At 35.1% G+C, this 144,179-nt stretch overlaps 2 protein-coding genes across 4 annotated transcripts; both read left to right on the forward strand.

The window, feature by feature from the left end:
* The first annotated feature begins 1,553 nt into the window (after positions 1-1,553).
* Positions 1,554-107,479, forward strand: LOC120419488 (multiple C2 and transmembrane domain-containing protein). 3 transcript variants are annotated; one of them, XM_039582175.2, is made up of 15 exons: positions 1,554-1,923; positions 5,291-5,439; positions 71,676-71,875; positions 77,122-77,751; positions 77,810-78,001; positions 81,879-82,027; positions 82,091-82,409; positions 85,821-86,017; positions 86,248-86,428; positions 92,964-93,142; positions 93,213-93,332; positions 96,671-96,770; positions 96,841-96,947; positions 97,007-97,214; positions 102,966-107,479. In XM_039582175.2, exons 2-15 carry the CDS (start codon positions 5,397-5,399, stop codon positions 103,044-103,046), a joined length of 2,706 nt encoding a protein of 901 aa, XP_039438109.1. In that variant the 5' UTR covers positions 1,554-1,923; positions 5,291-5,396; the 3' UTR covers positions 103,047-107,479. The 3 variants fall into 3 exon arrangements, with proteins under 3 accessions (XP_039438109.1, XP_039438110.1, XP_052565457.1); XM_039582176.2 differs by having other exon boundaries at positions 81,888-82,027; XM_052709497.1 differs by having other exon boundaries at positions 71,697-71,875.
* Positions 94,619-96,662, forward strand: LOC128093280 (uncharacterized). Its single transcript, XM_052709498.1, has one exon. The coding sequence runs from the start codon at positions 95,768-95,770 to the stop codon at positions 96,512-96,514; it is 747 nt and encodes a 248-aa protein (XP_052565458.1). The 5' UTR covers positions 94,619-95,767; the 3' UTR covers positions 96,515-96,662.
* Positions 107,480-144,179: the final 36,700 nt, after the last annotated feature.

Below are 144,179 nucleotides of genomic sequence, written 5' to 3' on the forward strand. Positions count from 1 at the left end.
CTTCTTTGGGCATACCGAAGGCACCAAAAAAGTTTCAGCCGGATTAAAATTACAAAAAATCGAATGACCGAAATCTCAGAGAATTCCGCAAAATGAAGAGTACAAATTTATTACGTACGGAATGCTATGGAATCATACTGACCATGGTAGAGAAGTATTATAAGTAAATCAAGAAGAAGTTTTCATAAAATATTGAAAAGTTTAAATAGTTAGTTAACTAAGATTTAGAAAATTGTCTACGAATTGCATTATTTTAATTTTCTCAAAGTGTCCTGATTTCCTCAATGAACATGATTTCGAATTTGAAATCGGAACGCATTTTCATAATCTTCGAAAAATTTTCCACTAGGATAGGGTAAAATAAGTTTGTAAATAATAATATTATGCATTTTTGAATTATAATTTAAAAAAACTTCAAATTTAAAGGCATTTTCAGTAGAACAAGATTCATATAAAATATGAAAACATTTGATTTGTGCTTCAAATTCAATTTAAAATTCAATTTGAATCGATAATTTAATAAACAAAACTAGTTTTAACAAATTTCACGAAAAATTGTGACTTTTTTCTACCTAAAATTTATATTAACAAGATTAAAAACTTCGTTAACTAAATAAAAACATTGATTTTAGTAGAAACTTAATTAACAACCTTAGCGATTGTATAATTCACGTAACAATAAAATTTGAACATCAGTTGGAAAATATCCAAAATTCAACCAACCAAATTTTCCACATTACAAAATTCAACTTTGTTTGCTGTGTACACCTAAAAGATACAATGTATCTTCATAGAGCAAGAAAATTCCAGTTAAACACAGATCATTTTCAAAACAAAATTAAATCAAAATTTGTCAACCCTGATAATAAAAAAGCATTAAAAGAATTTGAAGGTACAGCTTTGAATTCAAATCAAATCTCCTTTTTACCAAAAAAACATAACAATTCTGCCCATCTTCTCCACAAAAAAAAAAAAAAAAAAAAACAAGACATAACAGACAGCCATCAACCATTTGACCTTTCTCTCTTATTGCAATCGAAACAGCCTTCCAGCCATCCAGTGTTGGGCAGGTCGCCATTTGATTTGTGTAGCTTTTCTCTCAGAAGTTAGCATCCGTGACCGAGCGGAACCATAAATTTGCGGTTTCTGGGCGGGGAGGAGGTTCCTTATTGGAAGGACATTCTGATCGTTAGTGTGTTTCGTACATAAAAATGGCAGGACACGTGTGGGGATGATGTCATTTTGATTGGATCGGCTGAAAATGTATAATTTTGGGAATTCAGCTTCAGCACAATTATTTGATTTATTGAGTAAACATTCATCAGGTGCCATTATTTTCCATTATTTGCTTCATTTTTCAAACCAGCAACACGCGATCGTGCTGAAGCTTCAAGTGGCAGTAAATGTGGCACTAACTTGAGTATTTTTTCCCGTCTATCCTTCTCTTACAGATCCTTCAGTCACGAGTCACGGCAGTCGTTTCTTCGTGAAACGTGTTCCTAGCTAACAAGTTGTTGCAGAAAACGGTGTTGAAAGAACCAAACAAGTGCAGACATCGTGACTACCTGAAAAAGAAAGAAGCAAAAGTCAAGAAGAGTAAAAAGGAAAAATCACAACCGTGAATAAATTCTGCAAGCCCCCTCCTCAAAAGTAAAAAGGGATAATAATGTAACAAGTTTCCCGGAGGGGGCCAGGTCCTAGAGCCTAGAGCGGAGAAATTGCCCAAAAACCGGGACCACCTTCTCCAGAGTTGGCAGACCAAACGCGATGATTTTGCTGCAGCCGTCGACGGCAGTTTCAACAGACATCGTCAACGTCAACGCTGCCAAAGCCACCACCGCAGCAGGTGGCTGCCAAACGGAACCGGAGGGATCGTCATTATTGCCGCCTGCGAAACGTGGGCCTGCCTTAAGCAACCAGTAGGTGTGTGTGGGAAACCAGTGTGTGGCCACCGGTGGATATTGATATCCTGATGTTACGGGTCACGGTGTGGGTGGAAGTCATGTTATGATTTATTTTTTAAACATTTTTTAAAGCACATAAAAAATTAAGTAAAGCATTAAAATAATATCCATACACTTAATGAACAATACTTATTACATCAAAATTTTAAAACCATGTTAATACAATTATTAAAAATAAAGCTTTATTTGTTTCGATTAGTTAACCCTCTACAACCCAACCCCGCCTTTAGACAACGTTTCGATTTAAAAATCGCCAAAAATATTTTTTTCAATCAATTATTCATCTTTAAAAAGCATTTGAAAGAAGGACTCTTAAAATTTTAGAAATTTTATGGGTTTGAAGTTTATCTTGTTTTAAAAATGTTTTTAGGAGTCAACTTTGTCTGTATTTTTACTAACATTTCCTATATTTCAAGTAAAAAAGAAATATGCATTATTTTTTCTGGTATCCCAGATAATTCCTCTACACATTTTTTTACAATTTGAATGATAATGGTGAAATTTTATAGCAGAAAATATGAAAAACAGGCAAAAAATCGAAAAAGTGACTGTAAAAACATGAAAAATTAGATAGGCAAATTGTAATAAAAGGAGGTGGTAAAATAGCCCAAATACTACCAAAAACAAACATAAATTAAACAAGATAATTGCAAAGTAAAATATTAAAAATTAATAAGAAACACATATCACAAGAGAAGTAAAGTTTTTTGTAGAACAAAAGTTGCTCAAAATGACCTCCTGTACACGGAAAATAAAAATTTATGAAAAAAAATTGGGCAGTACAGGGTTAAAAAAAAATTTATGCGAATTAATTTCAGCAAAATTGATATATCATTATAATATAGTACAATCAAAATTTTCAATAAAAGATTGTTTAGTGCATTTAAACCAAACATTTTTAAGTGTATTTTTTAGTAGTTTTTTTTTATTTGGGTCAAACTATGACCAAAGAAGCCATTTTGTGCAATTCGTTCACCCATACAAGTCTCCACACATTTTTTACAGCTGTACATTAGGGTGACAAGTAAAATTTTAAATTTTGGAAAATCTCAAGAGATACCTCAGGCAATAATAAGTATCTGTGCCAATTTTGAATTTCCTACAAAAATCTCACAATTGGACAATTTTGGGCAACACCTGCGCCACCTGCTGCCAAAATCCTGAAGCGATGATTTTTCCCATACATTTTTGCGATTTTCCCCATATAAACTTCAATAATAAAAAACGACCCTTAAACCTTAACCGATTAGGCTCAAAATTGGCACAGATTCTTATTTTTGCCTAAGAAATTGAGTCAGAGGTTATTTTTGATGTCGATTTTTTTTATTGTCACCCTATTATACATTCAAAAATGGTATGTAAATATTCCTAAATCTGTAAGTTTTTTTTAAAAAAGCTTGGTTTACTCTTTCAGTTGTTTTAACAAGGAATATTTACATACCATTTTTGAATGTATAATAGGGTGACAATAAAAAAAATCGACATCAAAAATAACCTCTAACTCAATTTCTTAGGCAAAAATAAGAATCTGTGCCAATTTTGAGCCTAATCGGTTAAGGTTTAAGGGTCGTTTTTTATTATTGAAGTTTATATGGGGAAAATCACAAAAATGTATGGGGAAAACCATAGCTTCAGGATTTTAGCAGCAGGTGGCGCAGGTGTTGCCCAAAATTGTCCAATTGTGATATTTTTGTAGGAAATTCAAAATTGGCACAGATACTTATTATTGACTGAAGAATCAAGCCAGTTATCAATCATTAGTTTTCAAAATATGTAAGATCTGACGGAAACAAAAATTTGCGCTTAAAAACCTTTTTGTGGTTCTGATTATGGAAAATTCACAAAAAAAGATCAAAAGATTTTTGAATTGACCCAAACATGCTAAAAATTAATTTAAACACAGGGCAATGTATTTTAAATTGATTTCAGTTGGTTGCATCTAAAATATTTTGTTTTGACCCCTGATCTTCCAGGTCAACTTTGAAGAAGTGTGACAAAAACATTGAATAAAATGTGTACCAAAAATAACAAAAAAGATTTTTTTGCTGTTCTTACTTTTTTCAAAAGTAAGATTCAATTTCCCTCAATTAATTTAAATTGTATTGTTTCAAATATTTTTTAAGGAGAAAATCCGCAACTTTTGAGCCATTGTGAAAAACGGCCATACATATTGTCGCAGAGTTTTGATTTTCTGGAAGAAATAGAAATCTTACCCAACAAATTAGTTTGAATGCAGATTGAAGCCTGGAAAGGTAAACAAAGTTTGATTTTAACAATAAATAAAAAAATTCCGAAATAGCCCCCATAAAGCTAGTAACTCATCAACTAATGGTCCAATTTTCGAATCAAGGCTAACATTTCGAAAGGGTCAAATATTCAATATTACTTTAAAAAAATAGAAAAATGATGAAGCACAGATTTTAGGAATTTATTTTTTTGTCAAAAAAAGATTAACATAAAAATTGACAAAAAACGTGTATTTTTTCTTAATAGTATCATCATCATCTTCACCTACAACTTTACCAAAGACTCCAAATCGATCAGGAAATTCCTTCAAGATGTACAGATTTTCGGATACTTTCGTATTCAAATTGTATGGAGACTTGTAGGGGTGAACCAAATGGCTTCTTTTGTCATAGGGATGGCCTCCAAAAAATTTGAGCCAAATAAAAAATGGAGAATTTTTCACAAGAAAATTAGGTTTTCTCTTTATCGTCAAAATATCGATGAATTTATTAAATTACGATTTTTAATATATAATGATAAAAGTGTCGTGAAAATGTCTGATCTCTTAAATAACAATATTTATTATTTTTTGAATTAATCCCATGATTTGAAAGGCTCAACGTTCATTCTTGACTATATCTAATGTTTTGGTTGATCAAAAGCCCTACAACGAAATAATCGAAACAATCTAGACTCCCGATTTTCGTAGAATCGAATCACTTCCTCCTTCTTCGAACCACACCATAGTTGGAGAAATATTGAAACACTTCTGATACAAGACTCGAAAAAGAAGAAACTTTTGAAAGATGATATAAATGAGAGGGTGGCTCGATCTTCCATAAAAGATAATTAAAAAAAAGTTATGTTTGAATAATTTTGTTTTGAACGTTTAGTTTCATGAGTCACAAACAAAATGTTATTGTTTGAATAACAAATAAAAAAATAAACTTGGAAATCTGAGCAGAGTCAACCTGCTATAAACTCAATAATATCAAAAAAAAATCTTTAAAGTGAAAAAAAAAACTAAAGAGTGTTAAACTAAAACCCCTTAAAAAATCCAATAGTTCCATTTCTAAACCCACCGTGTACCCTTTTTGCAGGGCTTGCGTGCGTAATATTCACTAGTGGTGCAAGTGCGGTGTTGTACCATTTTGGGCGGCGAGGTGCGCGCAGAAAACAACAGTCGTCCCGTGTTCAGCAGCGGATATGGCCGACCTCTCCGTGGCGACGTCCAGCGGCAGCAGTGGCAGTGAGTATATTATGGCGCCTCCTTTTCTTGTAAAATTCCTGTTCCCCTTTGTTCTGCGAGGAAAAATTCGTTACACGTGAAACACTTTTACCAACCTACCCGAAAAGAACAACAGAAACACACACGCACACAAACACGCACAGAGTAACAATAAACAGGGCTCACAATTTAGCATATTAAGGGACATTTTTGTTGGAATGCAAATTCGCTTTGGTGGTTAGCACTTTGGAAGGTACTTAACTAAAACTTAAGAGGAACGTTTTGTGAGCAGTCTTATTTCATAAATAAATTTAAAGATTTTTGAATTATTTTTTAAAAGTTTCCGAAATCTGTTTTTCTGTCATGTATGTACAGAAAATTATCTTGTAACTAAATTTAATTTAATTGAATCGTTAAAACCTACGCATCTCTACTAATTATGACTTGCTCATATCATGATTAATGATGGCATAAACATGACACCCAACTTAGCTGTGACAGTAAATAATAAGCTCACTGGTCTCGCCCAAGTAAAATAATCGGCTTGTGGAGCAATCTTTAAAGAAGCTTAAATTAGTGGTCTAAAATCATTGTGTTTTTTCCACAACTATTTTAAGTTGAGAAAATTAACAATTCGTTTTGTGTTTGAAAGAAAACCAGACTAATTTAACAAAATCTATGCAAACTATACTTTATCCCCACCCTCCAAGGGGGTAATTACCCGTAGCCACTGACTGATTGACACCTGCTTGCTTGGTCGTTAAATATGGTACACTGGTGACATGTGGGCAATTCCGACATTGATTAATTAAACATGGTGTCGTTTGTAACGCCCACACATGGCATCAAGTACAATTTGCTATGGCTCTCTCCTTCAAGAATCTCTGATTATTTCTCAAAAAAAAATCGCGATTGTTTAGGATTGGTAAAAATCTATGATTTTTACTTTTCATATTTCAAACATATAATCATATCAACTTTTTTTTAAATTGATTGAATTTAGTAATTAAAAAAGCTTCTGAAATTACGAAATATCTACACAATAAAAATTAACTACAAAAGTTTTAAAAGTATTTCAAGTTATTGTTACTTAAAAAAATCAAAAAGTTGAAATTTTCTACATTTTTTTAATAGATTTTGTTGATGTGAAAGTTGATTGCTCTGACAATGTCTCTTAAAGTTTATTTTGCCTTCCTCACTGAGGTAAGGCTATAATCCTGCTCTAAAAATGAACTTTGTATAAAAACGTCGTAGACCCACCTTCATGTATACATATCGACTCAGAATCGTATTCGGCTATGTCCAGATCCTCCATCCAACCCATTGTTGGTTAGGTTATGAAATAACCTTTCCAACGAGTTCAAAACATTGAAGATCTGGCAACCCTGTCTCGAGATGTGGTCACTTAAGTGACGTTTATGTACTTTTTTGAAGCCAGATCTCACTCAAATGTATGGAAACTATGTCCGGATCCACCGTCCGACCCATCGTTGATAAGGTTATCAAATAACCTTTCCAACGAGTTCAAAACATTGAAGATCTGGCAACCCTATCTAGAGATATGGTCTAAGTGATATTTATGTACTTTTTTATTTCGAATCTAAAAAATAGATGAAATTTTTGCACAATTCCATCATATCAGCCATTGTTGGTAATAATTCAGGAAGGCTCCAACCACATAGGTGGATTAAGTTAGTTTTTTTGTAAAAAAATAGTTATTCTGAGCGTCACCTAATGATCCCAAATATTTCATTTGATGATGTGTCAATAAAATGTGAATCGATTTTCAATGCAAATTTCAATTCAATTTAATCAATTTTATTCGTAGAAAATCAGTTCACAATTTCGTATTTCTACGGTGTTGAGATTTTTTCAACTATGATTTACACTGTAATAGATTTTTATATAATTCTTACTATAACTATAATCTAACAATGGAACTGACAAGGGAAGAGATTTTTTTTAGATTTACTGCTCATTTTTTTCATATTAATCAAATTATTTAAAAACATTGATATCGAACTTTTCAAAAGTTGGTCTTGCTTTGAGTTATTATTATTGAAAAGAGCAGAAAATTTCACCAGATAATCACTTTTTAAATTTGCAAATCGAACTGATAGTATCTTAGATATCGCCAGTCAAAAAACGAGGGTGACACTGAGAAAAAAAAATCTTGAAAATTAAAAAGCTGTTCGATTAACAAATTCGAAACAAATTATACAAAATTTCAGCATCCCGAAAATATTTTATTGCATACCGTCACGAATTTTTGTTTTCTAATTTGCAAGTCAATCAAACACATTTTTTAAACTTAAATATTTTTTTATTGAAAAGTAAAAAAATGTGATTTTTTCCGTGTACCTATTTTTTTCTAAAAAGTCCTAACCATAACCTACAACTTTTCCAAAATCTCCAGTTGAATCAAATAGTTCCTTCTCAAGATACAGATTATTTAATATTTTTACAAGCCCGCAAAATTTAATGTAGACTTGTATGGAAAATAAACTAATAATGCAATATGGCTTCTCTTGACATAGGGAACGTATGACAATGTTTCAGCCAAATAAAAAAATGTGTGAAAATCTAGAGAATCACTCAATTATCTAAATTAACTTATTGGTTTTCAATGACAAAATTAAAAATTAGTTATGTTTTCATTAAACTCGAATAAAATAAACTTTGAAGTTAAAACAATAATCCACACAGTTGAAACAAATCGCAAATAGATTCTCAATGTTTTTGACTCGTTGGGAAGGTCTTTAAATAACCTATCTAACGGTGGGTCGGATGATGGATCCGGACAAAGTTTAAATACATTTAAAAAAGATCCGGCCTTAAAAAAGAACATAAATATCACTTAAGTGGCCATAACTCGAGACAGGTTTGCCAGATTCTCATTTTTGTTACTTGTTAGAAAGGTCTTTCGATTACCTATCCATCGGTGGGTCGGAAGATGGATCCGGACAAAGTTTAAATACATTTAAGTAAGATCCGGCCTCAAAAAAGAACATAAATATCACTTAAGTGGCCATAACTTAAGACAGGGTGGCCAAATTCTCAATGTTTTGCATTCATTGGAAAAGTCTTTTGATTACCCAACCAACGATGTATAACATGGTGATATTTGAGTAGATTTCCGATCACTTATCTAACATCCGGATAAATACAAAAACACATTTTTATACATAACTTTTGAACTACATATCGAAACTTTATAAAAATCAATTGGTACGTATGGGACCCTAAAACAAATCGTATGCAACTGGTCTGACCAAAATCAGTTCATCCAGTGCTGAGAAAACTCAGTGAGAATTTTGATCACATACACACGCAGGCATTTGTTCAGTTTTCGAATCTGAGTCGATAGGTATACATGAAGGTGGGTCTACGAGCTTTCTGAGAAAAGTTCATTTTTAATAGCAGGATTAAAGCCTTACCTCAGTGAGGAAGGCAAAACCGTTTAAATTTCCCTATGTCGCTTGTGGCCACATTTTCCGCACACCTGAGGTGAGTGATGGTGGTTTCACGCAACAACACACACGCACCCACGCACACATACATCACTGCTTGACGCCTACTTTGGGTCGTAAAGCAGGGCACATTCTGTCGACATATGGGCAATTTTAGCACAGTTTACTTTGATAAGGTTTCTTATGATGGTGCTTTAATGTTGCCTACGTAAGTTTTTTTTGTATTTTGTTTATTTCATTTTTTGAAGCTTGATTTCTGTTTTATATTTAAACGTTAAAAAAATCTGATATTGAAAGAGCTTCGATATAAAAAAATTGCAAGCTGTAATATTTCAAAACAAAATAGGACACGATTTTATTCGAAAACAATTTCTTAAGCTTCAAAGTAGCCACAATAAATCAAAAAGCAAACCCCCTGCAATGAATCACAATCATGCATACATCGCAATCAGGGTCCCAATTTGTGTGCCAAATTATTCAATCCATTTGCGCTACCTTTCAGTGCAGCAAATCCTCATAATCCCTCATTCAAAATTGATCAATGCATTGCTACATTTTCCGCCACCAATGGGACAATGCTCCACGAGAGGGTGGGAGCACACATGTTGCCCGCCGGTGACATTCATTCACTTCGGCAAATGAATTTTCACCGTTTTCACCCGCAGCTGTCAAATAGTCACAATCACGTACCAAGCAAGTACATTAGGGTGACGTTAAAAAAAAGTTCTATAAGAAAAAATGCACCAAAGTAACTTTAAACATAATTTTGAGTAACTTGTGGAAAAAATCGGGAAAAAATCTAGTCAAAATTTGGTTGTTTTTCACCCTAATACAAAAACACACACCCACTAACATGGTGAACTCGAGTTGATGACGCAGACAACAACCACCGGAGGATTCCGAAAACCTTTTCCCTTCGTATTCCCAGGACTTCCTTCCCCCCTGTGTCTCTCGGTACAGTTGTGTTCATTGTTGGAGTCTCCCCGGAGGGGGTGGGATGGCAAAAAGCCATGTAATATTAAAGTATCCCCGGTGACAACGTTTGCCAGAAGAACCGTAACCTACCCCCTCATTGACCCTTTTCCAGATTAAATTCTGTCCTCCCCACAGGATACATGTGTTTTGAATTTGTTCGGGGATTCACGTGGGATTATCCCAACTTAATGGGAGAATTAATGTTCTTAACTTGGAAAGTGAAACCAAGATTTTTTTTTTAAAACGTAGTTCACGGTCAACCCACAAACTTCATCCTTTAATACTTGATCAGAATGCTTCTTCATTGTGCATTCCAGTGCAAGCGGAACTTTTTCAATTTTCTCGCAAAGTGCATCTTCTGATAAGATGTCCTTCAAAGTTCACGGGGAAAAAACGCTCGGAACTCACACTTCGGACTCAATCAGGTTGGTGTTGTTGTGGCATTGCCGAGAAGTAAAGTATTGATTCGAACAAGCGGATTCAGATAAAGAGTGAATGGAAAAAAGGGGAAAAATAAAAGCTTCCAGCACTGTTGAATTATAAAGTTAACGGGGAAGCGGCAGCACCGTATCGTTAATGTTACATTGGAAGGTACCCTATCCGAAAGAGAGAGTAATGTAAAGAGGATGCAGTTTAAAGTCAAACTACTCGGGCAAGTTCATTACTTTCGTCCTGCCAACTGAGAGAGAGAGAGAAAGAGAGTGAGAGGTTAAAAGCCCCTGAAGAAAATTAGAATATACATTTTTAATAAGAAGCCCACATAACTGTGGTTCTAATCTGTGACCGGGAAAAGTAGGTCAGGAATGTTTTTCCCGACCCTAAGGTGACGTTTTTTTTTTCAATTAGCTCTTGAAAACTTGACGCGCTTCTGGACAGAAAACACGTTAAGCCGATTAGAGGGGTCCTTCACTGCTGGCATGAAGATTGGATTTCAACAGGTAAACAACACACTTGAAGAAGGAGCTTGAGCGATTTAATATCCCGAGCGTGACCCGGCATTGAATAACAGCCTTACCTTGTACTTTGAGCAGCTTCTTTTTTTGTTTATAGTTAAAGTTTCTTTTAAAAATATTTTTATTATTTATCAATTCAATATTTTTAAACAATTTCAACAATTTTTTCATGGTCTCAGCTGAACAGTGAATTCTCAAAACTTAGTTTCAAATCTAAGATATTTTAAAAGCTCTTACAGTACATTAAAAATTTATGTTAATTTGGAAACTGTAATTTTGGATGGTTGAATATAACCTCTTTGATGATGAAAAGTTACCTAAATTTAGACTGAAAAAGTGTCATTACACCAGAAAAGTGGTAAAATAAACATTTTCAGAAGAGATCGTCCGTAAACCACGTGGACACATTTTTGGAAATTTCAGACCAGTATTTGTTTGATTCAATAAATATAACATCGACAAATTTTACAATGCGTTTTCAAAAAAAAGCTTTTGAAAGCAACTACTTAAAAAAAATTAATTGATACAATTTAAACTTATTTTTTCAGCGATTGTCCACGCCCTATACAAAAAATATTTGTTTTGTAAGGAAATTTTCCACGAGGGGGGAGGGGGGATGGGTCTTGGATTTCAAAAAAGTGTCCACGTGGTTTGTGGATGAACCCTTGTTTTTTTTTTCGTCGTAATAATTACAAAAAATATGCTGAAACTGAACTTTTCATAAAAAAATATGAATATAATCATAGGATGAATAATCTCAATTATGTGATCTTCTTTTCAAGATTTATAAAGATAAGATTATGTTTTAAAAATACAATCACTCACAAAAGATGTTTTTTGAGAACCGGACAAAGAGTGGAAGAATGCAATTTTGAACATTAAATAATATGACTAATTTTTTTCTGCTCCTATACCATTTTGATAGGTGTGCAAAAACTCAGGAAAATAAAGAAAATGCCTGTTTAAAAAAATTAATAAAAAAAATAATAAAATATAAATAAACTATTTCAAAAAATAAAAAAAATAAAAACCTACCATCCCATATTGATAAAATACAAAATAACCCTTAGAATATTTTTAAGAATAACAAACATAAAAAAACCTAAACTAAAACTCTCTACGAAATCGGCCGATTTTGACCAATTTAATTTTTTGTATTTTTTTATTTGGCTCAAACTTTGGGCCTTCCCTATGACCAAATAAGCTATTTTGTGTCATTGATTCACCCATACCAGTCTCCATAACATTTTGGCTGCTGTCCATACAAAAATGGTACGTAAATATTCAAACAGCTGTAACATTTGAGTGAATTTTCTGATCAATTTGGTGTCTTCAACAAAGTTGTAGGTATTGTTGAGGACTTTTGAGAAAAAAATAGGTAAACGGAAAAAAAATTGCAGATTTTTTATCAACTTTTTTTTTACTAAAACTCAATTTCCCGAAATACGTATTTTTTTTATTTTCGAGATTTTTTGATATGTTTTAGGAGACAAAAACCCTCAATTTTTAAGCCATAGAGAAACAACAACCCACCATTTTCTAATGTCGATATCTCAGCAACTAATGGTCCGATTTTCAATGTTAAAATATGAAATATTCGTGAAATTTTCTGATCTTTTCGAAAAAAATATTTTGAAAATTTTTAGACTAACATTTTTAAAGGGCCAAACATTGAACATTACGCCCCCTTATAATGCTAGTCTTAATTATTTTTTTTAAATATTTGTTTCGAAAAGATCGGAAAATTTTACGAATATTTCATATTTTAACATTGAAAATCGGATCATTAATTGCTGAAATATCGACATTAGAAAATGGTGGGTTGTTTTGGTGAGACTTAGAAAACTTCAATGTTCGTGTTTCATTTTCTTAAAGCGGCTGTATCTCAGCAACCAGAGGTCCAATCTTCATGTCTTTTAGACAATTTTATAGCAAATTTTCTGAATTTTTCAAAAAATATTTATTTGGAAATGGTCACTCATGGTCACTATTTTTCAAAATCGAAAAACTGCAAATATGTCGCTAAAATTAAACTTTCGGTGGCTATAACTTGAAAACAGAGTCCTTTATCAAAAAATCTGTAAAGTACTTTTCAATTTCAAATTCAATTTTACCTTTAAAAAATTAAGTCAAATTGGTTTTTGCATGAAATTTCGATTTTTTCCAAAAATCACTATTTTTAAAAAAAAATCATAACTCGGCGGCAGATTTTTTGACCACACTTCTCTATAACTCAAATATAACTCAAAGTTGCGAGTTTTTGTCCCCTAAAACATATCAAAAAATCTCAAAAATAAAAAAATACGTATTGTGGGAAATTGAGTTTTTGTGAAAAAAGGTATTTTAAAAAATCAGCAATTCTTTTTCCGTGTACCTAATTTTTTCTCAATAGTCCTCAACAATACCTACAACTTTGCCGAAGACACCAAATTAATCAGAAAATTCACTCAAAAGCTACAGCTGTTTGAATATTTACGGACCATTTTTGCATGGACAGCAGCCAAAATTGTATGGAAACTTGTATGGGTGAACCAATGACACAAAATAACTTATTTGGTCATAGGGAAGGCCCCCACAAAGTTTGAGCCAAATAAAAAAATACATATAAAATCAATTTCCAGTTTTGGTAGAGAATTACTCTAATAAAAAATGCATAGGCTAACAGAAATTAATATTATTTTGATAAAAAAAAAACTAATTTTAAGTCAAACAAAACCAACAAGTCAAACAATTATTTTTTCAGCACAAATCGTACATTTATCTTTCAAAGCTTTGGTGAGTTGTAAAGATACGACTTAAGTTGAAAAATTGGATATTTTACCATTTTTTACAATTTCAAAAACAATTTTGAAATGTTTTTTTCCAGCAAAACGTTAATTTTCCTGCTTGTGTTTGGCGTTTATGTTTGTGTTTAAACTTAACAACCAAAACATTGTCTAAACGTCTTACTTTTCGATACAAGTGCTGTAAAAAAGAACGTTTCAGCTCTGAAATGGGTAGGGTGATTAATTTTCCTGGGTTGTGAATTTCCCCGTGTACAGGGGAATTCCCGGGTTCCCGGGATATGTTTGAATTTTGAAATGGTATTGAAACAATTTTTCAAAAGAGTTGAGTTGGAGAATTTGAACGGTGTGCGTCGCGGTCATCACGCAGGATTTTCGTTGCCGTTTCCGTCTTTGTTGTCCCCCCGATTGTGTGTGTATTTCGATCCGGGCGGTTTCGGGATGTTTGACAGTTGAGTTGGAGAATTTGAACGGTGTGCGTCGCGGTCATCACGCAGGATTTTCGTTGCCGTTTCCGTCTTTGTTGTCCCCCCGATTGTGCGTGTATTTCGATCCGGGCGTTTTCGCGTTTTCGCATTTTAGTTGGTTTTATCTTTCCACAGCCGGCTGTCTAAGATTAAATCATTTATGCTAAACTCAACACCAAATAACCGGGAATAGTCTCATCCGCATACTCCGACTGTTTGCCTTGAGAATGCATAATACATCACACCATTAAACAAAATTTATTGATTATTGGGTCGCATCATCATCCTCTATGTTGAATCCTGGCCATTACCCTTACCCACTAACAAAATCCCAAGTAGAAGTAGTTTGCCGGCACACGCGGGGGTGTGGATATCGTATAGAACCCACCCTTGGTAGCAGCCTGTGCTAACTAACATTCCCGTCCCATTCCCTCAAGATCTACAAACTGACATGGCGGGCGCCGTTGGTGGCCAACGACTGTGTCCTATTCGCACCAGCTCTAGTTTTAATGATCGTGATGTTTAATCTTTTCAGCGCATTCATGCATGCTGTTGATAAGGGAAACATCATTTGATCGTTGAAGCGTGTGACCGGTTGTGCTGATGGGATATTATGGTCCTGTTCAGCAACGGAGAAGGACAACCATGGGTGGTCTCTCATGCTCATGGTATTGAAACAATTTTTCAAAACAATTGTAAAAAAAAATCAAGCTTAGTAAAACATGTTTATGATGATATAGGCCCAATATACATTGTATTGCATTAAAGATTTTTTTTAAGTTCATTTGAGAGTCGGTGGATTCAGACTAATTAAAAAATAAAATGCAATCTGTGTATAACATTTTAATATTTTCACTAATATATGTAAAACGTTAATAAATAAATATTTGCAACACTTGTGGAATTGATAAAATTTTATTAGAAAAAGCTAATTGAAGATTTTCGTTTTTTCATTTCTTTCAAATAAAATTCAACATAATTTTCTTGCAAAACATACTTGACCAAACTAAACGCCGAGCAAGCAAGTAGACCACGACACCTCCCCTAGTACTACTCTGGTTGTGCTCGTAAAAGCAGCCGGGGCGGTACGTGATAAGATCGTCTAACCATTCTGGACGGAGACCACTAAATTATGCACGGGGACACACACAAGCCTTGCTTCATTTTCTGTCTAGCATTTTTTTTTTCTTTTTTTGCTTTATTTTGCTCCGAGTTTTTGCTGGAACAGTGTCGTTGCAATCAAACATCGAAATGGCATGGAAAATAGTACTACTCATACTAAAGAGAACCATCGGTTGGGGGTCAGTGGGGTAAATTGTTTAAGCATTTGTTTTTGATTGAGCTTTTAATCAAGTAAAAAATATCGACTTCAGGAAGATAAAATGATAAAATGATTTTAGACCCTACTTAACACACTCAGAAGAGACGCGGTTCGATCTTGGCCCCGTTCGCACAAAATTTGATTACGGTCTCTTTCGCGCTGGATTCAATTATGCCCCGTGCCAAAAACCACCCCAAAATGCTCCAAGTGTACACTGTTCACCGAAAAAAAGGTCAAGGATATGGTGCTGGTGATGTGGTTTGGTAAGCGAGAAACTTGATTGCAATTCAAGTGCGCCAACTGACCGTCAGAGTAGGCGCCTTTAAAGAGAGTCGACATCGTTTGAAGTCCTGCTTTGACTAGCAAGAGTGCGCTAGTGAATGACCATTTCACGCCCTTGGTCGGAGACAGACCGCTCATGTCATGCCTACTTGGACCGTTAAAAAGTCGTAACGCTGCTCTTGAAATTGCCTCCCAGGTGCCGAGATTAGATTGCTGGGTAAAGGGTTGCGGTCTCTCGTTAAACAAACATTAACTTTTAAATTTGAATTTGGTTACTCGCACACTTTCCTTGACGTTATGTACAATTTTGTACTAGCAGGTTAAAGTGACCCGTAAAACAACAAATTACAAACAATGAACTCTTCCTACCGTCGCATTGTCGGGAACTAAATCAGAAAAGTTTTCATCACCACAAAAGAAAGGATCATCCCCCACCAGAAAAATCTAATTAGGACTCTCGTACAACATCCATTATGCGGCTTTTCTTACAATGTTCCGACATTGCCGGTGGTGAAACTTTATTTCTCATTTTTCATTTTCCCAGTTTGTTTTTCGGCTCATACAAACACGAAAAAAAAAACAGTCTTGAAAAGCTAACCATGGCGTGACGGATTAGCCGTTATGAAACTCCCACACAAATTGAAACAATGGGAAGAAAATTAAAATTTTAATCCCTCACTCTGTAGAGTGTGTAATTTTCGTAATGTGATTAATTTTCAAAAAATAATGATAAATTAAACATTTAACTATATTTCCCGTGTATGTATACTGTACTGCCGCTCTAATCTAGTTCGTCCCATATGTAAAAACAGCAAGCCGAGAAAAACGTAAATCAAATTTGTCCCGCCCATAAGGCTACGTGTTAGGATTTCACGAATAAGTGAAATTTGCCACTGTTTTCTGGAATAAACTACTAAATTTTATTAGTTTTTTTCTAATCGTTCACATGATTTTTAACCAAACTGCGTCATTATTTCAAAATTAACGAAATTACATATGGGTCATTCCAGGTCAACTGAGTACACTTTTGGACTCGATCTTCACCGATTTGGACCAAACTTGGAGGGAACGTTTATCTACCGATAGTTAACAGAAATCCCAAGTTTGATGCTGATTGGACCATCCCTCTATTTTTGGCACCGCCCTCTTTTTTACGAATTCTAAAAAACTTTTTTTCTTTGAATCATAACTTTGCAAATACTTTAGCAAAAGACTTTCTACCCTTAAATGCCCACTAAAATTATATTTTAACGTTTTAAGAATTAAAATTCAGTTTTGACCTATTCTTTATATTTTTATTTGTTTTATTTTATCACCATCGTGTTCCCCGGAAAATTTTATATAATAATCCATGTAGACCTCAAACTAAAATGAACTATTGGCAAGATACAGCGATTTTACTGAAAAAAGTTTAATTGCCTTGGCGTTCTCGATTGCGAGATTCCTACTCGAAACTAGGTGTCCGAAGGCTTGATTGTTGAGGCAATTGCAAACCTCTTTTTACACCTTAGTTTCCATCTACCCAGGGATTCGAACTGACGACCTTTGGATTGTGAGTCCAACTGCCTACCAGCGACTCCACCGAGGCAGAACCCAGGGAGACGACTCCTTAACCTGAACTGAGCTAACGACCTAACCCTTTTAGATTAGACCCGAGCCAACATTTACTTCCCCGTCCGACGGAAGGCGTTGGTGTTAGACAAATCTCGTCTCGAAAAATGCCACCGGGACCGTCTGGGATCGAACCCAAGAAGGCTGAGAGGCAACCACGCTTACCCCTACACCACGGTCCCGGCATTTAACAAACACATACATCCCAAAACTGATTCTAAACACAGGGAAATCCATTTTAAGCTGATTTCTACTGATTGCATTTAAATTTGCGAAAAAAATTGGAAGTTTTTTGAAAAAAAAAAAAAAAAAACATTTTTTTTTGCCCCCTGATTTTTCGGCCCGATTTTAAACATATTTGTACCAGCCTTATTTGAGATAAAATAAAAACTGTTTTTTTTTTGTTTTAGTTTTCTAACAAAAAAAATAACAATTAATTTGATTATCCAATATTAACCTTTTATTACTTTAATATCTTAAATTACTCAATTATTAATGAATTACCTAATTGCCAGCATAAACTCAAAGTAAATAACAATAATTTGTCTGACTCAAGCCTTGCTTTGTTTTTAAAAAAATAGTTTTGAAATTTGAAGCCATAATTTAGACGAGTTTGTATTGAAATCGTCAGGATGTAGAATAAACAGTCTGTTTTAAGAGAATCCATGCAAAATATGTCATTTCTAACATTTTTTCATTAAAGTTTTAAAATGAAAATGACTTGTTGTGCTTAGAATCCCGGACACTGATAAAGCTGATTCGAAATCCGGACACTTTTGCTTCGAATTCTAATCACTTGATTTTGCTTATGAACCGCACAGATTTGGACTGAAATGTTAGTGAAGGGCAGGTCTCAAATAAGCTGTTGACATCAAAACAATCGATATTTTATATAAAAATTTGCTAGAATTTAAGGAAATCAAAACCATAAATGTCTGCTTTGCCTTCCCGGTGCTTCGGACACTTTAGAAATGTTTCACATTTTTTGGTGAACTTATAATTTTATTTTATTTAATTGTTTTGGCCCTAACCACAGCGTTCAAACAAATTTTTAAACGATAGTTGATGTTAGAAATAACACAGTTTTGACATTCATAATACAAACTTATATCCAAATAATTGATAAAACAAGATGAGGTGTCCGGGTTTCGAAGCGTCCGGGAATTCAAATCATGACGTTATTTTGTTTAAAAATATATTTTCTGCAGTTCCGCTGTGAAACTGTCAAATTTTCCTGTCCGTCTGGAGAAACGAAACGGCCTACTTTTCCCTACCAATAAGGCCGTTGCAAATATTTTTCAAAGTTTATGTCGCCTCTTCAAAATCGGGCCAAAAAATCAGTGGGCAAAAAAAATATTTTTTTTTTTCATAAAACTTCCAAATTTTCCATATTTTCAAAATTTTAATGGAAATAGAAGTCTAATCAACTGAGAGTAATCTTGAATGCCTTTTCCTGCATTGATCATATTTAATATGTATGGACTCGTTTAAAAATATTTTGAACTTTTATGAAATTACAATGTAAAGCACCGCAAAAACTTTTTTTCCGCAAAAATAAATTTTTTGTCAGTATTTAGAAATTTTGGAAATCAATGATTGCAAAACAACTGGACATGTGTATGATGCCTTTTAAAACACTTTTTTCATTCAAATGTTGACACCGTGGCCTGTAATAAGTTTTTAGCTTTTTTTTATTTTTTGACCACCCCCCGCCCCCCCCCCTTCGTCGACTTTGATCAGAGTCGAGGGACATAAACTTCAAAAAATATTTGCAACGGCATAATAGCAGAATAAAAAATTAATACCTTTCGATACCAGTGCTGAAAAGTTCTTCTTTTCAGCACTGAAATGGGTGCTCAAGTTGCACTTTTCAACACTAGTATCGAAAAGTAACATTTTCAATATATTTTTTTATTGTTAGCGTAACACATGGATGTTTGACATAAAATTACATTCAAAATGCGTTTTTCGAAATTGAAAAAAATGTTGTAAGCAACTCGTTGCAAAACTTGATTTTTTCAGCACTCGTCGTATTTATCCAATTCGGTAACCCTCGGTGGATAAATGTAAGACTCGTACTGAAAAAATATTCTTTTTGCAATTCCGTCGTGAAACTACTTACTTTTCCTGTCATTCTTGAACGACGAAATAGCCTACTTTTCTGTACCAAAAATAGCAAAATCGAATAGCTACACTTTTCAAAATAAATGCTGAAAAGTTCTACTTTTCAGCACTGAAATGGGTGCTGAAAAGATGAACTTTTCAGCACTTGTTTCGAAAAGTAACACTTTTCAACATTTTTTGATTTAAACGATTTATTGACAAAATACATGAAAATTTGACATAAAATTTCACTCATTGTGTGTTTTTTGGAATTGCAAAAAATGTTGTATGGAACTCGTTGCAAAACTTGATTTTTTCAGCACTCTTCGTATTTATCCAACTCGGTGAACCTCGTTGGATAAATGTACGACTCGTGCTGAAAAAATCCTCTTTTTGCAACTTGTTGCATAAACTACTATTTTGCAACTTTTTGCATAAACTACTATTATAGGCCCTCGATTTTGCGCCAATATTGAAGAAGGGTGGAGGGATATCGATCAGAAAGTCCCTTTTCAAGGTTCCATATTTTGCCTTCCTCACTGAGGTAAGGCTATAATCCTGCTCTAAAAATGAACTTTGTATAAAAACGTCGTAGACCCACCTTCATGTATACATATCGACTCAGAATCGAAAACTGAACAAATGTCTGTGTGTATGTGTGTGTGTATGTGTGTGTGTATGTGTGTGTGTATGTGTGTGTGTATGTATGTATGTGACCAACAAACTAGCTCACGTTTCTCGGCACTGGCTGAACCGATTTGACCCGAACCTGTTGCAGTCGACTTGGTTTAGGGTCCCATAGATCGAGTTTTATACAGATTGAAGTTTCGATAAGTAGTTCAAAAGTTATGTATAAAAATGTGTTTTCACATATATCCGGATCTCACTTAAATGTATATAAACTATGTCCGGGTCCATCATCCAACCCATCGATGGTTAGTTTATCAGAAGACCTTTTCAACGAGCCTAAAACATTGAAGATCTGGCAACCCTGTCTCGAGATATCCCGACTTAAGTGATATTTATGTACTTTTTGGATGCCGGATCTCACTTAAATGTATGTAAACTATGTCCGGATCCACCACCCAACCCATCGTTGGTTAGGTTATCAAAAGACCTTTTCAACGAGTTCAAAACATTGAAGATCTGGCAACCCTGTCTCGAGATATCCCGACTTAAGTGATATTTATGTACTTTTTGGATGCCGGATCTCACTTAAATGTATGTAAACTATGTCCGGATCCACCACCCAACCCATCGTTGGTTAGGTTATCAAAAGAACTTTCCAACGAGTTCAAAACATTGAAGATCTGGCAACCCTGTCTCGAGATATCCCGACTTAAGTGATATTGATGTACTTTTTGGAAGCCGGATCTCACTTAAATGTATGTAAACTATGTCCGGATCAACCATCCGACCCATCGTTGGTTAGGTTATCAAAAGACCTTTTCAACGAGTTCAAAACATTGAAGATCTGGCAACCCTGTCTCGAGATATCCTGACTTAAGTGATATTGATGTACTTTTTGGAAGCCGGATCTCACTTAAATGTATGTAAACTATATCCGGATCCACCACCCAACCCATCGTTGGTTAGGTTATCAGAATATCTTTCCAACGAGTTCAAAACATTGAAGATCTGGCAACCCTGTCTCGAGATATGGCCACTTAAGTGACATTTATGTACTTTTTTGAAGCCGGATCTCACTTAAATGTATGTAAACTATGTCCGGATCCACCACCCAACCCATCGTTGGTTAGGTTATCAAAAAACCTTTCCAACGAGTTCAAAACATTGAAGATTTGGCAACCCTGTCTCGAGATATCCCGACTTAAGTGATATTGATGTACTTTTTGGAAGCCGGATCTCACTTAAATGTATGTAAACTATGTCCGGATCCACCATCCGACCCATCGTTGGTTAGGTTGTCAAAAGACCTTTCCAACGAGTCCAAAACATTGAAGATCTGGCAACCCTGTCTCGAGATATGGCCACTTAAGTGACATTTATGTACTTTTTTGAAGCCGGATCTCACTTAAATGTATGTAAACTATGTCCGGATCCACCACCCAACCCATCGTTGGTTAGGTTATCAAAAGACCTTTCCAACGAGTTCAAAACATTGAAGATCTGGCAACCCTGTCTCGAGATATCCCGACTTAAGTGATATTGATGTACTTTTTGGAAGCCGGATCTCACTTAAATGTATGTAAACTATGTCCGGATCCACCATCCGACCCATCGTTGGTTAGGTTATCAAAAGACCTTTCCAACGAGTCCAAAACATTTAAGATCTGGCAACCCTGTCTCGAGATATGGCCACTTAAGTGACATTTATGTACTTTTTTGAAGCCGGATCTCACTTAAATGTATGTAAACTATGTCCGGATCCACCACCCAACCCATCGTTGGTTAGGTTATCAAAAGAACTTTCCAACGAGTTCAAAACATTGAAGATCTGGCAACCCTGTCTCGAGATATCCCGACTTAAGTGATATTGATGTACTTTTTGGAAGCCGGATCTCACTTAAATGTATGTAAACTATGTCCGGATCCACCATCCGACCCATCGTTGGTTAGATTATCAGAATACCTTTCCAACGAGTTCAAAACATTGATGATCTAGCAACCCTGTCTCGAGATATGGCCATTTAAGTGATATTTATGAACTTTTTTGAAGCCGGATCTCACTTAAATGTATGTAAACTATGTCCGGATCCACCACCCAACCCATCGTTGGTTAGGTTATCAAAAGACCTTTCCAACGAGTTCAAAACATTGAAGATCTGGCAACCCTGTCTCGAGATATCCCAACTTAAGTGATATTGATGTACTTTTTGGAAGCCGGATCTCACTTAAATGTATGTAAACTATGTCCGGATCCACCATCCGACCCATCGTTGGTTAGGTTATCAAAAGACCTTTCCAACGAGTCCAAAACATTTAAGATCTGGCAACCCTGTCTCGAGATATGGCCACTTAAGTGACATTTATGTACTTTTTTGAAGCCGGATCTCACTTAAATGTATGTAAACTATGTCCGGATCCACCACCCAACCCATCGTTGGTTAGGTTATCAAAAGAACTTTCCAACGAGTTCAAAACATTGAAGATCTGGCAACCCTGTCTCGAGATATCCCGACTTAAGTGATATTGATGTACTTTTTGGAAGCCGGATCTCACTTAAATGTATGTAAACTATGTCCGGATCCACCATCCGACCCATCGTTGGTTAGGTTATCAAAAGACCTTTCCAACGAGTCCAAAACATTTAAGATCTGGCAACCCTGTCTCGAGATATGGCCATTTAAGTGATATTTATGTACTTTTTTGAAGCCGGATCTCACTTAAATGTATGTAAACTATGTCCGGATCCACCACCCAACCCATCGTTGGTTAGGTTATCAAAAAACCTTTCCAACGAGTTCAAAACATTGAAGATCTGGCAACCCTGTCTCGAGATATCCCGACTTAAGTGATATTAATGTACTTTTTGGAAGCCGAATCTCACTTAAATGTATGTAAACTATGTCCAACCCATCGTTGGTTAGGTTATCAAAAGACCTTTCCAACGAGTTCAAAACATTGAAGATCTGGCAACCCTGTCTCGAGATATCCCGACTTAAGTGATATTAATGTACTTTTTGGAAGCCGGATCTCACTTAAATGTATGTAAACTATGTCCGGATCCACCACCCAACCCATCGTTGGTTAGGTTATCAAAAGACCTTTCCAACGAGTTCAAAACATTGATGATCTAGCAACCCTGTCTCGAGATATGGCCATTTAAGTGATATTTATGAACTTTTTTGAAGCCGGATCTCACTTAAATGTATGTAAACTATGTCCGGATCCACCACCCAACCCATCGTTGGTTAGGTTATCAAAAGACCTTTCCAACGAGTTCAAAACATTGAAGATCTGGCAACCCTGTCTCGAGATATCCCGACTTAAGTGATATTAATGTACTTTTTGGAAGCCGGATCTCACTTAAATGTATGTAAACTATGTCCGGATCCACCACCCAACCCATCGTTGGTTAGGTTATCAAAAGACCTTTCCAACGAGTCCAAAACATTGAAGATCTGGCAACCCTGTCTCGAGATATGGCCACTTAAGTGACATTTATGTACTTTTTTGAAGCCGGATCTCACTTAAATGTATGTAAACTATGTCCGGATCCACCACCCAACCCATCGTTGGTTAGGTTATCAAAAGACCTTTCCAACGAGTTCAAAACATTGAAGATCTGGCAACCCTGTCTCGAGATATCCCGACTTAAGTGATATTGATGTACTTTTTGGAAGCCGGATCTCACTTAAATGTATGTAAACTATGTCCGGATCCACCATCCAACCCATCGTTGGTTAGGTTATCAAAAGACCTTTCCAACGAGTCCAAAACATTGAAGATCTGGCAACCCTGTCTCGAGATATGGCCACTTAAGTGACATTTATGTACTTTTTTGAAGCCGGATCTCACTTAAATGTATGTAAACTATGTCCGGATCCACCACCCAACCCATCGTTGGTTAGGTTATCAAAAGACCTTTCCAACGAGTTCAAAACATTGAAGATCTGGCAACCCTGTCTCGAGATATCCCGACTTAAGTGATATTAATGTACTTTTTGGAAGCCGGATCTCACTTAAATGTATGTAAACTATGTCCGGATCCACCACCCAACCCATCGTTGGTTAGGTTATCAAAAGACCTTTCCAACGAGTTCAAAACATTGATGATCTAGCAACCCTGTCTCGAGATATGGCCATTTAAGTGATATTTATGAACTTTTTTGAAGCCGGATCTCACTTAAATGTATGTAAACTATGTCCGGATCCACCACCCAACCCATCGTTGGTTAGGTTATCAAAAGACCTTTCCAACGAGTTCAAAACATTGAAGATCTGGCAACCCTGTCTCGAGATATCCCGACTTAAGTGATATTAATGTACTTTTTGGAAGCCGGATCTCACTTAAATGTATGTAAACTATGTCCGGATCCACCACCCAACCCATCGTTGGTTAGGTTATCAAAAGACCTTTCCAACGAGTCCAAAACATTGAAGATCTGGCAACCCTGTCTCGAGATATGGCCACTTAAGTGACATTTATGTACTTTTTTGAAGCCGGATCTCACTTAAATGTATGTAAACTATGTCCGGATCCACCACCCAACCCATCGTTGGTTAGGTTATCAAAAGACCTTTCCAACGAGTTCAAAACATTGAAGATCTGGCAACCCTGTCTCGAGATATCCCGACTTAAGTGATATTGATGTACTTTTTGGAAGCCGGATCTCACTTAAATGTATGTAAACTATGTCCGGATCCACCATCCGACCCATCGTTGGTTAGGTTATCAAAAGACCTTTCCAACGAGTCCAAAACATTTAAGATCTGGCAACCCTGTCTCGAGATATGGCCACTTAAGTGACATTTATGTACTTTTTTGAAGCCGGATCTCACTTAAATGTATGTAAACTATGTCCGGATCCACCACCCAACCCATCGTTGGTTAGGTTATCAAAAGAACTTTCCAACGAGTTCAAAACATTGAAGATCTGGCAACCCTGTCTCGAGATATCCCGACTTAAGTGATATTGATGTACTTTTTGGAAGCCGGATCTCACTTAAATGTATGTAAACTATGTCCGGATCCACCATCCGACCCATCGTTGGTTAGATTATCAGAATACCTTTCCAACGAGTTCAAAACATTGATGATCTAGCAACCCTGTCTCGAGATATGGCCATTTAAGTGATATTTATGAACTTTTTTGAAGCCGGATCTCACTTAAATGTATGTAAACTATGTCCGGATCCACCACCCAACCCATCGTTGGTTAGGTTATCAAAAGACCTTTCCAACGAGTTCAAAACATTGAAGATCTGGCAACCCTGTCTCGAGATATCCCAACTTAAGTGATATTGATGTACTTTTTGGAAGCCGGATCTCACTTAAATGTATGTAAACTATGTCCGGATCCACCATCCGACCCATCGTTGGTTAGGTTATCAAAAGACCTTTCCAACGAGTCCAAAACATTTAAGATCTGGCAACCCTGTCTCGAGATATGGCCACTTAAGTGACATTTATGTACTTTTTTGAAGCCGGATCTCACTTAAATGTATGTAAACTATGTCCGGATCCACCACCCAACCCATCGTTGGTTAGGTTATCAAAAGAACTTTCCAACGAGTTCAAAACATTGAAGATCTGGCAACCCTGTCTCGAGATATCCCGACTTAAGTGATATTGATGTACTTTTTGGAAGCCGGATCTCACTTAAATGTATGTAAACTATGTCCGGATCCACCATCCGACCCATCGTTGGTTAGGTTATCAAAAGACCTTTCCAACGAGTCCAAAACATTTAAGATCTGGCAACCCTGTCTCGAGATATGGCCATTTAAGTGATATTTATGAACTTTTTTGAAGCCGGATCTCACTTAAATGTATGTAAACTATGTCCGGATCCACCACCCAACCCATCGTTGGTTAGGTTATCAAAAAACCTTTCCAACGAGTTCAAAACATTGAAGATCTGGCAACCCTGTCTCGAGATATCCCGACTTAAGTGATATTAATGTACTTTTTGGAAGCCGAATCTCACTTAAATGTATGTAAACTATGTCCGGATCCACCACCCAACCCATCGTTGGTTAGGTTATCAAAAGACCTTTCCAACGAGTTCAAAACATTGAAGATCTGGCAACCCTGTCTCGAGATATCCCGACTTAAGTGATATTAATGTACTTTTTGGAAGCCGGATCTCACTTAAATGTATGTAAACTATGTCCGGATCCACCACCCAACCCATCGTTGGTTAGGTTATCAAAAGACCTTTCCAACGAGTTCAAAACATTGATGATCTAGCAACCCTGTCTCGAGGTATGGCCATTTAAGTGATATTTATGAACTTTTTTGAAGCCGGATCTCACTTAAATGTATGTAAACTATGTCCGGATCCACCACCCAACCCATCGTTGGTTAGGTTATCAAAAGACCTTTCCAACGAGTTCAAAACATTGAAGATCTGGCAACCCTGTCTCGAGATATCCCGACTTAAGTGATATTGATGTACTTTTTGGAAGCCGGATCTCACTTAAATGTATGTAAACTATGTCCGGATCCACCATCCAACCCATCGTTGGTTAGGTTATCAAAAGACCTTTCCAACGAGTCCAAAACATTGAAGATCTGGCAACCCTGTCTCGAGATATGGCCACTTAAGTGACATTTATGTACTTTTTGGAAGCCGGATCTCACTTAAATGTATGTAAACTATGTCCGGATCCACCATCCGACCCATCGTTGGTTAGATTATCAGAATACCTTTCCAACGAGTTCAAAACATTGATGATCTAGCAACCCTGTCTCGAGGTATGGCCATTTAAGTGATATTTATGAACTTTTTTATTCCGGATCTTAAAATTAGATGATTTTTTTGTACAATTCTATCATATAAGCCATTGTTGTTAATAAGTGAGGAAGGCTCCAACCACATAGGTGGATTAAGTTAGTTTTTCATAGTAATTTTGTTTGAAGAACTTACACATTGTATGGAGACTTGTATGAACGAAACAATGTTGCAAATGACTTTTGTGGAGAAAGGAATGAGGAAATGAGGCATAAATAGACTAAGTTTCAAACACATAAAAATGCAATGAACAATCAAATTGCCCAAACGTAGTGAATTGTTCACAAGCAATAAAAAGGAACAACTGTGGCATGATTTTTTTCTATTTCTCAAATAAAGGAAAATTGCACTTGCTCCAAACAATTTCATTTCCATGCACCTTTCCAACGAGGCCTCAGCCAGAACCGGGGTGCGTGTGCATCCGGAGGCTCATCCGTTCCGCCCTCGCCGGAAGCACTTTGTCGTGGAGTTTCCGCTTATTTTTCGCCTAAAATTGGAACAACGGAGCGTGGCCAAACAAGAGGGAGGGGCAGGACGAAGAAAACACCACGCGCGCTTTTTCATCAGTCATGTTATTACGAATTTTCGCGCTTTTCCTTGTGGACTTGGTGGGTGGACCACGTGGGGTGGGGTGGGAAGTAGTGAGCAAGTAAAGGCCAAGGTGAAGGGGAGTGCCGCCGGAAAACACATGATTTTGGGAAGCATGGCGTTGATGGCGGTGGCGGGGGTGTTTGGTGCCCTGGAAAAATATATTTGTATGTATGGTGATGTTGATGTCGGTGTCGAAGTCGGTGCCCTGGAGCATGTAAGCTGTGTTGATGCGGGCTTGTAATGGCAGCAGTAAGGGGGGGATTATGTATTTGTTGCGTTTCATGCTGGAGAGGGTTACTGAATATTTTATTACAATTTAAAAAGAGTAAAATTTTCAACAATTACAATTAATTTGTTCATAAATTCAATTTCTGGAAGGAACGGCAAATTTTTTTTCGGACTTTATTATTATTTTAGTTCGTGGAATCCAACCCTCCCCAAACAACACCATCACCAGTCCCAACATGGCCCATAACCGAGCATAAATATGTTTTCCCTCGTGAGTAAGTGCCGCCCTCGCACTCGGGAGCAGCAAACTCACCAGGAAGAGTCGTCGAGTTGAGTCGAGTCGCGCGATAAAATTTTATCCCTTCATCGTCATCCTGGTTCTGGTAGCTGCTCCGATCCGGTATCTGCCAGGACTTAGTTTGTCGCAAACCGTCGAGAAAGTCGCAAGCTTTCTGGGAAAGCTTCCTCCGCGTCCCAAAAAGTTATGCAATTGAGTTCGGTCAAGTTTAGTGATGTTGAGTGAGACAAATTTAGCCTGAGGCAACTAAATCATCGTTTCGCGTCGTTTTTCCCCCTTCTAAAAAAAATCGCTAAGCGATTTTCGGGGTGTTGTCGTCGCAGCTAAACATCTCGATTTAGCACGTTATTATCCGCGGGGCACGTGACTCGGCGATCGGCTGCGAATCGCTAATCGTGTTTTGTGTCGAAAATCTAGCAAATGTTCAGCCGCTTTTGGCAGTAATCGGCCGTCCGTGGTGACCGTGTGGCAAGGTTTAGTCTTCTCCAACCGGGGCAAGGTGAGGTTGAGGTGTTGGCAAACCATCGCAATCATGTAATTGAAATTTGGTTTACGAGCCCTGGGGCACAATCTGCTGGCACCAACGGAGTTTTGATTGAAATAAGATTAGTTAATTGCTATTTTATTAATTTAGAAATTTAGGAAATGTGCTTTTTTAAAATCAGTTTCAATTTCACAAATACGAAATTAAATATTCTCAACAAGCTCAAAAAATTTCAAGTAATCGCTCTTTTAACCATTGCAACGAAAAACCATGTTTTTCTTTTCAAAAAATCATATCTTGGAATCCAGTCAATAAAACTTTACAATTTTTACATATTTTTATGTAAAATTGTACGATAAATCCGATAAAAATATTATCTTCGGTCTCTAGACCTCCAAAACCACATAAGAAATTTTCTTGCGACCTTTTCAGATATTAGGTTAGATTTTTTAATCCCCAAACATTTTTCTCTAAAAGACTAATCAATAACCTTTCATTTAAATCCAAAAAATCTAAATCGGTTAAAAAGGCGTGGAGTTTCGATTTTTTTTAAAAACAAATCTGACCAAAGTCGAGGGGGGAGGCAAAAAATAAAAAAGTTTAAAACATGAATTAACGAGCCATGGTTTCGACATTTGAATAAAAAAAAAGTGTTTTAAAATGCATTATACACCTGTCCAGTTGTTAAGCAATCATTAGTATCCAAAATATCTAAGTAGGGGAAAGTGGGGCAAGTGTAACAAGTTAAGGAAATGCTCGTTATAACTCATTAAAAAGCTAAAAAATCTGTCGGATTTTATTATAATCATCTTATTATAAGTCTTTACTAAGACTTTGTTAGAACAAGTTTAAAAAAAAATCCTGTTTTTTAATGTAAAAGATTGATTTTAAAATTTTTGATTTTCCGTACGTTCTACTCAATTAGTTGGGCAAGACGAACAACCCGTTGGGGCAAGAGGAACAATGCATGAAAAAACATGTTAATTTGCTAACAATTCAACTGTTATCACTTAGATACATCAGATTAGAATGTATCTGAAATGTTTCTTCCATTTCCAGATTAAATAATAATATTTTACTAAAAATTTTATCGTTTTTACGAAAAAAATATTACTTAGATGATAAATAGTAAATTATCATAATATCACTTTATTTTTTATGAACATTTTTTTAAAACAATTGTCTATCAGTTTTTAAGTACTTTCGTGTATTTATTTCCCAATAAAAAATGTTGTTGCAACAATTCGTATTTTTTTCCATACTAAAAATCCATATGGTACACATATGAACAAGATTTTTTAAAAGCTCTCAACAACAATAACCAAAAGTTAAATCATACTTGTAAATCTTGTAATAGTTGCATGTCATTGGTAGAAACAAATATTTTAAGAAAACAAAGGTTTTGAAAAAAAAAACTTCGTTAAATCTTATGCCCCGTGGCGTTTACGTCGTTTTGGCGGTTATGTGGTAGTAGAATCAGCTAATTGCATTGCTAGCAACAATTCCTCATACTGGAAATAATCAAAATTGTAAAAATTACGGCCGTACGAGCGATTGTTCCTCTTGCCCCATATGGTCGTCTTGCCCCACCTTCCCCTATTGCCGAAAATTTTATTTTTTGCAAAAAAAAAGTTTATGCGGTGGAATTTCATAAAAATTAAAAATATTTTTAATCCAGCCCAAACATGCTAGAAATGATAATCAATGCAGAAAAATGCATTTTAGATTATTTTCAATTGATTTTTTAACTTCTATTTTCATGGAAATTTTTAAGTTTTTTGAAACAATATTTTTTTGCTCCCTGATTTTTCGGACAAATTTTCAAGGGCCTGTCTTTTGAATTCAAATCCGGAACAAGTTTCTCACATATAAAAACCGAACTATTTTGGATTCATCCCTTTTTGTTAAAAAGTACACCATGTACTTCCGAGTGCTGCGCAAAATCAAACTTTTTTTAGTAAAATCGCTGTATCTCGCCAATGGTTCATTTTAGTTTGAGGTTTGCATTGATTTTTATGTGAAATTGTCCGGGGAACACGATGGTGATAGAATAAAAAATATAGAAGGATTTGGTAAGTGTACCGTGTTGATATGGAATGACCCATGTGCAACGGTTAAAAACAAGATTAAAAGCCATTTCTAATCACTTTTTTTTCTTTTTGGGCCGGTGCATAAAATTTAAATTATTTTTTGTTTTTTTTTTGATGGATTAACTATGCTCCCCTTGGAGCAAGCTGTCAAGAAGGACCATTTCTATCAAGAAGGGCCACGAGGTTATTTTTTTAAATTGATTTCAAAATCCATTTTAAATCCTTTTCGGTTGTACAATGTACTCAGAAAAATAAGCTTTATCGATGTGAACAATAATATCAAAAAAAAAAAACGAAACTATTGGCACTACGCCCCCCGGGGCATGGCCTTCCTCTAACGTGGGATTTCTGCTCCAGCGCCTCTGACGAGACAGGAGAAACCGGGACCGACGTTTTACTTCACCATCCGATAGAAGCTCAGTGGATAAGGCGGGAATCGAACCCGCGTCTCATAGCATCATCGGGATCGGCAGCCGAAGCCGCTACCCCTGCGCCACGAGACCCACCAAATATCAAAATAAAAGCTTAATTTTTGGACCCAATTACTGTAATGAAAACTTTGCAGAAGGTTGTTAAATTTAAACATGACGGCAGTAGCTGTAAAGGTGATGTATTTAAATGGCAAGCGGAAATATCCTTTTCTAAACATTGGCAAAGTCACATCAAATGAGTCAAATCAAATGCATGTGTTCTATTTCCAATTATTTCTGAAAATTCTATTTTTTTAAACTACATGGATGTTTGATTTCATTTTTTCCTGTCCTTCTGGAAAAACTAAACGGCCTACTTTTCCGTTTCAAAAATAACAGAATGGAAAATTAATACACCATATTCTTGATTTACACAACGAAATGGGGGTGTTTAAATCGAGAATCGTTTAAAAAAAGAATGTCCATGACTTAAATTGAGAATAGCATTAGCAATAAAGGTCGCACAATTTCGGATGGCTGCACAACGCTTATCTTGCTGTTTAACTGTAATTAAACGTATGATAGCACTAGACTCTCATCCGGTTACAATATTCCAACACGGGAGATACCATGTTTTCCTCTTTAGATGAGCGTGTAATACTATCCAGTAAGATAAGGGGCTCCTGGCCGGTACCTTGCTAACCTCGGGGATTGGAAGGTATGTTAGTAAACATCTATCTAGAATGCGCAGAGATCTCTACGTCACCTAGTGGTATAGATGTTTGTAGGGAGGTTTTGGACTCAATGTTAGTAAATTGAACGTTTGTTTTTTTTTAACACCACCACCACCACCACCACCAAAACCATACCATCACCACAAAAAGCCATGCTAGATTTTAATACAAATACATTACAAAACGAACACAACCATAAAACCATCTTCCTGGCCCTGCTGCGTACACGATACTGACGCGCAATAATATCAATATCAATTACCACAATGACCCCCCACTGCATGCATGACTCGAACATGAACACGAACATAGCATAAAGAGAACACCACAAAAATCCACCTTCCCAACACCACTGCTTGCACGATACTCATGTCCATGACTTAAATTGAGAATATGACTTAAATTAAGAATATATGGGATTACGTAATTTTTCGGAAAATTTTCAAAATGTGTCAATTGTATTTTATTGAGAAATGTTATTGAAACATTTTATCATGGTTTTGGAACACCTGGGATATTCTAGTCCATCCGATCATTATTGTAACAACTTATTGGGATGATGTAGGCCATCCAAGAACTCCCTGGAGATAAGATCTTTGGGTCTACCGCCGTAACAAGCAAGAGATCGACGGTTTTTGACCCCGGAACATATCCGCATAGCTTCAGTGAGTATGGGGGACTACTTTGCTGGGGTGTTGGGATGTGTTTGGATGTTCTGGGTCATCCAAGGACTCCCTGGAGTTAAGATCTGTGGATCTACCGCCGTAACAAGCAAAAGGTCGACGGTTTTTGACCCCGGAACATATCCGCATAGCTTCAGTGAGTATGATGGGCTACTTTGCTGATGTGTAGGGATATTCTGGGACATCCAAGGACTCCCTGGAGTTAAGATCTGTGGGTCTACCGCCGTAACAAGCAAGAGTTCGACGGTTTTTGACCCCGGAACATATCCGCATAGCTTCAGTGTGTATGGGGGACTACTTTGCTGGGGTGTTGGGATGTGTTTGGATGTTCTGGGTCATCCAAGGACTCCCTGGAGTTAAGATCTGTGGATCTACCGCCGTAACAAGCAAAAGGTCGACGGTTTTTGACCCCGGAACATATCCGCATAGCTTCAGTGAGTATGATGGGCTACTTTGCTGATGTGTAGGGATATTCTGGGACATCCAAGGACTCCCTGGAGTTAAGATCTGTGGGTCTACCGCCGTAACAAGCAAGAGTTCGACGGTTTTTGACCCCGGAACATATCCGCATAGCTTCAGTGTGTATGGGGGACTACTTTGCTGGGGTGTTGGGATGTGTTTGGATGTTCTGGGTCATCCAAGGACTCCCTGGAGTTAAGTAAGGAGTTAATTTTATTTATTACAATCGACTGTTCATATTGAACTTATCAGCTTGTGTGTAAACTGCATGTTAAGGAAGGATACAGATAATAAATTTCTGAGGCATTCACAACTGGGAATAGATCTTACTTATGTGTTGGGCAACAAAAATAAACTTGGGCACCTTTTCTAATTATTTTTTTTTGTTATATCATTCGAAAATAAGATATTAACTCCCTCTGGCCTAGATCAAAATTGAGATACTTTAAACGTTTTTGTTTACCGTGATCAAATTGGATAAAAATTCATTTTTTCGAAGGGGGTTGTGCAAGAAATAGAGCTACCAAAGGCGTAAGAGAGTTATTTGTGAAAAATATGTATTGTTTAATTTAAAGCACTTTTTGCACTATGAAAATTCTTTTAAGCTAAGTCATTAATTAGCCTGAATACCATGATACAAAAAAATCACCATAAATGAAACAATAAATAGTGTTTCAATTGAAAAGCACGAGAAGTTAGACTTTAAAGCTAAATTCAATGATTAATGACAATGAATAAATAATTTATAAGCTGAAACCAGTTATTACTTGCCGTGAAAAACATAATTTTGGCATTTTCAACATTATTTGGCAATGTTATTCATAAGCATATTCTCTCGAATTGGTCACAAAGACAAATTTAAAAGCTTTTTTTTTGTTATGGGGCATGGTTCAATTTTAAATCACTTTAGTTTAAAAATACTGCACTACAAAAAATACGAATGATTTTTCTTTTTACTTGGAACAATTTCAAAGACAGCATATAAAATTAGATTTTGTATATTTTCTTAAACTTGTATGATTTGTTCACAATTACAATTTTGTTGCAAAATATAAATCAGAAGCGGTATCAGAATAATTTTCGCTAAATTTCAAATTTCCCGGAAATTCCCGGGATTTCTCGGGAAATTTGTATCCTCGGGAAATTGGACGCTGTATCCCGAGCCGAGGGACAAAAACTTTGAAAAATATTTGCATCAGCCTATATTTTCCATTAAAATTAAATCGAACTTCAACCAATCAGCAAAGTGGTAGAAGATCGTTATCACGAATAAATAAAACTTTGTAAAACCAACCAAAGGTCACATCTACCCCAGCCATGAAGCAAGTCGGATGCGTTTTGTTGATACTGTTCCTGAGTGTGACGAGCACCACCTCCACCACCACCAGTGCCGACGCGCTGGATTACGTTCTAAAGGCACTCAAGTACGAGCAGAGTGTTCACACCGGTGTGTTTAGCTGCATTTTTTGGGACATTTCTGCCCGGTCCGAGATTCTTCAGGAAGACCACATCTGGAGCATGGTGTTGGCATCACGGCACTTTGGCCAAGTGCCGAAGCATGTGGTCAGAGGAGTTGACTTTCCCGATTTTAGGAGGCTGCCCAGTTATCCGACGATGTTGCTCATTTATCCCGGACTGGATGTTGATTTCGTGGACAGTAACGACACTGTGCTAAAGTTGTATCTGTCGTTGGAGTTGATTGATCCAGCGACGAAGGTGTTGGTGTTTGTAGATTTTGAGGACGATGAGTTGGTTGAGTCTGTCGGGACGCATTTGTTTCGCGTAAAGTTCAACTATTTTGTTCTGCTTGATGTTAATATGGCGGCTTTAGTTCAGTGCAATGGGGTAAATTGTTGGGAACTGTCGAGTGCGCCACATCCAATGCTTCTGTTCACCATGAGGGGCCGTTGGATGGAGGGACGGAGTATTGTTTATGTTAAGAATGAAGATCAGATGCCATTTGATTGGAATTATAAGTGGGTGCAAGAAACGGCTCGATATTTGGAGACGGAAACTGTCGAATTCAAACATGGCTGCCAAGGAATTGGAAATGTGTTCATGAAGTGTTTGAACAAACGTGGAATAAACAATATACGGTACGACATCATATTCACACTTGTCTCGATGCAAAAGAGCTTTCACAGGAAGTACGCGGTTCTTCACACGAGCGTTCCGCAGTTCAGCGTGGTAGCGGTGCCACGTGACAGACCGTTGAACGTGGCTGAACTTTTGTTGATGCCATTCAGCTGGCAGGTTTGGACTTTGCTCACGACCATTCTCACCATAGCAGAGTTTGTCCGGCATTCATTTCCCAAACTGTTCACGAACAATCCAACCCTTCTCGTGGTGTGTGGCTTCGAGCGGTATAATCTTCACCAGGCAGGTCGACTGGAGAAAACCGTTTTCCTTTCGCTGATCATCCTGGTGTTCCTCGTAACGAACGCATACGAGACCAAGATCGTGTCGTTGATGGTGCACAGACCTTCGGTTCAACGAATCAAAACGCTCGAGGACCTTGCTCGGTCCAACATGCGGTTCCACTACGATCTGGAAAACGCTCCTTCGTTCGCGAATCACTCCGTCCTGGGCAGCATGATAGTGCAAGGTGACGATTTGTGGATATTCGAGACGAAGCCCGACGTTGCCAAACTTTGGCCCAGCTATATGGTGGACTTGTGCAACGAACTGACCTTCGACTACCAGCGCATGCAGCCCTTCTACGTGGTTCTGGACTCCACGTTCGTCATCTTCGATGTAGAAATGTACAAAGTCCAATGGCGTTCGCCCTTCCTGGATGCGTTTCGTTACATTCACATCACGCTGGTGGAAGCTGGACTGATGGACCTGTGGAAGCGACAGTACGGCGCTAGAATGCGGACACTATACCTGGGCAAACGCCCCCGGCAGGACGTTGCCAACAAGGTGGACCTTACATTTGACGACATGCAACCGGCTTGGATGGTGCTGGGGGCTGGCGCGATCGCTGGCTTGGCTGCGTTCATCGCAGAGTGTGGCAAACTTTGGCTCAAGCCAGTGAAGAGATGGATTGCTCGGGTGAAAGTATTGTACATCTTTTTGCGCAATTACCGATGGCGTCGCGTAAGGACGAAACCTTGGACGTTCAACCGAGTTAAGAACACTGTTCTTATGAAGGTGAAACAATCACATTCTAAACACGTGGCAATTCCGAAAAAAGTAAAGACAAAACAGTGAATTTTGAAACATTCTAATCAATTTCCGGTTATCGACCCCCTGCGTTAATCTATTGACATACCAAGTCATAATGATATTACCTAACGAAGTCAACAAATTAGTACTTCATAAAGTGGTCACTTCCACGTATTTCCGATAACATTTCCGCATCAAACACCATGCGTCAGTGGCCGTGGGTGGCCGCATTCTTCCTGAAGGCGTTGATCGCCGCTGAGCCGGGACCAATTTGCCAACTTTCGGGTTGTTCTTCGCTTCACTCCCCAGTTGAGGATATTCACCCGCAGCGGTACCAGCTCTGCTCGACCAAGTATCACGGAATAAACATGTGGCCAATCTCACCCCGGCAGTTCCAGCTCACACCCAAGGGAAGCCACATCTTCGACCTGTTCTATGAACCGTCCAAAGCCGAGTGTAGTTTTGTGAGTGTGTTTTTGGATTTGGTTGATCATCACCTGGATTTTTTCATGAGCATCAGTTGTGGGAACTTTACCATCGATACCGGACTATCATTCACTGCCAACAACCTGTGGTCGGAACGATGTGTCCATATGTACGACATCCCGCCGGAGTTCAGCAAAACTTGCAGCTATCACCAGAGTGAGCAGATTCGATTTACCATAATTGACAACGACACCCTGTTGGTTGAGGATTTGTCCCTGTTGATGCCTCCGGGAACCCGGATAATCTTCAGGGCTGCGGATGCGGCTGGAAACTCTAACCAGCAGGATCGGTCCCGGTGCCGTTGTCGGAATGTCCACCAAGACGTTTGGAGTTACAAGCAGTGCGGAAAATGCCGCCAGTGGTTGTGCTTAGTATATTGATATCCAATAAAGTGAACATGTTGTCCGACATGAATTGCTCAAGCTAACTCCATAAAATATCTTGCTTTGCATTGTGAAAATCCAAACATTTACTAGCACATCCTCATCATGCAAAAGAATCTTTGCAATTTTTCCTGCTGTGATTCTCACTCTCAGTCCATGATGCAGATTCCACTTGAAGAAAAATCACACAGAATTTCCATAATGCAAATGTTTCCGTACTGCTGCAAAAATCTTCACGCAAGACCGACGTCAACCATTAGCATATTATTTGCCGTGCGTCTCCATCGTGCCGAAGTGGAAAGTTCATTCAGCTCAGCTGAGAAATGTAAGCAGAAATTTTATTTGATTTTGCGCTGCCTTTTTTTCTTTTTTCTTTACACCCAAGGGATACGACTTGCTGGAATGCCGAGCTGGAGGACCAGTTGGCAAATAAAAACTCTATCTGTTTTACACATGCTCCACGGGGATCGCTAGGGTTACCGAAGATGAAATGTGATTAAATATTGAGTGACCTAAAATAAATGGTTGATTTTCAATCCAAACATCACCAAAAATCAGTGAGACAAAATTGACAATGAGACGTAACAAAAAAACTAATTTGTTCACCATCAAGAATTATGAGAGATATTTAACATCAAAATATTTATCCACTCTTTACAAGAAAAATTCTGCAGATATTCCATGGTGAGACAAGCTGATGACATAATAACCTATTTTGGTCACTCATCCGTCCCTGCTTAACACACTACTCGGAATTGAAAAAGTCGATGATCGGATTAGTTGTTAAAATAACAAAAATCAATAACAAAGATTTGTTCGAAGAATAACTTAAACTGTTGCAATAACAAACCAATAACACAGAAGGAATCATGAAGGAATAACAAGATTTGTTATTTTGTGCGAAGAGGTGGAGCAGCATAATAACAAAAACTAACTTAATCCACCTATGTGGTTGGAGCCTTCCTCACTTATTAACAACAATGGCTTATATGATAGAATTGTACAAAAAAATCATCTAATTTTAAGATCCGGAATAAAAAAGTTCATAAATATCACTTAAATGGCCATACCTCGAGACAGGGTTGCTAGATCATCAATGTTTTGAACTCGTTGGAAAGGTATTCTGATAATCTAACCAACGATGGGTCGGATGGTGGATCCGGACATAGTTTACATACATTTAAGTGAGATCCGGCTTCCAAAAAGTACATAAATGTCACTTAAGTGGCCATATCTCGAGACAGGGTTGCCAGATCTTCAATGTTTTGGACTCGTTGGAAAGGTCTTTTGATAACCTAACCAACGATGGGTTGGATGGTGGATCCGGACATAGTTTACATACATTTAAGTGAGATCCGGCTTCCAAAAAGTACATCAATATCACTTAAGTCGGGATATCTCGAGACAGGGTTGCCAGATCTTCAATGTTTTGAACTCGTTGGAAAGGTCTTTTGATAACCTAACCAACGATGGGTTGGGTGGTGGATCCGGACATAGTTTACATACATTTAAGTGAGATCCGGCTTCAAAAAAGTTCATAAATATCACTTAAATGGCCATACCTCGAGACAGGGTTGCTAGATCATCAATGTTTTGAACTCGTTGGAAAGGTCTTTTGATAACCTAACCAACGATGGGTTGGGTGGTGGATCCGGACATAGTTTACATACATTTAAGTGAGATCCGGCTTCCAAAAAGTACATTAATATCACTTAAGTCGGGATATCTCGAGACAGGGTTGCCAGATCTTCAATGTTTTGAACTCGTTGGAAAGGTCTTTTGATAACCTAACCAACGATGGGTTGGGTGGTGGATCCGGACATAGTTTACATACATTTAAGTGAGATTCGGCTTCCAAAAAGTACATTAATATCACTTAAGTCGGGATATCTCGAGACAGGGTTGCCAGATCTTCAATGTTTTGAACTCGTTGGAAAGGTTTTTTGATAACCTAACCAACGATGGGTTGGGTGGTGGATCCGGACATAGTTTACATACATTTAAGTGAGATCCGGCTTCAAAAAAGTTCATAAATATCACTTAAATGGCCATATCTCGAGACAGGGTTGCCAGATCTTAAATGTTTTGGACTCGTTGGAAAGGTCTTTTGATAACCTAACCAACGATGGGTCGGATGGTGGATCCGGACATAGTTTACATACATTTAAGTGAGATCCGGCTTCCAAAAAGTACATCAATATCACTTAAGTCGGGATATCTCGAGACAGGGTTGCCAGATCTTCAATGTTTTGAACTCGTTGGAAAGTTCTTTTGATAACCTAACCAACGATGGGTTGGGTGGTGGATCCGGACATAGTTTACATACATTTAAGTGAGATCCGGCTTCAAAAAAGTACATAAATGTCACTTAAGTGGCCATATCTCGAGACAGGGTTGCCAGATCTTCAATGTTTTGGACTCGTTGGAAAGGTCTTTTGATAACCTAACCAACGATGGGTCGGATGGTGGATCCGGACATAGTTTACATACATTTAAGTGAGATCCGGCTTCCAAAAAGTACATCAATATCACTTAAGTTGGGATATCTCGAGACAGGGTTGCCAGATCTTCAATGTTTTGAACTCGTTGGAAAGGTCTTTTGATAACCTAACCAACGATGGGTTGGGTGGTGGATCCGGACATAGTTTACATACATTTAAGTGAGATCCGGCTTCAAAAAAGTTCATAAATATCACTTAAATGGCCATATCTCGAGACAGGGTTGCTAGATCATCAATGTTTTGAACTCGTTGGAAAGGTATTCTGATAATCTAACCAACGATGGGTCGGATGGTGGATCCGGACATAGTTTACATACATTTAAGTGAGATCCGGCTTCCAAAAAGTACATCAATATCACTTAAGTCGGGATATCTCGAGACAGGGTTGCCAGATCTTCAATGTTTTGAACTCGTTGGAAAGTTCTTTTGATAACCTAACCAACGATGGGTTGGGTGGTGGATCCGGACATAGTTTACATACATTTAAGTGAGATCCGGCTTCAAAAAAGTACATAAATGTCACTTAAGTGGCCATATCTCGAGACAGGGTTGCCAGATCTTAAATGTTTTGGACTCGTTGGAAAGGTCTTTTGATAACCTAACCAACGATGGGTCGGATGGTGGATCCGGACATAGTTTACATACATTTAAGTGAGATCCGGCTTCCAAAAAGTACATCAATATCACTTAAGTCGGGATATCTCGAGACAGGGTTGCCAGATCTTCAATGTTTTGAACTCGTTGGAAAGGTCTTTTGATAACCTAACCAACGATGGGTTGGGTGGTGGATCCGGACATAGTTTACATACATTTAAGTGAGATCCGGCTTCAAAAAAGTACATAAATGTCACTTAAGTGGCCATATCTCGAGACAGGGTTGCCAGATCTTCAATGTTTTGGACTCGTTGGAAAGGTCTTTTGATAACCTAACCAACGATGGGTTGGGTGGTGGATCCGGACATAGTTTACATACATTTAAGTGAGATCCGGCTTCCAAAAAGTACATTAATATCACTTAAGTCGGGATATCTCGAGACAGGGTTGCCAGATCTTCAATGTTTTGAACTCGTTGGAAAGGTCTTTTGATAACCTAACCAACGATGGGTTGGGTGGTGGATCCGGACATAGTTTACATACATTTAAGTGAGATCCGGCTTCAAAAAAGTTCATAAATATCACTTAAATGGCCATACCTCGAGACAGGGTTGCTAGATCATCAATGTTTTGAACTCGTTGGAAAGGTCTTTTGATAACCTAACCAACGATGGGTTGGGTGGTGGATCCGGACATAGTTTACATACATTTAAGTGAGATCCGGCTTCCAAAAAGTACATTAATATCACTTAAGTCGGGATATCTCGAGACAGGGTTGCCAGATCTTCAATGTTTTGAACTCGTTGGAAAGGTCTTTTGATAACCTAACCAACGATGGGTTGGGTGGTGGATCCGGACATAGTTTACATACATTTAAGTGAGATCCGGCTTCAAAAAAGTACATAAATGTCACTTAAGTGGCCATATCTCGAGACAGGGTTGCCAGATCTTCAATGTTTTGGACTCGTTGGAAAGGTCTTTTGATAACCTAACCAACGATGGGTTGGATGGTGGATCCGGACATAGTTTACATACATTTAAGTGAGATCCGGCTTCCAAAAAGTACATCAATATCACTTAAGTCGGGATATCTCGAGACAGGGTTGCCAGATCTTCAATGTTTTGAACTCGTTGGAAAGGTCTTTTGATAACCTAACCAACGATGGGTTGGGTGGTGGATCCGGACATAGTTTACATACATTTAAGTGAGATCCGGCTTCAAAAAAGTACATAAATGTCACTTAAGTGGCCATATCTCGAGACAGGGTTGCCAGATCTTCAATGTTTTGGACTCGTTGGAAAGGTCTTTTGATAACCTAACCAACGATGGGTTGGGTGGTGGATCCGGACATAGTTTACATACATTTAAGTGAGATCCGGCTTCCAAAAAGTACATTAATATCACTTAAGTCGGGATATCTCGAGACAGGGTTGCCAGATCTTCAATGTTTTGAACTCGTTGGAAAGGTCTTTTGATAACCTAACCAACGATGGGTTGGGTGGTGGATCCGGACATAGTTTACATACATTTAAGTGAGATCCGGCTTCAAAAAAGTACATAAATGTCACTTAAGTGGCCATATCTCGAGACAGGGTTGCCAGATCTTCAATGTTTTGGACTCGTTGGAAAGGTCTTTTGATAACCTAACCAACGATGGGTTGGGTGGTGGATCCGGACATAGTTTACATACATTTAAGTGAGATCCGGCTTCCAAAAAGTACATTAATATCACTTAAGTCGGGATATCTCGAGACAGGGTTGCCAGATCTTCAATGTTTTGAACTCGTTGGAAAGGTCTTTTGATAACCTAACCAACGATGGGTTGGGTGGTGGATCCGGACATAGTTTACATACATTTAAGTGAGATCCGGCTTCAAAAAAGTTCATAAATATCACTTAAATGGCCATATCTCGAGACAGGGTTGCCAGATCTTCAATGTTTTGAACTCGTTGGAAAGGTCTTTTGATAACCTAACCAACGATGGGTTGGGTGGTGGATCCGGACATAGTTTACATACATTTAAGTGAGATCCGGCTTCCAAAAAGTACATTAATATCACTTAAGTCGGGATATCTCGAGACAGGGTTGCCAGATCTTCAATGTTTTGAACTCGTTGGAAAGGTCTTTTGATAACCTAACCAACGATGGGTTGGGTGGTGGATCCGGACATAGTTTACATACATTTAAGTGAGATTCGGCTTCCAAAAAGTACATTAATATCACTTAAGTCGGGATATCTCGAGACAGGGTTGCCAGATCTTCAATGTTTTGAACTCGTTGGAAAGGTTTTTTGATAACCTAACCAACGATGGGTTGGGTGGTGGATCCGGACATAGTTTACATACATTTAAGTGAGATCCGGCTTCAAAAAAGTTCATAAATATCACTTAAATGGCCATATCTCGAGACAGGGTTGCCAGATCTTAAATGTTTTGGACTCGTTGGAAAGGTCTTTTGATAACCTAACCAACGATGGGTCGGATGGTGGATCCGGACATAGTTTACATACATTTAAGTGAGATCCGGCTTCCAAAAAGTACATCAATATCACTTAAGTCGGGATATCTCGAGACAGGGTTGCCAGATCTTCAATGTTTTGAACTCGTTGGAAAGTTCTTTTGATAACCTAACCAACGATGGGTTGGGTGGTGGATCCGGACATAGTTTACATACATTTAAGTGAGATCCGGCTTCAAAAAAGTACATAAATGTCACTTAAGTGGCCATATCTCGAGACAGGGTTGCCAGATCTTAAATGTTTTGGACTCGTTGGAAAGGTCTTTTGATAACCTAACCAACGATGGGTCGGATGGTGGATCCGGACATAGTTTACATACATTTAAGTGAGATCCGGCTTCCAAAAAGTACATCAATATCACTTAAGTTGGGATATCTCGAGACAGGGTTGCCAGATCTTCAATGTTTTGAACTCGTTGGAAAGGTCTTTTGATAACCTAACCAACGATGGGTTGGGTGGTGGATCCGGACATAGTTTACATACATTTAAGTGAGATCCGGCTTCAAAAAAGTTCATAAATATCACTTAAATGGCCATATCTCGAGACAGGGTTGCTAGATCTTCAATGTTTTGAACTCGTTGGAAAGGTATTCTGATAATCTAACCAACGATGGGTCGGATGGTGGATCCGGACATAGTTTACATACATTTAAGTGAGATCCGGCTTCCAAAAAGTACATCAATATCACTTAAGTCGGGATATCTCGAGACAGGGTTGCCAGATCTTCAATGTTTTGAACTCGTTGGAAAGTTCTTTTGATAACCTAACCAACGATGGGTTGGGTGGTGGATCCGGACATAGTTTACATACATTTAAGTGAGATCCGGCTTCAAAAAAGTACATAAATGTCACTTAAGTGGCCATATCTCGAGACAGGGTTGCCAGATCTTAAATGTTTTGGACTCGTTGGAAAGGTCTTTTGATAACCTAACCAACGATGGGTCGGATGGTGGATCCGGACATAGTTTACATACATTTAAGTGAGATCCGGCTTCCAAAAAGTACATCAATATCACTTAAGTCGGGATATCTCGAGACAGGGTTGCCAGATCTTCAATGTTTTGAACTCGTTGGAAAGGTCTTTTGATAACCTAACCAACGATGGGTTGGGTGGTGGATCCGGACATAGTTTACATACATTTAAGTGAGATCCGGCTTCAAAAAAGTACATAAATGTCACTTAAGTGGCCATATCTCGAGACAGGGTTGCCAGATCTTCAATGTTTTGGACTCGTTGGAAAGGTCTTTTGACAACCTAACCAACGATGGGTCGGATGGTGGATCCGGACATAGTTTACATACATTTAAGTGAGATCCGGCTTCCAAAAAGTACATCAATATCACTTAAGTCGGGATATCTCGAGACAGGGTTGCCAAATCTTCAATGTTTTGAACTCGTTGGAAAGGTTTTTTGATAACCTAACCAACGATGGGTTGGGTGGTGGATCCGGACATAGTTTACATACATTTAAGTGAGATCCGGCTTCAAAAAAGTACATAAATGTCACTTAAGTGGCCATATCTCGAGACAGGGTTGCCAGATCTTCAATGTTTTGAACTCGTTGGAAAGATATTCTGATAACCTAACCAACGATGGGTTGGGTGGTGGATCCGGATATAGTTTACATACATTTAAGTGAGATCCGGCTTCCAAAAAGTACATTAATATCACTTAAGTCGGGATATCTCGAGACAGGGTTGCCAGATCTTCAATGTTTTGAACTCGTTGGAAAGGTCTTTTGATAACCTAACCAACGATGGGTTGGGTGGTGGATCCGGACATAGTTTACATACATTTAAGTGAGATTCGGCTTCCAAAAAGTACATTAATATCACTTAAGTCGGGATATCTCGAGACAGGGTTGCCAGATCTTCAATGTTTTGAACTCGTTGGAAAGGTTTTTTGATAACCTAACCAACGATGGGTTGGGTGGTGGATCCGGACATAGTTTACATACATTTAAGTGAGATCCGGCTTCAAAAAAGTTCATAAATATCACTTAAATGGCCATATCTCGAGACAGGGTTGCCAGATCTTAAATGTTTTGGACTCGTTGGAAAGGTCTTTTGATAACCTAACCAACGATGGGTCGGATGGTGGATCCGGACATAGTTTACATACATTTAAGTGAGATCCGGCTTCCAAAAAGTACATCAATATCACTTAAGTCGGGATATCTCGAGACAGGGTTGCCAGATCTTCAATGTTTTGAACTCGTTGGAAAGTTCTTTTGATAACCTAACCAACGATGGGTTGGGTGGTGGATCCGGACATAGTTTACATACATTTAAGTGAGATCCGGCTTCAAAAAAGTACATAAATGTCACTTAAGTGGCCATATCTCGAGACAGGGTTGCCAGATCTTAAATGTTTTGGACTCGTTGGAAAGGTCTTTTGATAACCTAACCAACGATGGGTCGGATGGTGGATCCGGACATAGTTTACATACATTTAAGTGAGATCCGGCTTCCAAAAAGTACATCAATATCACTTAAGTTGGGATATCTCGAGACAGGGTTGCCAGATCTTCAATGTTTTGAACTCGTTGGAAAGGTCTTTTGATAACCTAACCAACGATGGGTTGGGTGGTGGATCCGGACATAGTTTACATACATTTAAGTGAGATCCGGCTTCAAAAAAGTTCATAAATATCACTTAAATGGCCATATCTCGAGACAGGGTTGCTAGATCATCAATGTTTTGAACTCGTTGGAAAGGTATTCTGATAATCTAACCAACGATGGGTCGGATGGTGGATCCGGACATAGTTTACATACATTTAAGTGAGATCCGGCTTCCAAAAAGTACATCAATATCACTTAAGTCGGGATATCTCGAGACAGGGTTGCCAGATCTTCAATGTTTTGAACTCGTTGGAAAGTTCTTTTGATAACCTAACCAACGATGGGTTGGGTGGTGGATCCGGACATAGTTTACATACATTTAAGTGAGATCCGGCTTCAAAAAAGTACATAAATGTCACTTAAGTGGCCATATCTCGAGACAGGGTTGCCAGATCTTAAATGTTTTGGACTCGTTGGAAAGGTCTTTTGATAACCTAACCAACGATGGGTCGGATGGTGGATCCGGACATAGTTTACATACATTTAAGTGAGATCCGGCTTCCAAAAAGTACATCAATATCACTTAAGTCGGGATATCTCGAGACAGGGTTGCCAGATCTTCAATGTTTTGAACTCGTTGGAAAGGTCTTTTGATAACCTAACCAACGATGGGTTGGGTGGTGGATCCGGACATAGTTTACATACATTTAAGTGAGATCCGGCTTCAAAAAAGTACATAAATGTCACTTAAGTGGCCATATCTCGAGACAGGGTTGCCAGATCTTCAATGTTTTGGACTCGTTGGAAAGGTCTTTTGACAACCTAACCAACGATGGGTCGGATGGTGGATCCGGACATAGTTTACATACATTTAAGTGAGATCCGGCTTCCAAAAAGTACATCAATATCACTTAAGTCGGGATATCTCGAGACAGGGTTGCCAAATCTTCAATGTTTTGAACTCGTTGGAAAGGTTTTTTGATAACCTAACCAACGATGGGTTGGGTGGTGGATCCGGACATAGTTTACATACATTTAAGTGAGATCCGGCTTCAAAAAAGTACATAAATGTCACTTAAGTGGCCATATCTCGAGACAGGGTTGCCAGATCTTCAATGTTTTGAACTCGTTGGAAAGATATTCTGATAACCTAACCAACGATGGGTTGGGTGGTGGATCCGGATATAGTTTACATACATTTAAGGGAGCGTTCTTTTATTACGTAACGCGAAAAATCGGACTTTTAGACCCCCCCCCCCCTCGTAACAAAATTTCCATACAAATTTTAAAAATTTTGTATGGAGCGTAACACGGCCTCCGACCCCCCCTCCCCCCCTACTGCGTTACGTAATAAAAGAACGCTCCCTTAAGTGAGATCCGGCTTCCAAAAAGTACATCAATATCACTTAAGTCAGGATATCTCGAGACAGGGTTGCCAGATCTTCAATGTTTTGAACTCGTTGAAAAGGTCTTTTGATAACCTAACCAACGATGGGTCGGATGGTTGATCCGGACATAGTTTACATACATTTAAGTGAGATCCGGCTTCCAAAAAGTACATCAATATCACTTAAGTCGGGATATCTCGAGACAGGGTTGCCAGATCTTCAATGTTTTGAACTCGTTGGAAAGTTCTTTTGATAACCTAACCAACGATGGGTTGGGTGGTGGATCCGGACATAGTTTACATACATTTAAGTGAGATCCGGCATCCAAAAAGTACATAAATATCACTTAAGTCGGGATATCTCGAGACAGGGTTGCCAGATCTTCAATGTTTTGAACTCGTTGAAAAGGTCTTTTGATAACCTAACCAACGATGGGTTGGGTGGTGGATCCGGACATAGTTTACATACATTTAAGTGAGATCCGGCATCCAAAAAGTACATAAATATCACTTAAGTCGGGATATCTCGAGACAGGGTTGCCAGATCTTCAATGTTTTAGGCTCGTTGAAAAGGTCTTCTGATAAACTAACCATCGATGGGTTGGATGATGGACCCGGACATAGTTTATATACATTTAAGTGAGATCCGGATATATGTGAAAACACATTTTTATACATAACTTTTGAACTACTTATCGAAACTTCAATCTGTATAAAACTCGATCTATGGGACCCTAAACCAAGTCGACTGCAACAGGTTCGGGTCAAATCGGTTCAGCCAGTGCCGAGAAACGTGAGCTAGTTTGTTGGTCACATACATACATACACACACACATACACACACACATACACACACACATACACACACACATACACACAGACATTTGTTCAGTTTTCGATTCTGAGTCGATATGTATACATGAAGGTGGGTCTACGACGTTTTTATACAAAGTTCATTTTTAGAGCAGGATTATAGCCTTACCTCAGTGAGGAAGGCAAAAATGTTATTAAACTGGTATGTCTCCATAACAAAAAAAGTTATTGTTTTGGTTCAGTTGCCATAACTCCTCTGTACTAGTCAGGCCTGCAGAGTCGGGTACCTCCAAGCGACTTTGAATCCATACTTTGAAGACAACTCCGACTCTGGATGCAGGATATGACGTCAACGACGATTTCAGCTCTCTAAAAATACCCGACTTCACGGATTTCGACTCCAAGTAAAAGTTGCTGAAAATTTGCTGAATCCGATGCAGTCTCCGAGGTCTCACTCCAGCTCGAACTTCAACGTCAGCTCCGACTTCCTGGCTCTGTGAAAATAATAACAGTTTTTGTTATTCACACATCAAAAATTCTCATTATATAAATCAATTTCGTTAGCTTCATTTATTTCACCATGAAATGGGGTTTATTTCATGGTGAAATAAATGACCCCGATAAAATTGGTCAAAATTATTTCATAGTTCTAGCCAATTTTAGTAAAATCCCTTAGGGGGTATATCAAATAATTAAAAAAAATCAACTTTCAAAATTTCAACTTTTCAGAATAATTTAAGCTTAAGGACCCCATTTCATGGCCAAAATAATGACCCTGACGAAATTGGTCAAAACTATCCCATAGTTCTAACCATTTTAAACAAAGTCCCTTAGGGGGTATATCAAATAATTTAAAAAATCAATTGCCAAAATTTCAACTTTTCAGAATAATTTAAGCTTAAGGACCCCATTTCATGGCCAAAATAATGACCCCGACGAAATTGGTCAAATTATCCCATAGTTCTAACCATTTTAAACAAAGTCCCTTAGGGGGTATATCAAATAATTAAAAAAATCAACTTTCAAAATTTCAGTTTTTTAGAATAATTTTAGCTTAAGGACCCCATTTCATGGCCAAAATAATGACCCTGACGAAATTGGTCAAAACTATCCCATAGTTCTAACCATTTCAAACAAAGACCTTTAGGGGGTATATCAAATAATTAAAAAAAATCAACTTTCAAAATTTTATTTTTTTAGAATAATTTTAGCTTAAGGTCCCCATTTCATGGCTAAAATAATGACCCCGACGAAATTAGACAAAATTATCCCAAAGATTTAAACATATTTAACAAAAGAAAAAATAATAACAGATTGTGTTATGGACACTTAGAAACTTTTCCATTTGTGCGATTTATGGTAATTTTATTTCTAAGTCAGTATACCGAACGAATACCAAATTTTGTTATTAGGAGAGTTTTTGAAATGTATAACATTTCCTCTTATTAGCGTGTTATTAAACATTTTCAATATAATATCACTTCAATACCAAATTTTGTTATTTTATCAGAAACTGTTATTATTTTTTCTTCTTGATGTTGAACTTCAGGATAAAATAATAACACTTTTTGTTATTTTAACAGGATTTGTTATTGAAATATTATTAATTTTGTTATTACCGTCTGCCCGGGTACTTGTTATCATTAAGATTGAGTAAGACAAATTAATCATCAAAGTATTGATCCAGCTTCCACAAAAAAAACTCTCAAAAAAGCCATGGTGGGACAACATAACAACTCTTGGAAAACCCACCCGTCCCAGCTTAGCACACTCACTCGAGAATGGGAGAAACCTCCTTGAAGTTAAAAACATGGTAGTTTGGCCAAATGTCAACCAAAATCAGTGAAACTGAATTGACAAATGGACAGAACAAAAACAACGAATTTGCTGCACAAAACACAACATTGATTAAATTCTGAAACAACTTCCACAAAAACAAAACCTCTAAAAAGTCATGATGGGACAACTTAACAGCCCAACTTTGCAGAGTAACTCGACCAAGAGAAGAAAAACTTTGGAATTTTAAAAATGATAGATTTGCAATCCAAACTTCAAGAAAAGTCAGTGAGACAGAATTGACAAATGGACAGAACAAGTTTGCTGGACAAAACTTTGAAAATGCATCAAGATTTGTAAGACAAATTAAGCATCATAATAGTGATAAAACTTTCTCAAAAACAAAATCTCAAAAAAGCCATTCTGGGACAACCCAACCAAAACTGACCACCCAACCGTCCCAGCTTAGAACAGTCACTCGAGACAGTCTCGCTTTCTTTGGAATTCGCCACTCGTCAGAATTATTAAAATCGATAGATTTACAATTCAAACGACAACCAAAATCAGTGAGACAGAATTGACCAATGGACAAAATACAAATTTGCTGTTCAACACATTTGAAAATGAACTACTTGTTATCATTAAGATTGAGTTAGACAAAATAATCATCAAAATATTGATCCAGCTTCCACAATAAGTGAGACAGAATTGACAAATGAACAGAACAAATTTTCTGTACAAAACATTTGAAAATGCATCAAGATTTGTCAGACAAATTAACCATCAAAATATTGAAAAAAAAAACTTCCACAAAAACAAAATCTGCAAAAAGCCATGGTGGGACAACCCAACCACAACTGGCCACCCAACCGTTCCAGCTTAGGACACTCACTCGAGAAGGATGATGCTTTCATCCCATCCGGAATGAAGTGACATAACTCAACACGCAAATTTCACCGAACAAAACGGATGGCCATAAATTCGAAGGCTATGAACGGCTCGGCTGTCCCATACATTATTCAAAGTGGCAACAAATCCCCCCACCATTACTCCGACCAGCAAACCAACCGTGGTCAGTTTCGGCTTTTCCATTGAATATTTACGCTCTAGCTAAAAGTCCTTCCGCAGCCTGTGTGTCCTCGGGACAGTAACCCGGAAAGCCGATGCAGGCCGACCCTAGCCCTAACCTGCATGCAATTTGATTACGGAGAGGCAGAATTCAATTAAATCTCACCGGAGTCCTGGCGACCTTGCCCTTTCACGGGCTGCCACTGACACACGGGTCTTGTTCTCGCTGCTGCGATGGTGAAGAGCATATTTTTTCCGTTATCCTTGGTTGACTTGGTTGCGATCAATGGGGACAATTGGTGTCAAGGATTGGACAAGTTATTCAGACATTTGAAAAAAAGCAAACAAGCAACCTTGAGACAAATTTGACCACTTGGTCACCCATATTTACGAAATTTTGAAACTTAACATGTATAAAAGATCAAAAACAATAACAATTGGGACAATTTTGACTGTTTTACATAACACAAAGCTGAGGTTACCTTACAAGTACCTAGTTTTAAAAAAGTTGGGACAAATTTGACCACTTGGTCACCCGTACTACAAAACAAACAGATAAGTTTTTCAGTGTGGCGTAGCAGGTGTGTTCAACGATCAAAACGGTGGGACAGCACATGGACGTTGAATATAAAAAAAATATCAAAACAATAATACTTGGGACAACTTGGACTTTTGGACGTAGAATAAAGCTGAGAAAAAAATTATCTTAAAAGTTGAGTAAAATTTGTCAATTAGACAATGTAAAAGTGGGACAATATTTTTGATATTGACCAATTGGACATTTTGATGATGGATCGAATGTTTCACAAGAATAATGCAAATTGTGAAAAGAACTTTAAAAAAAATTAAATAAATGATGAAATAGTTCTATAATGATGAAAAACCACATATTTGAGACAAATGGGTCCACTTGGACACACCACCAACCAACACTCACCAATTTACCCTAATCATCCGTGCTCGGTGACACATAAAGCAAATTCGACGTGGATTCCAGCAGATCGTGTTCCAGCGTAAGGGAAGCATAAAAAATCATATTGGCAGCCGGCCGGCGCGGCCAAGGGGCGGGACAGCCGCCGTGGCCATTAGGGGGTTGAAGATTACACTCTTATTTATATCGCCCCCGAATTTTTTTTGCCAACCTTCCAAGTGTCACGGCATAATTTGATTGCCGACTGGGGTGTGGGTGGGAGGACGCTTCGCGGGGTAGCTTTCTCAATCACGTACTAAAGTTGGGACAGCGGTTGTTTTTACTACACTGGCTGGTTGAACACGGGCTTACTATATTCATACTTACATTAGTTGGTTGGAGAGAGAATAAAAAAGTTGGAAAAGGGATGGCACATAACTTCCGACAAAGTTAAGGCATTTCTCACCTGGAAGCGGACACGGTGGGAATTTTTAGACCTGTCTGTGTGTTAACATCTATAAACTAGACTCTTCGTTGGAAACAGTCGGAAAAATATGTTTTTTTTTTGCACTGTAATTTGGATTTGGCCCGCACTTTTCTCTCGCACTTTTGACAACAAAATTTTCAAAAACTAGGCAACCAGCAGTTGTTTATTTACATTTCCAGTCGCAGTTTCCACCAAACTGGACATTCGCACTTTAAAATTGCGATTGACAGGTGAGCAACATCAGCTCGCTTTGATCATTTTTTGAGAAAATTAAAATTTCCCAAGCCAGTTTGACAAGTCGCAATAGTGCGATCGATAGCAATAATTTAGTGCGAAGTCCAAGTTAGTGAGAATTGCGCAATAGGCACAGTAAAATAAACATGGAAATCATTATGTTTATTAATAAGCAAATATGTAATGTCCGAATGAAATTTTGAATTTACATACAAGAAATGTAATTTTACTACTTTTCCTGTGTAATTCGACATTTTTTTTACCAAATTTACTTTTTTCCAAATTAACCAATATTTTCTGTAACTTTCAGAGCATATAATTTATGACAGAATAAAATTATTAATTCACCTCTAGAAAATAAAATTTCACTACTTTTCGTGCCTGATTCTAAATTTGAGAAAAATGATTAATTTACACGAATAAATTTTAACTTATTCCATATTTATAGGTTTTTTGGTACCGTAAAACGGGGTGACTTTGATAGGTTCGCGATTTTTTTAAAAAATGAAGAGTACAATTAAAATACGTAAGAAATGGTTTAGAATCATAATAACCGTGGTAGAGAAGTGTTCAAAGAACCTCAAGAAGAACTTTTCATGAAATTTTAAATAGTTTAAAAAGTTAGTTAACTATAGTTCAGAAAATGTTGATGAAAGTCATAATTTTAAACTTTTCAAAGTGTCATGATTTTCTCAATGAATAAGATTTTGAATCGGTGAACGGAATGCATGTTCGGATTCTTTGGACAATTTTCCAATAAGAGATGGTTAAATAAGTTTGTAAATAATAAATATATGTGTTTTTGAAACACAATTCAAAAATTTTTAAAATTTATAGGCAATTTTAGTTGAACAAATTTCATTTAAAATGTAAAGACTTGTAATTCGTGCTTCGAATTCAGTATAAAATGCAATATAAATCAATAATTTTATAAACAAAACATTTTTAAAAAAAAAATCAGTCAAAATTCCGACTTTTTAAAAATTTTACCTAAAATTTGCGTTTTGTTAAAAAACATATAAACTTAGTTAACTAAATAAATTGAAAATTGATTTTTTTTTCTTAAAAGCTATGTCAGCTACTTTAGTGATGGTACATTTAACGTACAAATTAAGTTTGAAAATCTTTAATATGATTTTAACAAGAAAAACTATGACTATCAAAGTCGTCCCGAAATTTATACTAAGAATTTTTAACGTAACTATTTTTCTAAACACTATTCCAAAAACTTTTTTTCCACAATAGAACATGGACTTTGTGTGGCCTACCCCAGTACATGTTTTAAAAATAATAATCGTGAAAAAACCTTACCTGTTGGAAAATATTCCAAAAACAAATTTAAATCCTATCAAGGTCACCCCGGTTTACGGTACTTCTGGTTTTCGATCTTCGCTTTATCAATATTTATCTATCAGTTGAACATTTCTTCAGTCTTTGACACAGTAGAAAAATATGATAAATTTTGTTGGTGTAGTTTTACTCATTCCACATAAATGGCGGTAGAATTGCATCGAAAAAGAGAAAAAAATAAATAACCATTAAATGTTCAAACCTCCCAAAATTGAACTTTTTTTACTGTGCGCTTCATCATCTTCATTCCTCGATTTCCTCTCTTTCTCGAAGATTCTTTCGCGATGGTCTCTTAATTCTAGAAAATCGTCTGTTTTTGTTTGTAGAACGTTTCCATAATTTGCTCCCAAAATTAACAATCGAGCTAGAGGGTGACGAGCGGGAATTCCCGGGAAATCGACAATTTTTGGACCTCTCGATTCCCGGGAAATTCAGTCGAGACTCCCGGGGAATTTTATACTTATTAATATCGAAGCACAATTATACAATTCTAAATTGTATAGAACATTGGAAGTTCAATGTTCGATGTCCAAGTTCGAATAAACCAATGCTTCTCTGATCTTCTTATTCAAAAAGTTTAAAATTTAACTTGTCAAAAATTCCAATAACTATAATTGAGAGAAGCCAAAACAAATTGGACCCCAAAATTTATCTTCTAAGAGGGAAAAGCTTAACTGTATCAAGATAATTTCCTTTCTTGATGTCAGTAAGCCATTTTGTGTTTCATGTCAACCTCAATATTCAATTATATTTTAGAAAAACAATTGTGAACGTTCGGGTTTTCCTGATAAATGTAAATATTTCTTCAATCAATATTAACAGTTAACCTTAAAAAGGAAAAAAAAGTTTAAATTGTTGTATTTAATTCGTTGTTTTCATATTGCAAGTATCCCGATACTGGGAAAATATATATGAGCAATTCTCGCTGAAACCGTCCCACTAGATGCACATGTTCTCAAATCGTTACGGCAATGTTCTCATTCGATTCAGTGCACCAAAAAACCATTAAAACAACCTTCGAATCATTGAAAATGTCAGCCGTTAGCCACCTGTAAAAAAAAACTTGTATTGAACTATGGATTTTTTCGAAAAAATGCCCTAATTTGGAGAAATGATATCTCCCAAAATACATTACCAAACATCAAAAAGTTATATATCGTTGGAAAGGTAATCGCGAGGGCTTTCTATCGCACTTTGAAAAACATTTCAAAAATTATTTTTTCAAGGGTAATTTTAAGGGTTTTTGAGAAACTTACTCTTAATTTTGAATTTTGACCGTGTTCGCAACCACTTATCATTACGCAACCATTTTCATTCGAAAGATTGGAAGATTTTGCATAAAATCAACTTGAGAAAAGTAGTGTAATGAAATAGTTTTCGTATAGTTATTAACGGATGAAAGAAATTGGTAAAATTTCAATTAAAAATAACCAAAGCTCAGACTTCAGAAATGAGCCCAATTTACAGTCAAAACAAAGCAGGATTGTATTTGAGCCGAATGTACAGTCATCTGAGGCAAATCTGGACATATAGGATGAATAGGGACAGCTATTTCAACTATGCTTTCACTCATCAGATCATATTTTTAAATTGTTTATGTAAAAACATACATAAACAAACAAGTTTCTAAATTTTAAGCTTTTAAGTACTCTGAAAACTAATGTCCTTACTTAGACTGTAGTCTCGATTCGCCACATTTCACTGAAGTAATATTTTATGTACAGAATTTGTTTTGGGAAGGTCTGCTTTATTTCTATAACAATGGCAAGGTTAAAATCAATATTTTTTTGATAAAGTTAAAATTTTGTGGGGCTGTTGATACCATAAAAACAAGCAAAAAACTCGATTTTCGTCCAAATCGGAATACGCCCTTTCATAAAACACAAGTCAATTTATGATAAATTTATCTTAATTTGAGATTAAAAACTACCTCCAATTGAAAACTGAATAAAAAATAAACTAAAATTAAAACAAAAAAAAAAGTAAAAAATCCCTTTACCCCACACACGGGGCAAAGCTACGCACTTAATTTTTTAGGGTAATTGCCTGGTTCTCGACATAAAAGCGATTGGGTAAATCCTAGTACTACGTTTTGAAAACAAGTAATAAGGATACCATTTGGTATATATGTACAACGAATCAAAAATATGTTATGGTCAACGGTGACAGAATGATTTGTCACTAGGTGCGTACCTATGCCCCGCTCTTCTCTATTCTATGTAAAAAAATTGGGATCATTTAATTTTTATTTTTAATTATTCTCAATATGAAAACCAAGTTTAAAATTTTCATTTGTGCAACAAAAATACATTGAAAAAAGTTTTAATTGAAAAACATACACCTATTATCTAATTATCTTTCTAGTGAGTTTTGACTCGACATTGTACTGCTTGCGGTTTCAGAGATATCGCAGTTTGTCAATGAAGGTTTTTAACATGTTTTGCAAAAAAAAAGTGAATCTTTGGGGTGGTGTCAAATAAAAGGGCGTCGTCCTATTTGGACGAAAATCGAGTTTTTTTGCTGGTTTTCATGGTATCAACAGCCCCACAAAATTTTAACTTTATCAAAAAATACAAGGATTTCCAGAAGCGTTTATTACTTGCCAGTCTGCCAATTAATTACTTAAATTACTGGTCCAAAATGATTAATTACATAAATTACTTAATTACTTTTCACTACGACAAAAAACATTTAATTTAAATTTAAGTATTCATTTCTACGGTTCTAAACTGAATTATTTATAAATAGCTCATTCGATAGCTCTTTCAAAAATTATTATTGGGCATTTTTCGGGAAAAAGCACATTTGTAGGAAAAGCATAAAAAAATTATCAATTCTAATGTAGTTCTTGCAAAAAAAAAAAACATATGTTATTAATTATTTAATAAAAATGAATAGATTTCGGATTCACAAAAAAAAAATCATTGGGAAATATATCATGGCGTTGCTTTTTGTTGTTAATCAGCTTCGATAAACAATATGATTAAAATAAATTTTAGGAGAGTTTTAGGAGAGGACTATGGTGAATAAGGCCTTCTACATACAGAACCAGTCTTTTTTAATCTTTGTTATTCACTCTTATTTGGAATTAATAAAATACTGTTATATTATATATAAATAGTAAATAGTTCCGTTGAAGAAGTACAATTTAAAAAAATCTATTACTTTAATTACTCAAAAATTACTTTAATTACCAATCATTACATTAAATTACTCTAATTACCATGAATTACCAAGTAATTAAATAATTACTTAATTACCAGCTAAAAATCAAAGTAATTATTAATTACTTGCCAGTCTTAGGCCTTGCTGGAAACCCTTGAAAAAATATTGATTTCAACTTTGCAATATTTTGTGAACGATTGAGGTTATAGAAATAAAGCAGACCTTGCCAAAACAAATTCTGTACATAAAATATTACTTCAGTGAAATTTGGCGAATCGAGACTACAGTCTTAGTAAGGACATTAGTTTTCAGATTACTTAAAAGCTTAAAATTTAGAAACTTGTTTGTTTATGTATGTTTTTACATAAACAATTCAAAAATATGATCTGATGAGTGAAAGCATAGTTGAAATAGCTGTCCCTATTCATCCTATATGTCCAGATTTGCCTCAGATGACTGTACATTCGGCTCAAATACAATCCTGCTTTGTTTTGACTGTAAATTGGGCTCATTTCTGAAGTCTGAGCTTTGGTTATTTTTAATTGAAATTTTACCAATTTATTTCATCCGTTAATAACTATACGAAAACTATTTCATTACACTACTTTTCTCAAGTTGATTTTATGCAAAATCTTCCAATCTTTCGAATGAAAATGGTTGCGTAATGATAAGTGGTTGCGAACACGGTCAAAATTCAAAATTAAGATTAAGTTTCTCAAAAACCCTTAAAATTACCCTTGAAAAAATAATTTTTGAAATGTTTTTCAAAGTGCGATAGAAAGCCCTCGCGATTACCTTTCCAACGATATATAACTTTTTGATGTTTGGTAATGTATTTTGGGAGATATCATTTCTCCAAATTAGGGCATTTTTTCGAAAAAATCCATAGTTCAATACAAGTTTTTTTTTACAGGTGGCTAACGGCTGACATTTTCAATGATTCGAAGGTTGTTTTAATGGTTTTTTGGTGCACTGAATCGAATGAGAACATTGCCGTAACGATTTGAGAACATGTGCATCTAGTGGGACGGTTTCAGCGAGAATTGCTCATATATTAGCTATTTGTTTTAACTTTACAAAAATCATGCAACAAGCTTGTGAAACTTTTAAAAAATCACTCAGAGCGAATAAAGATTCGTTAACATTTCGATCTTGTATTTGCAGATTCAGAAAAAAATAATCAAAAGGTAGATATAACTCCTCAGATAAAGAGGAAACTGAAGTTAGCGTTTCTTAGAATAAGTATAAATTAAATGTAGCTTAGTTGATTGAAAAAAAAAACAATATTATTACATTGTCTTTTAAATTAATGCCACTGTTAGCATAGAAAAAAAACTCCCGGAACCCGGGAATTCCCGGGAAATGGCCAAATTCAACTCTCGATTCCCGGGAAATTGAAAATCTCGAGAATCGTCACCCTCTAAATCGAGCCTATATTTAACATCATCCTGTGACCTGTTCTTGGATTGGTTGCATCTCTTCCTAAATGGTCCTCTTCAGTATTGAGAATCAGGGAATAGACTATATTTTATTTGATAATGTGGACAGTTTTTATGACAAAATTACAACTTTTCATATTTTTTTTTTGCAATGTAAAATCACATCATATAACATGTAATTTTACATCTTCCTCATAAATAAAAGTAAATGTACATATAAAGGATAAACAGAGAGAACACGTTTTTTTTTTTGCAATATTTTTAGTTTTTATGACTTAAGGCCGTTGCAAATATTTTTTGAAGTTTATGTCCATCGACTCTGACCAAAGTCGAGGAGGAACAGAAAAATTAAAAAGGTTAAAAAAATTAAATTACAGGCCACGGTTTTATCATTTGAATGAAAAATTGTTTTTTAATGCATTATATACCTGTCCAGTTGTTTTGCAATCATAAGTTTCCAAAATTTAGAATTGACGTAAATTTTATTTTTGTGAGAAAAAAAGTTTTTGCGGTGCTGAACATTCTAATTTCATCAAAAATATTTTGAACTTTAAACGAACCCAAACAAGCTAAATATGATAATCAATGCACAAAAAAGCATTTTAGATTGTTTTGAGTTCTTTTTTTGAGTCTATTTCCAATGAAATTTTTCAGTTTTATGAAAAAATATTTTTTTGCCCCTTGATTTTTCGAACCAATTTTGAAGGGGGAGGGGTGACATAAACTTTGAAAAACATTTGCAACGGCTTAAAAATAATGAAAAATGACAAATTCAAGCTTAGCTTTAATAATAATCTTAAAATAGATAGGGGAAATATACCCATTTTAATCACACTAAGCCGTTCGACCAATTCTCATCACTTTTGCCGTTTCTGCTATTAAATCAACATTTTCAGATGTTTCAACAATGGAGAGTTGCTTGCTCACTTTTATTTGAGCTATTTATTACTTTGGAACAGTCAAAAACACTTTATATAAGCTGTAATTCATGATCAAAGTGCTGATAGGCCGATAATAGAAATAGGCTGAGAAAGGGTATAGTTCCCCTAATTGTCCTTATTTCATATTTTATACCAAATAAATCGGAACGATCGTTTCCGAGATATCGTCAGTTGAAAATTACAGACTATTTTAGCAATTAGCTTTAAGAACGGATTTTTCTTTTTTCGATTTAAATTGTGTGTCCACATTTTTGATATTTCACAACAATTTTTTTTTCAAAAACTAATATCTCCTAAACTAGATTTTGCACCTCACAATGACTCAAAATATGTATTTTTTAACCCTCTAAAAATATCAATAAATTTCGAAAATAAAAATAAACTTATTCTGAGAACATAACTTAAAGGCAAAAATTTAGAAAATTAAGAAATACGTTTTTTATGAGGTCCAACTTAAAGTGAAAACCAAACTATTTTTTTCTAAAAAGTCCTAATTATAACTTACAACTCTTAAATCAATTAGAAAATTTCTTCTCAAGATACAGATTTTCAAATATTAACATGCCCATTTTGTTGGACTAGCTCACAAAATTTTAAAGTAAAACTAATGATGTAAAATGGCTTCTTTTGACAAAAAAAAAATAACAAAGTGTCATGCAAATAAAAAAATACAAAATTAAATATCTCGAAGAGAATAACTCACAATCTTTTATGTCAGAACAAATTAAAAAAAATGCCGCTTTCACGTTAATTCAGGTAAAAAAATAGTAAAAAATAATTTATAAAATTAAAATTTTACGCTCACCATATTTATAATTAAATTCTTTCTATTTACACACTGTTGTCTCAGAAAAAACGTAAAAGATTACTTTAATAAATGTAAATCTACATTATTGTATGTGTAACTCTCCATTTGTTTAAAAGTTGAAATAAAGTTTCATCAGCAAAATTATACCATCAAATTTTAATACATTTAAGTAAGCTTGTGTAAGCGCAAAGTGAAAACAAAAAGGATGTAAAATCAACTCTCTGATAAAATTATGAGAAAGGCAATTTTGTATAGCCTTCGTGTGAGTAAAACTTGCAATTTTACCAAAAAAACATTACATCAGGGAGCTATTTTTTACGAATAAGATAAATTTTCCGAAAACAAAAGCAGATTAACACTGGTTACTTTTCAACTTCCAACTAATACATTTTCTTACATTAGATTTTCGATAAAATCTCTTTGATTTTTGATAAAATCACGTAAAATTATTTCGATAGAACGGCATACTCAGTTTAAATTTATACTTGATTATTTCAATTTCTTGCAGGAACAACCAACTAAAACAATGGTAACAACATCTGTCGTTTTACCTAGAATTATTTCAAAAAAAATTAATTATAAATTTATTTTCAACATTACCCCAAAACTCCATGGTCACATTTCCACCAGTGCCTCCAAAGAAAAACTCTTCCGCAAAATATTTCCCACTGCTCGCACTTCCCTTCACCACGCAAATATTTCCTGTGGCAGAGCAAAAAAACGGGAAATTCGTTGTGCAAGGAAAGCGTCCCTCCCCCATTTTCCCTCCCACACACAAACACACACACTTTCTCTCTTTCAAAACAACAATCATCGCTCGTCTGCCAGCCAGCAGGCGCTGAATTCAATGCCACCGATATCCGAGGAACCGGAAGAGGGAGAAAGTCTTTTGGAATGATTTTTTTTTGGAAATGTGACGTAAGCGACAAATTTTTGAAGTTGAAAAAAAAAACATATTTTTCGCGAAAAGAAACCGAAATTTGGCACTTACGTCACTTTCCCCGAAATCCCGACCAATCGGGAAAATTAGAACACAGCACGCTGTGGCAAGATGTGTGTTCGAGTCCGCCGCCGCCGCCAACTCAGTTTCCCAGTGGCGCTCGACGAGAACACAAGTGTTGGGTTGGTCCGGGAGTTTTCCGGGAAAATTTTTGCATCCCCATCCGAGTCGAGCCGGTTTTCCGAAAAGATAAAAGGAATCTGTGTGGTGTTTCAAATTTGCAAGATTGCAACTTTCGTGGGAGGAAGAAGAAAAAGTGCATCCTGGAATTATTGTTGCAGATCGTGTGCTCGCTCTGCGGGGAATCTAATTTCGGGCGCAAAAAGCATGGCATGCTAAGGACTTAAGGGGAAGTTGCAAAGCGGAGTGCAGGTCACGTTGAGCAAGATTGTATTTCTATAGTTTTTCTTTCCGGTGCTGGCAAACAAATAACTAGTGCGAGTTGGAAATTTAATTTTCGGCGAAATGTTCGTTATCACTGTTCTCGCGGGAGCTGAGTGCTAAAAATAGCTGATGCAATTGTGTTTGTGCCATTAGTGGGAGTGTGCTTGTGAGAAACAGTAATCACGATTAAATGCGATTCACGAGAAGATTTCCTAAGTCATAAGCTGGTAAGTTACTGTCGTTAGGAGTTTCTTCACTAAACGATGGTAATTATGGAGAATCTTTAAAAAGAGTATTATCAGAATAAAACAAAAAAAACTATCAAAATTTACTTAGTTGAGTCTCATCCTACACAAAATTGAGACAAATTAGCTGATTGCGACCACTTTGATCCCTATAGACCCTTCTCAAATATCACTCCCGAAGGTCGAACTACCCTTTCTTCACTCGGATGGTGTGTCATACTCCCCCAACTAAGTACACCTCCCCAAAGTGTTTCAGCCACGTGCTCGATTAGCCCACTAACGATGCTGAATGGGAAAAGGGGGCCCCCCTTTCCCCCGTATCATGGGCTATCGATGGCCGGGTCAAGTGATTATCATCAGAGGCCATTCAGCGGTGTGGTGGCGATGTGATGGCTATCGCCAAAAGGGCCAATAATGGGCCATCGGCGTCGCCGTCGTCGTTTGATGATGAGAAACGATAAACTGATGATAATGGACTGTTTTCTTTTTTGTTCACTTTGCATGAAAGAAAGACAAAAGAAGTGTTTTTTTTTGTTTATCTGAAAATTTAAAATTATTTTTGATACCATTGATGGTTGCCGAACTGAAAGAGGGATTGTTTTTTCTTTTGTTTTGCTTTTCAAAAAAATATTTATTCTCATAGGAAGGTAGGAATGGGAAAATACTGGCCAATAAATCATTAGCGTCGATAAATTTCCTTGGTGCCGGAGTAAACATTGCTCCAGGTGGATTGCGTCCATTTATAAAGGCAAGATAAACTCATAATTCATCGTGGAAATCTCTTCTATCAGCTTAGGAAAGATTCTTGTTATCGTATAGTTGCTATACAGTAACAGCATTCCCTTCTCAATTGGCTTTTTTTTAATATTTACTCAATTTCACCATTAAGAAAATCCCACAAAAAAACAATGTTATCATTTTGTTCTGTAAAAAATTTAACATTTTTCAACATTAAAATGAAACAGATCTTCCTCTAATCCATTTGTGTTCAGAACATTAGTTCTTAAAATCAAAAAAAAAACTATAAAATTACTTTTTTTCTAATTTGGGTTATAAATCAAGATTCATTGGTATTTTTTTCAATCAGATATATTCGATAAATGAATAATTTTCGCATTTTTTATTTGGCTCAACCATTGCATACACGTTTGGTATGCACAGAGAATCAATTTTCTTTAACTTCCATACAAGTTTCCATCCAAATTTAAGATGGGGTTATGCAAAATTCTCAAAAATGTGTATCTTGAAAAAAACTTTTTATGTATTATTTTTTGCCTCGGTAATAGGTAATGAAAATTCAGAAAAACAACACAAAAATCAAAATGTATGAAAAAAATATTATTTTTTTCCTATTTTCAACCGCTGCTAATATTTTTAAAAGTTTTTGTCCCTCGGCCCTGGCTGGGGCCGTGGGAAATTGGACAAAAAACTATGAAAATGAGAAATAACATGTCATAGTTTCAACGTTTGTGTGACAAAAGTGTTTTAAATGCATTGTACACTAATTCAGTTGTTCAGCAATCATTAGTTTTCAAAATGTGTAAGATTTGATGAAACCAAAAGTTTCAGCTGAAAAAAATGTCGTGCGGTTCTGTACATCGAAAGAGATTGTTTGAATCAACCAAAACATACATAAAAATAATTCTAAACGCATTTTAAATTGATATCGGCTGATTGCACTTAAATTTCTTTTAAAATTTTTGACTTCCATGGAAAAACAATTTTTTTCGCCTTACGATTTTTGAGGCGACTGTTTTTTAAGGTCTTTTGAGGGGCACAAGTCAGATTGTTTTAAAATCGATTTTTTACAAATTTTAGAAATAATATTTGTTTTCATGTTTGATTTAAAATCGAATTTACAATCAAAAATATTATTACAATGATCATGCTTTTAAATATGAGCAATTCTCTACGAAATCGGTCTTTTTTCTTCAATTTTAATTTTTGTATTTTTAATCCGGCTGAAACTTTTTTGGTGCCTTCGGTATGCCCAAAGAAGCCATTTTGCATCATTAGTTTGTCCATATAATTTTCCATACAAATTCGGCAGCTGTCCATACAAAAATGATGTATGAAAATTCAAAAATCTGTATCTTTTGAAGGAATTTTTTGATCGATTTGGTGTCTTCGGCAAAGTTGTAGGTATGGATACGGACTACACTGGAAAAAATAATACACGGTAAAAAAAATTTGGTGATTTTTTTATTTAACTTTTTATCACTAAAACTTGATTTACAAAAAAACACTATTTTTAATTTTTTTTATTTTTTGATATGTTTTAGAAGACATAAAATGCCAACTTTTCAGAAATTTCCAGGTTGTGCAAAAAATCACTGACCGAGTTATGAATTTTTTAATCAATACTGATTTTTTCAAAAAATCGAAATTTTGGTCGTAAAAATTTTTCAACTTCATTTTTCGATGTAAAATCAAATTTGCAATCAAAAAGTACTTTACTAAAATTTTGATAAAGTGCACCGTTTTCAAGTTATAGCCATATTTAAGTGACTTTTTTGAAAATAGTCGCAGTTTTTCATTTTTTTAAATTAGTGCACATGTTTGCCCAGTTTTGAAAAAAATAAATTTTCAAATCAAGACAAACATTTTAAAAGGGCGTAATATTGAATGTTTGGCCTTTGTGAAATGTTAGTCTTGATTTGAAAATTCCAAAAATATTTTTTTCGAAGAGATCGGAAAATTTCACAAATGTTTCATATATTAACATTCAAAATCGGACCATTAGTTGCTGAGATATTGACGATAGAAAATGGTGGGTTGTTTGGGTGAAACTTAGAAAACATCAATTTTCCTGTTTTTAAACCTTTGCATTGCAATATCTCAGCAACTAAAGGTCGTATCAACAAAGTCCAAATAAGCAAAATATAGAGAATTTTCTCAGCTTTTCAAAAATATTTTTTTCAAAACTGGGCAAACATGTGCACTAATTTAAAAAAATGAAAAACTGCGACTATTTTCAAAAAAGTCACTTAAATATGGCTATAACTTGAAAACGGTGCACTTTATCAAAATTTCAGTAAAGTACTTTTTGATTGCAAATTTGATTTTACATCGAAAAATGAAGTTGAAAAATTTTTACGACCAAAATTTCGATTTTTTGAAAAAATCAGTATTGATTAAAAAATTCATAACTCGGTCAGTGATTTTTTGCACAACCTGCAAATTTCTGAAAAGTTGGCATTTTATGCCTTCTAAAACATATAAAAAAATAAAAAAAATTAAAAATAGTGTTTTTTTGTAAATCAAGTTTTAGTGATAAAAAGTTAAATAAAAAAATCACCAAATTTTTTTTACCGTGTATTATTTTTTTCCAGTGTAGTCCGTATCCATACCTACAACTTTGCCGAAGACACCAAATCGATCAAAAAATTCCTTCAAAAGATACAGATTTTTGAATTTTCATACATCATTTTTGTATGGACAGCTGCCGAATTTGTATGGAAAATTATATGGACAAACTAATGATGCAAAATGGCTTCTTTGGGCATACCGAAGGCACCAAAAAAGTTTCAGTCGGATTAAAAAATACAAAAAAAATCGAATGACCGAAATCCTAGAGAACTGCTCATATGAGTTATTCACAGCACTTCGATTTCTTTATTTTTTTTATTTTTGAATTGGGTTAAACTGTATCCATGCTTTCGTTTTATAATTTATATAATTTTTAATTTTGAATGTGATTTTTGCAAAAAATAATTACAAATTTCAAAACTAATTTAAAAATGAAAAAAAAACTAATTTAATCTTCCATTCAAATTTGGCAGTTGTCCATACATAAATGATATATGAAAATTCATAAATCGGTCTTTTGAAGGAATTTTTTGATCGATTTAGTGCCTTCAGCAATGTTGTAGGAGTTGGCTCAAACATATCAAAAATAACAAAAATAAAAATTGTGTTTTAAATGCAAAAAAAAGTTTTAGTGAAAAAAAGTTAAATTAAAAATCATCAAAAAACAAAATTAACGGTGCATCATTTTTTTCAGTGTAGTTCTTATCCATATCTACAACTTTGCCGAAGACATCAAATCGATAAAAAACATGTCTTCAAAAGAAACAGATTTTATATTTTCATATATCATTTTTGTATGGACAGCTGCCAAATTTGTATGGAAAATTATATGGACAAACTAATGATGCAAGATGGCTTCTTTGAGCATACCGAAGACAACAAAACAGTTTCAACAGAATTAAAGATACTGAAATTAAATTAAAAAAAAACGATTTCAAAGAGATTTGATCTTATTCATTCTGAAATGGATGCTGAAAAGTAAAAATTTTTAGCATTTGTATCGAGTTATTCTTTTCAATATTTGTTTTGGTGAAGTGACATTTGACTTAAAATGCCAGTTAAAGGGTGTTTTCTCCGAATTGCAATTTTTTTTTTTGCAACTCCGTCGTGAAACTATTTACTTTTCCTGTCATTCTCAAACGACGAAATAGCCTACTTTTCTTTATTATAAATAGCTCAATCGAATAGTATCCATTTTCAAAACAGCATTTCCCCACGAAAACAGCATGATTCGAAAAAAAAGTTCTCCGATCGGGCTCAAAATTTTTCGGGGGTTCCAAATAATTAGACCCGTATTTTTTTTGTTTGGCCATTAGGGTGACCTACGTCGTGTTAAGGTGGTCTGAAACATGTAAATTTTCATCATTTTTCGCAAAAACCACTTTTTTCAAAAAATCATATCTACGCGCCATTTCAACCGGTTTTTGCTGTCTTAGACGCAAAAGAAAGGTGATTAGTTTGGCTATTTAGGAAAAATAGTAAGAAGTTTCAAAAATCTAGCTTAACATTTAAAAAGGTCGTATGAAAACTTAAAATGCTGTTTTGAAGGTCTCGGGACCAAAGAGCCTATGTCTGAAAATATTTTTATCGGATTTCTCGGAAAATTTTACATAACATATCAAAAAATGATTATGTTATGTTTTTGATACACTGAGATACGATTTTTTGAAAATGAATACTGGGTTTTCCGACGCGCCACGCGCAAAAATGGCGAAAACGGGAAAAAATAGTTTTTTTTTAACATAAACTGCGAAAACTTCAAAATTTCAGCGATGACCTATACATAATAGGGTACCAAAATTTTCGTAATTGAAATACGCAACTTTTGGTACCCTAACATGTATAGGTCATTGCTGAAATTTTCTAGTTATTGCAGTTTTAGTGAAAAAAGATTTTTTCCGTTTTTGTCAATTTTCCATTTTTGCGCGTGGTGCGTCGAAAAACCCAGTTTTTATTTTCAAAAAATCGTATCTCAGAGTATCAAAAACATAACTTCAACATTTTTTGATATGTTATGTAAAATTTTCCGAGGAATCCGATAAAAATATTTTTAGACATAGGCTCTTTGGTCCCGAGACCTTCAAAACAGCATTTTAAGTTTTCATACGACCTTTCAAATGCTAAGTTGGATTTTTGAAACTTCTTACTATTTTTCCTAAATAGCCAAACTAATCACCTTTCTTTTGCGTCTAAGACAGCAAAACCGGTTGAAATGGCGCGGAGATATAATTTTTTAAAAAAAGTGGTTTTTTGCGAAAAATGACGAAAATTGCCATTTTTTGGACCGCCCTAACACGACGTAGGTCACCCTGATGGCCAAACAAAAAACATACGGGTCAAATTATTTCGGCCAAGGAACCCCCAGAAAAATTTTGAGCCCGATCGGAGAACTTTTTTTTCGAATCATGCTGTTTTCGTGGGGAATTGCTGAAAATAAATGCTGAAAAAATCGAAGCAAACTGTGCCTGTGGTCGGACGCGTTTTTTTGTTTGCTGTCATTTTTGACCTCCCGTTTATCTTTGAAATTTTCTTTAAAATGTGCAAAATTAGTTAAAATAAGAAGACTTTGTTACTCGGGTGCCAAACACTAACAGCGGAACTGGTGGAAGTGCGTCGGAAGTTATTTTCGAGTAACATTGGAAATTCGACTTCCACGACTACGGAAGCAAAAAAGGCAGGAACAACATTCGAAAAGTGACCTTTAACGAAGAGTTCCTGTGTGTCCAGTTCCAGTTCCTGCCACATAAGATCCAGGACGGCGTTGGGGTTGTTTTGGATGGCCTTGCCGACAACAGCGTCAATCAAGAATGACTGAAGTAGGTGTGGGTGATGTTCATCGTCTGGCCACTTCAGAGTCATGTGACGCTTGCCGTATATCGTGGGATACCATGTCCGTGGCCGGGAGTTCTGCTGATTAAACAGATTCAAAACAAGAATTCAAGAAAAACGAAGATTCGAGTGGAACATAACGAGTCAATTAGGATTGAGCCGTTTTAGAAGGATTCGTATTTTTGGTGAGAGCTTTCCATTTTTAAATTTCAAATAACCCATACATCCACTCTAACATTCAAACATTTCACTGAAGACAACTACGCCAACCATATTATATACGCGGTAGGGTGTTCCCTTGGTCGTTCGCTGTGAGTTGTGGATTGCCTGCTTCTCTAATGAAGGTTCGACTGAGGGGGCATGCTTATTAATTTCTCGTCGCTCCATACCCTCAGTGACGTGATGGGAGCAAGGGCGTCTATGCAAAGTGTCCCTACACCCGCTACAAATTTCTGGCGCTTGGGGAGGGAAGAGGGAAACCATTTTGATATATGCGCCGGTATTTGTAGCACTAAAATTCGTGCAAAAAAACTTATGCACGTGGGTGTACAGATTACGGAGTAAAAGATGATCGAATTGTTCACCTAGCGCTCACATGTGTTCCAGGACCAAGTTGCCTGCGGGTATGGGGATCATACATACATACATACATACAATTGCTGAAAATAAATGCTGAAAAGTTATATTTTTCAGCACTGTAAAGGATGCTGAAAAGTTGAACTTTTCAGCACTTGTTTCGAAAAGTAATACTTTTCAACATTTTTTTTCATTTAAACGATTCATTGATTAAATATATGGACATTTGACCTATAGTTTTATTCAAAGGGTGTTATTAGGAATTGGGTCATTCCATCTCAACTGTGCACGAAAAAGTGCAAATTTGAAAATTACCCTCTCCGATCCTGCTCAAATTTGGCAGAGCTGTTGATACTATCAAAACATGCAAGAATCCCGAATTTCATCCAAATCGGACCACCCCCTCCATTTTTGTACCTCCCCAAAAAATTGACTTTTTGGCGATTTTTGGCCAAACCTCTTAGTTTCAAACGGTGATAGCTCAGGAACCACAAATCTCAGAAGGTCGTTCTTGAACTCATTTTTGAAGGAAATCGGACGTAGAATCCATTTCCGTGATCAAAATGTTGATTAATTTATTTTTTCTACCTGTATTGCGCAATTGAAAACATTAAATGGCCGTATCTCAAAACTTATTTTTTTTATTTGACCTCACCATCGTGTTCTCCGGCCAATTTTACATAAGAATCACCTATCGACAGAAATGAATATGTTTCGTTCCAGAGATATCGAATTTTAAAGTTTTGTGTTTTCGAGATTACCTGCATCAGCTTCATTCGCCGCATTTGCTAGAAGCACACAGGCGGGCTGATCAATAATTGCTACCTGGCCATTTATTGAAATAATATTTCATCATAAATAATCTTCATCAAATTGAGCAAAAATTAACTGTATAATACTGTAGGAAACTGAAGTTTAATCGCAAATGTTTATCTGCTCAAAAAAATTAATGAAGTGGAGCAAATTAGTGCCATTCAGCAAAAACCCCAAAACCTGCTTTATTATTATTATTATTATAGTTTATTATTGACACTTTACCATAATTCTGATTTATGGTTTAGATTGATCATATTAAATCAATTTTTATATAGTGAGCCAGCTCCATTTCATTGAAATATGATTTTGGTCAAGGTACATTTAATTAAAAAAATCCTTATACGTGAGGACAGCAGCCGTATTGTGTTCCAAGAATCCAAGAATGATAGATGAAAAAAAACACTGTTGTTCGGACGGTGTCGAAATCATCGCAACTAAATTTGGAGAATTAGCCGCTTTGCAGCAGATCAAACTTTGTGATTTTCTTACATTTTTCAGTTTTATACATTTCAGAAATCCTTTTCCTACTCTTTGTGATCGTCCTTCACTAGAGTACAACGTATCAACAAATTTTATTCATTTTAATTCATATTTTTACTCAATAATGTATCGTGCACTTATTTTTCAGTGTTACTAACAAGATTAATAATAATTATTGCATTTTCCTCTCGCTCCGTCGGAATCCAATTCTGCCCTTTACTGTGTGTCGTAATTGCTCTGTCCAGTGGGTTAACACAGAAATTCACTTCATTAATTTTTTTGAGCAGATAAACATTTGCGATTAAACTTCAGTTTCCTACAGTATTATACAGTTAATTTTTGCTCAATTTGATGAAGATTATTTATGATGAAATATTATTTCAATAAATGGCCAGGTAGCAGTTATTGATCAGCCCGCCTGTGTGCTTCTAGCAGATGCGGCGAATGAAGCTGATGCAGGTAATCTCGAAAACACAAAACTTTAAAATTCGATATCTCTGGAACGAAACATATTCATTTCTGTCGATAGGTGATTCTTATGTAAAATTGGCCGGGGAACACGATGGTGAGGTCAAATAAAAAAAATAAGTTGGGGTGTTTTGAGATACGGCCGTTTAAAGTTTTCAATTGCGCAATACAGGTAGAAAAAATAAATTAATCAACATTTTGATCATGGAAATGGATTCTACGTCCAATTTCCTTCAAAATTGAGTCTAAGACCGACCTTCTGAGATTTGTGGTTCCTGAGCTATCGCCGTTTGAAATAGGAGGTTTGGCCAAAAATCGCCAAAAAGTCGATTTTTTGGGGAAGTACAAAAATGGAGGGGGTGGTCCGATTTTGATGAAATTCGAGATTCTTGCATGTTTTGATAGTATCAACAGCTCTGCCAAATTTGAACAGGATCGGAGAGGGTAATTTTCAAATGCTGTTCCGCTTCAGATGGAATGACCCAATTGCAAAAAATGTTGTATGGAACTCGTTGCAAAATTTGATTTTTTCCTCACTCGTCGTATTTATTCAACTCGGTGAAGCTCGTTCGGTAATTGTACGACTCGTGCTAAAAACTTCTTCTTTTTGCAAATTGTTGCATAAACTACTAATTTAACGATTTCTTAGAAAACAAACAATGAATTATTCAACGCGATATAGTTTTCAACGAAACCAGATCCGATTAAAAAAAAAACAACTTTTATAGATTGCCTAAGTAACAAACCACCTCAACCATACACCTATTCAAACAAGTGGCATCGGAAGAGACTACGCACCCTTGACTTTCGACTTGAAAAGTGCTACATTTATGCACAGTATGTACTGCACTCTCTCCAGGAGGATGAGCACAAACCCACCCCCACAAATATAAAATAAAAAAATGCTGGCTAAGCTCGTTCTGCTGCTGAATGGAAGTGGTTGGTGGGAGGAAACCAACCGGGATTTCACCGGCACCGGAGAAGTACCATTTTAATGAGAAACCGGCATGCAGTTTCGTTTCGTTCCGGGGAGTAAAACGCATTAAACTGTAACGATAAATGGCTGCCATTAGTTTGTGTGTTTCGCCGGGCTTTTTCCCCCCCGGGAAAGTGGGATTAAAGTGCAACTTTGGCCAAGAGCTAATGTGGTTCGGCTTGGAATTCAAAATTAGCTGAGGTGAAAATGCACCATTTGAGCATTATTTAAATTATCAAACTTATGGTGGCCACATGTTTGCCGGCACGAAAAACTTCAAATACTGGTATTATTAATCAAACGGTGTCAGGAGGAAAAAAGAAGAAACAAATGCCGGTACGCAAAAGGGGGGCGAAACTGCCAACACGCTGTCGAAACTCCATTAAAATTGATAAGTAAACAGTGACTGACTCGTCACCACACCGTGATGCGTCGGTTTCACGTTAAATAATGCTAATGGCAGAGTGTACAAAGTTTTAAACGTGGGTCTCATGTGCTCCGGAGTTTTCCAATTTGAATTTGCTTACATGAGATGCGATGTTTAACATTTTCGACAAGGAAAATATAACATATGGAGGAAAAGTTTTCTAGTTAGCCCATGAGCGAAATGTTGATGTTTTTTTTTTTTGGGGAATTATGATAATGACCTCAGAGCGGAAAGGTGAAATAAATACATTGGAAATTGGGTAAAAGTTTTGAAAGGTCAGATTCGGGTTCCATAATATTTTTTTTGACAAATTTACACCATTGAAAGATTGGAACTTGATTTGAACTTCTTATAAATGAAAACGGAATCTTTAGAGACTGAAATCTGACGTAACATCTTGTGTGACATCTTCAGAAAACTTTTCCATTCGTTCTCTCGTTGCAAATAAAGTTTTCCCCAAGGGTAAAGTTTTCCAATCAAAGTAGGCTTTTACAACTGTGAGCTCACACACAGCACCAAACACAAAACAGTACAATAAACTTTCCACACTTCACCACCCAAAAAACAACAAACCAAACACTTCGATTCGGCCCCAACCAAAAAGTCAGAAACCAGGGGACAGTGCTCTCATGTTCCGTTTTTTGTCTCACAATGTCTCTCGATAAAAGTCAACAATAAATCACTCTGTTGTTCTCTCTGTCTGTTTGTGTCGTCGCACCACCACCCACTTGTCCTCCCAACACTCCTTCCCTTTTGAAAACAATTCCGGCTCATTACTAAACCTGTAGAACGTTCTCGACTGAATCTAGAATCGAAATGCTCGTCGTTGCGCAAGCACCTCAGCAAGTCCGCGTCCGAGCTCAGCTGTAACGACTGCGGCGGTTCCGGCGACTCGCCGCAGTCCTCGCCCCAGCGGGCCCGCAGCGCGGTCAACCCGAGCATCCCGGGCGTCATCCAGCGGACGCACGGCTTCTTCAACACGCTAAGGGTAAGCAAACTTCAATTCAGCGTTAAATGTAAGAACATGTCTCTTTTAAGTTATTTAACCCTCTGCTGCCAAATTATTTAACCCTCTGTTGCCAAATGTTTTTTTCAAGGATTTTTTTTCCAGGTTATGGAGGTCATTTTGAGCAACTTTTTGGTTAAAAAAACTTCACTTTTCTTGTTTGTTTTATGGGTAATTCTCCGCCAACTCACACAGCAGTTGCCCCGACCCCTCTTCGATTTGCGTGAAACTTTGTCCTAAGGGGTAACTTTTGTCCCTGATCACGAATCCGAGGTCCGTTTTTTGATATCTCGTGACGGAGGGGCGGTACGACCCCTTCCATTTTTGCACATGCGAAAAAAGAGGTGTTTTTCAATAATTTGCAGCCTGAAACGGTGATGAGATAGAAATTTGGTGTCAAAGGGACTTTTATGTAAAATTAGACGCCCGATTTGATGGCGTACTCAGAATTCCGAAAAAACGTATTTTTCATCGAAAAAAACACTAAAAAAGTTTTAAAAATTCTCCCATTTTCCGTTACTCGACTGTAAAAAATTTTGGAACATGTCATTTTATGGGAAATTTAATGTACTTTTCGAATCTACATTGTCCCAGAAGGGTCATTTTTTCATTTAGAACAAAATTTTTCATTTTAAAATTTCGTGTTTTTTCTAACTTTGCAGGGTTATTTTTTAGAGTGTAACAGTGTTCTACAAAGTTGTAGAGCAGACAATTACAAAAATTTTGATATATATACATAAGGGGTTTGCTTATAAACATCACAAGTTATCACGATTTTACGAAAAAAAGTTTTAAAAAAGTTGGTCGTCATCGATCATGGCCGTTCATGGTCACCCGCGACAGACACGGACGACGAAACAAAGAGAAACGCAAAAAGTAACTTTTTCAAAACTTTTTTTCGTAAAATCGCGATAACTTGTGATGTTTATAAGCAAACCCCTTATGTCTATATATCAAAATTTTTGTAATTGTCTGTTCTACAACTTTATAGAACATTGTTACACTCAAAAAAATAACCCTGCAAAGTTAGAAAAAACACGAAATTTTAAAATGAAAATTTTTGTTCTAAATGAAAAAATGACCCTTCTGGGACAATGTAGATTCGAAAAGTACATTAAATTTCCCATAAAATGACATGTTCCAAAATTTTTTACAGTCGAGTAACGGAAAATGGGAGAATTTTTAAAACTTTTTTAGTGTTTTTTTCGATGAAAAATACGTTTTTTCGGAATTCTGAGTACGCCATCAAATCGGGCGTCTAATTTTACATAAAAGTCCCTTTGACACCAAATTTCTATCTCATCACCGTTTCAGGCTGCAAATTATTGAAAAACACCTCTTTTTTCGCATGTTCAAAAATGGAAGGGGTCGTACCGCCCCTCCGTCACGAGATATCAAAAAACGGACCTCGGATTCTTGATCAGGGACAAAAGTTACCCCTTAGGACAAAGTTTCACGCAAATCGAAGAGGGGTCGGGGCAACTTTTCCCGATTTCGTGTGAGTTGGTAGAGAATTACCCTTATATTTTTTCAAAGGTTTTTTTTCAGTATTTTTATTTGCATTTATTTGATTAAGTTAATTTTTGTTTATAATAGTTTTTGGCTTATTCTCCCACCTCCTAACATTTGCCATTTATCTTTTTTTCACAGTCACTTTATCCATTTTTTGTATTTTTTCACATTTTTTTCTATCGAATATCATAATCATTTTAATTATAAGAATGCTAAGATAAAAAGTCTAGGACATAACACAAATTACTGCAAACTTATTTTTACTTTAATTCTAGTAATGTTATCGAACAAAAGCGCAACCTAAATTTACCCCTGAAAAAAACCATTTTAAAATCATTGGCAAATTCTCATAAAACCAATGCAAATATTTTTCAAAGTTTTGTCCTTCGACCGGGTCAAGGGGGCGGGAGGGGGGCAGAAAAAATAAAAAGCCAGAAATTCAACATTTCAGTAAAAAACTATTGAAAATGCATACGCCAGCACAGTTGATATGCAATCATTAGCATTCAAAAAATGTAAGATTTGACGATAAAAAAAAATTGCGGAAAAAACCTTTTGCGGTTTTGTACATAGAAAATTCAACCAAATTCAACAGATTTTAACTGACCCAAGCATGTTAAAACTGATTCTAAACACAGGAGAATGCATTTAAAATTGATTTCAGCTGAAAGCATTTAAATTTCCGTTGAAAATATGAACTATTTATAAAAAATATGTTTTGCCTCCTTATTTATCAGGTCGGCTTTGAAGGAGGGGGGAGGTTTAAAAAATCTTTAGATAAAATTTGTACCAGCTTAAAACAAACTTAAACTTCCAACCCTAGAATTTGCTTCTATAAAGTGTTCTTATTTAAATTAGTCGAAATATGGTATGATTTTTGAAATTATTTTTGTTTTTTTTTTTAAATGAAAAATACGTTTTTTCGGAATTCTGAATGCGCTATCAACCGCTCTCCGTCACAAAATAAACGAAAAATTGGAAAAAATAAATTAGCTCGGATTTGTGATCAGGAACGAAAATTACCCCTTAGAACAAAGTTTCACACAACACGAAGAGCTTTCGGAGCAACTTTTTCCAATTTTCGTGTGAGTTGGTGAAGAAACTATTTTCCACAGCTAATGATCCGCCTTACCTATTATCCAATTACTTTGCAGTTAACCAATTTTTTAACAATGTCAAATATAAATTCTAATGTTGCTAACAGTGAGATTAATAAAAATTCTTAGTTTTATCAGTGCGAAATATTTCAGAGAAAGATATTAAATTTTGGGTCAATTCGATCGTTGATTGTAATTGAAAAACTTTATTCAGAATTTTGAAATTTTGAATCGAAATAAATACATAAATGCTATGTACAATATACATAATTAATATTTTTAATTACTGTCATGCTACTCTGAAAAAAACTTCAGCTAATCCATGAATTTGTGGCAAGGAAATTAATTTTTTGCAATAAAATTAAAAAGTATTGAAATGATTTAAAATGCATAAATATGTAAAGTATAATGTATTCTGAATTATTGACAATTGATTTAAAAAGAGTTTTCAATGAAATTTTCAATTTTAGTAATTTTGTTGTCCCCTCAACTTGAAATAGATTTAAAAATACCTTTTAGGCCATGAGAAAGAAGTCAGTTTGCAACATCAGTTTGTCCATATAATTTTGCAGCTGTCCATACAAAAATGGTATTCGAAAATTCAAAAATCGATATCTTTTTAATGGATTTTTATTGTCGTGTTGATTTCTTGATTCGTGTTCAGGACTACACAAAAAATGGCATACGAAAAAAATATTTTTAAGATCATTTTTTGTCACTTTAAATTGATATAAAATTAAGTACTATTTTCAATATATTTTATATGTTTTAGGGGACAATATATGCTACTCCACCGGCTCATACAACCCTTGGAAAAAAAGTTGGAAATGCCTTTTTTATAATAATCTTGTTGGAAGTGATTCTTGACATTCTTCCGGATCGAATGCAACAAAAATCATCCAAATCGGTTGAGTTTTCGCCGAGATACAGCTGGTTGAAGTTGCATTTCCAACTTTTTTGACCCCCTTGGTGCTACGCGTAAGTTTTAACCCCGTTGGAGCTACAAGTGTTAATAATCAAATTGTAGTGGCAAAAAGAGATTGATTGATTTGTATGGAAAATAAAATGGTCAAACTACGGAAGGCAACCAGATTAAAAATACGATAATAAGCTAGATTGAAAAATACATATCAAAAACATAAAAAAGGCCACGCTTCTAAATGCTAAATTGCCATGACCGTGGCATATCTGTATAAATCATGGTTGAAGGATTTTGTGTTACTTTCTATTTCAAAATAAGTAGAATCAGGTTTGAATTTGAAAATCAAGATTTTTTTCTGTTTAAAAAAAACAAGAAAGCGTATTTTGGAAACTAAATGCTGAAAGAAATAGTAAAAGGCATTAAAAAATACATTTTTGCAATTCCGTCGGGAAACTACTTACTTTTCCTGTCATTCTTGAACGACGAAATAGCCTACTTTTCTGTACCAAAAAGAACAGAATGGAATAGCAACACTTTTCAAAATAAATGCTGAAAAGTTCTACTTTTCAGCACTCAAATGGGTGCTGAAAAGTTTAACTTTTCAGCACTTGTTTTGAAAAGTAACACTTTTCAACATTTTTTTGATTTTAACGATTTATTGACAAAACACATGAAAATTTGACATAAAATTTCACTCCATGTGTGTTTTTTGGAATTGCAAAAAATGTTGTATGGAACTCGTTGCAAAACTTGATTTTTTCAGCACTCTTCGTATTTATCCAACTCGGTGAACCTCGTTGGATAAATGTACGACTCGTGCTGAAACTTGTTGCATAAACTACTATTTCCAAGAGTGGAGCTATTAATTTTCTGAACAGTCCTCTTTACCAATATTTTTTTTTCTAATCTAATCTAATCTAATCAGACCCTAGCGCAGCCAATATTTCGAAGGGATCCTGGAGAGTGCCTTAGGTTAGATGACGCCTAGCACTCTTCTTGTCATTTATTAACGTTTGTAGTGCGCCATTGCATCGGAATGCATTGAAACATCACAAGCGTTAAAGCGGCCAGGCCTACTGCGTAAAGCCGTATCGCAGAGATGACTCGTAATTGGGTTGAGTTTGAGCACAGATTGTTCGAACAACAACACAATTCTGAATCGACAGGGGAAGAAGAAGCGAAGCGCCTCGAGCGACTTTGATTTTTTGTTCATATTCATCATTTCAAATTCTCTGTACTTAACTTTCTCGTTGGGAGCAGATGGGAATCGAACCCAGAACCATTCGCTTACAAAGCGAACACCGTAACCAGTCAGCCACGACAGCTCCGACCTCTTTACCAATATTTTTTTATGAAGAAACTAAATCAATTTAAAAAAATCTTCTGAAATACAGATTCTTGTATTTAAATTTTTACATCAAGTTTTATTTCACCGGCTGAAAAAATTAAATAAAGACTTGTATGATAACAATACTGCAAAATATTTCTTTTGCTATAAAAGATTGAAAAAAAAGTTTGTAAAATCAGTAAAAGGTATTTTTGAACATTCTAAATACTTCGCCAAAACTCAGCAGAGTAGATTCAGTTGTTTTGACGCAAACCGATTGCAATTGATGCTGTCTTCGAGTTGCTTTAATGTTTCCAATTAATTTGAAATCATTTCTAACAACTAATTTATAAACCTTTCCCCCTTCCAGAATCGTTGGTCCCGCGGCCGCAGTAAAGAACGCCTCCGCGGTTCCTGCGGACAGGAGCTGGAACGGCACGACAGCCAGAGCGACTACGCGGCGGACAACAGCTCGGAGCACAGCAGTTCGGCCACCCCGCAGACCCAGTCGCCGCGGCATCGGGCCCAAACGTTGAGCGATTCCCCGCTGGCGGCCCGTCCCGTCGTGATCGAACGGAATGCCTCAATGAGTTCGGAGGGGACCGGCCTCAAACTGACCACGACCAAGGCGGACGTCGAGCTGGTGGCGGGCGTGATTGCCGGAACCAGCGGGAGTGGGCTGGTGGCGAAACTTGTTGGCAACGATGTTCCGGGCACGAGCGGGCTCGGGGTTATTCCGGGTGGAATTGGGGAGGATCCACAGCGGAGGAGGGAGGCCGTCCTGAGGCAGCACTCCTTCTTTCAACTGCGGATACATCTGGTTAGTGGGCACAATCTAGTCGCGATGGACAAGAGTGGAACGAGCGATCCGTACGTCAAGTTTAAGGTTGGAGGTCGGTTGCTGTACAAATCGAAAACGGTCCACAAGGAGCTGAATCCGGTGTGGGACGAAACGTTCATCGTGCCCATCGAGGATCCCTTTCAACCGATAAACATCAAGGTATACCTTCTACGAACTATCCCATGAACTCGATGAACAACTTCCGTTCCACTTTTAGGTATTCGACTACGACTGGGGCCTTCAGGACGACTTTATGGGCTCGGCCAAGCTGCAGCTGCAGTCGCTCGAACTGAACCGGGTCGAGGAGATGACCATCAGGCTGGAGGATGCGCAGCGGGCGAACAAGGACCTCGGGGAAATCCGGCTGAACGTGACGCTGTGGCCAAAGACGCAGGAAGATAAGGAGCAGGTAGGTTGCTTTAGAATAAATTCAAACACAAAACGCAGGATTAGTCTTAGGGAACACATTCGTAGATGGCACCCTTTTCCTCAATATCTTTTGTCACCCTTCCGCTTGTTATTATCATTGGGCACGATAAAGTTCACTAAATTGCACTAATGTAAAATGTTAAAAATAATATCATCACATCTTTTCATTCATTTTATTTAATATAGAACATTACGATTTTTCTTGTATTAAATCACTTAAAATTTACAAACTGACATTATCAGTCCATTTGAAATGTTATACCGCAAGAACTCATTGAAATCAGTTTTGAAATGATAACTCATATACTTTTTGGTTCGAAAAAAACGGCGCTATCCGGCGGTTACACGGATAACAATCAGTTCCCAAAATCGTATACAAGCGTTCATGAAAACCGCTATTGAAAAATGCACCTCCAATTTGAACAGTTTGTTGTTCGTGGTTCAGAATTTCATGAACGCTTGCTCACGATTTCGGAAACTGATTTTTCTCTGTGTGCCCGTATTATTTCTGAATTTTTAAATTTTATTGATTTGTTGTTAATTTGTCGCTAATTTTTGGCAATTTTGCTGGCATTTTTCAATGATGAAATGCCATGAAAGATACTTTTTTTGCAAATCCAATCTGAAACTAATTACTTTTCCTGTCATTTTCGCATGACAAAACGGCCTACTTTTCTCTACTTAAAATAAGTTCTACATATCAGCACTGAAATGGGTGCTAAAAAGTTAAACTTTTTAGCACTTTTATCGAAAAGTAATAATTTTTGATAATGTCTTCTAGTAAACCTCTTTGGGTAAATGTACGACTCAGGCAAAGACAATCTTTTTTGTTATTATTCAACTGGCTGTCAAATATGTTTTGTACTTGCTAGGAGCATTCTTTTATTACGAAACGAAAATGGCTTTGGGGTCGACCACTGTGTTACGCTTCATACCAACATTTTTATTGTATGGGAAGTGTGTTGTTCAGAAATTCCATTCTCAAGATACAGATTTTGTATAGACCACCTTTGTATAGACAGATGTCAAACTTGTATGGAAACTTGTATGAAAGTCCCAAGTAACATTTTTAAACCAATTAGCCATCACCTAGTTTTATTAAGGTTTTATGGTAGAATCTTGATTGTTTAATAGTTTTATTTGGGCATTCACCGCAACTAATAAGCAAGAGAGAGCTAATTAATAGGTTCTAACAGGGTTTTATGCCTCGGACATAAAACCTTGTGACAATAAAAGCTAAATGGCTTTCAATAAGGTTTCATGAAAGTTTTAAGAGAGTCTTGAAACCCCAAGGGCAATGTCATGCCAAACGGTTTTATCGCATGCTTCTTTAAAACCAAGGGTGTTTTAGCTGTCAAGTGCCATTAGGCATGCAAAAAGCTTAATTAAAACCACAAGCTCGTATGAAATGTCATTTTTCCTTAACTCGTGACAGGGTTTTAACAATAGTTTTATCAAGGCTTTGAAGATGTTGTTAGGATTCAGTTGTAAAGCCTTGAACTCCTATGTAGGTTTTATAAAAAGACCATGACAACCTTTTGCGGAGGTCCTTTTAGGTTTTAACAGAGATTTATCGGGGTTCTGCGGACGACTTAGTGGTTTTAATGTTGGTTTTGGCTGATAGGTTTTATAGCCTAAAATGTTACTTGGGGTGAGGAAAAAGACCTCTGCAAAACGTTGAGCTGATAAAAAACACGACAAAAATTCAGAAAAAGGCTAACTGTTTTCTTGAATTAAAATCTGAGTTTAAAATTGTAAAATTAAATTATATAAATGTCAGTTTAATTGACCAACGTATAATTAATTTAAAATATTGATGATCAATAGGGTGACATTAAAAAAAACGATTTCTTAGGCAAAAAATACTAACTATGATAATTTTGTTCAAAATCGATAATGGTTTAAGGGTTGCTATAGCAGCCATTCCACGTCAAACAGGAAGTCTCCAAATCAAAAGTGCCGTTCCGGAGATATGATTTTTTGAAAATTGTGGTTTTTGCGAAAATCGACGAAAAATGCAATTTTTTGGACCACCCTATTTCGGATAGGACCACCCTAATCACCAAACAAAAAAATACGGGTCTAATTATTTGGGCCAAGGAACCCCCACTCCAAATTTGAGCCAAATCGGAGCACTTTTGATTTGGAGACTTCCTGTTTGACGTGGAATGGCTGATAGATCGTTAAGCGTTAAGCTTTTAAAAAAACCTTTTCATATAAAAACGTCTTCTTTGAATCGCTAGTAACTAGGATCGTTTTGCAGTCTTCGACAAAGTTGTTTGTCATGAAATGTTACTTAAGAATCTTGACACTTGACAATCCGACACATTTTACGTCACCTTTTGGTGGAATTTTGTATTTTTTGCTTTTCCCCACATTTTTGCAATTTTGTCCATACAAAATTCAACAAGCAATAGCGAACCTTAAACCTTAACCCTCTACAAAAACAATTTTTGATCTTTAAAATGCATTGGAAAGAAGAACTCTTAAAATTTTAAAATAATTATGAGATGGAAGTTTTACTTGCTTTATTTGACTTAAGCAAAAAATTGAAATAGTGCCTTGCAAAAATTAGATAAACAAAATGCAATGATAGAAGGTGGGAGAATAGGCCAAATACATACTACCAAAAACAATCATATACTAAACAAGACAAATGCAAATTAAAATACCAAAAATGAAACAAGAAAAACATAAAACAAGAGTAGTAAAGTTTTTCAAAGAAAATAGTTGCTCAAAATGACCTCCTAAACACGGAAAAAATGAAAATTTGGCAAAATAAATTTGGGCGGTAGAGGATTAACTGATTTTGGTCAAAATTGGCTCAGTTTCTTATTTTTATCACAATATTCAAGCTTGCATATATCTCTTAAAATTTCAAAAAAAAACAAATCTTGTCGCCCAAATAATAATGCATCACAAATGGAAATTTCTGACTCGATTGCAAACAAACAGGAGCGTTTTAATTTAAAAAAAAAAACTTGATAGTGAAGGCAATTTTTCAATTTCAGATAGAATCTAATCGAGATAGCAATCTTTTCTGTTGAAAAAAAAATAAAAATAGCTTAATTTTTGAAAGAATTTACCATGTGTATCTGATCATTATCCCGATGTTGTATTTTAAAATTTAATGATTGCATTTTTTTTTACTAACGATATTCTTAATGTTCAATTAGACTAGGCTGGAATATTTGAAAAATGCATTATCTATTAACAAGGATTCGTTGTAATGTTGAATAAGTTATATTGAAGCATAATTTCAAAAATTAGTTAAGTGATTAATGTTTAAAGTAATACTGGAATACTGTAACAATTTAGTTTATAATTTATCAAGCATGAGATCGAACTACACTAACTTGGAGTCGCTAAACTCAAATTTGTGTTTAAAATAAAAAAAACGAATTCCTTCAAACAATCGAATATTTGGATTATCGGGATTTCGGGTAATCGGAGTGACATTGGGTCTGAGGGGTGAGATTGGGTCATACAAAAATGCTGAAATTTGTATGACCCAATCTCGCCCCCAGACCCAATGTCACCCCTGATGACGGTATCAACCATTCTCGATTTTTTATTTAATTGTGTTGTTTTAAAATCATCTTACTGTCATAAACTTTATCATTCCCAACGTATCAGTTCCAAGATTAGCTCTTCATCCTATTTTTAAGAAAACAAAAGTAAACAACTGAGGTAAATGTATCAATAGTCAGCATGATCAATTAAAAAAATAACACATACATTCACCTCAACCGTTTCCACACACGCTGGCAGCGCTTTCTTTTTGCTCTCTTTTTTAATCGAAATCAAATCCTGCACCCTTCTTCCTCCTGCGTCGTGTCCCCTTCAAAACTCACAAGTACTTTCAGCGCAACCCCAAACTGGCGGACGCGTCACGCCGGCTAAAATCCCAGATCTGGAGCTCGGTCGTCACGATAGTGCTGGTCGAGGCCAAGGGACTCCCGCCGGACGCCGAGAATGGCCTCAACGATATTTACGTTAGGTTTAGGTAAGGTTTTGAGTGGTCGTTTTAAAAAGTTTCAAAAAGATCTGCAAACTTGATTATTTTTAGGTTAGGAAACGAAAAATACAAAAGTAAAAACTCGTACCGGGCGAGGTGGCTGGAGCAGTTCGATTTGCACCTGTTCGACGACGACCAAATACTGGAGCTGGTAATTTGCGGCAAGTACAACACGTTCGGCAAGTGCACGATAGATCTGAGAAGTCTTCCACGGGAACGAACGCACGGGATTTGGCAGCCGCTGGAGGAGTGCACCGGCGAGGTGCATCTCATGCTGACCATCAGTGGGACGACGGCGTCCGAAACCATTACCGATCTGACCTCGTACAAGGAAAATCCCATCGAAAAGGCCACGCTGCTGAAGCGATACGTAAGTTTGGACAGCGAAAACTAAATTGCTTATATCGTTTTGATAGTTTTAGCAACTTTTTATATGAAATCCGTAATACACAGAAAAAAAAGTTGAATTTTGGAATGATGAAAATTTGGTAGGTTGAATATTACCTCTATTTTTGAGTAATATTACATAACATAAAAAATGTGTAAACATATGAACCTGATGAATATTCATCAAAAACTGATGAAAATGCATCATTTTCTGGGGTAAAATTAATCCATTTTTTTGCCACAAAATCTGTCACCATTTCCTTATGAATATCACCATCATTTTTTTTCTGTGCATTTAAGCAAAAAAGGCGAGATTACGCCCTTTTGAAAAGTTATTTCGTAATGTAAACAATGCGCACAAATAGAAGCTGTAACAGAAGAAAATATGACAAAAACCTGAAATGACGGATGATTTTACAAGTATTGGTGATATTAGTGTGTGAAAATTTGTTGGAAAAGTTTTCAAAACACATTTCTTTACTGTTTGAAAAGTTTGCAAACATAGTTCTCTTTCAGACTACGGTTTCAAACTAGATTTTTGTTTACATACTTTCAATTCAGTAATCACAAATTTTGCTTCTTACTTTTGTTTGTTTTCAAATAATTCCAAATAATTCCTTCTACAATTTTTGAATTAAGATTGACTACTGTCATTTTTGCAGCTACCTCTTACAAAAAAAAACTGCCAGAGTTGCAGAAAATTACGCTACAACAGCAAAAAAAATCGCTGTATTTTCTGCTGTCAAATATTTTTGGAGATAATAAGCGAAAAATAAATCCAATAGCATTGAATTGCTAGTATTGATTATGCGCAGTTGCTTCAATTTGTTTACAAATATTAGTAAAATTGAACCTCGTTGCAGATTTGGCGATGCGTTTGATTTTTAATGCTAGAAAATGAAACCTTTGTGAAATTTTTTGCTCTTCTCTAACAAAAATTCGAAATTTAAAAATTAAAATTTACATTCTCGAACTACATTTTCAAATGATGGGCTCGATTTAAATCAATCGAAATTATTTTTAAAGAAAAGAGCAAAAAATTCACATAAGTTTAAATTTTTAAACATTGCAAATTGAACCAATTGCATGCGCATTTCGAAAAATGAGAACTGATTAGATGACACAAAAAAACTCATTTTCACTTAATTTAATTTTTAAAAGGAAGTCTAAAACAGAAAGTTGTAAGAAATATTCTTAGCTTTTCAAAAATATGTTTTGCATGGGTGCATTATCTTCATATAAAATTATTTCTTAATTGATATAAACTGAACATTTTTCAAAAAATTTCATCTCAAAATACCTAAAATTGAACATGGCGCACTTAAAGAATAAAATGTGTAAAGCCATCTTCAATTGCAAATTTGATTATGCATCTTAACATGATTTTTGAAATTGCGATTTACAACATTTAAGATTTTTTTCCAAAAACCGCAAGTTTTTGAATATTTCGTTTCTACGGTACCAATTTTTCACAATCGCACAGTGTTCGGAATGGCTAAATTAAGTGGAATAAATTGATAACTCCTTTATTTGAAGTCCTAGCCAAATGGTGTCTTGGGAAGAGTTGTTGTACTTGATAAGGGCTATCTTTTAAAGTTATTGTCATACAGGGTGACGACCTTCCAGGGTGTCAACCAAAACTAACTTTGTTGGATAACGTTGTAGGGCTTTGGTGTCTTCGGCAAAGTTGTAGAGGAGAAAATTTCATGAAAGTTTGTCCAAGACGCCAAATTTGTAGCTCTTAAACTATTCAAGATTTACGCCATTTTTGCAAAAAATGGTCCAAAAAAGCACTTTTTTGGTGATAACTCAAAATGTTAGCATTTTAGCGGCCTACTATGTTCTGAAGAGTTGTTTATGACAAAAAATTACACATCTTTGCGTAAGACAGCACAATGTATTGAGCCTTTATTGAGGAGTTAGAACCATTTTAAAGTGATTTTGAGCCTATTTTCAAGTTGCTATGTTTTCAAAATGGCGCATTTTGGCGCAAAACCGAACCTGAAAGTACACACTTTCAACTACATTTCCTGAAAATATTTCCGTGTCTATAGGTGTCTATTTTTAGATTCCTCAATTTGAATTTGACGGTTTTTAATCAATTATTTTATTTTTAATTTATTAGCAGAATATTATTGAAATCGTGACAATAATCTGTAAATTGAAGGGTAAATTGATCGATTTTTATGGAAAATACTTTGACTTTGAAAAAATACGACAACCTTTCTAAAGTGACCAAATATAAACTCAACTTTTAGTAAAAAATCGGGTTTTTTTTGCAAACATTTTTGTTTGCCTGCCCATTTTTCGTTGATTTTATTGATGAATTTGGTTCTTAGATGAATAATGAACATAACATTGAAAAAAGTTTGAAAAATATTTTCACAAGTCTGTTTAATGTTAATTTCACGTTAAAAATCAATCTGACCCGACAACTAATAAAAACCAAACAGTATTACAAATCAATTTACAAAATAACAGTTATCATTTTTTAACCTTTATTGAATCAGGTTTGGCTGATTCTCGTTTTAAAAAGCTATTTTTTGAGTTTCAACATCAACTGAAGTTTTGAGGAAGACAAACATAAACTTGGAAAAGAATCTCACATACCTGGACAAAAATAATAAGTTTTAAATTTCAAGCTTAATTTTGATTCGAGAAGGATCACATAACGCCTAAGACAAAGTTTGCGAAAAAAAAATCAAAGATTCATGATAATATTTTTTTCCTTTAAGTTTTTAAATACGAGGGGATCGTCAATGCAATTTTTTATTTCATAAAAAGAGAAAATTAAAGAAGCTTTAAAATATACCCAGAACAAATTCTGTAAATTTTCTTTGAAAGTGACTTGGAACAACCTTAAAAGACAACAATATTTTGTATTTGTTGGAACTTCATTTATGGACCCCTCGATCTTTTTGCTTTGTTATTGTTTTTTGACGTTTGTCTGCTTTTTAACTGGACTGAATCCCAATATCGCAGCGCACAGTTACATTATTTGAACGCACAGTAAATACAACCCAGTTAATTGACGCCCAGTTAACAAATAAGAACTGTAGTGTACAATCGAGTTCAAGATATTTCGATGCATTTTTTTTTTCAGAGCTTAAATTCAATTTATTTATAACTGATGCTATGCTAGCTAAAAAATACTTATTCTTTAATGTTTCATCAAAATTTACAATCAAATTTCAGTGAAATTTATCAAAGAATAAAAATCAATATATTCAATTGATTCCAAAAAGATAATAAACATATCCAGCTCAAATAAGAAAACAACATTCGAAGCAATGAAATCACACAAATTACTAGAAAATCATCGAACGATTCGTTTTTCCCAACAAATTCAAAACTAATCGACCCCATTTTTCTCGCCCCGTTTTTTTTCTTTCAGGCGTGGCACCACTCGCTGCAGACGCTGCGGGACGTGGGCCACCTCACGGTCAAGGTGTTTGGGGCGAACGGTCTGGCGGCGGCAGATATCGGAGGCAAGTCAGACCCATTCGTAGTGCTAGAGCTAATCAACGCTAGATTGCAAACCCAAACCGAGTATAAAACGTTAACACCCAATTGGAACAAAATCTTCACTTTGTAAGTTTCGCCCAAACGAATCGCAATCTTTCTTCACCTTTTTTTCTTTTCTTTCTTTATTTTTTTTGTTGGTCCCTACCTTTCAATTTTACTTCCGATTCCCGAGAAATCCTTTATCTTCCTTTTTATGATTTATTTTATTTTTCTAGTAAAAAAAATACACAATCCAATTTCAATCAACTAAAACATCTTTTCAATTCTCCAAATCCCCAACACGAAACCGCAAACAGTAATGTTAAGGACATGACGTCGGTGCTGGAAATCACCGTATTCGATGAGGACCGGGACCACAAGGTGGAGTTTCTGGGCCGGGTCGTGATCCCGCTGCTGCGGATACGGAACGGCGAGAAGCGCTGGTACTCGCTCAAGGACAAGAAGATGTACAGCCGGGCGAAGGGGACGCAACCGCAGGTGAGACGCACGCTTTTCCTTCTGTATGGTGAAGAAAGCCTTACACTAGGTTATGATATTTATTTTCATTACTGCTGGGATAATGAAATGCTAAATTGGAAGTCAGGAATTTCAACACTGTGAAAAAAACAACGAAAAAAAGAAACTTTTTTTTAACATGAAAATAATAGTGTTAAACACACTTCAAACTTTTGATGTTGCGCGAAAGTAAATATGTTAAAAAAAATAACATAATAACTTTCCATTGTGCAAGGGATATACCTTTGAGCCCAGAAGCAATTTAAATTTTGTAGGGAGTATCATAATAAGACTTATACATTGTAAATGACTTTCAAATGCCATGGGAGAAGTTGTAGTCAAAATTGAGTCAAAGTTGAGCGGATCATTTTCAGGGTAACTTTTAACTATTCTCAACTCAAGCTTGAAACTATTGTGAACAGAAATTTCAATCATTTTTTTCTCAAAACGGTTTAAAAAAATATGGACTTTACCCAGCCCATAACTTTTTTCAGATATGTATAAAGCAGTTGCATTTTTTTTTTCAAAAATACTGTCGCCCTCTTTTTGCAAAAAAAAATTATTTTTTTCGCTGAAGCATAGATTATTTAAAACTATTTATTATATTACTGTACTGGAAATGGCCACTTTTGAATGACAGAATATTTTTGCACTCGAAAAATATTGTAATAATCGTTTAGGTTTAAACCTGTAAATCAATATTAAAAAAAAAAAGTGCACGATAATTAAAAAGTAGCATTATTTTTAAAATATCCCTCGAGATTGAGGTTGAGGGAGGGGTAAATATCGAGCTTTACTTTCGAAATTTTGAAGCAAAAATTATCACAAAATGCTCAAGACATGATTCCAGTTATTCTACTGCCAAATATTTTAAGATATCGAAGAATTATTTTTTTGGTAAAACTTAACATAATTTGCGGTCCTAAATTAAGATTTTAAGAAAGCTGTGAAGTGTCATTTGATTTAAAATTGTAAACATTAACGTGATAGCTTCGAGTAATTATACACACTTTTCCAACGTTGTTAAACGAAATGATTACTACCGACATTTTTATCGTCCAGCAATAGCGATAAGTTCACCTTTATTGTCGGGACGTCATTTTCAACATTTTCACAAAATACTATATTCAAAAAAAATAGTTTCTTAATAATTTGCATTATGGGTAAAAAACGACGCAAAATGATGTTTGAATTCTATACTACACAGAAAAAAAAAGTTTGTATTCATCAGGAAATGGTGACAAATTTTATGTAAAAAAAAGTGTAATATTACATCAGAAAACGATTAATTTTCATCAGTTTCTGGTGAATAACGTCATGATTCGAAATCCGGAAACATAGTAGCATATCATTTTTGTTATAGCTGGCAAAAAAAAAAAAGATAATTTGGAAGTGTAAAAATATCATCACGATGTAGTATAAATAGTCAGTTTTAAGAGTAGGCATGCAAAATGTGTATTTTCTAACAATTTTTCATCATAATTTTGAAATTAAAAAGACTTGTTGTGCTTCAAATCCCGGACACTGATACAAGCTGATTCAAAATCCGGACACTCGATGTTGCTTATGAATCGCACAACTTTGGACTGAAATGTTAGTAAATGACATTCTTTAGGCCTTAAATAAGCTGTTATTATCAAAATAAGCGACATTTTAAATAAAAATTTGCTAGAATTTAAGGAAATCAAAACCAATAATTTCTGTTTTGCCTTCCCGGTGATTTGAACGCCTATGAAATATTTCAGTGAAATGTTTCACATTTTTGGTAAACTTTTAATTTTATTTTATTCAATTGTTTTGGCATTAACTACAGCGTACAAACAAACTTTAAATGAAAGTTGATGTTAGAATTCATCAAATAACACAGTTTTTACATTCATATTGCGAAATTATATCTAAATAATTGATAAAACAAGACGAGGTGTCCGGGTTTCGAAGCGTCCGGGAATGAGAATCATGACGTATAATATTATTCAAAAAAGAGGTAATATTCAACCTACCAAAATTTCAACATTCCAAAATTCTACTATTTTTAGCTGTGTATACTTGAGTTTTAAAGTGTGAAATGTAAAAAAAAAACACAAACCAGATTCTGTTTTTCCTACACGAATGTTGTATTTGGTTAAATTAAATACAAAATTCCGTGTTATTTGAAAATAAATATTGAATACCATTTTCTAAATACTCATATTTTAAATAATTTGACAAACTAGAATCATAGAACGTGATATTTTGTATAGATTTTTACTACATTGAAGATATATTTGCAAATAGAGGTTGGCAGCCCTGCCATCGAGAGCAGATGCTGGCGGTGTGCGGTCCGCGGAATTTGAATTATTTAGTCGGTAGTTTTTATAGTAAATCGCGTGAAAAGTAGTGAAAAGATTATACAATGTGTAGATTTCATGTGGAAAGTGAAGATTTCCTGCAATTTTGGGAATTTGGACAGTTTTTTCGCGATTTTTGTTTTCTACGCCGCTTGGTCAAGGGTTTGACAGTTCATCGCGGCGGCTTCGCTCTTGCAGTAGTATTAGTGTGATGTGGGCTAGCTCGTTCTAAGGGTGGTATTCAACTAGTTAAAAAATCAAATAGTGCGAAAGAAATAAAAGTAGTTTGCCATTGAATATTTTCGGAAGTGTCATCAAGCAGCGCTCAAGCGGCCTAAATATGGGACAACTCCCGGGTGCTTAGGACTACCAGAAATCAGAAACTTGGTGAGATCTATCCAAACTGAAATTTTCACATTTTGCCTACTTTTCAACAATCATTAAATACGCGCTGATCCCTGTTTTGCATGATGGGATTGGAAGTTTAAAGATAGGTCGAGGACCCGTCTGGTTCTTGTACTATGTTTAGGCGGGGCCAGACAATGCCCAATGACCTCGGAATTGGGCCGCTAGGATCTCTGCCATTCTGAAATGGGTCATTGGAAGCAGCGCGAGGGCTGTCACCACCTAATACCCGGGACTGAGATAAGCTGTATCAGCTCAACCCAAGTCTGATACAAACTATACTTTCCCATAATTTCGCTGCCGGCCAGCGGGTATTGGATTGGACCACACACACACACATTGAAGATATATTTGCAAATACTTTTTCATTTCAATTTTCAAAAATATGGTATTTTTTTAGTTTTTAACATTAAAAACTTTAATGTATTAAATTACATACCAAATTTTGCGTCGTTTTAAAATATTTTTTTTAATGTTATAGAGCAATTCTCTACGAAATCGGTCTTTTTTCTTCAATTTTAATTTTTGTATTTTTTTATCCGACTGAAACTTTTTTGGTGCCTTCGGTATGCCCAAAGAAGCCATTTTGCATCATTAGTTTGTCCATATAATTTTCTATACAAATTTGGCAGCTGTCCATACAAAAATGATGTATGAAAATTCAAAAATCTGTATCTTTTGAAGGAATTTTTTGATCGATTTGGTGTCTTCGGCAAAGTTGTAGGTATGAATACGGACTACACTAGAAAAAAATAATACACGGTAAAAAAAATCTGGTGATTTTTTTATTTAACTTTTTATCACTAAAACTTGATTTGCAAAAAAACACTATTTTTAATTTTTTTATTTTTTGAAATGTTTTAGAGGACATAAAATGCCAACTTTTCAGAAATTTCCAGGTTGTGCAAAAAATCATTGACCGAGTTATGAACTTTTTAATCAATACTGATTTTTTCAAAAAATCGAAATTTTAGTCGCAAAAATTTTTCAACTTCATTTTTCGATGTAAAATCGAATTTGCAATCAAAAAGTGAAATTTTGATAAAGTGCACCGTTTTCAAGTTAAATCCATATTTAAGTGACTTTTTTGAAAATAGTCGCAGTTTTTCATTTTTTATAATTAGTGCACATGTTTGCCCACTTCTGAAAAAAATATTTTTGAAATACTGAGAAAATTCTCTATATTTTGCTTCTTCGGACTTTGTTGATACGACCTTTAGTTGCTGAGATATGGCAATGCAAAGGTTTAAAAACAGAAAAAATTGAAGTTTTCTTAGTCTCACCCAAACAGCCCACCATTTTTCAATGTCGATATCTCAGCAACTAATGGTGCGATTTTCAATGTTAATATATGAAACGTTTGTGAAATTTTCCGATCTTTTCGAAAACAATATTTTCAAATCAAGACTAACATTTTAAAAGGGCGTAATATTGAAAGTTTGGCCTTTTTTATTTTATTTTTAAATGTAAACGTGTTTTTAGTGTCAAATTCTCATTTTTTCAAAATTACGTATTTAAAAAATCGTTTTTACTCTATAAATCCAATGTACCAATGATCTTTTTTTTAAATTTTGCGTTCTTTGGTAATATTGCAAATTATTAAAAAAAAATAGTATTTAAAAAAATACGGTTTTAAACTAATAACTCAAATGTAGTGAAAATCTATAAAATGTTTTACAATATATGCCACCCAAACACCCAAACAGTAAATAAAAAAACCAAGTGTGTAATTAAAAAAATATGGTATTCTGTGAAAAGGATTGAATACTAATTTTTTTAGTGAAGATTTCATAGTCTGAAAAGATTTTTGTTTGAATAATTTATTTAATTTCAAGAAGTTAATTTTAAAGATTTATCGTTGGTTATCGCCGATAAAATCAACGTATTTCGATAACGACAACGATACTTTTACAAAGTATTGTTATCGTTATCGCGCCACGATAAAGTTACCTTTACCAAATTTAATTTTTTCAATCAAAATGTCTATCTTTTTTTATTTCTTATTTTTGAGAAAAAATTTCACGGGGGAGACACAAAAATAGATGAGCAACTCTCTACGAAATCGGCCGATTTCGACCATTTTTATTTTTTTGTATTTTTTGATTTGGCTCAAACTTTGTGGGGGCCTTTCCTATGACCAAATAAGCTATTTTGTGTCATTGATTTACCCATACAAGTCTCCATACAATTTTGGCTGCTGTCCATACAAAAATGGTACGTAAATAATTCAAACAGCTGTAACTTTTGAGTAAATTTTCTGATCACTTTGGTATCTTGGGCAAAGTTGTAGGTATTGTTGAGGACTATTAAGAAAAAATAGGCACACGGTTTTTTTTTTTAGATTTTTAGTCAACTTTTTTTTCAAAAAAACTCAATCTTCCAAAATATGTATTTTTTTATTTTTGAGATTTTTTGATATGTTTTAGGGGACAAAAATCCGCAAGCCATAGAGAAACATGGTCAAAAATCTGCCGCCGAGTTATGAATTTTTGAAAAAAAAAAAAGTTTCATGCAAAATCAAATTTGACGTTATTTTTTAATGCAAAATTGAATTTGCAATCGAAAAGTACTTTACAGATTTTTTGATAAAGGGCTCCGTTTTGAAGATATAGCCACCGAAAGTTTGATTTTAGCGAAATATTTGCAGTTTTTCGATTTTTAAAAATAGTGACCATGAGTGACCATTTCCAAAATTTTTTTTTTTTTAAATTCAGAAAATTTGCTATAAAATTGTCTATGAGACATTGAAGATTGGACCTCGGGTTGCTGAGATAGAGCCGCTTTATGAAAAAGAAACAGGAAAATTGAAGTTTTCTAAGTCTCACCAAAACAACCCGCCATTTTCTTATGACGATATCTCAGCAACTAATGGTCTGATTTTCAATGTTAATACATGAAACATTCGTGAAATTTTCCGATCTTTTTGAAAAAAATATTTTGAAATTTTTTAAATCAAGGCTAGCATTTAAAATGGGCGTAATATTCAATGTTTGGCCCTTTAACATTATTTCAGACATGGAAAACAATAATTGCTTATTCTCCCATCAGAACATTTTTTTAGGTGGATTGAACTCTTTCAGGGTGCAAAAATTGATTTTACAGCCAGAGTGGCAATGAATTATTGATCTTGTTGGAAGATGGCTTAAATTTTGTTATAGAAATGGTTTTGTATAACAGGTTTTTTGTTTAAAACTTAAATTAAAAATAATATTTTTATTCTATTCAAAAACTATTTTTGAGGTATTTTCAATACCAAAAATCTGTCAAATACACCACATCGATCAGAATTTCCGTTTTTTTAATATTATGATATCATTTTGTCTGTAAGAAAGAAAAAATAGAGTAATTTCGGGGACAAAAAGAGTAAAAATAAGAAGTAGTCTATTCAATTGGTTAAGAAGATTTTCAAACATCCTGAAACGACAACACAGAACAAAACGAATATAAAAAGCCAGATTGTTTCAGTTCATTGCACATGCTAGCCTTTTGTTCCTCCCCCGTCCCAATCCCATCCACAAGACATCGACATCCTTTTTGTATTGAGAGCTCCCCAAGGCCTCTTTCTGCGAGCATCTGCTGAACTATTTACTTTCAAAAAGTTCAAACGCTCAATGTTTGTGGAAAGGGTGAATGAAACTATCTCTTGTTGGTCGTTTATTACCATTCTATTTTTATTTATCTCGCCGGCTTTTCACCAAACGGATTTATTGTCCACTCACAATTCCGAACAATTTGCTTATAGGTACATTTATTTTATTTATTTCATTCTCTTTTCCTCCAAACAGATTCTCCTGGAGATGACGGTGGTGTGGAACAAGGTGCGGGCGGCGCTCCGGGCCCTGGAACCGAAGGAGGAAAAGCTGGTCCTGCAGGAGGTCAAGTTCAAGCGGCAGCTTTTCCTGCGGAACGTTACGAGACTGAAAGCGATTATCGTGTACTTTATAGACGTAGGACAATTTGTTCAGTGAGTACAGCTTGAGTGGATTTGAGGTTGACCTTAATCGGGGATTTATTTGCTTATTCCTTTTTTTAAGGAGTTGCTTCGAGTGGGAATCGCCGGTGCGGTCGTTTATCGCGCTGGTTTTGTGGATCTGCGGCTGCATTTGGTTCGACATTTCGACGATTCCGGCGGCGGCGCTTCTGTACTTGCTGAAGTAAGTTTAAATTTCGATATTTTGTGACGGAGGGGCGGTACGACCCCTTCCATTTTTTAACATGCGAAAAAAGAGGTGTTTTTCAATAATTTGCAGCCTGAAACGGTTGATGGCGTACTCAAAATTCCGAAAAAACGTATTTTTCATCGAAAAAACACTAAAACAGTTTTAAAAACTCTGCCAATTTCCGTTACTCGACTATAAAAAAATTTGGAACATGTCATTTTAATGGAAATTTAATGTACTTTTGGAATCTTCAATGACCCAGAAGGGTAATTTTTTCACTTAAAACAAAAAATTTCATTTTAAAATTTAGTGTTTTTTCTAACTTTGCAGGGTTTTTTTTAGAGTGTAACAATGTTCTACAAAGTTGTAGAGCAGACAATTACAAACATTTTGATATACAATCATAAGAGGTTTGCTTGGAAACATCACGAGTTATCGCTGTTTTACGGAAAAAAAGCTTTGGAAAAGTTATATTTTGTGTTCCTCTTTGTTTCGTCGTCCGTGTCCATGAACGGCCATGATCAACGACGACCAACTTTTTCAAAAAAAAATTCGTAAAATCGCGACAGTCATTTCCCAGTTATGCACGCCTCGGTTTAGCACTGCCCAGTGCATAACTGAGGCACAGAGCTTGGGAGACATTGGCTATAATCCTATGAAAAATCATCCAAACTTCAAAATTATAGTGCTTCGAATCGGAATGATGTCACCTATCCATTGCATTTATAAATACATGAAAATTTTCACAAACTACGTATTTTTCCTGTAGTTTGATGCAATGTTTCTCGAAAAAAATCAAAAAAATATTGTTATTGCAATATGGGTATCCAATGATCTGAATTTTTCCATACATTTCAAATGTAATAAAAAACAGTTTTGCAAATACTCAAAATTTTCACAAAACTACGTATTTTCGAAAAAATCTAAGTTTTTTACAATATGGGTATCAAATGATCAGATTTTTTTTCATACATTTCGAAAGTCATCAACAATTTTTGAAAACACTCAAAAAATTTATAAAACGTATTTTAGAAAAAATACTTTAATTTACAGTTTTTTTTAAATATGGGTATCAAATGATTGGGATTTTTTCATACATTTTGAAAGTAAAAACAATTTTTTGAAAATGCTTAGAATTTTCACAAAACTACGTTTTTTGGAAAAATACTAAAAATTGCAGTTATTACAATATGAATATCAAATGATCGGAATTTTTGAAACATTTGGAAAGTAATAAGGCCGTTGCAAATATTTTTCAAAGTTTATGTCACCGAGCAAACTCGCGGCTAATCCCGGTAAATTACGGCGAAAAATTTCGAAAAAACGATGGAGCACTGAGCACTTGACTGCTGCTTGCACTCGTGCGTACACGGAGGTGTGTTGAAAACATTTTAAGTTTTCATTAAATACCAATGTACAGTCCCACGAAAAGTTTTTTTTTGCGAAAAAAAAAATCCGTCAATGCCTCGATATTTTCAAAACTAATGATTGGGAAGCAACTGTACGCCTGTAAAATGCATTTTAAAACACTTTTTTCATCCAAATGTTGAAACCTAGGCTTGTCATTTAAATTTGTATATTTTTTTACAAAAATCAAAAACTAACGGTTTTTTATATGAAAAACACAAAAATATCTTTATCTTTTTTTAAAATAAACTTTTTGAATATTGGGCTTCGTCATGCACACGGAATTGGTTTAACGAGTCTTCACCAAAATTTGGTCAAGACAGTTTTGAGATATCGTGGCACCCGTTTTTTGGAACTGCAAACTTGAAATTGCTATATCTCGGCAATGATGCAACCAAATATCTTCAAATTTGTTTTGTTAGTAGATAAAAATGTATATTTTAATGCCCTGAAAAAGAATTAAAAAAAATTGAAGTGTAAAAGTTGAAAGTAACCTCTTCTTTTTTGCCGATACACATGTATGTAACCTCTTAAGTACTTTTTTCGAAAAACGCAGTTTTGGGAAAATTTTGAATACTTCCCATTTTTTTTGTTTTTATTTTTGCAACGAAAGAAACGAAATCCCGATCATTTGATACCTATATTGTAAAAATCTGAAATGTGGAGTATTTTTTTTTAAATGCGTTTTTTGAAAATTTTGAGTATTTGAAAAAAATGTGTTATAATTTTCAAAATGTATGCAAAATTCATGATCATTTGATGCCCGTATAGTAAAATACTGAAGTTTTGAGTATTTTTTTTTTCGAAAATTGAATGTTATTTGGTATAGTATTTTCGTTGTGAAATCATAATGACTAAGCCAAATAAATCGTTAGCTGTAGCATAATGAAGATAGTTTCACAACCCGTAATATTTCGAACCATTTCCCAACAAGTGTGTAACAGTGATGACTCTTCGATTGTGGCGAGCGTCCATAAGTAAAGAGATGATTCCTTCACTTGAGCCAGTTTCAGTCCAACGCCATGACACCGTTCAAGATTGTTATCTCGCTGTTGAACGCATTGATAGCCAGTGCCTACCTCTGTCAGCTTAGCGATTGTACCCTCGGCACACCTTCGAACTGTTCACTCAAGGAACTGAGAATCGAGCGTACATTCCCAGTGACACCACGAACGATTCGGCCTGGGCGTAAATTCCACTTGTTCGATTTCTTCTACGATCCCAACGGAACCGAGTGTGTTTTCATTAATTTTGCAATTCTGACCAATGAAACGGATCGATTTTTCGTTGGGTTTGGAGTTTCAATCGATAAAGCATGGAGACCTAATGATTGGGTTGAGATAATGTTTGAGCTGACTAATCAATCGTCTGAAAAGTCGCCAAATTGCTTTCGACCAATTGAGGCACAAAAGAGATGCCATCTGGGAAAGTTTCGTTTCACCGTAATTGATAACGAGAGCGTTTTGATCCAGGATCTGTCGCCGGAAGTTCCTCCGAAAATGGAAATGTTGTTTCGAGAACGACCTAGACCATGGCGGCCAAGCTCGGAAGAATGTATTCCAAACATAAATGGGCGTTACAGGAAACTGTTGAATCACACAAGAAGATGTTTGGCTGGAGAGATTGGTGAAATCTTAATTGAAAAGCAGCCTGTGGTGGAAGCTTTGGTTTACATGTTGATGCTTTGGACGTTTTTGCTGCTTTTGATACTTGTGGTTTTATGTGAATATCTGTTTGTTAAATTTATTAATATACGAGAGTATTTGTAGAATTGATTATAAAAATAAAATAAAATAAAAATTTAATGAGACCATTTTCTTATAAACGATCGAAAACTGTTTCCAAAGTAAAATAATGTTACTCATTCTTCTTCCCCATACAAATTACTTGGTTTAACCAAATTTCTTCTCTATTATCCTTTTTAGAAACTGGCTGATACGATGGCTAACGGGTTCAGCCTCACCGTCCACGGCGGACGAATACGATGTAGCTAGCGATGATGAAGACGACGATGATAAGGAGAAGGTACCACAAATTTAGGATTCAACATTGAGTTCTCCAAAGTATCATAACTCACTTTCTCTTTGAACCTTAGGAAGAGAAAAAGACGATAAAGGAAAGACTGCAAGCCATCCAGGAAGTTTCGCAAAGTGTGCAAAATACGATCGGCTACCTGGCGTCGCTAGGGGAAAGCGTGAAAAAGTATGCAAAAACAAACAACTGCTCCGTCCAAATTCTGAATCGGAATCCCCTTTTTCCAGCACCTTTAACTTTTCCGTCCCCGAGCTGAGCTGGTTGACGGCGACGCTGCTGCTGGCCGCCGCCCTGGTGCTGCACTACATCCCGATCCGGATGCTGCTGCTGCTGTGGGGCCTGATCAAGTTCAGCCGGCGGCTCATCCGGCCGCACAGTGTGCCCAACAACGAAGTGCTCGACCTGCTGTCGCGGGTGCCGGACGATGAGGAAATTGTAAGAATTTTTTTACGATTTTTGACATTTTTATTTCGTTTTCACTAAAAAAAAACACAGTCTGATTAAGGTTTTTACGTCACTTCTCTCTTTGTAAATAGAATATTTCGTCGAAAAAATATTGAAAATATCCTGAAAAGTCATGAGCCATCGATTTTTGTTCATCTAGAGGATTTCTCAGCGTCAAAAATCCATTTTGTCTTTTTCTGGTTGCTGGCATATTAAATTTGATGTGCTGAACTTTAACCAATGGGTTTTTCAAAAAGAACATAAAAATGCTTAAGACTCAAAATCGTCTAAAAATTACATTTGAAAATTTTGCGTAAACTCTCATCTCTACTCGGCAACTCTATGAAAAATCATCTGAACTTCAAAAAAAAAATATAGTGATTTGCAAGGTTGTCGTTATCGTTATTATAATACAGTCGACTCTCTGGCTGTCGATCTTCTCGATATCAATAATGCTCCATGTACCGATGAATTCTTCAGTCCCTTCAAACTGCATACTTCGATTGTCTTTATTCCTCGATATTTTCTCTTGCTTGAAGGATCTCTTCCTCGACGGTCCCTTGGATTCTATTTGCTTTAAATATCCATTCCGGTTGTCAATAATTTCACTTTCTCATGGCTTGCATAGACATTTTTCTTTGAGAAACGAAGCTTCAAAGGGTGTTTGACATTTATTTGTTTTTGTTTGCTGGACGTTGCCATGATTCTCTCCTATAGCTGGTCAGCAAGAAAAAACAAATTTCAATCGAGTCTTCATTTGGCATCGTTCTGTAAACTGATGCTTCTCTTCCTCGACGGTCCCTTGGATATTGACAACCAGAGAGTCGACTGTAATTCTATCAACGATAATCTTATCGCCGATAATGGATATTATTTTTATTATTGTTTTTATTTTTTTAAACACTAAAATTTTTACAAAGTAGCATTTTTTTCAGAAAGTACTCAATTTTTAAACATTTGCTTTTTCATTTCATTAAAGTTTTTTTAAAGACATAAATTGTCACGAAATATCGTATTTTTTAATTTTTTTTTAATTTTCAAAATATGCATTGTTACCAAATGAAGCAAAATTTTGTATATTACAAATAATAGAAATTTGAGTTTATTTTAAAAACATACGTCATTTTGTGAAAATTTTAGTGATTTGCAAAAAAATGTGAAAATACATTCAAAATCCCGCTTCCTTTGGGTTTTGTTAAAATTTTAGTATTTTTGAAAAATACAAAATTATGTGAAAATTTGATTCTTTCATAAGAAAAAAACTATAATAAATGAAAATGCACATCAAATTTAGCTTCTTTTGAAACCAATATTGCAAATTTGAAAATTTTAGTATTTTCGGAAAATATGGTTTTTTGTGAAATTTTTGTGTTTAAAAAACTCTAATGATGTGGAAATGCATACAAAACTTCGCTTCATTTGATACCCACATTGAAAATGATAAAAATTTGAGTTTTTTTTTTCAAAATTTACGGTATTTTGCGCAAATTTTAGTTTTCAGCAAAACAAAAATCTAAATAAGTGAAAAAGCACACAAAATTTTGCTTCGTTTGATTTTATACTTTCGAAAAAATACGATTTTTTGTGAACAATTTTGAATATTTATACAATGAAACTTACTAAATTTTCAAAAAATATATTCTTAGTGAGGTTATTGAAAATTTAACATGATTTAGTTTAATTAGGTCGATTTTAGAAAGATTTTAAAAATGAGTTATCGGGCATTATCGGCGATAAGATTATCGTCGATAGAATTATCACAATAACGTTATCGTCCCGACGATAACGATAGAATTATCGCTAACGTTATCGAGCCTCGATAATTTTATCGTCAACAACCTTGGTGATTTGGAATCAGGATTGTGCCAGGAAACATTTCCAAAAAATATATACATTTTGGAAAATATTCTAAATTTAAACAAAACTGAGTTTTCTCCAAAAAAAAATAGAGAAAATTTAAAAAATTTCAAAATAGGTACCAGATTACCGGGATTTTTAATACATTTACAATTTTAAATAATATACAAATACAAAACAATTTAAAAAAAAAACTCGTGATTTCACAAAACAAAAAATATTATTTTTTTCCAAAATGTGTCCAATCATTTGACACCCATATTGTAAAAACTAAAATTTTCTGTAATTTTTCAAAAATCCGTAGTTATGTAAGAAAGGACAAAATCTATTACTACTTTCGCAATTTATGATTTTTTTTGGATTAGTAAAACCCACCAAACCACAATAAATCGTTGAAAACATATTTTCCGAAAATACGTAGATTTATGAAAATGTTGACTTAATTTAAAAAAATATCACCTTCAGTAAGTATGTAAATCCCGATCATTTTGATACCCATATTGTGAAAAATAAAAAAAATGTTTAAATTTGTAGTTTTGTGAAAATGCTGAGTATTTAAAAAAAGTATTATTGCTTTCGAAATTGATGAAAGGTTCCCGATCGTTGCAACTAGGGGAGAATGGGAAGACTTGATCCCCTTTTTTTGTATCGCACATAACTCTGTCAATTTCTCACAAAACTTTAAACTTTTTGCATGAATTGAAAGCTTAAACATTCATCTATGTTTGGCTAATAAGGATATTTCATCAGATGAACTCTTCGAATCATGCCAAGCGTTTTAAAAAAATATTTTAAACCGGCATTTTAAAAATGTTAGGGGTAACTTGATCCCCCTTTCAACATTTTGGAGAAATCTTAAGCAAAATGTTTCTTATTCATCCAAACTTTTAATTTTCTATAAGTTACAGCAATTTCACATAAAACCTGTACGTTTGTGTTCAAAATATAACAAGTTTAGTTTGTAAAATATTTAAAAACTTAAAATATTATTTTTTAGCCCAAAATTAAGCATGTTTACTAAAGCTGGAAATTTTTGTTTACAAAACTTTTGAAAAAAGGTTCAAACTGCAGTAAGTTATGTACAACTATACTAAAGGAAACTATGTATGAAAAACCAGCCCAATTAATTAATCTTGAGGCTGATTCCAGTGACTGTAAAAATGCAGGGATCAAGTCTCCCTAAACGCACTTTTTTAAACAATTGATTGTAAAAATAGTATGGCGAAAAATTTAACATCAAATGCGTAAGGGTTTTGGAGTTTATAAGTTCATCAAACAATTCATGTATAAAAAATATGTTTTTGAATAATTTTTGAGTGTTTTCTATACATATCAAAACAAAGAAAAAAGATCTCTTGGAAGTTTTTTGCAGCTCGTTTTAGAAAAATGTGTGTAACTCAATCTAAACATTTTTTATTTTTTTTTCTTTGTTTTCTACATTGAGTTTCAGTTAATTTCGCACAACTTTCTAGAACAAAGCTAATTGTTTTACCCACATGCTGACGAGATACAGGCTTGGGATCAAGTGTCCCCGGGGATCAAGTCTCCCCACTCTCCCCTACTCAAATTTTTAGGCATTTTTTAACCCTCTAAAACCTAACCCCGCCTTTAGACGGGCTTCGATCTAAAAAATCGCCATAAAACAATTTTACAACCGATTTTTGATCTTTAAAAAGCATTGGAAAGAAGAACTCTTAAAATTTTAGAAAATTTCAGGGTTGGAAGTTTAACTTGTTTTATTTGACTTTGCCAATGTTTTAAGAAATGTCATTTTTTTAGGGGTCAACTTTGGCTGTGTTTTTAACTAACATTTCCTATATTTTCAGTAAAAAGAAGTATGCAGTAATTTTTGTAGTGTCCCAGACTATGCCTCTACGCATTTTTTTGCAATATAAATGATGATGGTGTGATTCTATAGCAAAAAATGTGAAAAATATGCAAAGAATTTAAAAAGTGATTGTAAAAACATGAAAAAATAAGATAGGCGAAATGTAATTATATTAGGTGGTAGAGTAGGCCAAATACTACCAAAAACAAACATAAACTAAACAAGATAAATGCAAATTAAAATACTAAAAATGAAACAAGAAAAACATAAAACAAGAGAAGTAAAGTTTTTCGTAGAACAAAAGTTGCTCAAAATGACCTCCTGAACACGGGAAAAATAAAAATTTTCGAAAAAAAATTTGGGCAGTAGAGGGTTAAAGAAAATACGTATTTTTGCGAATTGTTTAGTATTTTTCCATAATGATTTGCAGAATTTATGAGATATTGAAAATTTAATAGTACTTTTTATGTTTTTGATTTAAAGTCTAGTTTGAATAGCGAATATAGACTCGAATCATTTTAATTATTTTTGTTTTTTTTTAATTCTCAGCCGTTTTGAGAGCATTTAGTTGTATAAAAATGCAACATTTAGTAGGTTGTTATGATATGTTTATATTGTTAATCATTTAGTTTTTTTGTGAATATCTTTACTCGAATTTAACTTCAAAAATAATAAGAGCAACGCTCTAGAATTTAGCATATTTTCATATTTTCCAGATTTAAAATTTTGCATTATTTAATTTGGATGAAATTTGTGTATGCAATCCTTATATCAAATGAAGGCAGTTACATCATTCGTTTTTTCATACAAGGCTCCATACAATTTTGCGGACTGAACATACAAAAAAAAAGGCATGTTAAACTTTTTGATGTGTTTTATGGGACAAAAAGGAATATTTTGTGCTAGAGTTTAGGATGGTGCAAAAAACTGGTACTTAAGATATGATTTTTGGAAGAAAAAAAAACAGCAATATTGCCGAACAAAATTTAAAACAAACTGTTTGAAGATGCAACATCAAATTTGCAACTGAAAGAAAATCCTTTTTCAAGGTACGAATTTTCGAGTAGTAATATGTCATTTTTATTATGGTCAGGCAGCAAAAAAGTATAAAGCCCTGTATTAAAAAAACTTATGATTTTAATTGGCTTCTTTTGAAATAAGGAATGCATGGACAATTTTCATCCAAATTAAAAAATACAAAAGCAGTCTATTTGCAAAAAGGTAGTAAACAACTTTTCATAACTATATTCAAAATCATTTTGTCCTGTTATTTTATTTTATTGCCCGGCAATTTTTATTTCTGAAATATTTTGTGTCAATTCTTTTAGTTAAAGTTTCAAAGATTTTCAAATTGAGCTTGACAACATCAGATTAAACAAAATTTATGTTCTAATTTTGCTTTTTTGCTTGTTAGCTTTTAACATTCCAACGCCCAAGGCTCCAAAAAAGTTAGAACGGTAACTTCAACTCAATGGTTCTCGGGCATAACTCAACCAATCAAGATGATTCTTCTTTCCAGTGATTTGTTAGGATGTCTAGATGATTCTAGAACTTTGCAGAACTTAATTTGATCAAATCTGTAATTTTTGCGATCAAAAACATCGTTCCAACTTTTTTTTCGCGTGTAAAAAAAAATCGCCAAAAATTCCGCGGAGGTAGTCTTTTTAAAAAAGGTGGAACGATGTTTTCGGTCGCAGAAATTACAGATTTGTTCAAATCAAGTTCTGCAAAATTTTAGGATCATCTAGACATTCTTACAAATCACTGGCAACAAGAATCGTCCCGATTGGTTGAGTTATGCCCGAGAACTAGCGAGTTGAAGTTACCGTTCCACCTTTTTTGGGAGGCTTGGGCATCCGTGTAAGTTGGACATGCGTTGGGCGTTCCAGTGTTAATTAAATTTTAAAGATGAAATATTTATTTCCATTGCGAACTGTTTACTAACTGTCGATTAAAATACTATTTTTATTTTATTTTTGAATCTGAACATGATGACAAAATGTTCGATTTAGTATTGAGGCAACTGTTAAGCTATTTTTCCCCTCTTTATTCCCCAGATCATGTGGCGCGAGTTGCCACTTCACTCGACGCCCGAGCTGGCCCGGAGGGACCCACGCAAGAAACACAAAACCTCGTAATGCCACCAAACCACCCTGAAGCGGTACTTTAGGGAACATCTTAGGAAGGCTCTAAATATCAAAAAGGAAACCTAGAACAAAAAACTCACAACGCATTAGGGCTTTAACTTCTTAACCTTAAACACACACTATCTCTCTATCTCTCTCTAGCTAACTCTAGTGTTCATCGACGAATCAGTAGATTTTTTGATAGATAAACAAACAAACAATTTTTCCCCCGAAATACTTCCATTCTTCATATAGCTTTTGAGCGGAGAAGTAAAAGTACTAAAAACGCACTAAACTGCATGAGGACGAAAGCGCTTTTACCATTTATCGGGTCTAGTCTAGTTCAAGTTTTTTGAGTTACCTCTATTATTGTCACGTTTAGAAAAGGAAACATTTAAACAATCTCAATCCATTTAAGCGATTTATTCCAAGAAACCTTAAAACAATCCAGTCTCTCCAAACTTTTACAAGAAAACAACCAAAACCAATCCCAACCAACTCTATAGAAGATATTTAGTCTATATTGTTACTGTAAAAAAAGATAATTAGTGAAAACAAATAAATGGTTTGTTAACTAAAAACGAAAAAAAAGAAAGAAAATTAAGGTGATTTGTCAATTTCTCACTTTACTCTTTTACCAGTTTTTTCATTGTTGTCGTTTGAAAGTTTTTATATTTAAAACAACATAGTTAGTTAGTTAGCAACTCTTAGCCACACATCACATTAGCACCCTATTTAGAAAACGCATCTAATCGAGCAACAACAACAACAAAAATCGAATCAATGCTAGTGATACATAGAGAGGCCATACGCTGAAAAAATTAAACGCAGAACTGCTTGTTCAATCATTCTCAATTCCCCAACACCCCCGCGCTTGTCACAAGCGGGAACCAAGTCACGTCACGTCACGCGTTCCCCCGGAATCCGTCCAACTCATAACTACCATGAGCGCAAAAAATGCAACTTCATTGTCGAACGAATCAGAATCGCGAAAAAAAGCTGTGTTGTAAATATTAATACTAGCGAAATTGAGAGAAAAAAAACAAGAAGAAGAAACGACGAATCATTCATTTACAAATCGAGTAACTTGCAGTATTGTCTTACTTAACAATCATCATCAGAAATAAACAACAAAGCTTCTATTTTTTATAAATATTATCGTTGCACGTCAAAACCATACTTGTGATTGTCAGTCATTCCACTTTGATTCACTTTTGATTCGAGTGTTGCAAGTTTACGTACAATTTATCGATTAAGACACCAATTATGAAACCAAACAACGGTCAAATTCATGAAAAAACTACCAACCGATTGACTGATTTTCTAATAAGTTAGAATCCCAACCCCCAAACCCGAAATTTCCTCTGCCACCGAAACGTTAACCCTCGCGCACTTTTTGTAAAAAATAAAAAAATAATTAGATAGCGTCAATTGTGTACAAAAAAAACATAAATAACTTTAAAAATGCTCTATTTCTGTCGCAAATTTTTGCGTTTTGTTTGTTGTGGGAATGTTTTATAAAGTTTAAAGCTTTTTTCCTCCAGAGAGGGAAGCACCTTTGTTACTGTAATCGATAAGTGCACCCCTTCACTAGAAGTGAATACCTGCTAATGGAATGAAATGTTTAAAAATAAGTTTTTTTAAATGCTGGAGAAGATGTGTGACCGGTTCAATTGCTTTGAAATGAAAATAAAATCTTGAAAATATTCGCATTGCGAACGATAAAAACTTGTCGAATAATAATTTAAAATATTTTTGCTGAAGAATTCGTTAGCCCAAATCGTAATTTGTATTGCAAAAAATAGTTTTTTTTTGCAACTCCATTGAAAAACTACTTACTTTTCCTGTCATTATCGAATAAACAAACGGCTTACTTTTCTCACCAAAAATAACAGAATCGAAAAGTAATACTTTTGAGCACTTAAATGCTATCAAGTTGGAATTTTTACTACTTGTATCTTGAGAAGAAATCTACTGATCGATTTGTTGTCATTGAAAAGTTGTAGTTGTAGTTATCGAAAAATCATTTCAGAAAAAAAATGTTACACTCTAAAAAATTACTCTACGAAACACGAATTTATAAATTTTAGATTATTATTTTTGATATTTTTAAGGTGACCATAAAGGTTTCTTGTGAGCCACAAAGAAGTATTGGCAAAATGTTGCCGCCGAGGAATGCATTAAAAAAATATTGAAAAAATCAAATTTCAAAAAACTAGATTTATCTTGCCATACATTTTTGTTCGAAAATCGAATTTGCAATCGATATGTTCTTGACAAATATTTGATGATCGATTTAAAATCATTTGTTTTTTACTTTTCAAAAGTAGTGCATATGAGTGCATACTTCTTCAAAAAAAAATTTTCTAACTAAGAAAATCATCTATAAAATTGTCTAACAAACAACTCAGCCTCTCAATAAAAAAAATTAAAGTTTTCTAAGTGCCGCCCAAACAGCACTCAATTTCCAAATGCCGAAAATGATTGTCTTAATTTTGAAATTTGCAAATATTTTTTTAAGAAATAAAAAAAAACAAAAATGATGCAAATTTTAATCAATCAGAAAATTTAATAATTATTGTCATGAAATTTGCTGATTTCGTGGAGAATCGCACATGTTCAAGATTTTTTTTTTCGATTCATTTGTCTGTTATTGTCTTATGATTTTTTAACAACTAATAATTCTAACAAATATGATCATCTAGATGTTTGAGCTTGTTATTTCATGCCGATAATCCTTTAAATAACCGGTTATAACCAATTCAATAATTCATTTTTGTTTAAATAATTTCAACCAACAACTCTCATGCTGATGAATGCTGCTGCATAATGTAAATTATAAAAATACGTCATTAACAAAGCAACTGTTTTTTGTCAACTTTAAATGAAATAGTTAAATTTTATGTAAATAGAAAAAGCGTGTATTTTTATGTCAGTGTTTTTTTTTTTTTTTTTTTTTTTTTGAACGAATGCAATTTTCAAATTACGAAATAGAAAAATATTTAAATAACCTACGCCCTTCTAAATTGTGATTCTCGAGTGCAACTGGCTCCATATACACACAAATTACATAAATAAGCAATTTTCTAAAAATTTTCGTTGAAATCGGAGAGGGTCGAGCGAAAAAATACCTGAACAATTCCTGATTTGGGCTGAAATTGCTCATTGGTGATTTTAACCCTTTTAAAATGTTAATAACCAGTAACCCAAATAATTGGTTCTCCTCCAGAATTTTTTGAGAAATTCTAGAGAATTAATGAGCCTAGAAATAACCTCTTTTGCTTTGCATACTGAAGATTTTCGACAATTGTGCAAATTAATTTTCAAAACTTATACTTTTAAATTAACTATATTTTCCCGCCTATTTAATTTCAAAAATATATTCTAAATAAATGAAAATCCATTCAAAATTTGAATTTTGCGACACTCGTGTTGCAAATTAGGAAAATTAACCAAATTTTGTTGTTCAAATTATAGAACTAATACACTTTGAATTAACAAATATTTAAACTTTAGTAACGAAGTTAATTAAATTTTCAGAAAATACATATAACTTTCATGTTCGTTACATTTGTTTATTAAGTGTACTAATTTTTATTGCCGTTTCTACCGGAACATTCACCAAATTTAACATTCAAATCTAAATAAATAAGATATTTTGAAACCTTTTCAATAACACTTACAGTTTCTAGTTTAGAACGTATCTAGAGTTTTTTTATTAGGTCCTACACATAAAAGACAATAGCTTATAGGACCTTTTAAAAAAAACTCTAGATATTTTATCGGCACGGTCGCAAATTGTCAAAGGAATCCGAAGATGTAGTCCATTTTGAAATGCAACGTCATTTTTGATGATTAAATAAAAAATCGTTATTTCTGTTGAACTTATTAAGAAAAGTTTCAAAATATATGAGCTGATCTCACATCTTCAACCAGCACTTTCAAAGTTTCATTCCATTTAAACAATGCACAGCATTAGATAGGACAGCATATAAAAAAAATCAAAGAAATCCACTTACATCAAATCCATTGACCAACAATTCAGTCACTCTCTTTCACAATTCTAGTTTGTTTATCACTCGAAACTGGCCCCATATCATCAAAATGGGTCACCTTCAAACTTTTGCAAACTTGAACGACTTTCGTTTTGTTTTAAGCCAAAACTAGAAGAAGAAAAAAAACTGATACTTAATATCGCCAGCATAATAAAAAAAGCATAACATTCAGCTTCCATCAATCAATCATAAATAAAAGCACATAAACTTTGCTTGACCATGGCTTCAATAGACTCGTTTATAGGCAGCACGGCAAAAAGAGGTAATGAATCATAAACAAAACAATCCATTGAACCCGAAATTTGCTGCACCCTGAGGCAGTGAAAGTGACACTCCCCTTTGCTCTGGTTGATCATGAAATGAAAGATTCACACCATCTACCTAAAATCATGAATATAACAATGATAACGGACAAATGTGAGTTGACCTTAAAATTTGATAAGGTTCCGCATGTGATAATTTTGTTCAAAATCTAAAATGTCAAATTTTTAAGGTTAACTCACACCTGATTCTCACCACAAAATGCAAGTGTCACGAAAACGGAACCACACAAACAAAGTAGGCGGATAGCCAAACAACCAAACAAAACCAAGAGAGCGTGTGTAAGAGAAAGGCACTTTAAGTGACGGAAACAAAAGCCGAATTAAGGCGCATTGCATAAGCCAGATTTTGTCACCTTTTTCTCCCGTTTGTGGAAACGTAACTCAAACTACATAGTAAAGCGATTTAACAAAATCAACAAAAAAAGTCATCACCGGTTATCACATTTTTGTAAACTTTTCGAAATAAAAAAACAAACTTCATCATCACAGAAGAAATCGAAGCAAAAACAAACCCCCATCAACTTCATTCAGAATAGAGCTGATGCTAGGCAATGGCTTGCCTTGATCTTGTTTTTTTTTGTGCGCCGAAGAAATTTGAGCATATTTCTCGCCTGCTTTGCGTTTTTTCTGCTTTTATTTTCATTTTTTTCATTCTCATGCTCTCATAGCCAGCTGTTGCTTAAAATTGCTCGCGGATGAAATCTATCAATGCAGAAGAAAGAAAAAGATCGATTTTTCCAATCGTTTTTCGTCACTGCCAATGGCCTGGTGGGGCGAGAGGCTTTTTTTTTTGTTGGGAGACCCCCAACGTTGCGTCATGATTGGTGAGATGCTAAACATTTAGCGTGAACGGTAAGTTTAAAGTGTTTGAATTAATGTTAAGTGTTATTTATAATAAATGGCTTACTCATATTTTTTTTGTAAGAATAACATTAAATATAACTATTTTTAAGATTCACGAACATATTGCTAACGATATTCAGGTAAGAAACAATTACAGTCATGACTCGATATTTCAAACTTTCGATTATCCAAAGTTCGATTATCCGAAGGATTGTATGGGACTTCGAAAAACCGAATGATGAACAAAAATCTTTTTTTTTTCGTATATTTTTACTTTTGTAACTTTTAACATCAATTTCTAATTCTGTGACCCCAAAATATTGAAATTATAGAATGATTGATAGTCTGAAATATTACCAAATGCTTTTTCCTAATATTTCATCACGACCATTTTGGCCACCATCTTGGATTTAAAAATTCCCAATAATTTTAGAGTAGTCTACGGGTCATACTTAGGCTCGACAATCAAGATAAAGACTACGAATAAAAATTGTCTTTCGTAATTCGATCAAACGAAGTGGAATTTTTCTGAGGCCTCCGAGTCTGGATTATATTAATATTTTAATTTATCAACTATCAATTTATATCAATTTATCTAGATTTCACCGCCTTATCTTTTATAAGGCTTTGCAAATTTTATTAATGTATTTTTTATCGGTCCTATCATGTTGAGCCATATTTTAAAAATATTGAAGCAGTAGTTCCTCTTTAATCTGATTTCTTTCTGCTTTATTAAAAATCCAAATTCTTATAGCGGTTCGTTCACAAAAAAAAGTTACACAAAATAAAGCATTCTAAGATTCCTCCCGTATCCCTTTGCTAACTAAAATACAATAAATAAAAACACAATAAATAAAATAATATAATAATACAACTAAAATAAAAAAAAAAAACCCTTAGCTTCCCACAATATATTTTGAACCCTGATCTTAATTGTATTCTAAATAGTTTGATATCGAAAACAACAGTTGATTGAATGAAAATTTATATTTTGCTCCAAATTCATTGGATTCAAATTTGTTTTGTAATTTGTTAAAAAAAAACAATATTATCGGAACAGCTACACTTTATTTATTTGATTTGAACAAAGAATCCATTTTGTATGATTGGTTCACCTGTAACTATAACTTTTAAAGGAATTTTCTGATCGATTTGGTGTCTTGGGCAAATTTGTAGGTCTATTCAGAAAAAATATGTGCACTAAAATTTAAATAATCAAAATAACCTTTTTTTTACAAAAATTGAATTTCGCAAATCCGAATTCTGTATTTTTGTTAATTCACTAAATTGTATTAGGAAAAAAACGCAATTTGTTTTTGAAAAAAATAGAAATTTAAGAAAAAAAATAATACTTGAGATAAACCTTCAAATGGCTATTACTATAAAACGGCGAATTTCTACGAAAAAAAAACTTTTTGATTAAAATGCACTTTTTTTAATCATTTTCAATATTTCGGAAAAATAACTTATTTTTCGAAAATCAATATCTCCGCTAAAAAAACTTTCCTGCCCGAGCAGACAGAAATAACGTGGAAATAACATTTTTTGATATTTGAAAATACCAGGCCAATAAAAAAAAATCTTATAAGATTGTAACCATTGTAACCATTGAATGGACTGCTGTATAAATTATATGAAGAGTGCAGACTTGTACGGACGAACCAATGATGCAAAATACTTCCCCGAAAGGTCATGGGAAAGCCTCTTAAATAATTCAGTGAAATAAAAAAAAAGTCATTCATTCAGTCAATTTAGTAAAGGATTGCTTTTTAAAATCCATTGAAATTGTTTTCATTCATGTTTATAAAACCCAATGATAATATATGATCCCGGAATTTAAAATTTAGAATTTTGCCTCGACCAACATGAAAAAAATGAAAATTAATTTTGGTCATAGGGAAAGCCATTGAAATTGTTTAGCCAAATAGAAACATGCATAAATTAAAATTTCTGTAAAGCTTATTACGGAAAACAAACAAACAAACTTCTGAAGAAGATAGTGATGTGCTACCTTTACTATTAAGATGTCAATCCCGGCCAACATAGTTTAAAAAAGCACATTAAAAGTAAAAAAAAAACAATTTAAATCACACTCAGAAATTATTGAAAATGGACCTTCAAGCTATTTATTTTTCTACTGGGTGGGGGATTACCTTGAAAATATTTTCATATTGAAGACATAAAGATAAGGTAAGTAATTAACAAATGAACGAAAACAAAAAAAAACCAGCCAGTCTTCTCGCTACAAGCTTTCTAGTTGGATTACTCCTCAATATTTCCACGCCATGAGAAACAACAAAACAACAGCAGTAGGTAGGTAGGTAGCTTCGTCAGAAACCAGAAGCCAAAAAACACAAGAAAAGGCAAAAGCAAGAAACAAACAAACAAACATTGCATTGGCAGTTAAATTTCAACAATAACAATAGCAACGTGCCAAAATTGTATGCATTCGCATTGTTCCCAATTTCGGTACACACACAAACGCACATTGGTCGTGACCACACTCGACGTGTTGCCGCAGTTGTGCGTCGTTTTACCTTTTTTCCGTCCGCATTTTCTTGTTTTTGTTTAGTTATTTTTGAACCACGGCGGGGCGTCGTGATGCACTTTTCCACCTGTTGTCCGGTCGGAACCATCATTTTCCATTGTGAATTGACCTGACCGGCGGATTTTTGGCCCCTGGGCTGGTCGATGCGTCGTGGGAATGCACAATTACATCACAGGTGCTTCTTTTGCACCATACCTGCTCAATTAGCATTGGAGCTCTAATTGGACTCTATTATGGTATCATACCGGTTTGTTGGTTTGCGGCTTTTTTTTTTTTTAATCCGCAAAAAATCACTTTCACTTGAAATTTTACCTTTATTTGCTCGGCACGATCTTGGTGTGGAGTAATATTTTTGCGATTTACTTTGGATATTCGTTACATAATCTCATTTATGACCAAATATTGCGACCAATTTTGAATCTTCAAAAAGCATTATAAAGCAGAATTCTTGAATATTAAAAATAAATGTAACATGATTTAACTTGATTTATGTGACTTTGCGTTTCAAATAATAACCATTGAATATCAAACAGCTGATGATCCCATTTGATACAAAATATGACAAATGAGCAAACTCAAACTTAACATTAAGGCCGATGTAAATATTTTCCAAAGTTTTTGTCCCTTGGTTCTGGTCAGGGTCGAGGAAAAAAATGAAATAACAAGCCGTAGTCTCAACATTTCGATGAAAAAAGTGTTTTAAAATGCATTTTACACTAGTTCAGGTGTGTTTCAATCATTAGTTTTCAAAAAGAAAGATTTGACGATAATACAATTTTATCGCGAAAAAAAAAATTGGCGATACCAAACATCAAAATATTCAAAAATTCAACAGATTTTTAAATCAACCCAAACATGCTTGAAAATGATTCTAAACGCATCAGAATGCATTTTAAATTGATTTCAGCTGATTGCACTTAAATTTTTATTGAAATTTTGAAGTTCCGTTGAAACATTTTTTTTTGCTCTCTGATTTTCCGGGCCAACTTTGAAGGGTGGGGTGACAAAAACTTTGAATAAAATTTGTACCAGCCTAAACGAAAACAGCAAATATGTCAAAGAATGTTATTGACTGAACTTTCATGAAAAATACATTAATAACATACAGTTCTTGTTCGGTAACTGGGCTAAGAACGTTGCCGTTGAAAATGCTGCTCGCTAACTGGGCTGAACGAAAAATAACGAGGGGGCCACCGATGCATAATATTTTTATGTTGAAATCTAAAAGTAAAAGTAACTCAAATTTATTTACAGCGCTTACTTTCATATTCCTTTAATTTTGACCTGAAATTAAATAAAAAATTGAAAAAAGTGTTTTTATTTATTGAACATGATTTTTTCATCCAACAACCCCTCGGTCATTTCGGTTTGTTTTGATTTTTTGACGTTAGTCTGCTTTTTAACGGGGCTACGGCTCAGTTATCGAGCGCCCAGTTACCGAACAAGTACTGTATAAAATCAACACGAATATATTTTGTTTAAATGAATGAAGAAAAACAAAAACATTGAACATTTATTAAACGATTAAAAAACGTTTTTTTTAGAGGTGGGCAAAAAAAAGCGAGCCGCTCAAAGATCCGGTTTACTGAAAAGAGTGAAAGAACCGTGACTCACAAAAAAGAACCGCGGTTCTTTTTTAAACTTCGGTCTTTTGAAAGAACCGGCTCAAGATGGCAAGATTTTTGTTATAAATATAATTTATTGAATTTTCAAAAAAAATAGTATTAACTTTGTTTTTGAGAATTGAAAATGCAATTTCAAATATTTCAATGCTTATAAAAATTAATCCCAAAAGTAAATGTTTTTTAAACAACATGAAAAAAAAACTTTTCACTTTACAAATTAGTGTACATTAAAGAATTACCCGAATACAAATTTGAGCATTTCAAATTGCATAATTATCACCAAATATCTACTGAGAGAGATTTTGAAAAAAAAATCCTTTTGTCCGATAAAACTTTAGCGTTTATAGACTTTATCGATTGAATCAGAATGTAGAAAAGAGTTCACAGAATGTTTTTTTTTTCAAATGAAATTTCAGCATTATTTCAATTCTTGCAGAACTAAACGCAATTTTAAAATTAATAGCAATTTTTCCAATCCTAGATTTAAGTTTGGATGCCATTCAATTACTCGAATGTTTAGATTCGAGTAGAAATCTTGACATAGAGACCTATGGTTTTCAAGGGCATCTTCTCGTTTTCAGTTTTAATTTTTTTATCAAATAAATTGCAAAAGTTCATTGTGAAATAACATATAAAATCACACGATTCTTAAAAAAATCTTTTCATCCAAATTTTGAAAAAGAGCGAAAGAGCCGTTCAAAAAAATGAAAATGAGCGACTCCAAAACAGAGCGGTTTTGCCCACCTCTAATGTTTTTCATCAGAAATTAGATTTGAAAACTAATGATTGTAAGACAACTATCATGGTGTAAAATGCATTTTAAACAATAGCTCTTTCAATTTAATGCAAAATCTGCACTTTTTCCAAGAGCTGTGTTCAAAATTTAACAAGTTTTATATGAAAAATAAGGTTTCAATGAATGAGAAATGCACGGATCTACTTTCCCTTAATGCAATTTTTTAAACAATATATTGTAAAAATAGTAGGACGATTGAAGTGAAGTTGATAAGTTTACCAAACAATTCATGTCAAGTAATCAAAATATTTTGAATAAGTTTTAATATACTTTTACACATATACAAACAAAGATAAAGTTTTCTTGAAGTTTTTTTTTTGTTTCAACGAATTTGATTCATATCCGCACAACTTTCTGGACCATAACACTTTTTTTACCCACACGCTGACGAGATGATTCTCAACCTTTTTCGTTCCATCCCCCTCTTGGCTATTTTTTAAGAACTTCATTCCCTCCTTTTTAACCAAAATTGTATCAATTCAAATATCATGATTTTAGACATTCTACACATAAAATTATGAAGAAATAAGTTTACAAACAGAATCTATTTTAGAGATTTTAACTAAGTTAATTTTTTCAAACACTCACAAAAAATAACCTTCTTTTAAAACATTTTTGAATAAGAAATATTTTTTTAAAAATCTTGCAAGATCTCGCAAAAATATTGAAAAATAAGTATTCTAATTCTTTCCTACTCCCGTTCACATCCTATCAACTCATAAAAATATTTAAAAACAGTCTCTTTCATAAAATTAACTAACTGTTCATGATAGAATCATTTAAAATAACTCGAAATAATTATTTCAAAAAATGTTGATGGTTCATATTTCAAGTCAAGAAACCAAAAACTTATGATCTTAATAAAATGTAGAAAAATAATATTCGAAAAAAAATAAATTGAAACACGAAAAACATAACGATTGATCATGTTTCGAATAATGTAGAAATTCAGCATGAATGTTTAATTTTTTTTAAATAAGATGTGTTTTAAATACACGCTAAAGGGAACAATTTTATTGATTTATATATTTCGTCAAGCAATTATACTCGAATTCAATTGCTCCCTTCATCCTCCCAAAAATGGCCAAAATAGAAACACTGAGTTAGAGGCTAAGGAGCAAGTCTCCCCACCTTCCCCAATAATGCTCATTTTTTCAACTAGTTGAAATACACTTATTTTTTCGATCTTCAAACAAATTTCTTTCACTTTGTCCTAGTCACGTCATGGCACTACATTCCATTTCATTGGTCCATAAATAAAATCTGAAACCTCAATCTACCCTACATCATAGCCCAAATCCAAACCTCCACCTGCAAATCCGATCCAATCGCAAGTCTCTTTCTTGTCTGTTTATTTTTTATTATTTTCTTCCTCTCCCCCGTCTCGGGTGGCAAAGAAATTACCCAATCTTACGTAATGGGTCACAACGCCGGGGCCAAAGGTATTATCTCAATACCTGTTTCCGAAGGTGTCAGATGACCACCGTCCCATCTGCGAGGTTGAGGCCAGATTGGGCACACCCAGCACCACCACAGAAATCAACCAAAAATGTCCAGAAAAATGCGCCTCTTCCTCCACGTTCCCTTGGTTGACGTTGTTTGCCGGCTGGTCAGCGCTTAATTTAAAAAAGTGAAAGTATTGCAGCCTCCCCCTTCCTTCGTCACGTCACAACCTACAAAATCGAAAAATAAACCGGCTCTCGGAAATACACAACAATTCACATATTTGCAAACTTTGACGCCTTTTTTTCGGGGTGTTTTCCCGGCGCAAATTGGTGGCGCGCCAAAAATGGTTCAAACTTGGAAGGCGCGCGCGCTCGCTGGCGTTAAATCGTGAGAAAATGCGATCAAGCGCGCACAAAACGCAAATCTAATAACTTCCAAGCCAGTTTCTTTCACCTGCCGCTGCGATTTTCTGCCCGAAAACCCAACCGAACCGAAGGATTAGCGATTATGTGGTGTGTGGTGTGGCTTTGGCAAATCGAAATTTTACGAGATCGCACAAAACACGCAAACTTGTATTGTTTGATTATATTTACAGCTTCTTGCTGATTAATTGGAGGTTGCGTAGCGTAGCGATTTTTCACATTTTCCACCCATTTATTGGCGGGTTTTGCAGATGAAAAATGGGCGCAGCTTCTTTTTATTGGGCAGTGATTATGTTTGCAAACAATTTTAATGATTACAATGGACATTATGACATTATGGAAAGTTTAATGCATTACATTTAAAAATGCATAACAATGCTAACACTTTTAAAGATTACATCTTGGCAGATAAATACAAATTGTGATTCAGCTTTAATTTTTATTTTTTGCGAAAACATGATTTCTACCCAATAATTTTGATAGGTACCTTTTCAAAGACATAATAGTTATTAGTAGTATATTCTTTTTTCCAAAAAAAAACTCAGAAAATATATATAAGTGACTGAAAAATTATGAAAAACAGCTAATTGGCAAAATATTAATTGTATGTTGCAGAAAAAAATTGAAACTCCCCCCTTCTTTCAAAATCAGCCCTAGAAAAACATTCAGGGACAAAAAAAACATTGGGAAAAAATACTTCAAAATTTCAAGGGAAATAGCGAAATAGGGAAATAGACTGAAAACAATTGAAAATGCATTTTCCTGCGTTCATAATCATTTTCAGCATGATTATACTAGTTTTGAAATGATAGTTTTTTTTTTTTTTTTGGAAATTTAAATATACAGTACCGTTAGTGGGGGTGACATTGGTTCTGGGGGGTGAGATTGGGTCAAAGTGATTTTTTACGGATTTTACCATTTCTCAGGTTATTCTCAATGAAACTGAATTTTATTAAAAGGGTTGTGTAGGGGTCCTCTTAAGATGACTTCGCTGAAAAAATCTCGTTCCTAGAACAAATCCTGTTATTTTGGCAGATGTCTGAATTTGGGGTACGTTTTTGGCCAAAAATGACTTCTCGAAAAATCATTTTTCTAATATTTTTGTTAGAATTGCTCGAAAACTACCCAAATGTTTGAAAATCTCCACTTCAAACTTTGTAGCATGTCAATACGATTGCCTCGAACAAGAAACACTGTTGGATGACTTTGTTTTTACCATATCGTTGTATTTGAGCATCATTTTAGTTTCATTTGACCCAATGTCACCCCCTCTAAGGGGTGAGATTGGGTCAATTTTCAAACTATTGGCATTTAAGGTAGTGTTCATCAAAATCCACCATATTTTGGGAAAATGTTAGTAAACTATCTAAGAACAAATCTACGTTGAAAGATTTTCGATATTATTTAAATTGTTTTTATTATTAAGAAATTACGAGAGGTGTATCATTTTTTGACCCATAGTCACCCCCACTGACGGTACCGAAAAAATATCGCATTTTTTTCTTTTTAACTTAGATTTTTAAAAATGAATTAACAAAATTTTTTTCATGAAAATGTTAATTCCATAGCTTGAAACTTTTTTTTATGTTTTTTTGGGTCCCCCCTCGTCATAGTCATAGTCGGGGGACATAAATAGGGTTAGTGAATTTTCACGATCTCGCGGAACGCGTGAAATTTTGAAATTTTACATTTTTCTATATCCGTCACAATTTTAAATGATTTGATTCCATCCATACCGCAAAAACAAAGCAAAATAATTATGCAAAAATGTTTCATAATTTTGTTTCGTAAATGTTACCATATCATTAGGGTTAGCAAATTTGCACGATTTAAAAATTTGTTTTTGTAAACATTTTAACCACTATTTTCTTTCAAAGGTTGAAATATAAAAGAAATTATAAGATTAAAATTTGGTTTGAACAAGATTTTAGTGAGTTTTAATTCGAAATATTATCTCTACGAAATCGGTTTTTTTTTTTCAAATGCCAACTATTCAGAAATTTCCGGAATGGGCAAAAAATCTTTGACCGAGTTATGATTTTTTGAATCAATACTGATTTTTTCAAAAATCGAAATATTGGTCGCAAAAATTTTTCAGTTTAATGATTTTTTATGAGACAATTTATTTACAAGTTTTTCGAAGTTTTTACAAAAACTCAAACGGGAGGGTTTTTTTCTACAAAATATATTCATATGCCGAATTATAAGAGTTTTCCTTCTTTTAAGAAAAATCCTCACAAAGAACAGGGTCATTTTAAAGCCAAATTTGCTGAACTTTCCGTATACATAAAAAATTATCAAAAATAAAAAATAAACTGTTTCGTAAACTCTGATAACTCATGAAGGACAACATTTTTGTTTTTCTGCACTACAATTTTGTAGAACATTGTTCACTCTAAAATGTTAAAAAAAACACGTTATATAAAAAATTTAAAGTTGTCTACTACATAATATGTAATCTATTTAATTTTCAATTTCAAATAACTAGATTTTAAAACTATTTTCAACTTTTTTTGATAAATATTTTTTTTTCGAAATGTTGAGTACCATTGAAACCATACTTCTTTCTCGTCACGATTTCGAGCTAGAAATCATTGATAATCATATCTCTGTAAAAATGCAGAAAAAAGGGGTCGTACCATCCCGAACTATCAAAAGATGGACCTCGGATTTGAGTTCAGGAAATCAGATTTATCAATATATCAATTTCTAGTCAAATTTTATTTTAGGTCTCAAACCATAATATCACAGTAAAATAATATGTAAACCTGAAAGGTGTTAAATTTGAAGATTTTTTTATGTGAAATTACTCATTTGTTTTACTTAAATGATGTACCTATTCCAAGACCTATTCCCAGATGTAATACAGGCATATTTTTTTTTAACTATGAACTCATGATAAATTGTTCAAATTTTGTTTATATAAAAGGAAAAAAATATCGAAAACTGAAATTGATGACGCCATATCTTTTATAACATGTTGCTTTGATAAATGACTCCGTTTTGCAAAATAACTTTTCGTCCAACTCTCCTCCTCGATTTGCCCGACTAGTGCTACAGATTTTATTTGCAGAGGGTGAATTTAGAGCTTCACCTGATTGGGGGGAAAGACGTGAAAGTCCTAGGCAAAAGCAGTCATTTCGGGTTATTGGCGACATGCAACACAAGCAGTTTGTTATGTTGCAAACTCGTATTTATTCGAGGGTAACATAAACGGGGACTTTCTTGGACACTGAGTAGCATTTCCTTTTGGACCAAGATTGTGGTCGAAAAGGTTGTAAGAATTAAATTTTTTATTCATGATTTGAAATATTTTATAAATCATATTTAATTCAAACAAAAAACGAATAAAAATGCATAATAAAAAACACAGTTCAAATTGGCAACCCTAGCAAAAAAAAAAGAAGCACACCCTATTTTGCGAGACCATGTCACTGAGGCCAGGTCGAATGGGAGCACCAGTGCAAACAACTTGTTGCTGTTGTTGCGGTTACGTTCCGTTCCGACACGAGGGGGATCACTCCGCCGAGAATACCGGTTCTGGGAGATTACATAACCCCACTCTTTCTCTCTCTCTCGCCGTTCCGAATTACGTCGCGCGGGGTGTGCACACGCGCTTTCACGTGGCGAACTGGCGTGGTAATCTACTTTCATTTTCATCTGGTGCAACAACTTCTCCCAAGACCCTCCGGTCTGTCAGATTATGCCGTAACCTCCTGGTGCTCCCGTCGCGTCGAGGGAGAGTGCAGTGCTAGTAGAACCTGCTTCAGCGAGTTGGGTCGTTCACTGATCCACTTTGATAATCGGAGCATGCCGAAAGTTGTTGATTATTTGATGGAGCTAGGGATTACACAACAAATGTTGGAGATTTGTTCGTATAATTAGAAAATTGGAATGTTGATGAAACTCACATCATTCAGTAATTTTAAAACAAATACAATAATTGATATTTAAAAAAAATCAATCCAACAACAAGTTCATTTTATTGCATCAATACGATTTTTTTCATTTCAGCCTGGATAGCAAAAAAATGTATCCATTTTCGCTAAACAAAAGTCATACTTTGCAAATAATTAAATATTAATACAGTCCAGACTCGATTATCCGAAGTTTTGTATTAGACTTCGGATAAGGATAATCGAATCACGAAGAAAAAATCGTTTTTTTTTACTTTTCTTGTTTGAAACACATTCGAGTTCCGCGACCCCATTTGAGTAAAATTTTAATAGTTGATTGCCTATTGAATATCAGAATACAATTTCTCTAATATAATCTAATCTAACCTAACCTAACCTAACCTAACCTAACCTAACCTAACCTAACCTAACCTAACCTAACCTAACCTAACCTAACCTAACCTAACCTAACCTAACCTAACCTAACCTAACCTAACCTAACCTAACCTAACCTAACCTAACCTAACCTAACCTAACCTAACCTAACCTAACCTAACCTAACCTAACCTAACCTAATCTTATCTAATCTAACGCCATGAATTGAAAACACGAAAAGAAATTCTAATTGCTAAACAAAAAACTTTTTTTCAATCGACTGAATCTTGTTTCTTTGTCAAAAAAATTTAACCAAGGTTTTAAAACAAAAGACTAATATTTCAAAAAGTTCAAAAAAGATATTTCTAGATTCCTACTTTTAAACTATTTGAAGAATAAGCACTACAGTTCAGACTCGATTATCCGAAGTTTCGATTATTCGAAGTTCGATTATCCGAAAATTTGTATGGAATTTTTTTTTTCGTTTTTTTTTTCATTTTATTGTTTTAAACATCAAATTCGAGTTCTGCGACCCCATTTAAGTGAAATTTGAATAGTTGATTGCCTATTAAATTATAAAATGCATCTTTTCAACACTTCGTCACCACCATTTTGACCGCCATCTTGGATTTAAAAATTCTAAATGACATTAACGTAGTTTAGGGGTCATACTTAACCTTGACAATCAAAAATTAGACAACAAAAAAAATTTTTTTTTTCGTGGTCCAATTATCTGAAGTTTTGATTATCCGAAATGAAATTTTTCCGAGTCCTTGTGACTGGACTGTATATAATTTTCTTTAAAATTCTTTTTAAATGAAAATCCAATTTCACATTCAAAAAAGATCTTTGATATTTTTTGAGTTTTTTTTTAAACAATTCAGGCCGTTGTAAATATTTTTCATAGTTTATGTTTCAATTTTTATATTTTTATATTTTTTTGCCCACCCCCCCAAACAAATCATCATTTGAGTGTGTAAACCAAAAAACATTATTTTAGGAAAAAAAATATCAAGGATTTAAGAAAGTCAAAGTGAATTCCTAATAACTCTTTCTCATCCATTTGATCAAAAATTTAGAGTCTTAGAATCAAAAAGACAACAATTCAAAAATTATTAAATTCGAGTCTTTGTCATACAAAGTTTGATAAACATTAGTTGCTTGATTTTTTTAAAGAATGGTCCTACTACTTTGCTGCAGACATCAAATTGATAAGAAAATATCTCCCAAAAATACACATTTTCAATTTTTTACAAACTTTAGAAAAAGCTAATTTGGACACATAGCATTGATCGAAAAGTTTCAGTCAAATAAAACATAATAAATTACAAAAAAATAAAAAAGAATTCAAAGACTGGAACAATAACTATAAGATCAACTTGATATTACATTAGTAAACCCTGATTTTGGCACCAGCTAAACAAACCCTCACTAGGTCGATGCAGGTGCAACTAACGTGCCAAACAGCGCAATCTTCCCGGTTGGTCTTGCCGTAACGCAAACACGAAGACGATGCGATAATGGTGCATCTGCTACGCGATTCGTTTCCTACAATTTGGCACAAATTTTATACGAATTATGAAATTAGTATTAAATTAAGCCGTGAGGTTTGGCAAATCACAGCTTCTTTTTTCGCGCCCTGCCGCTGGTAGGTCTCTCAATTAGTGCCAAATGACGAAGAAAATTAAGCAGTTCCCATCAGGTGGCCCAAAATTGCACTTAAATCTGTCCGTTATGAAGTCGGCAAAAATTAAGAGAGAAGAAAAAAACAGAACAGTGCATTAAAACAATACCGATTTTGTCGACAACTGACCGTTTCAGGTCTGATGCAACCCAAAATTTTCGTACCGATCGTTATCGTCCAACTCTATTATTGCTCTATAGCTCTATTGCGGCTCCAAGTGTTTAGGACGAGCCCTGGAGGCACCGATTTGATGATTGTGTGTCCGGCAGCTTAACACTTAAGTATAGACACTAGTGTACAGGCACACACATAAAATTGAGATTTACTCGTAAAAACTTTTACTTTCCTTTTTATCCATAGTTCTCTCTCTCTCGAGCTATTTCTCTGGTTTTATGACGAAGTAGTGATGGTTGATCACCGAGGCAGGTTGCACTTATGTTTAGAAGGTGTAAACACACACACACTCAGCTCAACAAACCGATATTGAACGCATTATTTATATTTTTTAAACAGAAAGAAAGTGAAATGAGACAACTTACACAGTTTGCTCTTAACGCTATTAACGGTGACGGTGACTGAAAGCATTTACGCGCCAATGGCTGCGATGAGGGAGGGCTTTCATGAGCTTACGCGTATGATGACCAAGTGACAAGTTATTGCACGTGGAAAAATCAATTAGGGTCTTCTTCGAATGATTCTCAACGAACAATATTGAAATCACAGTGAAGAAATCATAATCATTTGTATTTTTTTTACTCTATTCATATTTTAAACATTTATGTAACTAAAAAAAATTTGGCAACAACATTTATGACTTACTTTTGCAAACCAATCAAATCTCATGGAATAATATTTTAGAAAGTTAGCATTGATCGGAAAAATTTGTTTTGTTTTGATTAATTTTGTATTTCAGTTACAAAGGCACATTTACATTCTTCTTCTTTTTATATTTCCCCTAACTTTTCAAATTTTTAATAGCACTTATTTACAATACTTTTCGAATGCAAAACTACTTGTTTTTTTTGCGATTTTGTTAATATAAGCCCGTCTAAAAGGTTAAGAGGGTGATAGGGTTTTATTGGTTTTCTAAAACAGAGTAAAACTCAAAGTAATATTACAATGGTAATGTGGACAGAAAATGCGTCAGTAACATATTTTTTTAATGTGCACCTATTCATAAGATTTTTCCCACATAAATGTGGTTAAAATTAAATAGAAATAATATGTAAGCAATTCTTTACGTAAACAGCTGTTTTTTTTAATTCTATTTTTTGCGTTTTTTTATTTGCCTTAAACTTTGTGGGTACCTTCTCTGTGACAAAAGAAGACATTTTTTTGTCATCGGTTCGTCCTTCAATTTATCCACACAAATTTGAAAGCTGTTCATACAAAAATGGCATTTAAATATTCAAAAACTGTATATCACACAGAAATTTTTGATTGATTTGGGGTCTTCAGTTAAGTTGTAAGTATTAGTAAGGAATTTATGAAAAAATAGATACACGGTAAAATTTTGTTGCTGTTTTTCTAATTAACTTTTTGTCACTAAAAAGTGAAAAGCTCAAAACACTATTTCTGATCTTTATTTTTTTGTTTTCGGATATGTTTTGGGGACAAAAAAATCTTTAAAGGGAATGACTCAGCAAGGGCCGAATTAAAAAAAGGTAATTCAAAAAAATCGACATTGAAGCACTATTTTATATGTTTAAAAAAATGTAAAATCGAATTTGCAATCGAAAAGAACTTTTGAGGTTTTTTGATAAAGTGCACCTTTTCTGAGTTACAGCCGTTTAAACGCCTTTTTTAGGAAAAACTTCTATTTTCGTAGGCAAAAATATAGTGCTCTAAACGAAGGAACATATTTCAGTTCTAGGTTATAAGAAATAATGTGGATTTCAACAACTTGCTGAGCCATACCTTGAAAGATGGCATTTTTGTACCCTAAACATATAAAAAACAAAAATTGTATTTTTGAGTAATTCACTCTGTAGTGACAAAAACTACAATACAAATCAGTAATTTTTTTACCGTGATTTATACACAAAGTCCTTACTAATACTTACAACTTCACTGAAGACACCAAATCAATCAAAGAGTTTTTTCTCGAGATACAAATGTTAGAATATTAACATGCTATTTTTGTAAAATGTGAACTGTTTTTTATCATTTATTTTCACGTTTTCCTTCTTTCATAATTTATTTTCTTGTTTTATATGGCTTCAAAAAATTGTGCTCAATATATATATTACATTCTCGTCACAATAAAAAGGTCTACTGAGCAATTCCTGCTCAAATCAGGAATTTTTCTGGTACTTTTGTACCCGAACCTCTCCGATTTCAATGAAACTTTTTAGACATGTTATCCTAGGCCTATATAAGCCATTTTTGTGTATATGAAGCCAAAAAAAAAAAACGAAACTATTGGCACTACGCCCCCCGGGGCATGGCCTTCCTCTAACGTGGGATTTCTGCTCCAGCGCCTCTGACGAGACAGGAGAAACCGGGACCGACGTTTTACTTCACCATCCGATAGAAGCTCAGTGGATAAGGCGGGAATCGAACCCGCGTCTCATAGCATCATCGGGATCGGCAGCCGAAGCCGCTACCCCTGCGCCACGAGACCCATGGAGCCAATTGTACTCGAAAATAACATTTGAGAAGGGCGTAAGTTATTTAAAATATTTTTTTATTTTGTAATTTAAGATGTCTATATCTCGAAGCCGTTGCATCGTATCAAAAAGTGGTCAAAGACAAACTTGAAGGAAATTAGACGGGCTTTCTGAAAAAAATACACTGAAAGAAAAATACACGCCACTTCCATGAGATTTTTCAATTTGACGTTTAGAACCACTTTAAAAAAAATTTGACGTTTAGACCACTTTAAAAAAAACAGTTTTAGTTAATGATTTTTGTTTTTTTTTTTAGACATACCATCCTGCATCCTGGCAGTGCGTGGCCGAATGGTTACGCTGTCCGCTTTGTAAGCGGATGATTCTGGGTTCGATTCCCATCTGCTGCAACCTTCCATCGGATGAGGAAGTAAAATGTCGGTCCCGGCCTTGGTTGTTAGGCCGTTAAGTCATTCCAGGTGTAGGAGTCGTCTCCATGCCATAAGTACAAACAACACACCAAACCAAGCCTACTCCGGTGGAATCGCTGGCGGCGGTTGGACTCGCAATCCAAAGGTCGTCAGTTCAAACACTGGGGTGGAAGGTTCCTTGGAGTAAAAAGAGGTTTGGATGCTCTCCCCATTGAAGCCTTCGGACTCCTAGGTTCGAGCAGAAACTTGCAATAGAGACCACAAAAAAGACCCGGGGGTCGTTAATGTGGATGGTTTTTTTGTTTATCCTGCATTTTTCATGAGTCTTTTTGTCACATTTTAGGCTATTTACACAAAAAATTTGAACGAAAAAAAATCGTGACATCACCTTCAAATTTAACTTTTAAACTTGAAAATTGAAAAATATCATGGAAGTGGTGTATATTTTTCTTTCAGTGTATTTTTTTCAGAAAGTCCGTTCAATTTCCTACAAGTTTGTCTTTGACCACTTTTTGGTACGATGCAACGGCTTCGAGATATAGACATATTTAAATTACAAAACACTAAAATATTTAAATAACTTACGCCCATCTCAAATGTTATTTTCGAGAACAATTGGCTCCATATACACAAAAATGGCTTACATAGGCCTAGGATAACATGTCTAAAAAGTTTCATGGAAATCGGAGAGGGTTGGGTACAAAAGTGCCAGAAAAATTCCTAATTTGAGCTGGAATTGCTCTACTATCTTTTATTGCCTTGAAACAAAGGTTGATCAAAACAAAGCTAGCCAAAACATGGGAATTTTTAATTCAACATTAACAAAAATACAAAAAAAAACTGAAATCATCTAATCAATGCATTTTAAAGAACAAATATTGGTGAAGGAATGAATTATTCACATTGACATTTTTAAACAACCAAAAATTTGATTGTGAAGATGGGTATAGAATTATAAATATCCTTTGTTTAGAACTTTTGTATTCATCTTGATTGAAAAATTGAATCTTTATTTATATGTTGGGCAGTTAAAAAAATCAAACATTTTGTATCTCGGTAATGCAATGGAAAATGGAAGAAGTTAAAAAATTAATTTAAAAATACATGCATAATTTTCACAATATTGAATCAAAAAATATCACCAAATATTAAATAAATATTTAAAGCTAAAGACATGATTACAATATGTTACTGTCCAAAATTGTAGAATATCTAATAATTCACAAAAATCTCTTTTTGCCATCTATTATAAAAATCGTGCAAGTACAGTCATCCCACATATTCGGCCAACATGCCAAATGCATCTTTTTTGTCGACCCTATTATTTTTAGGACCTTTATTTGCACATTCTCTTGCTATTTCACTAGTAAAAGAAGTACTTTTAAAACAAAAAACTGCATCTCAAGACTTTTTCATTCAGAGCAGCAAAACACTGCCTTCAAATTGCATGTTCCATAATTGTGGGATGTTATTGTGCCTCCCACAATCATAGAACACCTGAATTTAACTGATATTTTAACAAAAAAATCATCAGAACAGGCATAAAACAGTTTCATTGATTTCAGTGTGTGAAGTCATTATTTTGTAAAATTATGTACTCATGGAGAGAACCAAAGTTTGTTTACATCGTAAGAAAAAAGTGTTCCGAATTTGTGGATTTCAGGCGTCAAAGTTTTTCTTCAAAAACCTGATAAATACAGCATTCGAAAGATCACAAGAAAAGCTTTCAAATGAAGGTAAAAGCAAATCATTAAGCTCAATTATCGATTTGCTATGATTTTTTTAACATTGGCCGATCTGTAAACTGTTCCGAATATGAGGGATGACTGTTAGCTGTTTGATTAAAAAAAAATCTTTTTGCCATAATTGTTTTTGCTTCTTGATTTTTGGGAACATTTTGAGTAGGGAGAGGAGAAACAAAAACAAAAAATAAAATTTGTACTAACCTTTTTAATTTTAACTTTTTGGTTATTGGTATCAAACGAATTCAAGTTTGTTTAACACCACTAGATCGTCGAAGCCTATGATCAGTAGTGCTGAAAGGATATTACGGTTCTGTTCAGCAACGGAGGGGCAACCATGGGTGGTCTCTCATGCTCATGCTCATGCTCAAACGAATTCAAGTTTGTTCAACTTTTTTTCTGTTCACACCCCCTTCTAAGCTTAAACTAAACAAAATTATGCAAATCTTATCTGACAAGTAGTTTTATATGGACTTAGTTTACTAAATTATGAAACAATTGATTTTATGATTTATAGACGTTTTATTTCGGCTAAAAAAAATGCATTCTAGCCTCTTAAAAAGCTTTTTTCTTTACTCTGTAGGCAATAAACAAAACAAATTAAGAAAACACTGTTTTAAATATTCGCAACGGCTTAACTGTTATAATAAAAGCAATTTGTAATTCCTTGTATTTGAAATTTAAAAATTAGGTTTGAGATATGAAATTATGTTTAGTGGATAGATCACGGGGTCCCTCAAGAGTGCAAACTCTGAGCGCACACGCTGGTGGTCGCGATGCTGCCATGATGTAAACAAACCATACTTAGTCTTTTGAGCCTATACCAACCGTTTACTCGTGGGCCTCTGACGGCATTCGTCAAATACCTTAACCTGAACCAGAGAGAGTAAAGGGTGGTAAACCGGTTAACCGGCTTATTTAATTTCATCTGAAGAACCTAGAGTAAGATAGTCTTTTTTCAGTCTTTTCAAGTGTTGAACAAGTATTCAGTTTAATTTAAACAATTCAAATTTAAACGAAAACGAAGTTGACTTTATAGCTGTCGGCCACCAACCACTAGTGTCTTCCTTTTTATCTACAAGGACTTCGACGCCCTGGGCTCCTGAGTGTATGAAAGTATGGCACGGAGCGACGGCGCCGAATACCCATATTTACACAAAGAATTTTAGAGCGCCCGCCGCGGGATTCGAACCGGCGACCTCTGGATTGTGAGTCCAGTGCGCGGTCCGATTGATCCACACGGGCGGGACAATTTTAAACAACAGCTTTAAAAATATTCAAAAAAAACTTCTTGACAAAACTAGTTTCCTCTCCCCTAAAAAACGCACTTTTCTGCGTCGGCTTCGAAAAATGTGCCTCCAAAGCGTCGTGGGATGGTGACAAAACCTGCCTTTTCAGAGAACCGGCCGAGACACTATTGGTACCACTTGTGTATGAGTAGATTTTCAATGAATACTAAACACTAAACCACAGTAGAAGCGCTACTTGCTAAGTACTTGTGACACAATAGTCTGCCCATTCGAGACTGTAACGGTGGTGGGCCTTGCGGGGGCAAAAGTGCGAAACTTGCAACACTGCCAGACGAGTGACTTCAGCGGTTTGTAATTTCAGTGATTGGTACCGCAAAACCTTCGCCGGTTCTCGCCGGTCGGCGCGTGGCTTAGCCCAAAGTGGTGAGCTGAACTGAACACTACTTATTTGAGCCGCGAGGGGGTTACGCAGCTAATCGGGAATGATTAATGTCCACTAAGTGGAATGCTGGTTCAAGACGGCACGAGAGCAAATGAGCTGCGAAATCGAAAGTGATCGTTTTGGCAAAACTTGAAACGAATGGCAGGGGGAGTCTTACGTGGAGAGCTGACTAATTTAGGTTTGTTTTGGAAGAGGTTCATTCAAATCAATCTTAATTAATGATTCTATATAATCCTACTCTAAAAATGAACTTTTCACAGAAAGCTCGGAGACCCACCTTCATGTATACCTATCGCCTCAGAATCGAAAATTGAACAAATGTCTGTGTGTGTATGTGTTTGTGTATGTGTGTGTGTATGTGACCAAAATTCTCAGTGAGTTTTCTCAGTACTGGCTCAGCCGATTTCAAAAGTCTAAAAAGTCTAAAAAGTCAAAAAAGTCAAAAAAGTCAAAAAAGTAAAAAAAGTCAAAAAGTCAAAAAAGTCTAAAAAGTCTAAAAAGTCTAAAAAGTCTAAAAAGTCTAAAAAGTCTTAAAAGTCTAAAAAGTCTAAAAAAGTCTAAAAAGCCTAAAAAGTCTAAAAAGTCTAAAAAGTCTAAAACGTCTAAAAAGTCTAAACAGCCTAAAAAGTCTAAAAAGTCTAAAAAGTCTAAAAAGTCTAAAAAGTCTAAAAAGTCAAAAAAGTCTAAAAAGTCTAAAAAGTCTAAAAAGTCTAAAAAGTCTAAAAAGTCTAAAAAGTCTAAAAAGTCTAAAAAATCTAAAAAGTCTAAAAAGTCTAAAAAGTTTAAAAAGTCGAAAAAGTCTAAAAAGTCTAAAAAGTCAAAAAAGTCAAAATATTATGTATTAATGTATTAAAATATGTTTTTGTATTTACCGATTCGATTCGATTCAAATATCGTCATGTTATACATCGTTGGTTAGGTAATCACAAGACCTTTCCAACGAGTCTAAAACATTGAAGATCTGGTAACCCTGTCTCGAGTTATGACCACTTAAGTGATATTTATGTACTTTTTTAAGGCTGGATCTCACTTAAATGTATTAAAACTATATCCGGATCCATCATCCAACCCACTGTTGGTTAGGTAATCAAAAGACCTTTCCAACGAGTTCAAAACATCAAAGATCTGGCAACCCTGTCTTGAGTTATGACCACTTAAGTGATATTTGTGTACTTTTTTTTGTGGATTTTAAGATAAACTAAATTAAATTAGTGTCCAAACCCATCGAATCACCAATCGTTGGTAAAGAGTGAGGAAGGCACCAACCACTTAGGTGGATTAAGTTAGTTTTTCATGATACTCTTACAAACTATTACAAATTGAAAAAAAATGTATTTCTTATACTTTATAGAATCCTGCTGATGTGTAAAAATGTTTATTTTTATTTTGATTCCATCGTTTCCTATCAAAATTCTTGACTTGGTTAAACTTTGAAAAATATTAATTTAAAACAGAAAATATCGAAAAAACATAAAAGTGAACACTTAACCTTCTCAAATGTTCTCATGGTTCTAAATGTCACTTTGGATTTGAACGATCTGCCAAACGAGTGATTTGTAGATCTTCAGCAGCCAATTTTTACGCAACATCCCAATTTGAGAAAGATCAAGTTTAGGAACGAATACCACACTCACTACACAGATATTTAACGAACGCAGTGCCATTTTTGGAATTAGCAACCAGCAGCCGGTTTTAAATCATTTTTAATGAGACAGCACTAAAACTTTTGGCAAAGATTTGCAGAGAGGGAGCGCCAGGTCCAGTTTGTTCGCAATTCGTAGCAGTGACCCAGTGAACTAATGTTTAAATCCAACAAATAAAAAGTAGTCAAAAAGATTGCCCAAAGGCCGTTGCTCCAATAACAAAAAAACGGTGATCATAAAAATATTAACATTTCGCCGCTAATGAAGCGTAAAAACGTGTCCAAAGTTGACCAAAAACGAATCATCAGAAGAAGTGTGAAGAACTTTGCAAAGTGCGGCCTTGGCCAATTCACGACTCTTCAACGATCGTCGAGCCGTGAATTCCGAGAAATTCAAAGCCAAAATCGATACGCAGTTTGCAATGCTCACCAAGAGTTATGCAATGTTTTGCCGATCCAAGCTGGTAATTTAAAAGGAATTCAGTAGGTTTAATATTTTTTGATTTCGCCTTCATCGCTTCTCTCCTTTTTAATTTCTACTGACCGACTGTGGTGTCCATTGAGAAAGCAGTGGAGAAAAGAGTAAAGTGAGTAAAGTTTAAGCAACTCAACGCCTCAAAAGTGCTGCAGTTTGCACCTCCTCCTTGTGGGTTAGATTTTTTGCTAACATTGATTCTTGTATTGTTGTTGCAAAAGTTTAAATTATACGTGTCAGAGTTCGAAGAGTTGCAAAATGGAGAAAATTGACGCACAACAAACTTAAAGTGAACACGGAGATTCGATCGGTAGCACTTTAGGTGAGAATCTGACTCCTTATCAATTCGACGTTATCTTTATCAATTGCACGGAATGTAGGCAATAACAAACACGTTTTGTTTGGTTGACCATTCTGTGCATTGTCCCGAAGTTTGGTTGAAGTTGGTTGCTGGAGTCCCGAGTTATAATTACAAATGTTTACGGTAGTCGGGCATGTACGTGTGTCAAACCCGTTCTGACCGAAAATTCTTTTGGCCAGTTGTCGCATTTACAGCAATTTTCAGGGTGTGTCAAGATAGTACGACTGAATATCTTAGGATTGAAATCGATGTGAAGCATTGTGAGTTGCAAAAAATGGCGTTCTTAACTCAATTTGGCCCAAAATGCACGTGCAACAAGTTAGCACGATAGCGACGATTTGCGTTTTTTTTTATAATCAACATTCTTCAAAATATTCTTACAAGCTCAAATTAATAACCAACTTAACCCTACTTTACACAATACGTAACAAGATTCTCGCCAGCCAGTTCGCACCAAAACATTATCCAATCTTATCACTAGTTGCAACCCCCCCTTCAGCTGCACTCCAAGGGGGGCTCCACCAAGCGACGATTACCATAATATTCCACCATAACCGGCTATGCAAACTTTACGCAGCAAGTTGCAGTTTGTTTTTGCTGTTTTTGCACGTTCCAGCTAGTAGCAAAGGTATGCAACGCTACGAGAGATCGCTGCAGGAGAAGATCGCCGCCGCCAAATGCAGACTTTCTCCGTAATAGCAGCAGCAGCACACTAAAGTAGCATGACGTGAGGCCATATTACTCTCTCGAATCGCGACTTGGCTGCTGCTGCTGGCTCTGTGCATTGATGCATGCATCAGGATAAGACAGGTTTTTATTTTTGTTTTTCGCGAGAAGCGCAACTTTGCGAAATCTGCGATCGAACGCGACGATGAGATGACGAGATGGTGATGATGACGTGAATTTGCCGCCAACATAATCGGTGGTCACACCATCTCGATGTAGTACCGAGGTTGCACTCCCGAAAATGACACTTGAAATCTTTTTTGTACGGAGCGTGGACAGTCGCCATCAAAATCAAAAAAAAAAGTTTGATAAAGTTTTTAGAATTTGCCGCTAAAATTTGGCAACATCTCACTTTCGGGACTTTTTCAAATGTTAGGGCTGGATTTTTCGGTCTTGAAACTATTTTTCCTTGAAGGTCAAATAACCACCTTCCATGGACGTCCGAGAAAGCTAAAATCAGTTGATATGGTGCGAAGTTATGATTTTTTGAAAATTCGTTTTTGCCAAAATCGACGAAAAAGATCAATTTTCGGAACACCATAAAGCGACGTAGGTCACCCTAATGATGTATCAAAAAAATACGGATCTAATAATTTCGGCCAGGAAACTCAGACCACGGAAAATAGTCCTGATTTTGTTTACTTTTTAACAAGCTAAAGTGTTTGGCCCAGTTAGGCTCATTTTTAATACAAATTTTATTTAAACTTTTTGCCTTTCTATTCTGATCGAGGTCGAAAGAGAAGAAAGGGGCAAAAAAACAAAAAAATGGTATTTTAAACCATTAAGCAATACTAAGCAATATTTTTACCAGTGATTTTTTGAGGAAATTTTAAAAAGAAAAGGGAAAAAATGAAAAAACACATTGGCTTTATGATTTTTGAATACATTTTTTTGGAGGGTTGCGGAATAACACCAGAAAAGTCAAAAGACCATTTTTCGATGTTTTTTTTTAATAAATTGCGACCCAAAAGCCCTTTTGCAATGTTATTAATGATTGAACAACTGGAGAAAAAAAACAATCTAGGTTTCATTTTTGGAAGCATAGAAACTAAAGATCGGATCAACACTGATAATTTTTTTTATAGGTTTGTTTCACCTAATTATATTTACAATATTCTCAAAATTGTAAAAATGTTTAGCTTTCGAAAAAATCAACCTGAAAAATAGATCCTTCATTTTTGCCAATTTTATTAAAATCAGCAAATCGCTGCTGGTGTGCTCTTTTGTACTAAGCTTCTTGGAATTCCTATCTAGTACAAAAGAGCACACGGACATCGAGATAATGAAATAAGAGCTTAACCTAAATTGTTTCAGTCTTTCTGGAAAACCATAGTAATGTGAAATTTGAATTTTGCGCAACTATACATTTTCGGACCACCTTGGCTAAAACCACCCTAATCAGCAAACTAAAAAACGAGCATATTTATTTTAGTTTCAAAAAAATACTTTAAAAAGCTCCCTCGACAATGACTGAAAAAATATATAAATAGAAATTGCATGAACAATAGAGTGCCCAGGGAAAATGGGCCACATAGGGGAAAACGGGTTTGTTGGCCTATTTTAAGCTTCTTTTGAGAATATTTGGATGGAAGTAGCTCTACTAGGGCGCGCTGATGCCGACAAAACTGAAAGCAAATTGGGTTTTCAAGGAATTGGGTAGCTCAAGGAACAATATACCGCTTGAGGAACGAGGTTTTGTCCTATATTCTGGGCACCCTAATGACCAAAGATTGTCAAATGTATTATAACACCAGTACACAATTCTTTTTCCTTTCATCCATACAAGTCAAAATCAAAATATTTAAAAAAAAAAACTTGTTTATTATGTAACCATCGAAATTCACAAAAAAAAATTCAACTGCCTGATTGATTTTCTTCGAAATTTTCGGAAGTGATTTTCTTTTGCGTGATTTGCCTTCTCTCTCTTTCGCAGGTGAATAATTTTCATCATCTCTGATCACGACACTCGTCAGACCATTAGGATCTTTCTTTTTCTGAGTTTATGAAACAAAGAATACAACATATTTTTTTTGCAAAAATCATTATTTGCCATTTTTGGTCATCTAAAACATATGAAAAAAAAAATAAGAATGGTTAAAGGTACAATATGACTTTTTGTAATAAAAAGTTAAATGCAAAATATAATTTACTTTTTCAGAGCATATCTATTCCACCGACCAACAAAATTTTTGCGCAGGCGAAACTCGGAGGGAAGCATGAAGTTTGGGGCCGCTTTATCTCAGCCAATTTTATAGCAAATTCTGAACTTTAAAAAAAATATTTTAAGAATTGGTCACTGAGGGTCAATATTTAAAAAATTCGAAGCACTACAAATATTTAGCTGAAATCAAACTTTTGATGGCTGTATCTTGAAATCAGGGCCCTATATCAAAAATTCTATGATTGCAAATTAAATTTATCATAAAAAAAATTAAGTCATTTATTTTTTGTGTAAAATTTGATTTTTTCCGAAAATCACTATTTTTTTACCGCTTTTCTCTATGGCTCAAAAGTTGCAAGTTTTTGTCCCCTAAAACATATCAAAAAATCTCAAAAATTAAAAAAATACTTATTTTGGGAAACTGCGTTTTTCCGAAAAAAAAATTAATAAAAAATCGGCAGATCTTTTATGTCAGAAAAAAGCTTAAATTTTACCTCCTATAATGTTTAAGAGCGAGTTTTTCACCAATGTGAAACAGGTCGTATCGAGGTGCTCCGATTTGGATGAAACTTTCAGGGTTTGTTTGTCTATACATGAGATGAACTCATGCCAAATATGAGCCCTCTACGACAAAGGGAAGTGGGGTATAACGGGCATTGAAGTTTGAGGTCCAAAAAACATGAAAAATCTTAAAATTGCTCGCATTTCCGTAAAACGTCATCAATTCCAACTCTCTTAGATGCATTCGAAAGGTCTTTCGAAGCCCTTCAAAATGTGCTATAGACATCCAGGATTGGTTTAACTTTTTCTCATAGCTTTTGCAAATTACTGGTAAAAATGGTTTTTTTTAAAACCTTTATAACTTTTGGCAACAGCCTCCAACACCCATACTCCCATAGGTCAAAAGTTAGGGAATTTCATGGACTATAAGCCTACGGTGTTAACTTTTTGGCCAATCGCAGTTTTTCTCATAGTTAAACGATTTTTCTAGAACAAACATTTTACAACGTAATTTTTTGCCCTGTAGGCCAAGAAGACGGCACTTTTTGGTCTCAATTTTGTCATATTCGGAATCCTCAGAAAATTTTACATTAGATTGACTGCCCCTGATCGCATAAATGTCCCATATGCATTTTCATCGATTTTGAGTTATTGATGCAGTTTGGTTCAAAATCGCGAGCTCTTTCAGAAAAGCATATAACATCCAGTACTTTGTTCTAAAAATCAGGAGGAAATCCAGTTTTTTCGCGAAAACTTAACACGTAGCCTTATGTGTGGGACAAACTTGTTTTGCGTTTTTCTCAGCTTGCTGTTTTTGCATATGGGACATTTATGCGAACATGGGCAGTTGAGGTGTTGGAACTTTGAATTTGATTGGAAAAAATGCCATTTAGAATTAATTAAAATATTATTTAGAATTTTGTCGGATTAGGGGTAAAACAAGTTTTCGCCTACTTGATACAGCATTTGACGTATTGATCACAGGGTAAATAAGATCTATTTCTTTTTTCAAAAATCTTGACTTTTTTTTGATAAGGTCCTATAAACAAATGTAAACATTGAGTGTATCCCTTTCACACCTTATGTCAAAGTCCATCGGAGTAAGCGGGATATACTCAATGTTTACTTTTGTTTATCGGACCTTATCAAAAAAAAGTCAAGAAATGTTTTATTTAATTATTTTTTAAATCAAAATTATAACTCCAATACTTCTAACTTACGTGAAATTGACCGAGGATTCCGAATATGACAAAATTGAGACCAAAAAGTGCCGTCTTCTTGGCCTACAGGGCAAAAACTAACGTTGTAAAATGTTTGTTCTAGAAAAATCGTTTAACTATGAGAAAAACTGCGATTGGCCAAAAAGTTAACACCGTAGGCTTATAGTCCATGAAATTCCCCAACTTTTGACCTATGGGAGTGTGAGTGTTGGAGGCTGTTGCCAAAAGTTATAAAGGTTTAAAAAAAACCATTTTTACCAGTAATTTGCAAAAGCTATGAGAAAAAGTTAAACCAATCCTGGATGTCTATAGCACATTTTGAAGGGCTTCGAAAGACCTTTCGAATGCATCTAAGAGAGTTGGAATTGATGAAGTTTTACGGAAATGCGAGCAATTTTGAGATTTTTCATGTGTTTTGGACCTCAAACTTCAATACCCGTTTTACCCCACTTCCCTTTGTCGTAGAGGGCTCATGTTTGACATGAGTTCATCTCATGCATAGACAAACAAACGCTGAAAATTTCATCCAAATCGGAGCACATCGATACGACCTCTAGAACAAACCGAGCAGAATCTACAAATACTGCCTCTTAAATTTACATCTGGCAGACGCTAGGAAAAAATATCTGTAATCCTAAAAAAATATCAAACTGGCGATAGTTATACCTAACTTACTAAGTCCGCGCCCCAACCCGCACGGCCAACTCGCCGCTGTGAAAACTGGACGATCAAAGCCAATGTACCTCTATGTGTTCCGTACATTGTATACTGTATTTACTGCATATACGGTACATAAAGGTACATCGGCTATGATCATCAAGTTTTCACAGAGGCGAATTGGCCGTGCGGGTTAGGGCGCGGACTTAGTAAGCCAGATATAACTATCACCGGTTAAATATTTTTTTAGGATTACAGATATTTTTTCCTAGCGTCTGCCAGATGTAAATTTAAACATTATTAGAGGTAAAAATAAAGCTTTTTTCAGACATAAAAGATGTACATGTAATTACATGTAATTTTACCATGTTTTTTTACTGTGTGCTTTGTTATCCTCTTTTGGTTTTTGAGTTATTCTAAACAAATAAATCATGAACCATTGTAAATATATTCATTATATTATGCATAAGTGTCCCATGTCACAGTGCTTTCATATAAATATATTTTTTTATGGTCAAGTGTTATAAACTTACCCAACCTAATCACAAGTACACGACATCCCATCAACTAGTTACGACCTCGTTTCCTAGGTTTGTCATCGACAGTTCCCTGCTCCGCGTGATCAACATGCATCGTTATGAGATAATCGCCGTTGAATCATAATCACACACAAGTGGCAGGCAGGCAGGCAGCAGCTTCCAGCGCAAAGATTTATGGCGCAATAAGCTCCGCGTGTGTGATTTCGGCGCGATTTTGATACAATTATCGCGCGGTCTTTTTTTTGTGTATTTCTGTTGTTTTTGCGCCTCGACAAATTAATCCGCGTGTGAAGACGTGTGAGTGTCAGTTCGAGTGAAATGATGATGAGTTGTAAATCATACCCTGCTGGCTAGCGGTGTGGACTCTTCTCTGGCGGCGGTGCAAGTCAAACGGTCATTTCAGCGGCCGTTTATCTGGACATGATCCGGACACATCACACGATAGATGGCGAAATTAACCTCTCCGTGGTCGTTTGATGATCGGCGGGTTTTTTCTTTTCTTTTTTTGTGATGGATAAAATTATACAGATGTGGTGTGAGCAAACGCGAAATTAAAACGAGCAGGTCGTTATTAAATGCATAAATGCAGTCATGAGAACATTTCTCCATCACATAACTACATCTTGAACGATTTGTTTTGCACCTTTTTAGTTTTTTTTATTTTCTAACAAAAAGTTTTGAAGTCATCCAAAACTATTTGTTTTAAACATTTGTTTTAAAAATTGATGAAATTGTGAAATTTCCAACAATAATTGTTTAAGCTTCTTTTGATAGGTGAATCCATCAAATTCTGTTGCCTCGACCTTCTCACCCAAGTACTTGCTGTCTACAATTCAAAGCTAAGTAAAAGCTCACACAACTTTAAACCATTTCTGCCCAAACAAAGCTTCTTAGCAAATCCAATCAAAACAAATGCACAACCGCTCTATTGTGTGACTGTGTGTTTGCATTTTCACCAACACCTGCGCAGAGCAGCAGGAAAATGAGCTTTCAATCGACGACGGACTTGGGAAAGTTTCCCCCATGCCCATGTCTTTCTTTTCAGTGGGTTGGCTCTCAGCTCACGCTGCTGCTGGTTGAGTGACTCTATTATGTGTTTTTAATGAAGGGCTCTCTGACAATGACCTTCACGGTCTGATTTTTCATCACTTTCGATCCTCCTCTTCTTCATTGACGTCGGCGCATCATTATAGCCGTCGTTATGCAGGCAAATATTATGTATAAAAGTTTTAAATCCAAAAACATCAACCAGTCAGAGCCCTCGCGCCGGCTTAAGTTGAGCTTAAGTCGGCTCACTAGTTCCATCACATTCCGGCAGTTTTATTAACGGTGTTGCTCATAGCTCGAGACCGTAGGAGGAAAAACAAAATAATGTTGTTATAAAAACATTTTCATTTGGGGGAATAAAACCGAGCCGCTTGTTTTCAGTGTCGTTTGTCATATCCGCTTTCTTGTTGTGGTTTCGTTTCTTTCAGAAGCAGCTCTTTTTTCCTTATATTTTTATTATGTTTTATCACTATTACTTTTTGCCTGTCAGACGGTCAAAGTGACCAGAGGTTAGATACCGTGACAAATTAAGTGACTTCAATAAACGGAAAAAAATTGAATTTGCATTCAAAAATATATTCAAACCAAATTCAACAAAATTAATTGGCCTAAAACAATCCCAAAACAGTTTTTTTACAGTGTCTCCACAAAGCTTTTATAATTACCAGCCCGATCTCAGTGAGCAGTCAACCGTATCGAGCGACCCCTCCAATGTCACATTTTAGTGTCAGCTCAGCAGTCTTTGATCGTAAATTTTTCAGGAGAATTTTATGATTAAGCGTGGTGTCACGACGATACATTTTGTTGCTACCGACTACGGTAAAGGATTTTCCGGTGTATTTATATTTTGGCTCAAAAACTTCAAAAGTTCAAGCCGGATTTAAATGCTCTTGAAGCATTTGGAATTTAATTTTCGTGTCTTGACTTAATAATGCCACTTTGTGAAAGGAATAAATATGTAATTAAAAATTGATGTAGTGTTCTAAATAAGACTAAGAAAACTTAAAACAAAACGATTTAATTAAAACCAGCCGGGCCCTAAGATGACAGTTTTCGTGAGTTGCGCGTATTCACCGCCAGATGGCCGATGAGCCTCGTCGGAGTCCGCCCATTAAATACGCAACAAAAAATTTGCATGGGAAACTTTTATTTCGTGACGGCTTTCGCGGCACGCTCCTTTCAACTGTTCTAGACTAATATTTGAAAGTGGCATATCTCTGAACAAAATTTTTAAGAAAATGATTCCAGACTGCTTATTTTGTCGTTTTAAACCGAAACAAGGCCAAAACTATTTTTATTTAAACTATTCGCCATTTTCAAAAGTTTGGCTAGATAATATCTAAGGCCGCCATCTTAGGCCCACTGGGCCCACAAAAAGGGGTACGCTCAGTTTGTATGGCAGCTGTCAACATGTTCCCGGGCTGATTAAAACGGATTGATTGCAATCTGTTGAAAAAAAAAACGTATTCATAGTTAATGCAACCAAGGGTCCTGATTGCTCCAAAAAGACTCAGTCACTCGCGAGCACAAATCTAGAGCGACGAAAAACTGCTCTGATGTATTCCTACCGTTTGTCACTTCCAAACCAATCGCTACCGAACACTCTCTCTTTGCTCTCCCTCTCATTCAAATCGGGTAGTACAGCGAATGGTTCGGAGAGACCGATTTCGTTCAGTCGCTCAATGCTGACTGAGACTACTTTGCGATCGGCTTAGCTTTGATCACTTTAGAAATTGCTTAAAATCAATGATATCAATAATATTTTGCAATTTTGTAGTTTACTTAACATCAAAGACACATTTGGCAGCAATTTCCACCATATCAAATTCTAATTGACGGCAAACTGTGGTAGTGCAGGCCAAATGAGCACCGCGCTAGTATTTGGTTGGCTCTCTCCTCTCTGAGCACATTCGTGTATGACCCGGGTTGACGGACGGAGTAGAAAAAGAAATTCACGAAGTATTTGTTTCGCTGAGTGAAGCGTTTGAGTAAGCCGCTGGCAGAGAGCGGGTAGTGTTCGCTCACGAATGGTTGCCTGCTCCAGTCGGTAAAGATTCATTCGGTGATGAGTGAGTGATTTCTGATCTTTGAACTGAAAATCAGGACCCTTGAATGCAACTTTGACAACATTGAAACATTTGCAGGAAATATTCTAAACTATTCGTTTTTTTTTTAAGTTTTCCATAAAATATTACTTTTTCAAACAAATGTGTTGTGCCCTTGCTAGGTCAAATTTCATAACTCAAACGTTGTCTTTTTTGATCCTCCAAATAAAAAAAATCAAAAAAGGACGTAGTTTTGTGAAAATTTTGAGTGTTTAAAAAAATATTTCCATCGAAATATATGAAAATTTTACGGTCATTTAATACCCATTTTGTTGAAAAAAAACTAACTTAATCCACCTAGGGGAAATATACCCATTTTAATCACTCTAAGCCGTTCGACCAATTCTCATCACTTTTGCCATTTTCCGCTATTAATTCAACATTTTCAGATGTATCAACAATGGAGAGTTGCTTGCTCACTTTTATGTGAGCTATGTATTAGTTTGGAACAGTCAAAAACACTTTATGAAAGCTGTAATTTATGATCAAAGTGCTGATAGGCCGATAATAGAAATAGGCTGAGAAAGGGTATAGTTCCCCTATGTGGTTGATGCCTTCCTCGTTTTTAATATAAGTGGTTTGCCAGCTATTTTTTTTTAGATCCAGAAAAATAAGTACACCGATAAAACTTAAGTGGTCATAACTCGAGACAGGGTTGCCAGATCATCAATGCTGTGGACTCGTTGGAAAGGGTTTTCGATTACCTAACCAACAATGTGTCGGATGATGGATCCGGACATCGTTCACATACATTTAAGTGAGATCCGGCTTCAAAAAAGTACATAAATATCACTTAAGGGGTCATAACTCGAGACAGGGTTGCCAGATCTTCAATGTTTTGGATTCGTTGGAAAGGTTTTTTGATTACCTAACCAACGATGGGTCGGATGGTGGATCCGGACATAGTTTACATACATTTAAGTGAGATCCGGCTTCCAAAAAGTGCATCAATATCACTTAAGTGGCCATATCTCGAGACAGGGTTGTCAGATCTTCAATGTTTTGGACTCGTTGGAAAGGTTTTTTGATAACCTAACCAACGGTGGGTCGGATGGTGGATCCGGACATAGTTTACATACATTTAAGTGAGATCCGGCTTCCAAAAAGTGCATCAATATCACTTAAGTGGACATATCTCGAGACAGGGTTGCCAGATCTTCAATGTTTTGAACTCGTTGGAAAGGTTTTTCGATTACCTAACCAACGATGGGTTGGATGGTGGATCCAGATATAGTTTACATACATTTAAGTGAGATCCGGCTTCCAAAAAGAGCATCAATATCACTTAAGTGGCCATATCTCGAGACAGGGTTGCCAGATCTTCAATGTTTTGGACTCGTTGGAAAGGTTTTTTGATTACCTAACCAACGATGGGTCGGATGGTGGATGCGGACATAGTTTACATACATTTAAGTGAGATCCGGCTTCCAAAAAGTGCATCAATATCACTTAAGTGGACATATCTCGAGACAGGGTTGTCAGATCTTCAATGTTTTGGACTCGTTGGAAAGGTTTTTTGATAACCTAACCAACGGTGGGTCGGATGGTGGATCCGGACATAGTTTACATACATTTAAGTGAGATCCGGCTTCCAAAAAGTGCATCAATATCACTTAAGTGGACATATCTCGAGACAGGGTTGCCAGATCTTCAATGTTTTGAACTCGTTGGAAAGGTTTTTCGATTACCTAACCAACGATGGGTTGGATGGTGGATCCAGATATAGTTTACATACATTTAAGTGAGATCCGGCTTCCAAAAAGAGCATCAATATCACTTAAGTGGCCATATCTCGAGACAGGGTTGTCAGATCTTCAATGTTTTGGACTCGTTGGAAAGGTTTTTTGATAACCTAACCAACGGTGGGTCGGATGGTGGATCCGGACATAGTTTACATACATTTAAGTGAGATCCGGCTTCCAAAAAGTGCATCAATATCACTTAAGTGGACATATCTCGAGACAGGGTTGCCAGATCTTCAATGTTTTGAACTCGTTGGAAAGGTTTTTCGATTACCTAACCAACGATGGGTTGGATGGTGGATCCAGATATAGTTTACATACATTTAAGTGAGATCCGGCTTCCAAAAAGAGCATCAATATCACTTAAGTGGCCATATCTCGAGACAGGGTTGCCAGATCTTCAATGTTTTGGACTCGTTGGAAAGGTTTTTTGATTACCTAACCAACGATGGGTCGGATGGTGGATGCGGACATAGTTTACATACATTTAAGTGAGATCCGGCTTCCAAAAAGTGCATCAATATCACTTAAGTGGACATATCTCGAGACAGGGTTGTCAGATCTTCAATGTTTTGGACTCGTTGGAAAGGTTTTTTGATAACCTAACCAACGGTGGGTCGGATGGTGGATCCGGACATAGTTTACATACATTTAAGTGAGATCCGGCTTCCAAAAAGTGCATCAATATCACTTAAGTGGACATATCTCGAGACAGGGTTGCCAGATCTTCAATGTTTTGAACTCGTTGGAAAGGTTTTTCGATTACCTAACCAACGATGGGTTGGATGGTGGATCCAGATATAGTTTACATACATTTAAGTGAGATCCGGCTTCCAAAAAGAGCATCAATATCACTTAAGTGGCCATATCTCGAGACAGGGTTGCCAGATCTTCAATGTTTTGAACTCGTTGGAAAGGTTTTTCGATTACCTAACCAACGATGGGTTGGATGGTGGATCCGGACATAGGGGAACTATACCCTTTTTCAGCCTATTTCTATTATCGGCCTATCAGCACTTTGATCATGAATAACAGCTTTCATAAAGTGTTTTTGACTGTTCTAAAGTTATAAATAGCTCAAACAAAAGTTAGCAAACAACTCTCCATTGTTTTTTTTTTTTTTTTTTTTTTTTTTTTTTTTTTTTTTTTTTTTTTTTTTTTTTTTTTTTTTTTTTCATAAAATTATTCTCTCCATTGTTGAAACATATGAAAATGTTGATTTAATTGCGAAAAACGGCAAAAGTGATGAGAATTGGTCAAACGGCTTAGAGTGATTAAAATGGGTATATTTCCCCTAGTTTACATACATTTAAGTGAGATCCGGATAAATGTGAAAACATATTTTTATATATAACTTTTGAACTACTTATCGAAACTTCAAACAATTCAATAGCGATGTATGGGACCCTAAACCAAGTCGAATGCAACCGGTTTGATCAAAATCGGTCCAGCCAGTGCTGAGAAAACTTGGCAAGAATTTTGAACACATACATACATACACACACACATACACACACACACACACACATACACACACACACACAGACATTTGTTCAGTTTTCGATTCTGAGTCGATAGGTATACATGAATATAGGTCTACGAGCTGTATTTCAAAAGTTCATTTTTCGAGCAGGATTATAGCCTTACCTCAGTGAGGAAGGCAAAAACTGATTTTTTTAGAATTTTTGTGTTTTTGTCCCTCTGCTCTGGCCGGGGTCAAGGAGGGGGTGGGGGGTTCAAAAAAATAGAAATAACAAGCCATAGATTCAACGTTTGCATAGAAAAAGTGTTTCAAAATGCATTTTACACTAGTTCAGTTGTTTTGCAATCATTTGTTTTCAGAAAAGGTAAGATTTGACGAAAACAAAAATTTTAGCGGAAAAAAACTATTTGCGATACTAAACATCAAAAAATTTAAAAAATTCAAAAGATTTTTAAATCAAGCCAAACATGCTAAAAATGATTCTAGACGCAGGAAAAAGCATTTTAAATTGATTACGGCTGATTGCACTTAAATTTTCATTGAAAATTTGAAGTTTTTTGAAAAAATATCTTTTTGATTTTTTAGGCCAACTGTGAAGGGGGCGGGGGGGGAGACAAAAACTTTAAATAAAATTTGTACCAGCCTAAAAAGTTCTGTAAATGTTCTGAGTATTTAAAAAAATATTTGTAATAATTTTCGAAATGTGTGAAAAAATCTTGATCATTTGATACCCACATTGTACAAAACTGAAATTTTGAGTAATTTTCGAAAATTCGTAGTTTTGTTAAAAATGCTGAGTATTTTCAAAAATATGTGTAATAATTTTCGAAATGTATGAAAAAACTTGATCATGATATCCATTTTGTAAGAAACAGATTTTTTTACTATTTTTTACGAAAATACAAAGCTTTGAGAAAAAAAAGTATTCAAAATAATAAGCTCTGTGCTTCAGTTATGCACGCCTCGGTTTTGCATCCCACATAATAAGTGGAGCTAAACCGAGGCATGATTATGCTTTTTTGTTAGGATTTTCAAGGTCGAAGTCTAGGAGTCGTTACACTACATCAAATATTGTCTTAAATCTAGACATGTTTTTTCAGCATTATTCTAAAAAAATATTTTAGTTTTGTTATTCGCTTGTTATTTTCAAACCACTGAAAGAAAGTCTTAATTAATTTTCAGATTTATTTTTGTTAATTTTATATGTTGAATACCAAAAAAAAGTAGCTAACTTTTAACACAATTATGAAATTTTTAAGCTTTGATGCATTTTAAAATTAAGCAACGCATAACAAACTTAATGTCATTATAAAGTCACAACTTCGGCGGTTCCAACAAACCAAACGATTGAATTATGCAGGAGGAACTTCACAAAACATGTTCTTTCCACATCGCTACTGTTCACCAATTTCAAGCCAAAAAATCTTTTCCGTGAGACATTTTTGATCCACAGCCCATTTATTATGGAAGTTCTGCCTCACTGCCAATCCTCATTCAATTGTTCCGTCAGAGAAGATGAGCCGGTTTCAATTAGCTAAACTTTCATTTGCACATAAATTGCCACCTGAGGCATTGCTCATTAACCGAAAAGTCAGCCGAGGGGTCGTGAATTTCTGTCAACTGCTTTATTATGTTGTGCCCCAAACCGTGATTGCAATCAGCAATTTTCGAAACATAATATCACTACAATGCGCCCCTTGCCAAATGACAAACCGAAAAAAATACAGCTCCCCTGCCTAATTCGACTACTTATGCTTTTAATCGCGATTTTATTGCCGAATTTCTTAACACAGCATCCAGCACCAACAAACGGCGCCGTGGTGCTCATCTTCAGCGATTGTGATGCTACTACCGACGTTCAACAATTCGCGACACGAAAGCAATTTGTTGAAATTCTCGAAGCGCCTCACTGCGAGAAAAGCGCGCCGGGTTCGTCGCTTGAGGTTTCCTTCTTCGGTTGAAGTCACTGCCAAGACATTGGGGCGATTCTCTGTGAAAT

This window comes from Culex pipiens, chromosome 3 (genome assembly GCF_016801865.2).
Source record: "Culex pipiens pallens isolate TS chromosome 3, TS_CPP_V2, whole genome shotgun sequence".
Taxonomy (NCBI): Eukaryota; Metazoa; Arthropoda; class Insecta; order Diptera; family Culicidae; genus Culex; species Culex pipiens.

Excerpts from the sequence above, each read along its gene's own strand:
- LOC128093280 (XM_052709498.1), top strand. The coding sequence starts at position 95,768 with ATGACACCGTTCAAGATTGTTATCTCGCTGTTGAACGCATTGATAGCC.
- LOC120419488 (XM_039582175.2), top strand. The coding sequence starts at position 5,397 with ATGGCCGACCTCTCCGTGGCGACGTCCAGCGGCAGCAGTGGCA. Across the intron at positions 82,028-82,090 it reads GATATTTACGTTAGGTTTAG|GTTAGGAAACGAAAAATACA; the intron begins GTAAGGTTTTGA and ends GATTATTTTTAG. Across the intron at positions 86,018-86,247 it reads TGGAACAAAATCTTCACTTT|TAATGTTAAGGACATGACGT; the intron begins GTAAGTTTCGCC and ends AACCGCAAACAG.